Source organism: Abramis brama (assembly GCF_963993115.1).
Source record: "Abramis brama genome assembly, chromosome: 19".
In the NCBI taxonomy this organism is placed as follows: domain Eukaryota; kingdom Metazoa; phylum Chordata; class Actinopteri; order Cypriniformes; family Leuciscidae; genus Abramis; species Abramis brama.
The window spans coordinates 28,354,760-28,498,938 of record NC_139981.1 but is presented as its reverse complement, the minus strand read 5'-3'; the positions used below and the strand labels follow the sequence as shown (position 1 = coordinate 28,498,938).

At 39.2% G+C, this 144,179-nt stretch overlaps 4 protein-coding genes across 7 annotated transcripts; 2 read left to right on the top strand and 2 right to left on the bottom strand.

Moving 5' to 3' along the window:
- Positions 1–80,122: 80,122 nt before the first annotated feature.
- On the bottom strand, positions 80,123–83,589 carry c1d (C1D nuclear receptor corepressor). Its single transcript, XM_084093741.1, has 5 exons — positions 83,526–83,589; positions 82,845–82,985; positions 82,678–82,744; positions 82,539–82,594; positions 80,123–80,689 (listed from the first exon to the last, which is right to left on the bottom strand). The coding sequence occupies exons 2-5, from the start codon at positions 82,980–82,982 to the stop codon at positions 80,495–80,497; spliced, it is 456 nt and encodes a 151-aa protein (XP_083949867.1). The 5' UTR covers positions 82,983–82,985; positions 83,526–83,589; the 3' UTR covers positions 80,123–80,494.
- Positions 83,590–84,181: 592 nt separating this feature from the next.
- slc29a3 (solute carrier family 29 member 3) lies at positions 84,182–103,744 on the top strand. Of its 3 annotated transcripts, none has more exons than XM_084092613.1 (7): positions 84,182–84,371; positions 86,091–86,188; positions 87,902–88,301; positions 92,154–92,236; positions 93,926–94,152; positions 98,125–98,287; positions 102,884–103,743. In XM_084092613.1, exons 3-7 carry the CDS (start codon positions 87,975–87,977, stop codon positions 103,506–103,508), a joined length of 1,425 nt encoding a protein of 474 aa, XP_083948739.1. In that variant the 5' UTR covers positions 84,182–84,371; positions 86,091–86,188; positions 87,902–87,974; the 3' UTR covers positions 103,509–103,743. The 3 variants fall into 3 exon arrangements, with proteins under 3 accessions (XP_083948739.1, XP_083948740.1, XP_083948741.1); XM_084092614.1 differs by having other exon boundaries at positions 84,193–84,371; positions 86,091–86,363; XM_084092615.1 differs by lacking the exon at positions 86,091–86,188 and having other exon boundaries at positions 84,202–84,371; positions 102,884–103,744.
- A 4,392-nt stretch (positions 103,745–108,136) lies between these two features.
- Positions 108,137–125,165, top strand: abcg2c (ATP-binding cassette, sub-family G (WHITE), member 2c). 2 transcript variants are annotated; one of them, XM_084094045.1, is made up of 16 exons: positions 108,137–108,260; positions 109,691–109,902; positions 112,086–112,145; positions 112,560–112,677; positions 114,423–114,578; positions 114,802–114,959; positions 116,584–116,735; positions 116,848–116,940; positions 118,145–118,320; positions 119,106–119,257; positions 120,340–120,429; positions 120,505–120,629; positions 121,094–121,248; positions 124,391–124,480; positions 124,569–124,621; positions 124,773–125,165. In XM_084094045.1, exons 1-16 carry the CDS (start codon positions 108,258–108,260, stop codon positions 124,918–124,920), a joined length of 1,941 nt encoding a protein of 646 aa, XP_083950171.1. In that variant the 5' UTR covers positions 108,137–108,257; the 3' UTR covers positions 124,921–125,165. The 2 variants fall into 2 exon arrangements, with proteins under 2 accessions (XP_083950171.1, XP_083950172.1); XM_084094046.1 differs by lacking the exon at positions 108,137–108,260 and adding an exon at positions 108,889–109,158.
- A 1,189-nt stretch (positions 125,166–126,354) lies between these two features.
- Positions 126,355–143,921, bottom strand: psap (prosaposin). The gene is made up of 14 exons (XM_084094047.1): positions 143,417–143,921; positions 139,190–139,323; positions 139,029–139,103; positions 138,826–138,951; positions 136,078–136,266; positions 135,787–135,933; positions 135,605–135,661; positions 130,343–130,495; positions 130,030–130,122; positions 128,988–129,165; positions 128,720–128,883; positions 127,430–127,510; positions 127,228–127,335; positions 126,355–127,113 (listed from the first exon to the last, which is right to left on the bottom strand). The coding sequence occupies exons 1-14, from the start codon at positions 143,448–143,450 to the stop codon at positions 127,078–127,080; spliced, it is 1,575 nt and encodes a 524-aa protein (XP_083950173.1). The 5' UTR covers positions 143,451–143,921; the 3' UTR covers positions 126,355–127,077.
- Between the last annotated feature and the right edge of the window lie 258 nt (positions 143,922–144,179).

Sequence of the window (144,179 nt, the reverse complement as noted above, 5' to 3'; positions counted from 1 at the left end):
TCCACATGGTGAGCCTTTTGATGATTTGGTCTCTCAGAAAGAACGGGAAAGAATTGAGAAGTTTGCACTTCATCACCTTGCGGAGCCTGGAAACGAATCTGATTTTCTCATGGCAGATGTTGTGAAAGCCATTTGTGAGAGACATGAGGTGATTAGTTTACCTGAAAGTCTCAGTTTGACACACCCTTCTATTACATTGGTCGAGTCCCTCACTCATTGTGTTGATGCCTTGCCGAATGAGTTGCAGCACAAGGCTGAGCATGGTCTACCTGATCTCCCTAATCTCTCTAAGGCAGCATTGGCAGAATGGCAAGAGAAAGATCCAGAGCTCAAGGTGATAGTTGAGTGGATGAGAAATGGAACTAAGCCAGGTACCCTGAGGGGTCAGCCATCTGATTTAGCATTGTGGTTGAGAGAATGGAGTCGATTTGAGTTGAAGAACGGAGTGTTGTATAGAAAGAAGCAAGAGAACGGAGTCTCTCACTATCAGTTAGTGTTGCCAGTTGGACTAAGAGACATGGTGTTGCGTAGTCTTCACGATGATATGGGGCACTTAGGTATTGAGAGGACTTTAGACTTGGTGAGGTCCAGATTCTTTTGGCCAAGAATGTCCCAAGCCGTGGAGAAGAAGATCAAGACGTGTGAACGTTGCGTGCGTAGAAAAAGACCTCCAGACAGAGCCGCTCCCCTGGTTAACATTCAAACCAGTAGACCCTTGGAGTTGGTCTGTATGGACTTCTTGTCATTAGAGCCAGACCGCAGTAATACCAGTAACATATTGGTTATTACGGATCATTTCACGAAATACGCCGTAGCAGTACCGACCCAGAATCAAACGGCTCGTACAGTTGCGAAGAGTTTGTGGGAAAACTTCCTGGTACATTATGGGTTTCCCGAAAAGCTACATAGTGACCAAGGACCTGATTTTGAATCCCGTACAATAAAAGAGTTGTGTCATGTAGCGGGTATTCACAAGATTCGTACTACGCCTTATCACCCCAGGGGTAACCCGGTAGAGCGTTTTAACCGGACGCTTCTCCAAATGTTGGGAACGCTAGAGAATGAGAAGAAGTCTAGGTGGAAGGAGTTTGTAAAGCCCTTGGTACATGCATACAATTGTACGCGTAATGATACAACAGGGTATGCTCCTTATGAGCTTATGTTTGGACGTCTTCCTCGGTTGCCTGTAGATTTAGCTTTTGGATTGCCAGCAGAATCTCCAGCTAAATCTCACTCTCAGTACGTTAAAGATTTGAAAGAACGGTTGCGAGAGAGCTATGAAATAGCTAAGAAGAATTCTGATAAGATAGCAAAGCGCAACAAGGGAAGGTTTGATAGACGTGTGGTTGATTCAACCTTGGAAGAGGGTGACAGAGTTCTTGTGCGCAATGTTAGGTTGCGAGGAAAGCACAAGCTCGCAGACAGGTGGGAGCAAGGTGTCCAAGTAGTAGTCAAGAGAGCGGGAGACTTACCGGTGTACACTGTCCGACCAGTTGGGCAGAGTGGTCCTTTCAGGACGTTACATCGAGACTTGTTGTTGCCTTGTGGGTTTTTGCAGTCGGATCGATATGAGCAGCAGTCTAAGCAAAGAGTTCGCAGGCCCAGAACTAGAGCCTGTGCTAATAAGGATGATTCACAAGAGTCAGAGTGTGAGTACGAGTCTGAGACCGATCAGTTCTTTAGTCCTGTACTTGGGGACATGTTGGACTTTGAAACTCGGGTTCTGGTGAGCCCTGAGCAATTACCCTGCTCAAACCCTCAGAAAGTCCCAATTGACTTACCTGCTGTTGAACCTGCAAGAGAGAGTATACCTACCTGTGAGTTCTTAGAGGAGAATTCAGAGGAACCTGTAAGGGAAAGCTTACCTGAGTCTGGAGAAGTAGAAACGCCTTATGTTGATCTGGAATCTGGTCATAGTGATCCAGGGGTTTCGGTAAGGGAAGAGCCAGGATTGGATCTCTGTTCTAGGTCTGTAGTTGAATTTCCTTCTCAGGAGGTTGAAACAGACAGTGATAGTGAGGTTGAGAACAGAACTATGAATGCTGAAGTTGATCAAAGTCAACGAGAGAATGAACCAGAGTTCGAGGAAGGAGTTATTCCCAGGCGCTCACAAAGAGAGCGACGGCCTGCAAAAAGGTTTGAGTATCCCCAGTTAGGGAATCCACTTACTGTAGTGATTCAATCTCTGTTGCAAGGTCTAAGTGTGGCATTCAGTACTTCTTTGGAGGAGGTAAATGCTTGTTCTATTGATGATGTGCCTGTGGTTGTGGCTCAACCCAAAAAATATGCAGATGCAGCGAGGACGTGCATGTATTCAGGAGGGGAGGGTGTAACCCAGGTCACTAGAGAGATTCTGTTGACGTAAGGAGAGAGAGAGAGAAAAAAAAAAGACTAACACTTGTGAATATATAAAACAATTATTTTATTAGTATCTGTGGGGAAAGAAAAAAAAATAGAAAGTTTAAGATTCTAAGAGAAAATAAGAAAATGCATAAAATAAAATAATAAAACTCATTTAGAAAAGTTATCCAATTTAGCAAGACAAAGATTGGTTCAATTCAACGAGTGGGAGTTAGCCCCGCCTTAATAGATGGACTCAGGGCAAGGGTGATGCAACACTTTTTGCGAGACACTGAAGCGGCTAGTTCAAGTTAGAGAAGCTGCTGGTGCGATCCTAAAGAAAGAAAACAAGAGAATTAGAACGAACAAACCAAGAATTAAATCAGAGAAACAATAGAGACTTTTAGATTAAAGTGCGGATTGAGTTTCATCGGTCAAACGTTACGAGTGAAAGTGTTATTGACCGCTACGAAGAGAGTGCATATCCAAAGTTGGGAGTTTTGCCCTTCATAGCCGAGAATTGAGTTCTCTTGGTTGGGTCTTTTCTTTCTTTCCTTTTTCCCTTTTTTCTTGTTATTTTCTTCTTCTTTTCTACTCTTTGTCATTTCTGAGTCGGATGCTGCACATTTCCTGGACACCGGACGATTTTGAAGGAGAATTGTATGTGAATTGTCCCTGCTTGCTTCACATCGGGAAAAAAAAACGTTGCGAGCGGGAACTGGCGAGCCATTTGCCCATATAAGGAAGGACCGAGCTTGTGAATCAAGGAACGAACGGAGTGGTATGATTGTGCACACATCTGAATTGAACTGTGTTGATCCGAGATACATTGCGGAAGAAGGATCTCGTGAGAGCGGCATTCGAACTGGAACTGAGAATTAGTGTGTATATAAATTATATATACATATATATATAAAAAGAGGAATCTGAATTGTATTGAATTTGAGACTGCTAATTAAGCAGTACATTTTGACCTGTGATTTTATTTTCTCTACTGTTATCTTTTTTTTCTTTTTTTTTATTCCATTGTATTTCATTTCAATTCATTTTGATTTTATATTTTATTTTTATTTATTTTTTCTTGGAGAACGAGAGTAAAAGGTATTCTTAAAGGGTCATCATTTGGAAAGATTGTATTTGAATTTAAAACGTTTACTTAACCTTAAATAAGCCAATTAGAAACAAATTGAATAAATAAGTAAACAAATAAATCATATACATATATTAATAGAATAAGGGTCAATTAAATTTATTAGCTTGAAACTAAATAGGTAATAAAAAAGAGAGAAACAATAATAATTATAAACTAAATAGGAAATATAAATTAGGGTTATATTAAGGTTACATTTATTTGTTATCTTTACCTTGAAAGTCGAGAATGGTTCAATCACACAAGGCAAAAATATTAAAAAATAACTTTGATTCGCTGAAATAAACAAGGCCAATATGAAACAAACCAATTAGAGCTCAGCCTCCAGTCACATGCGTTTAAAAAAAAAAACTATGGAGCAGAATAATTAGTCACTTCTGATCATATTTTTTTTCTCCAGGCACATTTCACCAATTCCAAACCACATTAATCTTAATAACTACTATTCATTTTGTATTGAATCATTTATAAGTGATATATAATTGTTCATGAAAGCTGGAAATGAAAAACGCTGTGCATAATGGCATAATTATTAGGCAAGTTTTCTTTTACAAAGAATACAAAGAATGGCCTTCTCAGCTGCCATAGTTGCAACTCATGCGTCATCAGAACAGTGTGTTCAACGCATCACCGTTTCTGTTTAAAAAACGTTGTGCAACGTTTTGTCGGGCTGAACGCAGCCCTGTTTTTGTGAATATTGACCAATTAAACCTACTGAAAAGAGCTTGTGACTAAACCTCATAACTCCATTGGATCCTCAAACTGTCGATCAAACCTCATAACGGAGGATTTCTGACAGCCATTGAGCGTACATCGGTTTCACACTCATTGTTGCAGTGCAATGTGGGATTGAATAAGTGCACTCAATAATGTCTATTATCAATCTTTGTTTACACTGAATGTAATAAAATCAGGGGCATACGCGACGGCGGGTCTGGCTGGTGATGCCTTGCGCTCAATGGCTGTGTTGAAAGCATCCCAGGCTGATCTGCTGAAAGATTTGGACCAAGGTCAGGGTCTTTATTCAAGACAATTCATAACGTTATGTAATATATCGCATTATAATTTGCTGTATATTCCCATATATTTTTGTTCCATAAGGGATTTGCAAAGAATCTCAGGGCAATGCAAGTCGAACATTTAATGTGTGTTTCCAAAAAATAAATGATGCAAATGATAGAACGATGAACAAATAATGATGATGGTGAGAACATTGTGCTTGATACATTTTTCATCTTCAAACCAAACTGAGGAACTGAGGTTCTAATATTTATCGAATTGATGCTATTTAAGATCCATCCACACACAGAATAGAATAAGCATATTTAAGCCGATACATCAACATCTCTCATCATTGGGGTGGGGGAACGGATTTCGACAGCTGAACTCTTTGCCGTCGGATTCTGTTCCCCCTATGTTTCTTACACAATAAGGTTCTAAGACTTGTCAAATTACTATCCTCAATAGCCTATTGGTCAATGCCCAGACAATATAATTTTTTTTAGCTTTGGGCGTCCCGAGTTCTAGTCCCGGTTTGTCAAACTTTCTTGATACTATACTGTCCTATCATAATAAAAGGCAAAAAAATATATTATTTAAACTGATGCAAGTTAAGCTCCATCCACACACAAAAATAAAATCAGCTTTTTTTAAGCCATTACATCAACACCTCTCATCATTGGGGTGGGGGAACGGATTTCGACAGCTGAACTCTTTGCCGTCGGATTCTGTTCCCACTATGTTTCTTACACAATGAGGTTCTAATATTTATGACATTGGAGCTAATCATTAAACCCAATAGGCTAGTGGTCAGTACAGTTTGCACTGTTATACGTTGCTTTTCAGCTTATTGCAACCCCAGTTCAAGTCCCGGTCCGTCAAACTTTCTTGATACTATACTGTCCCATTATAATAAAAGGCAAAAAAATATATTCTTTAAACTGATGCAAGTTAAGCTCCATCCACACACAAAAATAAAATCAGCATTTTTTAAGCCATTACATCAACACCTCTCATAATGGGAGTGGGGGAACGGATTCCGACAGCTGTTTTTTTTCCCGTCGGTTTCTGTTCCCCCCATATTTCTGACAAACTGAGGTTCTAATATTTATCAAATTGATGCTGTTTAAGCTCCATCCACACACAGAATAGAATAAACATATTTTAAGCCGATACATCAACATCTCTCATCATTGGGGTGGGGGAACGGATTTCGACAGCTTAACTGTTTGCCGTCGGATTCTGTTCCCCCTGTTTCTTACACAATAAGGTTCTAAGACTTATCAAATTGCAGGATTTGCTGTGCACCGCAATGCCATCCTCCCATAGAAAGACACATTAAGAGCCACCTTTATTTTCTTTATAATAAAGGGTTTCTATGGGAGGAAAACGCTTAAAGGGACACTCCACCCATTTGCACTAAGCTTTGCATTGTTAGAAACCCAGTCATACTATTGAATGGTCGTGCAACACTCTCTCATTTTCCCCTGAGACGGGAGAAATCCGTTATTTACCTCTTACACTTCCTCCCACAATGACGCAAAAATCGTCATTTTGCGTCATTGTCAGAGGAAGTGTAAGAGGGGGGGATTTCTGTTGAGACTACAAGCACTAGTTCCTCATCTCTCCAATCTTTCCCAGGGGCGGGACCCGCTCACGCTACAGACCTATTACAGATCAGTGGGTGGGACTTTACTCTCTGAAACTGAAAGCAATATCCTCCATCTTGTTTGAAGCTAAGCTAACAGGCGCTGTGGAGACAGATGTAAAGTTATGACAATAGCGGAGGAGAGTACTCAATATGATATAGAAGAAGAGGATTTCGAAAGTCTGATGCTTGAATCAGGTGTTTGTGGCTACCTTTACAAGCCGCATTATAGCGAAGAGCAGCCGAGGCAGAAGACCTGCCTGCCGCGGACGAGGAGCCCAGACTGGCTCGAGTTAGGGCGGACTGGTGGCGCCGGTGATCTTACTATGCAACTACGAACACAGAGATAGAGTCCGTCTGCGGCAAAGAATTTCAACGATGACAATTTCGCCTGGACGAAATCTCTGAATCAGACGAGGACACGGACGTTTGTGTTGTGAACTATCCTAGTTTCGCACCGCATATGTTCTGACTGAACATCCCGGTACCATGCAATAATTCACCTTTTCGAAAGAAATAAAAACGAGGAGTAATGCACTAATGAGTTCGCCAACTAACTAGACATTTTGTGTGAAATGAATTTCAAGCTCTGGTGGTAGCTAGCCTTGTAAGTTAGACGGAAGAGTGATTTCTCTTATATGCAGATATGCGCTGTTCTGGATTAGTGGGAGTGGCTTGCGGAGCTGTGCAATGTGGTGCATTGTGGGAGTTGTTGTCTTTCATACAAATGCGTCCTGAAGTTATTTTTTGTCTTTCCTCGGTCACGAAGGCACCAAATTCAAAATTTATTTTACATTTCGACTACATATATGACCCACTTTCAATAAAAAACAATGTTCCTATGGGTGGAATGCCCCTTTAACGTGTAATGCATTGTGTTCATATTCTGGGCTCATCTGCTTTTCTGTAGGATAGTATGGTTTATTAATAAGGTGTGTACAGCATTTGATCTTTATCACTGAAGTAGCCTAGCTGTTAAGCCACATTAAGCTTTTTCTTTATTACAATTACTTAGGCATTACTTAGCCTAATGTGCAATTAAACGCAATGTTCGTATTCTGGGCTCATCTGCTATTAATAAGGTGTGTACTGAATTTGATCTTTTAACATGAATGTCCATTGGGGGCTGCTATTTCTTCAGCTTTTTGAACGTAGATGTATGATAAAGACATGATTGGCTATCAATTTTATGTGGATAAAGGTATATTTTGTACATGACTACACATGTCCTCATAAGGCCAAGAAAATATGTTGTTACGTTATGTATGTAAAATATGTTGAAGGGTTACGTTGTAACCTCATAGCATCTCGTTATTACGAGAAAAAACATGGCGGTTTAACAAGATAGTTTTGCGGTTTGATATTTAGTATTCTTATGGCTATTGTCCCGCCGTGCGGTGTCGTAGACATGCAAATAATATCTCATTTCGTTATTCATGATTTGTGAATTCGTGTGACGCTGTCCTCCGGTCCGAAAAACATGTATTTTTTTTATACTGACTTTCATTTTTAAATTGCGTATAGCTCCAAAAGTCGGTCACTTAGAAGACTGAACCCAGTTTCATCTTGACGTGCTTGATTTGTGATTTGTTTCACTGCAAAGTTCTTGTCCGTAAACCGTTTGGTAAGTCCGCTAGACAGGAATTTGGTAAATAGCCGTTCTTCACGTTTAACATTATAATTAACACACAGACCGCTGGATTACAAAAACACTTGTTTTATATTGAGCTTGATTTGTGAAAAATATTCACAGTGCATTTTGGGTCAATTAAACCTTACCTGAGTGTTTAAATTAACCATTCTGATTTGTGAAAGGGTCCACATTTCAGTTTTGGTCAGTTAACCCTTCCCTGAGTGTTGAGACATTATAGTTATCATCCTTAGTGTGAACTTAGTCAAAGTTAATTGAACTTAGTTACCTGAACCTAGATTAATCAAAGCTTAACAAAGTGACCTAAACATTTTACTTGTAATCACACGTTTTTATGTGTAATTTTACATGTAACTTTACAATAAATCGTAGTTATAATTTAATTCTTTACAATTTCAGTTAATACAGGTGGAGCTGGGAAAGGTGTAGTGTTTCTGAAAGCTGCAACTACAACAAATGCTGACAAAGTATTTGAAGGTTGAGCACGCAAGATCATTGGCTACTGATACAGCAGGAACCAATCAGCTGTGCCCTACAGAGAATGATGGACTGATCAGCCTGTTTCATGACATTACTTTTTATTTGTTTTTGGGGAACTATTTCTATAAGCTTCAAGACTGACCTAAATCTTTCTAATAATACAAAAAATAGCATCTTTAACTTAAATAACCAATGGGGGTGTCAGGCAACAAATTGTATTATTATTATTATTGCCCACAGACTCTAGTCTCATTTATTATAGGGTTATGTTTTAGACAGGCTGTGTAAGTTTGCAACCATGTAGATGGAGATTTTAACAAAATAGGCTTTAGCCTTTTCACTTCAAAGTTTTCTCATAGGCTGAGACTGTTTAAAAGCATTTCTTCTTTTGTATTCATTGAAAGCATTTATTCAAAGGGGTCATATATACAGATTGGTCATTTATAAAGCACTATATACATAAAGATGACTTGTCTTGACTTTTAAAACAAAGCAAAAGTGGCTGTGATGTCTTGATGACTTCTTTCCAGTCTTCAGTCTCTCATGTTCTGGCTCAGACGTGGACAGGCTCTGATCTCTAGTGTGGCGGCTTGAGTTCCTGTCAGGATGGGGTTGGACTTCAGGCTTCAGGTCAAGTCTCGAGCTCGAGCCCTCCACCAAGGACAGGAAGTATGTTATTTCCTGTCCAATACAAAGATTATATAAGCAAGTCAACTCATGAATGTTTTTGTTTTTGTTTGTTTATTTAAAAAAAAAAAAAAAAGCTGATTTACACAACAGAATTGAATTCTTACAGTTGCATCACTGATTCTGTTTATTACCATGAAGCCGCTATCTGTATTGTTTAAAACACAATATATTGTATATATATATTTATGAAGCGATCTGAATCTGCGTTGTTTAAACAATGGATGCTAATTGCAAGGCACTCCACAAAAACCAGCACCAAAAGTCGCATTAATGGGTATATTATAGCTCATTTATAAAACAATAAGCCGGTTTGTATGGAGTTAGAATCATGCCAAAAGCTCACACACACACAAAACGTGTTTTACTCACACCCAACGATTCACAAACAAACTCAGTGTGGTTTGCAAATACAAAACATCACTCACAAACTAATGCATTTTGTTCTGCAAATAAAAAACGTACCTATCAAACAAATACAGTATGTTTTACATACTGTATACAAAGAAACGTATTATTTCAATGACAAAAATATCCTCCAAGTACAAACTAAAATCTTTCAAGTACAAAACAAAATCCTTCAAGTACAAAACAAAATTCTATAAGTACGAAAAACTGTCACGTGACTTTTGGCACTAATTTTCCACCTTGCTGATCCACACACAAATGCCTTCAGATCCACACTCATGCTAGTAAACTGTCATGTAATTTGCACTCCACAACAGCAGGTGGCGCTGTTACCGACTTGCTTGGCGCCGCCATGGACATGGTTATTAATCAAGCGGGAAGGAAGTCGACCGGAAGTTGAAGCCGGCCGCGTGCCACCATCTTGTAGCAGAACTTCACTTGCATTAGCATTCCATTGACTCCCATTCATTTTGGCGTCACTTTGACAGCGAATAACTTTACATCTGAGACGTTTGAAGACTCCATTTGTCCATTATTTATTTCTAAAGAAACACGACAATGTATAAAATGCTCCATTATCTTGTAGCTTATGTTATGGCCCCGTAGAAGCAGTTTTTGTAAAAGTAGGCTAACGATTGCGTCATAACCACGCGACTCTCTGTCGCACAGTAGAGAGATTACCGTATGGACGGGAGGAGAAGCTCACGGGCAATCGGGGGGACGTGGAGGCAAAATGACAAAATAATTAATCAGAATACCTAGCAAAAGTTTCTCCTGCTCCAAGCTCATGGACAGCTCCTACTCACACTCTCCGTGTCTGCAAGATTCGGAAGGGAATGAGTCAGATTTCTCATGCCACAGCCTCTAGAAGACAGACGGGTTGCTCACGTCACATCTACGTCGTCAAGCTCTGTTTGAGTCTGCGCGTCAGGGACTGAAGTCCTAAAAAATCGCTAAAAATGGGCTTCACTTGTCTCAATTGAGTTCCAATTAGATGGCTCTGTCCACTTCTTATACTGTCTATGTTATTAATCCTGCTGGAAAATGAAGGAAGCATGAAGTGCTCTGAAAATGTCCTGGTAGACGGCTGCGTTGACTCTGGATTTAATAAAGCACAGTGGACCAAAGTCCTCTTTTCTGATGAGAGCAAATTTTGCATCTCATTTGGAAACCAAGGTCTCAGAGTCTGGAGGAAGAATGGAGAGGCACACAATCCAAGATGCTTGAAGTCCAGTGTGAAGTTTCCACAGTCTGTGTTGGTTTGGGGAGCCATGTCATCGGCTGGTGTTGGTCCACTGTGCTGTCCACTCAACGCAGCCGTCTACCAGGACATTTTCAGAGCACTTCATGCTTCCTTCAGCAGACAAGCTTTATGGAGATGCTGACTTCATTTTCCAGCAGGATTTGCACCCGCCCGCACTGCCAAAATAACCAAAACCTGGTTCAATGACCATGGTATCACTGTGTAATTACTGTGTGATTTCATGTAATATTCTAATTTTTTGAAATCCTGTTTTTGTGGGTTTTATGAGCTGGAAGCCCAAATTATGTACAAATAAACAACTAAATACTTGAAATCGTTTAAGTTGTGGGCCCTGAATCTATAATCTATGGAAGTTTAACGTTTTGAAAGGAATTATGGAAATAAATAAACTTTTCCATGATATTCAAATTTTTTGGAAAGGGTCTGTTATGTATATATTATATATGATGTGCATGGATAAATAATTTATAATAAATTATTATTTCTTTATTGCAATATTCAATAAAAACAAGAATTGTCCAATTGTCCATTTCATGGTGACTTTAATATGTTGTTCAGGCAACACGTGCATACTATGATTATCTTCACTTTATGCATGGTTATAATTAAACAAAATATGATATAAATCAAATAAAACCGAATCAGGAAATACATGCATACTCTGTTTATCTTCAATGTATATTTATAATACAGAGAATATAGTATATTTATACATGAAAATGAGCTATTTTGGCTTTAAATGTAAACACCATTGTTAATTCATGTGTATCGTCCTAATAAATAAATAGTTTCATTTTTTGATTCAGTTCATTTTACAAAGTACAAATGTTGGTGATGCTTCGTTCCCTTGTTCATTCGCTGGTATCTTAGGCATGCTCTGCTTTTTACATGGACTTCGCTGACTTGCACCTACATTTTCCTTTTGAGGAAATGTAATGATAAGTAAGACGGAAGCAACAGCAAGTAAAATGATGATTTATTGAACAGATGTTCACACAGGAAAACTCAGAACAGGCAGATGATCGCTTGATGACGAAAGTCAGACCAGGAACACAGACAGCAGGAGAGCGGTGACGCAGGGACTGAGATGGGCGATCCAGGGCTGAGTGAAGCAGAGAAGATAATCCAGAGGTGAGAACGGGAGTGAAGCAATCCGGTATCCAGTGAGACGGGAAACACGAGGAATACAGGAAACAGGCACGAACACAGGAAGCTTCAACAACGATCTGACAAACACAAGACGAAAGACAGGGCATTAAGTATTCAGTATTATTATTAAGTAAGCTGGCTAGGTGGTCTGCAGCTGCCGCTGATGACGATAATAAGCGGTAACGCCCACAAGAAACAATCAGCGCAAACACACACACAAACACACAAGTCCAGAATGAGACAGCGGATCTACCAACCGTGACAGGAAATAGACATAATCAGGTTTAATAAGCTGGAAGGAGGTAAAAAAGACATATATCACTTAACTTGTTTTACTATGAGGGGTCTATGAATTTTACTGAAATATACAAAGTATTCTAAATTGAGGATAACAAACAAAGTAGCTTAGTTGAAGACTGTGTTTGTTTGTTTTTAATAAATCTGAAAATAATTTATCATAATAAGAGATCATTTTTGACAATTACCCTGAATATCTGGGGGAAATGTGGGTCCCTCTCTCTGTCTATGGTGTTTGCAGCCTTAGCTGAAGTTTCTACCTTGGAGGACAGGAAACCAAGTCTTGCGTTTTCTCTTCAATTCAGCTTTCTCTTCTTCACTTGGTTTAGATTCAGATACTGGTGAAATGAAAAATAATAATTAAGGTACAATTGGTGGAAATAATATATTAATAATCTAAAAGAAAACAGTATCTTTTGTTGTTGTGGCGCTGGCTGAATTTCTTACCTTCAATGCCAGGAAACCAGGCCTGGATCTTCCTTCTGAACTCAGCCTTATCTTCTTCAGCGTGTTTAGAGTCAGAAACTACTGAATTAAAAAAAAAATTCATTAAGTGGCACAATTGGTGAAAATAATATACTAATATATATATATATATATATATATATATATATATATATATATATATATATATAATATATATATAAATGAAGGTCACTTGACTATAAAAAGAACATTACAATGAACAAAAATTTGAAAACCTCACTACAAATAATCCAGAATTGAAGACAAATGCTAATAATCCTACTCTGTCTGTTACTCTTCCTCACTCCTGAAATCACTGATCTCCTGAATCTCCTGAAGTTCTCCATCCTACAGTAGATCATTTCTAATCCACTTATGTTGTAAGATCTGCTCTAACGTCGGGCGTTTAGTTGGATCCAGGGTTAGGCACTGGCTAATCAGATCACTGCATTCTGTACACATTTTATCAAGGAGAGAGCTGGTTAGTCATGACCATGTGACACTAATGTTGGCATCTATGAAAACAGCATCTGAAACATGATTAATATAAGGTAAAGTGTTCTTTATCTTTACTTTAAAGGTGAAGTATGTATTTTCTTCTGCACTAGTGGCACATTGCGAAATTACAAAATAAAGCATATTTTAAAAAACCTACATCATCACGTCATCCCCAACTCAAACATCACAAACGCAGCTCTTACTGGTACTTGTGTGAAGGCATGTTTCAGGTCCAACATATTAGGAATACTTTTAGCTGTGTTGCATTTGTCTTTATGAACATTTGTCTTTCTGAACGGATGCATGATGATGCTGTATGGTATTAAAGCATGCTTTATAGCGTGTAGCATCACAATGATCTGTTCACTTTGACGAGTTCATGACCTGTTTAATCTCCGAAAGTAGAAATGCAGTGAATTTTGGCTTTCACTTCTGTGACTAAAGCTACATTTCTTACACTATTTAACTATATATCAAAGATTTTACACACTTCAACTTTAACTGTGTCTGTACTGAGCCTTTTGCTTTATGTGTGTGTTTATCAATGTTATTAATATCATTCACTCACCGTCGGATAAGCTGGTGTTCTGAAATGTAACTTTGGCTTCTTTGATTTCCGTTGCATTGTCAAAAGGAGGACATGCGTTCACCATCTCGTACAGCAACACTCCTAGAGCCCAGACATTTGCTGTGACGGCGTGAAATCGAGGTTCTGTGAAGACTTCAGGAGGGCAGTAATCCAGTACTCCTGTAAGCAAGACATTTGTGCGTTGTTGAGCAATTCTTTCAAAGTGTCAAATAATCAGCAAGTCATTACATCCAGGTTTCCACACACTCCCAAAATGCTCACCAATGTAAATGTCGCTGTCATAGCCATCACTACTAAGCAGCTGACCAGAGCCGAAGTCTATCAGCTTGAGCTCTAACGTGTCTTTCTTCAACAGGAAATTGTGTGCATGAACATCGTTGTGAAAGACGTCATGATCAATGCAGTGTTGCACTGCCAGCACAGCCTGTCGCATGATGACCCGTGCGGTCGTTTCGTCCAGTTGAGGATTACGATTGATAAACTCCAGCAAGCTCTCGCAGGGTTCGGGATACTCCATCACCAGGGTGAATTTTCGAGGGTGCTCAAACCAATCGTGTAGTTGTATGGCGTAGGGGCTTATGGGTTCTTGCCTCATCATTAGCAGCAGAGCCACTTCTGTAATGAGAGGTTCGGGACGCCCAGGCTAGAGAAAAGAAAAGAAGACAGAAGATTAGCTGGGTAAAAATCTGAAGAAAACTTCATTTTTAAAGGTACTTTTCTTTGATCTTTGTAGATCCGATCAACAGAGCCTTTCCAGGCTTATTTGTCCATTACATTTACATCTAATGCTTCCTACAGGTGTATTGACTACAGTAATCAGCACTTAAACAACTAAATACACATTCAGCTTTTGGCCAACTTACAATAGCAAGATAACGATCGTTGCAAGTCTTGCGCATCCGCTTGATGGCAACCTGCAAAAATGAAAAAAGAAACACACTATTCAATAACAGTAACAGCATTCAAGCACCTGACCTTGCACATAACATTTACGATTTGAGCATCTAAGTATTAAACCATGTGTATTAAATATGTTTTGATGCTTGCAAGAGCAAAATGTTCAAAATACAATTCAGCAAAATCAGCAAAAACCTTTTTGCCGTCAAATTTGCGTGTTCCCTCGAACACTCTTCCGAATCCTCCAGATCCAATCATCTCTCCCGCGTTATAGAGAGACTGAAAGGAGTCTGAAAAACAAACAGGAAAATATGAGAAATATATGAGCTTGCTAGATCGAAAAAATAATATTAATATTCTCTGAAAACAAGCCTCAAGATATCTTTAGTGGAAAACAAGACGATAATACTGTTTAAAACAATAATGACTGCAGATTTACCATGATTTGGCTCGACGCCGGAGTGATCTGGATCAGAATCTGGCTCTGAGTCCAGATCTAGTGGAGGAACGAAAGGCTCCACAACATCCACAGCTTTACTGTCAGAACAGCAGCAGGACAGACTCGTCCACAAGTTCCTGATGAACGAGCAAAATCTTCCCATCTTCTTACGTTTTGTAGGTTTTTCTGAAAAATAAAAAATTAGAAACATCTCTGACCTCACATTTAACAATGATATAACTTCCATTTTACTGTTAAATTCTTATCTTTAATGTCACAAATCCAAAGTAATGCAAATATTTCCAAGCTATCCGCCTGACGACGCCCTGTTTCTGCTTAATACCTGCAGAAATGTCCCTTAGCGGTGACCAACATTTTTTTCACAATATTAAGTAATAATCATTTTATTTCATGATAATGATAGTTATTTTTTTGTTATTTTATTTGATCTTTTATTAAAAACAGAGCATACATTTCCAGGCCTCATTTGGCACAGTTCTGGCAATGGTAAAGGTCATATGAGCCATCATGTCTTAAAATATATTTCACATTTATTTTTTATGAAATATAATATATTTAAATAAACATTGATTTTATTAAATACAGCAATGTCTTATTAAAGACATAACTTAACCGACTCTGTTTACATGAATACTGGTCACAATTTTGTCAGTATTTGACCATACAAACGCAATACAGAACTCTATTCAGGATCGTGCGTGTGTGTTCGGGTGTGTGTCAGACAGCGCAAGTGAGTTCATGGCTAATTGGCTTAACAAAAATATATTCAAAGAACGTTTTGTCCAACTAAAATATTTCAGAAAAATTTCGCTGAGAAACAGTAAATGTGACCAGACCTTAACTTGTCAGACATTTTAAGCAGTCACCATTCTGCCTTATTTCAGTCTCACCTGTGGAGCTCTTGTTCTCATCCTCCATGGCACCCGGAGCAGTCGGGACATCTGAAGTCTTCATTGGCTCGACGGGAACTTGACCAGGCAGTGGAGGACACATCCACTCTTGGAAGCTGTCGGATCTGGACAAACTTCTGTTTCCGCCACTGCCCTGTTCATGTTGGCTCTCAGATCTGTTGTTACTGCTCCTCTTCTCGACGATGTACGTGCCTGTGCTGCTCAAGCTCGACGACAACCCACAAAACCGCCACACCACATCCCTCACGCATTGGGACAAAGATGGTGTGGACATGATGCCCGGTGGAGAATCTGTGGAAGCAGCTCCACTGGATCTGCCTGAGGCTGGAATATTCCAGACATTTTAAATAATATTTAACAAAAAAAAAAAAAAAAAAATGCAACTTTCCATTTTAAGCAGTCATCATTCTGCCTTATTTCAGTCTCACCTGTGGAGCTCTTGTTCTCATCCTCCATTGCACCCGGAGCAGTCGGGACGTTTGAAGTCTTCATTGGCTCGACGGGAACTTGACCTGGCAGTGGACATTTTTAATAATATTAATAAATCAATGTCAGTGGTTACACCCCCAAAAAAATGCAACTTTCTATTTTCAATGACAAATAATTTATGAACTTTAATAAAAGCCTATTCTGACCTCTGCAAGAGCGTTTGGATGAAGTGGACGGACGTCCATCATCTGGCCTCTGCAACTCTCTCTTCCTCTGAGCCGGACCTGTGGACACAGAAACAAACTCACAAGACAGAGGTGTTAAATATCCAGGAATAAGCTCCTGGCTCTGTGCCTGGCTCGGGCCTGGCATCCTCCTTCAAACTGTAATAAAAACAATACAAATACAATACAAAATAATACAATAAAAAACAATTCTCCTCAGAAAAACCCCTCCCAAAAAAATAAAATAAAATAAATAATAAAATAAAACTCCAAACTCCCTCTAAAATTAGAAAAGAACAATCAAATAGAAGTGTCCTCAGAAATAATATGATAAAACTATGTAAATGATTAAGTTATATCCTCCGATCTCCTTCTAGAATAAAAGTCTCCTCTCTGAAATCCTCCAAACAGCTTCAAAATCGCAAGATCAGCAGAAAATATTCAGCAAGTCTCTGAATTCGCCTCGTCTCAACCAACAGAATCAAAGCGATCTAGCCTGTTGATATTTGCAGACAGAATTCATAACGCGTCGCTACAACAAATTCAGTTTTCAAATTCAAATTTGTTGCTTTAGCAACAAAAATTCGAAGCATTACAGTTACAGTATTATTCGAAATACCTGAAGTCGCGTGCGTGAGCAGAGCGCGTGAGCGCACATCGAATCTGGAAACAAACAGGACTGAATTTTATTGTTAAATAACCATTTAACAAGTGATATAATAATGTATCATTCTGCTTAGCTAAAAATGTAATATGTTAAAGCATTAAATAAGGTACCACGAATCAGTGAATTTGAGCTTGATGTGTGTAACGTATATCAGTAATAAATATATATATATATATATAAAAAATTGTAATCGTTAAAAAAAGTATTAGACATTTATGTCAATGCGATTCAGAGACGAATACTAATGTTGTCCACCAGAGGGAGCCACACAACAGCAAATTAAAAGACTACGAAAATTGTTCAATAACTTGTAGTCAAAATAGCATATACATTCATTATAGTTTCATAAAGTTAAATAAAGCCCAATAATGAGTTTGCAAAAACTTACAGACTTTTTAATTTTAATGATATTGACAGCATATTTGTCAAGTTGCAGACATGGCAGAGTATGTCCAATTGAAGAAGAGGCATATTAACTGTCTACTTTTATATAGTAGCCTACCTATATTAATACTTCCATAAAGAGACACTTAAAAACTCATATTTTATTTGAAAAGAGACATGTCCATTGTATAACTATATATCATCAACACAAGCCATTGTGCTTGAACACCGACGATCGCCACAAGTTAAACTGCATTGCTTCATTTACCTTCTGTGTCATTGCCCACAACGCTTACGTGACAGGACTTTGAAACGGCAAACAGATAAAACAATAAAAGGCATGACTTACATCGCATCCAGCTAGCCAACTCCGTCCAAGCTCCATCATCCTTATTTTTTCTTCGTTTGAACGCCCTGAGAAAGGATTTTGTAAAGATAAAACCGATTTTAAATTCATCTTGAAAGAGATATTGCGGCTGGCTTTACCTTGAAAGTCGAGAATGGTCCAATCACACAAGGCCAAAATATTAAAAAACAACTTTGATTCGCTGAAATAAACAAGGCCAATATGAAACAAACCAATTAGAGCTCAGCCTCAAGTCACATGCGTTTAAAAAAAAAAAAATATGGAGCAGAATAATTAGGCACGTTGATTTTCTGATCATATTTTTTTTCTCCAGGCACATTTCACCAATTCCACCCCCCCCCCCCATAATTAATTACTATTGTTGAGCCTTTACCTGTTTTTGTGAATATTGACCAATTAAACCTACTGAAAAGAGCTTGTGACTAAACCTCATAACTCCATTGGATCCTCAAACTGTCGATCAAACCTCATAACGGAGGATTTCTGACAGCCATTGAGCGTACATCGGTTTCACACTCATTGTTGCAGTGCAATGTGGGATTGAATAAGTGCACTCAATAATGTATATTATCAATCTTTGTTTACACTGAATGTAATAAAATCAGGGGCATACGCGACGGCGGGTCTGGCTGGTGATGCCTTGCGCTCAATGGCTGTGTTGAAAGCATCCCAGGCTGATCTGCTGAAAGATTTGGACCAAGGTCAGGGTCTTTATTCAAGACAATTCATAACGTTATGTAATATATCGCATTATAATTTGCAGTATATTCCCATATATTTTTGTTCCATAAGGGATTTGCAAAGAATCTCAGGGCAATGCAAGTCGAACATTTAATGTGTGTTTCCAAAAAATGAGTGATGCAAATGATAGAACGATGAACAAATAACGATGATGGTGAGAGAACATTGTGCTTGATACATTTTTCATCTTCAAACCAAACTTGGGTCTTCAGCCGATAAAGTTTGAATCCCGTCAAGCTATTGCGCTTCCCATAATGTTCACGCATTAGGTCAGTAGGCGCAGAGTAGACGGTCTTTTGTTGCTGTTTCAACACATTTGATCACATGAGCGTTTAGTAATTCATACGGCTCCAGGGGGTTAATAACTCACTTTTATGATGGATGGATGTGCTTTTTTGGTCTTCAAAATTTACCGTAAACACCTAGGATGGCTTGAGGGTGAGTAAATTATGGGGTACATTTAATTTTTGGGTGAACTAACCATTTAAAGGGGTAGGCAAATGATTGTGGATGCTAAAGTGCAATAATAATGTTTTTGGACATGGTACAGTGGTAATAAATGGTGGATAAAAAGTGGTAATACAATAAAATACAAAAATCTTCAAGATACAGCCTACAATCTTCACATGTATGATTGTCACCTTATAAACAGTCCGTTGTGTGGTGGAATTAAGCAATGCTATATAGAAATATATGGTTAGTATCTTAATTTAAAATGTATTTGATTATTTTATTAGTTCATTAACTAATTATGCTAACTCAACTAATTTAATGTAAAGAGCTGGATACTAATTACTAAATAAATAATGTGAAATATTAAATGTAGGCTATGGATTAGAGTTGCCATAGACTAAAGATTTTCATTCATGCAATTAGGACTAATCACACATTTATATTCAATCCTGGGTGCATATTAAAAAATATATTCTTTAAACTGATGCTGTTTAAGCTCCATCCACACACAGAATAGAATAAGCATATTTTAAGCCGATACATTAACATCTCTCATCATTGGGGTGGGGGAACGGATTTCGACAGCTGATATTTCTAATATTTATCACATTGCAGCAAATTACTATCCTCAATAGCCTATTGGTCAATGCCCAGACAACTTTTTTTTTTTTTTAGCTTTGGGCGACCCGAGTTCTAGTCCCGGTTCGTCAAACTTTCTTGATACTATACTGTCTTATCATAATAAAAGGCAAAAAAAATTATTCTTTAAACTGATGCAAGTTAAGCTCCATCCAGCATTTTTTAAGCCATTACATCAACACCTCTCATAATGGGAGTGGGGAACGGATTCCGACAGCTGGTTTTTTTTGCCGTCGGTTTTTTCTGACAAACTGAGGTTCTAATATTTATCGAATTGATGCTATTTAAGATCCATCCACACACAGAATAGAATAAGCATATTTAAGCCGATACATCAACATCTCTCATCATTGGGGTGGGGGAACGGATTTCGACAGCTGAACTGTTTGCCGTCGGATTCTGTTCCCCCTATGTTTCTTACACAATAAGGTTCTAAGACTTATCAAATTGCAGGATTTGCTGTGCACTGCAATGCCATCCTCCCATAGAAAGACACGTTAAGAGCCACCTTTATTTTCTTTATAATAAAGGGTTTCTATGGGAGGAAAACGCTTAACGTGTAATGCATTGTGTTCATATTCTGGGCTCATCTGCTTTTCTGTAGGATAGTATGGTTTATTAATAAGGTGTGTACAGCATTTGATCTTTATCACTGAAGTAGCCTAGCTGTTAAGCCACATTAAGCTTTTTCTTTATTACAATTACTTAGGCATTACTTAGCCTAATGTGCAATTAAACGCAATGTTTTGGGCTCATCTGCTATTAATAAGGTGTGTACAGAATTTGATCTTTTAACATGAATGTCCATTGGGGGCTGCTATTTCTTCAGCTTTTTGAACGTAGATGTATGATAAAGACATGATTGGCTATCAATTTTATGTGGACAAAGGTATATTTTGTACATGACTACACATGTCCTTATAAGGCCAAGAAAATATGTTGTTACGTTATGTATGTAAAATATGTTGAAAGGTTACGTTGTAACCTCATAGCATCTCGTTATTATGAGAAAAAACATGGCGGTTTAACAAGATAGTTTTGCGGTTTGATATTTAGTATTCTTATGGCTATTGTCCCGCCGTGCGGTGTTGTAGACATGCAAATAATATCTCATTTCGTTATTCATGATTTGTGAATTCGTGTGACGCTGTCCTCCGGTCCGAAAAACATGTATTTTTTATTTATACTGACTTTCATTTTTAAATTGCGTATAGCTCCAAAAGTCGGTCACTTAGAAGACTGAACCCAGTTTCATCTTGACGTGCTTGATTTGTGATTTTTTTCACAGCAAAGTTCTTGTCCGTAAACCGTTTGGTAAGTCCGCTAGACAGGAATTTGGTAAATAGCCGTTCTTCACGTTTAACATCAATTTATAATTAACACACAGACCGCTGGATTACAAAAACACTTGTTTTATATTGAGCTTGATTTGTGAAAAATATTCACAGTGCATTTTGGGTCAATTAAACCTTCCCTGAGTGTTTAAATTAACCATTCTGATTTGTGAAAGGGTCCACATTTCAGTTTTGGTCAGTTAACCCTTCCCTGAGTGTTGAGACATTATAGTTATCATCCTTAGTGTGAACTTAGTCAAAGTTAATTGAACTTAGTTACCTGAACCTAGATTAATCAAAGCTTAACAAAGTGACCTAAACATTTTACTTGTAATCACACGTTTTTATGTGTAATTTTACATGTAACTTTACAATAAATCGTAGTTATAATTTAATTCTTTACAATTTCAGTTAATACAGGTGGAGCTGGGAAAGGTGTAGTGTTTCTGAAAGCTGCAACTACAACAAATGCTGACAAAGTATTTGAAGGTTGAGCACGCAAGATCATTGGCTACTGATACAGCAGGAACCAATCAGCTGTGCCCTACAGAGAATGATGGACCGATCAGCCTGTTTCATGACATTACTTTTTATTTGTTTTTGGGGAACTATTCCTATAAGCTTCAAGACTGACCTAAATCTTTCTAATAATACAAAAAATAGCATATTTAACTTAAATAACCAATGGGGGTGTCAGGCAACAAATTGTATTATTATTATTATTGCCCACAGACTCTAGTCTCATTTATTATAGGGTTATGTTTTAGACAGGCTGTGTAAGTTTGCAACCATGTAGATGGAGATTTTAACAAAATAGGCTTTAGCCTTTTCACTTCAAAGTTTTCTCATAGACTGAGACTGTTTAAAAGCATTTCTTCTTTTGTATTCATTGAAAGCATTTATTCAAAGGGGTCATATATACAGATTGGTCATTTATAAAGCACTATATACATAAAGATGACTTGTCTTGACTTTTAAAACAAAGCAAAAGTGGCTGTGATGTCTTGATGACTTCTTTCCAGTCTTCAGTCTCTCATGTTCTGGCTCAGACGTGGACAGGCTCTGATCTCTAGTGTGGCGGCTTGAGTTCCTGTCAGGATGGGGTTGGACTTCAGGCTTCAGGTCAAGTCTCGAGCTCGAGCCCTCCACCAAGGACAGCAAGTATGTTATTTCCTGTCCAATACAAAGATTATATAAGCAAGTCAACTCATGAATGTTTTTGTTTTTGTTTGTTTATTTAAAAAAAAAAAAAAAACTGATTTACACAATAGAATTGAATTCTTACAATTGCATCACTGATTCTGTTTATTACCATGAAGCCGCTTTGAAACTATCTGTATTGTTTAAAACACAATATATTGTATATATATATTTATGAAGCGATCTGAATCTGCGTTGTTTAAACAATGGATGCTAATTGCAAAGCACTCCACAAAAACCAGCACCAAAAGTCGCATTAATGGGTATATTATAGCTCATTTATAAAACAATAAGCCGGTTTGTATGGAGTTAGAATCATGCCAAAACCTCACACACACACAAAACGTGTTTTACTCACACCCAACGATTCACAAACAAACTCAGTGTGGTTTGCAAATACAAAACATCACTCACAAACTAATGCATTTTGTTCTGCAAATAAAAAACGTACCTATCAAACAAATACAGTATGTTTTACATACTGTATACAAAGAAACTTATTATTTCAATGACAAAAATATCCTCCAAGTACAAACTAAAATCTTTTAAGTACAAAACAAAATCCTTCAAGTACAAAACAAAATTCTATAAGTACGAAAAACTGTTGGCACTAATTTTCCACCTTGCTGATCCACACACAAATGCCTTCAGATCCACACTCATGCTAGTAAACTGTCATGTAATTTGCACTCCACAACAGCAGGTGGCGCTGTTACCGACTTGCTTGGCGCTGCCATGGACATGGTTATTAATCCTGCTGGAAAATGAAGGAAGCATGAAGTGCTCTGAAAATAAATGGACTGCATTTATATAGCGCTTTCAGAGACCTATGGCCACCAAAGCGCTTTACATAGCCTCACATTCACCCATTCACACACCGACGGCGGTGTCAGCCATGCAAGGCGCCATCCAGCTCGTCGGGAGCAGCTGGGGTTAGGTGTCTTGCTCATGGACACCTCGACACTTGGTCAGGTGGAACAACCTTTCGGTTTGTAGACAACCTACATGAACCACTGAGCCACTGCCGCCCCTGGTGTCCCAAATGTCCTGGTAGACGGCTGCGTTGACTCTGGATTTAATAAAGCACAGTGGACCAAAGTCCTCTTTTCTGATGAGAGCAAATTTTGCATCTCATTTGGAAACCAAGGTCTCAGAGTCTGGAGGAAGAATGGAGAGGCACACAATCCAAGATGCTTGAAGTCCAGTGTGAAGTTTCCACAGTCTGTGTTGGTTTGGGGAGCCATGTCATCGGCTGGTGTTGGTCCACTGTGCTGTCCACTCAACGCAGCCGTCTACCAGGACATTTTCAGAGCACTTCATGCTTCCTTCAGCAGACAAGCTTTATGGAGATGCTGACTTCATTTTCCAGCAGGATTTGCACCTGCCCACACTGCCAAAATAACCAAAACCTGGTTCAATGACCATGGTATCACTGTGTAATTACTGTGTGATTTCATGTAATATTCTAATTTTTTGAAATCCTGTTTTTGTGGGTTTTATGAGCTGGAAGCCCAAATTATGTACAAATAAACAACTAAATACTTGAAATCGTTTAAGTTGTGGGCCCTGAATCTATAATCTATGGAAGTTTAATGTTTTGAATGGAATTATGGAAATAAAGAAACTTTTCCATGATATTCAAATTTTTTGGAAAGGGTCTGTTATGTATATATATATATATGATGTGCATGGATAAATAATTTATAATAAATTATTATTTCTTTATTGCAATATTCAATAAAAACAAGAATTGTCCAATTGTCCATTTCATGGTGACTTTAATATGTTGTTCAGGCAACACGTGCATACTATGATTATCGTCACTTTATGCATATTTATAATTAAACAAAATATGATATAAATCAAATAAAACCGAATCAGGAAATACATGCATACTCTGTTTATCTTCAATGTATATTTATAATACAGAGAATATAGTATATTTATACATGAAAATGAGCTATTTTGGCTTTAAATGTAAACACCATTGTTAATTCATGTGTATCGTCCTAATAAATAAATAGTTTCATTTTTTGATTCAGTTCATTTTACAAAGTACAAATGTTGGTGATGCTTCGTTCCCTTGTTCATTCGCTGGTATCTTAGGCATGCTCTGCTTTTTACATGGACTTCGCTGACTTGCACCTACATTTTCCTTTTGAGGAAATGTAATGATAAGTAAGATGGAAGCAATAGCAAGTAAAATGATGATTTATTGAACAGATGTTCACACAGGAAAACTCAGAACAGGCAGATGATCGCTTGATGACGAAAGTCAGACCAGGAACACAGACAGCAGGAGAGCGGTGACGCAGGGACTGAGATGGGCGATCCAGGGCTGAGTGAAGCAGAGAAGATAATCCAGAGGTGAGAACGGGAGTGAAGCAATCCGGTATCCAGTGAGACGGGAAACACGAGGAATACAGGAAACAGGCACGAACACAGGAAGCTTCAACAACGATCTGACAAACACAAGACGAAAGACAGGGCATTAAGTATTCAGTATTATTATTAAGTAAGCTGGCTAGGTGGTCTGCAGCTGCCGCTGATGACGATAATAAGCGGTAACGCCCACAAGAAACAATCAGCGCAAACACACACACAAACACACAAGTCCAGAATGAGACAGCGGATCTACCAACCGTGACAGGAAATAGACATAATCAGGTTTAATAAGCTGGAAGGAGGTAAAAAAGACATACTTCATCACTTAACTTGTTTTACCATGAGGGTTCTATGAATTTTACTGAAATATACAAAGTATTCTAAATTGAGGATAACAAACAAAGTAGCTTAGTTGAAGACTGTGTTTGTTTGTTTTTAATAAATCTGAAAATAATTTATCATAATAAGAGATCATTTTTGACAATTACCCTGAATATCTGGGGGAAATGTGGGTCCCTCTCTCTGTCTATGGTGTTTGCAGCCTTAGCTGAAGTTTCTACCTTGGAGGTCAGGAAACCAAGTCTTGCGTTTTCTCTTCAGTTCAGCTTTCTCTTCTTCACTTGGTTTAGAGTCAGATACTGGAGGAATAAAAAATGGGAACGGAGACGTTACGTTGTGACGACGAATGGGGTTTCGCTTAGAAAGCCTCTCACCTTCGAGTGTTATAAAACGGCAGCCTTCTCTTCTTCACTTGGTTTAGATTCAGATACTGGTGAAATGAAAAATAATAATTAAGATACAATTGGTGGAAATAATATATTAATAATCTAAAAGAAAACAATATCTTTTGTTGTTGTGGCACTGGCTGAATTTCTTACCTTCAATGCCAGGAAACCAGGCCTGGATCTTCCTTCTGAACTCAGCCTTCTCTTCTTCAGCGTGTTTAGAGTCAGAAACTACTGAATTAAAAAAAAAATCATTAAGTGGCACAATTGGTGAAAATAATATACTATATACTATATATATATATAAATGAAGGTGACTTGACTATAAAAAGAACATTACAATGAACAAAAATTTGAAAACCTCACAACAAATAATCCAGAATTGAAGACAAATGCTAATAATCCTACTCTGTCTGTTACTCTTCCTCACTCCTGAAATCACTGATCTCCTGAATCTCCTGAAGTTCTCCATCCTACAGTAGATCATTTCTAATCCACTTATGTTGTAAGATCTGCTCTAACGTCGGGCGTTTAGTTGGATCCAGGGTTAGGCACTGGCTAATCAGATCACTGCATTCTGTACACATTTTATCAAGGAGAGAGCTGGTTAGTCATGACCATGTGACACTAATGTTGGCATCTATGAAAACAGCATCTGAAACATGATTAATATAAGGTAAAGTGTTCTTTATCTTTACTTTAAAGGTGAAGTATGTATTTTCTTCTGCACTAGTGGCACATTGCGAAATTACAAAATAAAGCATATTTTAAAAAACCTACATCATCACATCATCCCCAACTCAAACATCACAAACGCAGCTCTTACTGGTACTTGTGTGAAGGCATGTTTCAGGTCCAACATATTAGGAATACTTTTAGCTGTGTTGCATTTGTCTTTATGAACATTTGTCTTTCTGAACGGATGCATGATGATGCTGTATGGTATTAAAGCATGCTTTATAGCGTGTAGCATCACAATGATCGGTTCACTTTGACGAGTTCATGACCTGTTTAATCTCCGAAAGTAGAAATGCAGTGAATTTTGGCTTTCACTTCTGTGACTAAAGCTGCATTTCTTATAGTATTTAACTATATATCAAAAATTTTACACACTTCAACTTTAACTGTGTCTGTACTGAGCCTTTTGCTTTATGTGTGTGTTTTTCAATGTTATTAATATCATTCACTCACCGTCGGATAAGCTGGTGTTCTGAAATGTAACTTTGGCTTCTTTGATTTCCGTCGGATTGTCAAAAGGAGGACATGCGTTCACCATCTCGTACAGCAACACTCCTAGAGCCCAGACATTTGCTGGGACGGCGTGAAATCGAGGTTCTGTGAAGACTTCAGGAGGGCAGTAATCCAGTACTCCTGTAAGCAAGACATTTGTGCGTTGTTGAGCAATTCTTTCAAAGTGTCAAATAATCAGCAAGTCATTACATCCAGGTTTCCACACACTCCCAAAATGCTCACCAATGTAAATGTCGCTGTCATAGCCATCACTACTAAGCAGCTGACCAGAGCCGAAGTCTATCAGCTTGAGCTCTAACGTGTCTTTCTTCAACAGGAAATTGTGTGCATGAACATCGTTGTGAAAGACGTCATGATCAATGCAGTGTTGCACTGCCAGCACAGCCTGTCGCATGATGACCCGTGCGGTCGTTTCGTCCAGTTGAGGATTACGATTGATAAAGTCCAGCAAGCTCTCGCAGGGTTCGGGATACTCCATCACCAGGGTGAATTTTCGAGGGTGCTCAAACCAATCGTGTAGTTGTATGGCGTAGGGGCTTATGGGTTCTTGCCTCATCATTAGCAGCAGAGCCACTTCTGTAATGAGAGGTTTGGGACGCCCAGGCTAGAGAAAAGAAAAGAAGACAGAAGATTAGCTGGGTAAAAATCTGAAGAAAACTTCATTTTTAAAGGTACTTTTCTTTGATCTTTGTAGATCCGATCAACAGAGCCTTTCCAGGCTTATTTGTCCATTACATTTACATCTAATGCTTCCTACAGGTGTATTGACTACAGTAATCAGCACTTAAACAACTAAATACACATTCAGCTTTTGGCCAACTTACAATAGCAAGATAACGATCGTTGCAAGTCTTGCGCATCCGCTTGATGGCAACCTGCAAAAATGAAAAAAGAAACACACTATTCAATAACAGTAACAGCATTCAAGCGCCTGACCTTGCACATAACATTTACGATTTGAGCATCTAAGTATTAAACCATGTGTATTAAATATGTTTTGATGCGTGCAAGAGCAAAATGTTCAAAATACAATTCAGCAAAATCAGCAAAAACCTTTTTGCCGTCAAATTTGCGTGTTCCCTCGAACACTCTTCCGAATCCTCCGGATCCAATCATCTCTCCCGCGTTATAGAGAGACTGAAAGGAGTCTGAAAAACAAACAGGAAAATATGAGAAATATATGAGCTTGCTAGATCGAAAAAATAATATTAATATTCTCTGAAAACAAGCCTCAAGATATCTTTAGTGGAAAACAAGACGATAATACTGTTTAAAACAATAATGACTGCAGATTTACCATGATTTGGCTCGACGCCGGAGTGATCTGGATCAGAATCTGGCTCTGAGTCCAGATCTAGTGGAGGAACGAAAGGCTCCACAACATCCACAGCTTTACTGTCAGAACAGCAGCAGGACAGACTCGTCCACAAGTTCCTGATGAACGAGCAAAATCTTCCCATCTTCTTACGTTTTGTAGGTTTTTCTGAAAAATAAAAAATTAGAAACATCTCTGACCTCACATTTAACAATGATATAACTTCCATTTTACTGTTAAATTCTTATCTTTAATGTCACAAATCCAAAGTAATGCAAATATTTCCAAGCTATCCGCCTGACGACGCCCTGTTTCTGCTTAATACCTGCAGAAATGTCCCTTAGCGGTGACCAACATTTTTTTCACAATATTAAGTAATAATCATTTTATTTCATGATAATGATAGTTATTTTTTTGTTATTTTATTTGATCTTTTATTAAAAACAGAGCATACATTTCCAGGCCTCATTTGGCACAGTTCTGGCAATGGTAAAGGTCATATGAGCCATCATGTCTTAAAATATATTTCACATTTATTTTTTATGAAATATAATATATTTAAATAAACATTGATTTTATTAAATACAGCAATGTCTTATTAAAGACATAACTTAACCGACTCTGTTTACATGAATACTGGTCACAATTTTGTTAGTATTTGACCATACAAACGCAATACAGAACTCTATTCAGGATCGTGCGTGTGTGTTCGGGTGTGTGTCAGACAGCGCAAGTGAGTTCATGGCTAATTGGCTTAACAAAAATATATTCAAAGAACGTTTTGTCCAACTAAAATATTTCAGAAAAATTTCGCTGAGAAACAGTAAATGTGACCAGACCTTAACTTGTCAGACATTTTAAGCAGTCACCATTCTGCCTTATTTCAGTCTCACCTGTGGAGCTCTTGTTCTCATCCTCCATGGCACCCGGAGCAGTCGGGACATCTGAAGTCTTCATTGGCTCGACGGGAACTTGACCAGGCAGTGGAGGACACATCCACTCTTGGAAGCTGTCGGATCTGGACAAACTTCTGTTTCCGCCACTGCCCTGTTCATGTTGGCTCTCAGATCTGTTGTTACTGCTCCTCTTCTCGACGATGTACGTGCCTGTGCTGCTCAAGCTCGACGACAACCCACAAAACCGCCGCACCACATCCCTCACGCACTGGGACAAAGATGGTGTGGACATGATGCCCGGTGGAGAATCTGTGGAAGCAGCTCCACTGGATCTGCCTGAGGCTGGAATATTCCAGACATTTTAAATAATATTTAATAAAAAAAAATAAAAAAATGCAACTTTCCATTTTAAGCAGTCATCATTCTGCCTTATTTCAGTCTCACCTGTGGAGCTCTTGTTCACATCCTCCATTGCACCCGGAGCAGTCGGGACGTTTGAAGTCTTCATTGGCTCGACGGGAACTTGACCTGGCAGTGGACATTTTTAATAATATTAATAAATCAATGTCAGTGGTTACACCCCCAAAAAAATGCAACTTTCTATTTTCAATGACAAATAATTTATGAACTTTAAAGGGACTGTGTGTAGCTTTTTAGGTATTTTATTATCTAAAATCAATATTTTTATTAATAAATATGCCCTCAATGATGTACAAATACCTATGCCAATGATCAGACTAATCCTCGTAAACGAAGAATTTATTATCTTTATATACATGGGACGGGTAGGTCCACGGAGGCTTCCATGTAGTTCCGCCATCTTGAAAAACTATAATATCAGAGAGGGACAAAAAGTACTAGACCAACGCGTTTCCACAACGCGTTTTCGTTCAGAGCCAGGCGTCACGTGACTGAAGCCAGCAGAAGCGGAGGAGCAGAGCAGAGAGAGGCGCTTGTCACTGCCGCGGCAAGTTTAAAAGGCTGCACTGTACGGTTATTTATACACCGTTCATTCATACATATGCTGAGTCACAGGATAAGGAGTCCTCGTCGTCAAAAAAGTCCAAAATAGACCGTAAAAGGAAACGTGACCGGAGATTACAAAAACAAGGGTTAATGTCGGGATAGCTAATGCAGGAGAAAGCTTTTAAAAGAGCTTTTTAAAAGAGAAGCTGAAGTTTTCTGCTTTCTTCTCGACAGGTAAGTCAATGTTACGGTCTTAATTACAAGCTCTTTTTTTTTTTCATTGCTTGGTTGTGTACTTTATTATATAGACAGAAGAACATTTATAGTAAAAGTTAAACAGGCTCTTTGATGAATAGCAGCTATTGAGTAAAGTAACATTAGAGAAGTTTTTTATTATATAGACAGAAAAAAAACTATATAAGTTTTTTATTATAGAGAAGTACTTTATTATATAGACAGAAGAACATTTATAGTAAAAGTTAAACATGCTCTTTGATGAATAGCAGCTATTGAGTAAAGTAACATTAGAGAAGGCTCTGATGATGATGATATCTAACAATGCACGTACTTCAAAAAATATAACGAGTAAAGAAGGCTTTATTACTACTAATTACCTTAGTTAATGTTTTTCACAGTCAGTAATTCATACTGTAACATTCTTTTTTCGTTGTTTCAAGTTTCAGTTTGTTTTAAATAACAAACCTGTTCACCCGAAGAAAAACTCAAAGTGCTATTATAAGACATCCTGTCATAGGTTTTTGGTACATAGCGGCTACCGTAGATGCAACGCGCATTTGAAAAAGTGAGGCGCTGGATAGCATTATTCGTTTGAATGCAAAATACAATTTCACCACTAGATGGGAGAAATTCCTACTTACAGTCCCTTTAATAAAAGCCTATTCTGACCTCTGCAAGAGCGTTTGGATGAAGTGGACGGACGTCCATCATCTGGCCTCTGCAACTCTCTCTTCCTCTGAGCCGGACCTGTGGACACAGAAACAAACTCACAAGACAGAGGTGTTAAATATCCAGGAATAACGTTAAGCTCCTGGCTCTGTGCCTGGCTCGGGCCTGGCATCCTCCTTCAAACTGTAATAAAAACAATACAAATACAATACAAAATACAAAATAATACAATAAAAAACAATTCTCCTCAGAAAAACCCCTCCCAAAAAAATTAAATAAAATAAATAATAAAATAAAACTCCAAACTCCCTCTAAAATTAGAAAAGAACAATCAAATAGAAGTGTCCTCAGAAATAATATGATAAAACTATGTAAATGATTAAGTTATATCCTCCGATCTCCTTCTAGAATAAAAGTCTCCTCTCTGAAATCCTCCAAACAGCTTCAAAATCGCAAGATCAGCAGAAAATATTCAGCAAGTCTCTGAATTCGCCTCGTCTCAACCAACAGAATCAAAGCGATCTAGCCTGTTGATATTTGCAGACAGAATTCATAACGCGTCGCTACAACAAATTCATAACACACGTCGCTTTAGCAACAAAAATTCGAAGCATTACAGTTACAGTATTATTCGAAATAACTGAAGTCGCGTGCGTGAGCAGAGCGCGTGAGCGCACATCGAATCTGGAAACAAACTGAATCAGGACTGAATTTTATTGTTAAATAACCATTTAACAAGTGATATAATAATAATATGTTAAAGCATTAAATAAGGTACCACGAATCAGTGAATTTGAGCTTGATGTGTGTAACGTATATTATTATATCAGTAATAAAAAATATATATATTTAAAAAAATTGTAATCGTTAAAAAAAGTATTAGACATTTATGTCAACGCGATTCAGAGACGAATACTAATGTTGTCCACCAGAGGGACCCACACAACAGCAAATTAAAAGACTACGAAAATTGTTCAATAACTTGTAGTCAAAATAGCATATACATTCATTATAGTTTCATAAAGTTAAATAAAGCCCAATAATGAGTTTGCAAAAACTTACAGACTTTTATTTTAATGATATTGACAGCATATTTGTCAAGTTGCAGACATGACAGAGTATGTCCAATTGAAGAAGAGGCACTATATTAACTGTCTCCTTTTATATAGTAGCCTACCTATATTAATACTTCCATAAAGAGACACTTAAAAACTCATATTTTATTTGAAAAGAGACATGTCCATTGTATAACTATATATCATCAACACAAGCCATTGTGCTTGAACACCGACGATCGCCACAAGTTAAACTGCATTGCTTCATTTACCTTCTGTGTCATTGCCCACAACGCTTACGTGACAGGACTTTGAAACGGCAAACAGATAAAACAATAAAAGGCATGACTTACATCGCATCCAGCTAGCCAACTCCGTCCAAGCTCCATCATCCTTATTTTTTCTTCGTTTGAACGCCCTGAGAAAGGATTTTGTAAAGATAAAACCGATTTTAAATTCATCTTGAAAGAGATATTGCGGCTGGCTTTACCTTGAAAGTCGAGAATGGTCCAATCACACACGGCCAAAATATTAAAAAACAACTTTGATTCGCTGAAATAAACAAGGTCAATATGAAACAAACCAATTAGAGCTCAGCCTCAAGTCACATGCGTTTAAAAAAAAAACTATGGAGCAGAATAATTAGGCACGTTGATTTTCTGATCATATTTTTTTCCTCCAGGCACATTTCACCAATTCCAAACCACATTAATCTTAATAACTACTATTCATTTTGTATTGAATCATTTATAAGTGATATATAATTGTTCATGAAAGCTGGGAATGAAAAACGCTGTGCATAATGGCATAATTATTAGGCAAGTTTTCTTTTACAGATAAAATAAGCCACAAAAAAGAACCCTCAGTATATTCTCAGTATATAATTTGCAGTATATCCCCATATATTTTTGTTCCATAAGGGATTTGCAAAGAATCTCAGGGCAATGCAAGTCGAACATTTAATGTGTGTTTCCAAAAAATAAATGATGCAAATGATAGAACGATGAACAAATAACGATGATGGTAAGAACATTGTGCTTGATACATTTTTCATCTTCAAACCAAACTTGGGTCTTCAGCCGATAAAGTTTGAATCCCGTCAAGCTAGTGCGCTTCCCATAATGTTCACGCATTAGGTCAGTAGGCGCAGAGTAGACGGTCTTTTGTTGCTGTTTCAACACATTTGATCACATGAGCGTTTAGTAATTCATACGGCTCCGGGGGGTTAATAACTCACTTTTATGATGGATGGATGTGCTTTTTTGGTCTTCAAAATTTACCGTAAACACCTAGGATGGCTTGAGGGTGAGTAAATTATGGGGTACATTTAATTTTTGGGTGAACTAACCATTTAAAGGGGTAGGCAAATGATTGTGGATGCTAAAGTGCAATAATAATGTTTTTGGACATGGTACAGTGGTAATAGCATGGTTATTTGTACATATGTCAAGCTAATAGCATGTTTCTGAGCATGTAACATGGTAATAATAACAATAACATGGCGATCATTTATCTCCTCCACTTATACTAACCTACATATTATATGTACATAATTGTTTACATCACAGTTTACCTAGAGATATAATTAAACAAAAAGTAGTCAAAACACATCTAACAGAACATAGCCTAAGTTGTTTATTTTTAACAACATTGTGTTCTTATTTTGTTTAATTAACGAAATGTCAATCTTCGTCTTTATAACAGAAGATACAATAAAATACAAAAATCTTCAAGATACAGCCTACAATCTTCACATGTATGATTGTCACCTTATAAACAGTCCGTTGTGTGGTGGAATTAAGCAATGCTATATAGAAATATATGGTTAGTATCTTAATTTAAAATGTATTTGATTATTTTATTAGTTCATTAACTAATTATGCTAACTCAACTAATTTAATGTAAAGAGCTGGATACTAATTACTAAATAAATAATGTGAAATATTAAATGTAGGCTATTGATTAGAGTTGCCATAGACTAAAGATTTTTTTATACTAGTAGTCATTCATGCAATTACTGTAGGACTAATCACACATTTATATTCAATCCTGGGTGCATATTAAAAAATATATTCTTTAAACTGATGCTGTTTAAGCTCCATCCATACACAGAATAGAATAAGCATATTTTAAGCTGATACATTAACATCTCTCATCATTGGGATGGGGGAACGGATTTCGACAGCTGAACTCTTTGCCGTCGGATTCTGTTCCCACTATGTTTCTTACACAATGAGGTTCTAATATTTATGACATTGCAGCTAATTATTAAACCCAATAGGCTAGTGGTCAGTACAGTTTGCACTGTTATGTGTTGCTTTTCAGCTTATTGCGACCCGAGTTCAAGTCAACTTTCTTGATACTATACTGTCCTATCATAATAAAAGGCAAAAAAATATATTCTTTAAACTGATGCAAATTAAGCTCCATCCACACACAAAAATAAAATCAGCATTTTTTAAGCCATTACATCAACACCTCTCATAATGGGAGTGGGGGAACGGATTCCGACAGCTGTTTTTTTTCCCGTCGGTTTCTGTTCCCCCCATATTTCTGACAAACTGAGGTTCTAATATTTATCAAATTGATGCTGTTTATGTTACAGGATGTATACTCCATCTAGTGTTCATGTTCAGTACTACATGTTTATATTGGCCCGCCTGCCGGGCGCTTGTTCACAACATGAATAGTCAAGTACACCAGCACTCCTGTGTCCTCGTTCTTACTACATGGTGTCAGAAGTGGCTTAGCTATTAATTAAAGCAAGAAAATGACAGCCAATGGACAGTGTATCAGCACAATTACGGAGTGAGTGACTATGCATATTTCGTTATTTTGTTTTCACTAGTTTAATACAGTATTACTGGCTAGCGCTACCAGCTAATTACCTAGCTTTAGCTCCGTGGCTCACTGACGACGATTGGTTTACAAGATGGCATTCAACCACACAATTCCCCCTCCCGGTCCAATGAAGCTCAGCGGAGACTGGAGCGCAAACTGGGACATTTTCAGGGCTGAATTTGAAGATTACAGTTTGGCGGTGGACTTGGTAGCCGCATCTTCAGCAGTCCAAGCTGCCACTTTGAGGACGTTAATGGGGCCAGAATGTCGACATGTGTACAAGCACAACCTGCAGTTGACGGAAGCGGAACGCGGAGATGTGACGAACATTCTGGATAAATTAGAGGAGTACTTCAAACCGGCCAAGAATGTAATATATGAGCGTTATGTTTTCGGCTGCTGTAACCAGGAGGATGGTGAGTCCATTGACAATTTTCTTACCCGCTTGAGGGAAAAGGCGGCGACCTGTGATTATGGGGCTCTCAGGGATGAGTTGATAAGAGACAAAGTAGTACTTGGCATTACTAATGAAGCCACGCGTAGACAGCTGTTGAGAGAGAAAGGACTGACACTGACTACAGCCATAGAAATATGCAGAGCTGCAGAGCTGACGGACATGACACTGAGGTCCATGGAGCAAGAAATGCCACATACGGACAGCGTTAATGCAGCATTCAGACAGCCATCAAAAAAATTTCCCCATGCTACAGGGAGGCAGCTGAAGAAAAGCACCCCAGCCACAGACAGTGTCTCTGCATGCAGATACTGTGGTGTGCATCATGGGAGAGGGCGAGAGCAATGTCCTGCTTACGGAAAGGTGTGCAAAGCCTGTGGTACAGCTAACCATTTTGCTCGCGTTTGCATGAAAACCAGGGGATCAGAGGCATCTGCACACATTCACTCCATGGAAAATCCAGTGCTAGCCCAGGAAACAGATGGTAGTGGAAATGATCTCTTCTCAACCGAATGCATTGGGGCCGTAGGCGCCAGAGGAAAAAAGTGGTTTGCCGTTCTCCAACTGAATGGTGTTAAGCAAAAATGCCAGCTAGACTCAGGAGCCACGTGTGACGTTATGAGCCTGAAAGACAAGATACGGATCGCACCACGAGAGAAACTCATGCCAAGCAGCACCAAGCTCAAGCTCTACTCTGGTCAGCTAATGACCTCTATGGGTATGTTTGTGACAGAGTGTGTCGTGCGGGATCACAGACACACCTTAGAGTTTGAGATAGTCGAAACCAGTCAGCAGCCCCTGCTTTCTGGGTCTACATGTGAGCGCCTTGGTCTTATGCAGTTCACCATCCCAGCAGACCTGAATGTGGTGGACAGTAGTATCCAGGCTGGGCCTTTGAAAAGGGAAGCTCTCATCGAGAGGTATCAGGGTGTCTTCACCGCGCCAGTAGAATCCGTTCCAGGGGTGGTGCACTTTCAGCTAAATGCAGCGGTTCAGCCAGTCCAGAGTGCCCCCCGCAACGTACCGGTCGCCATGAGGGCAGCAGTGAAAGCTCAGCTTGAGAAATACGAGGCGGAGGGCCACATCACCTCGGTCACGGAGCCGACAGACTGGATAAGCAATATGGTGATCATCAGGAAACCAGACAAGTTGCGGATATGCATCAGTCCAAAGCACCTCAACCAGGCTCTGCTGCGGTCACACTATATCATGCCAACTCTTGAAGACATACTCTACAAGCTCCCCAAGGCTAGGGTCTTCACCCTGGTGGACGCAAGGGACGCTTTTCTCCAGTGCAGATTGGACGAAGCAAGCAGCTACATGACCACCTTTTGGACACCCTGGGGGCGTAAGCGCTGGTTAAAACTCCCCTTTGGCGTTTCAGTGGCCCCTGAAGTATACCAACGAAAGCAGCACGAGCTCCTGCTGGGACTCAATGGAGTAGACCCCATAGCAGATGACATCCTCATCGTGGGCTGTGGGGATACTGACGAAGAGGCTGGGCGTAACCATGATGCCAAGCTGCTGGCCCTCATGGACAGATGTAGGCAGGTCAAACTAAGGCTCAGCCTAAAGAAGCTCCAGTTTAAAGTGCCAGAGGTTCACTTTCACGGGCACATTTTATCGGCAAAGGGACTGAAAGCTGACCCGGAGAAAGTGAAGGCGGTCATGGACATGCCACTCCCGACGGATGTGAAGGCCGTGCAGCGGTTCGTTGGCTTTGTGACGTACCTGGCCAAGTTCCTACCACGCCTGTCAGAGGTCTGTGAGTCGAGGCTCATGGACAAGGATGCGGTGTGGCACTGGCTTCCAAAACATGATGCAGCAGTGAAGGAAGTGAAGCAGCTGGTGACTACAACACCTGTGCTGCGTTACTACGACGTGACAAAGGCAGTGACAATCCAGAGTGACTCTAGCCAGCATGGCCTGGGCTGCGTCCTGTTGCAGGAGGGACAACCTGTAGCATTCGCTTCGAGAGCTCTCACACCAACAGAGCAAAATTATGCCCAGATTGAGAAGGAATGCCTCAGCATTGTTTTCGCATGCCAACGCTTTCATCAGTACTTGTACGGGCGCAGCAATGTCACTGCAGAGACAGATCATAAGCCCCTCGTCGCCATTTTCAGCAAGCCACTGCTGAATGCCCCTAAGCGCCTACAGAGCATGTTGCTGTCCCTTCAGGGCTATAATCTCACAGTTGTCTACAAGCCCGGCCCAGAGATGTATGTGAGTGACACGCTTAGCAGAGCCACGGTGCCAGACACACACACAAACTCCAGCCTTGGTGGGCACACAGTCTGCAGTCTGGAAACAGAGCAGAGGGAGGTAGAGCACATCAACCAGTCTGACTATCTTAATGTCACAGACAAGAGACTCATACAAATCCGACAGCACACGGACAAAGATGAGCAGCTCCAGGCGGTGAAGTCAGTGACACTGAGGGGCTGGCCGGACCTCAGAGAAGATGCTGAACTGGAGGTGAGAGAATATTGGGCCTACAAGGAGGAGCTCAGCATTCAAAATGGAGTGCTGTTCAGAGGAGACAGGGTTGTTATTCCTAAAGCACTGCGTACCGAGATGTTAGCAAGGGTACACTCAAGCCACATTGGGGGCGAGGCCTGCTACAGGCAAGTGCGCGACACTCTGTATTGGCCAGGGATGCGAGCTGACATCATTGACTTTGTCGGCAAATGCACAGTCTGCAATGAGTATGCCATTGAACAGCAGAAAGAGTCGATGATGTCCCACGAGCTGCCAACACGCCCATGGCAGATAGTTAGCGCTGACCTTTTCCAACTGAATGGCAAAGACTTTCTCCTGATAGTTGATCATCACTCAGACTTCTGGGAGATTGACTTCCTCCCAGATCTCTCAGAGACCACAATCAAACGCTGCAAAGCACAGTTCGCTCGTCATGGGCTGCCGGACCGGGTTATCTCTGACAACGGCCCTCAGTTTTCTTCTCATCAGTTCAAGCGGTTTGCAGCAGAGTGGGAGTTTGAACACATCACCTCATCACCACATTATCCCAAGGCCAATGGCAAAGCTGAAGCTGCAGTCAAGATAGCAAAGAACTTATGCAAAAAAGCACACCGTGAGGGCGAGGATGCCTGGAAAGCAATCCTGCAGTGGCGCAACACACCGACCGAAGGAATGAACAGCAGTCCGGCGCAGCGCTTGATGTCAAGGCGTCTTAAGACAGCACTACCGGTGGCCAACAAGCTGTTGGAACCGTGTGTGGTGACTGGAGTGTTGGAGAAGCTACATCACAGGAGGCAGGTCTCCAAAGCAAGCTATGACCGCTCAGCAAAGGACCTACCTGTGCTCACGGTAGGCCAAGGGGTGCGAATGAAGCCATTACCTGGTGATCGGACAGGCATCTGGAGACGGGGATCCTGCGTGCAGAGGGTTGCCCCGCGGTCCTACCTGGTTGAGGTGGAGGGAGCACTATACCGTCGAAACAGAGTTGATCTTCGGGCAGCAGAGCCAAATACACCACAGAACTCGGACGGTCAGGCGCAGAGCAGCACGCCGATGGATGTGCCCCTCATAAACCAGAGGGGGCCAGAGACACTGATTGAGGAGCCGGGTGGTCACGAAGCATGCGCTACCCCACCTAGGCATGCTGACAATTCAGCTGTTGACCCAATGTCCACACCAACAAGGCCCCCAGCTATGTCACGTTATGGTCGGCTGATCAGGGCACCAAACAGACTTAATCTGTAGTTTAAAGTTTGCCGTAAGGGTTTTTTGTTGTTTGCTCGTATAAAAAAATAAAAATAAAAAAAAACACGAGAAGAAACCGTACAACAACTGTATTTTGTTTATGGCCGGTTTGATGGAACATGTTAATTTGTTGTCATATTCAATAGGCCTCAGTCTATAACTCAATTATTAGGTATGGACAGGTAGCCTAACTTTCATCAAGAAAAAGGAAGATGTTACAGGATGTATACTCCATCTAGTGTTCATGTTCAGTACTACATGTTTATATTGGCCCGCCTGCCGGGCGCTTGTTCACAACATGTAGTCAAGTACACCAGCACTCCTGTGTCCTCGTTCTTACTACAGTTTAAGCTCCATCCACACACAGAATAGAATAAGCATATTTAAGCCGATACATCAACATCTCTCATCATTGGGGTGGGGGAACGGATTTCGACAGCTGAACTACAGTATTTGCCGTCGGATTCTGTTCCCCCTATGTTTATTACACAATAAGGTTCTAAGACTTATCAAATTGCAGGATTTGCTGTGCACTGCAATGCCATCCTCCCATAGAAAGACACGTTAAGAGCCACCTTTATTTTCTTTATAATAAAGGGTTTCTATGGGAGGAAAACGCTTAACGTGTAATGCATTGTGTTCATATTCTGGGCTCATCTGCTTTTCTGTAGGATAGTATGGTTTATTAATAAGGTGTGTACAGCATTTGATCTTTATCACTGAAGTAGCCTAGCTGTTAAGCCACATTAAGCTTTTTCTTTATTACAATTACTTAGGCATTACTTAGCCTAATGTGCAATTAAACGCAATGTTTTGGGCTCATCTGCTATTAATAAGGTGTGTACAGAATTTGATCTTTTAACATGAATGTCCATTGGGGGCTGCTATTTCTTCAGCTTTTTGAACGTAGATGTATGATAAAGACATGATTGGCTATCAATTTTATGTGGATAAAGGTATATTTTGTACATGACTTCACATGTCCTTATAAGGCCAAGAAAATATGTTGTTACGTTATGTATGTAAAATATGTTGAAAGGTTACGTTGTAACCTCATAGCATCTCGTTATTACGAGAAAAAACATGGCGGTTTAACAAGATAGTTTTGCGGTTTGATATTTAGTATTCTTATGGCTATTGTCCCGCCGTGCGGTGTCGTAGACATGCAAATAATATCTCATTTCGTTATTCATGATTTGTGAATTCGTGTGACGCTGTCCTCCGGTCCGAAAAACATTTTTATGTAAAATTTTCATTTTTAAATTGCGTATAGTGTTGTGTTCACATAATTAACTAAAAGCATTTATTTACACACTGCTAGGAATAAGCAAGGGGGTACTATTATGAAGTAAACTAGCTGTGTTGGTTGTCATGGAATCAGCTGCGTGATGTTTATGTTGTGCGCATGCGTGGATGGTGAGGAAGAGAAAGTAAAAAAACATATAATACAGATCCTGTGTGTCTCGCCTCTTCCGTAAACATAATATTGGCGACGAGGATGGCTGAATTTGGTCTACCCCCACCTGCACACTTTCTTGCCGTCCCCGGAGATCCTCCAGTCCCATGGGCAAACTGGCTGGAGAGTTTCACAGTCTACCTGGACGCTTTAGGCTTTGATGACATTACCGACAAGAGGAAAATGGCGCTCCTCCGCCATTGTCTGGGAGTGGAGGGGCAACGCATTTTTCGCAATCTGGGGACGCCCAACGACTACGATGCTGCAGTTACCCTCTTGACAACCCATTTCACTGGCCACCAAAGGACTTTACTCCGTCGGTATAAACTTCGGAAGCGCCTGCAACGACCCGGTGAGTCAGTTCGAAACTACGTGACAGACTTGAAAGACTTGGCGCGCTTGTGTGACTATGGGGTTCTGCAAGATCAAATAATTCGGGACCAGTTCATTGAAGGGACATCGTGTGAGAAAACAAGAGAAAAGCTGTTACTAGAAGCGGACGATTTGACTTTAAACAGAGCTGTGGAGATAGCGCTGCAAGTCGAGACAGCCATGGAATGCACGTCTCAGCTGGCGGGCGCGCGCCCCCTCGCGGACAGAGCGGCAGAGCAGTTGCAGCCTGCCTATCACACCAGCATGCACTCCGCCAACAACAGTCGGTGTTCAGAGCAAGGTTTCCCGGTACAATTCACACAGAGACAGAACAATAGGCGAACTGCAGAGGTATGTGGTAACTGTGGTTCTAAATCACACAATTCTAAGGCACAGCATTGCCCTGCCAGAGGGCAACAATGTAGAAACTGTCTGAAGCAAAACCATTTTGCCAAGATGTGCCGTTCAGCCCCGGCCACTCTCCCACAACACACTGGACCTCCACCAGCTCAGCACAACTATACAGAGATCAGAAATGTGACTGCTGGTCAGGTGGCTTTCAAAACATGTACCATCCAGTTAGCTGAAGTAACCCTACCCTTATTAATGGACACTGGTGCGGCTGCATCGCTCCTAAATTTTTTTAAAGTTTTTCTCTCACCTGCCACTAGAACATCCTGCCACCGCTCTATGTGGCTATGACAGCTCCAGGATTGACATCCTAGGTGTGCTCCACGTGCCGGTTCACTATGGCTCCAAGCACCTACCATCTTTCCCCTTTCACATTGCGAGGAGGGGAGCCAATCTTCTAGGCCTGGACCTGTTCACAGGCCTGGGGTTCACGCTCAGGGATGATGCTGGCTCCGACATTCACCACATCACCTCCACTTGGCAGCAAAAGTGGCCGGCTCTGTTCGAAGGCCTAGGCTGTCTCTCAGCCTTCACACACAGGCCTCTGGTGAACCCGGATGTGTCACCTGTCATCCAGCCCCTGCGCAGGATCCCCTTTGCCTTGAGAGACGAGGTCACCCGCGAACTTGGGACACTCCTGGACATGGGAATTATTGAACCAGTCAACGCTGCTCCCTGGATTTCAAACCTAGTCATTGCAAAAAAAAAATCTGGGGGAATAAGAATATGTGTGGACCTACGCTTGGTGAATAAGGCAGTTATTCCAGACAGATATCCTTTGCCTACCTCAGAGGAGCTCACTGCACACTTTCACGGCTCAACAGTCTTCACAAAGCTTGACTTACGTCAGGGCTACCTGCAGGTACCACTCCACCCAGCCAGCAGGGACCTCACTGCTTTCGTGACGCATGCTGGGGTGTTCCGGTACACTCGAATGGCCTTTGGGTTAAGCTCCGCCCCTAGCTGCTTTCAGAAGGTGATGAGCACAATACTGGCTGGCATCCCTGGGGTAGCGGTTTTTCTGGATGACATTGTTATTCATGCCCAAGACATCGAGACACACAACGAGCACCTCCAGAGGGTGGCTCAGGCCCTTCTTCAGAACAACCTGACTCTGAACCCAGAAAAATGCTGCTTTGCTGCCCCAGCCATCGACTTTGTGGGGTTCCGCTTGTCAGCCAAAGGGATTTCCCCTCTACAGTCCAATGTCGATGCCATACACAGGATTCCAGAGCCGACCTCAGCCTCTCAAGTGGCCTCATTTTTAGGCATGACGGCCTATTATCTCCGTTTCCTGCCCCATTACTCACACACCACTGCACCTCTCCGCCAGCTGCTTAAAAAAGAAGAGCCATGGCACTGGACTACAGCATGTTCTGAGGCCGTACAAACACTGAAAGCCCAGCTCACAACACCCCCGGTACTAGCCCACTTCAACCCTGAATGTCTGACTCTAGTCACTTGTGATGCTTCAGATCGGGCTATTGGTGCAGTCCTTTCACAGGTGCAGGACGGGGTGGAGAGACCTGTAGCCTTCGCCTCCAGGGCATTAACACCAACAGAACAGCGCTACTCTGTGGGTGAACGTGAGGCGCTTGCCTGTGTTTGGGCTTCAGAGAGGTAGCACCTTTACCTCTACGGACGGCGTTTCACCCTCAGGACCGACCATCAGGCCTTGACCGCATTGCTGACAGCATCTGGATCCGGTCATAAACCCCTGCGCTTACACAGATGGGGGGAAAGGCTGAGGCAATATGACTATGTACTGAAATTTACCCCTGGAAGGGACAATGTAGTCGCCGACGTACTCTCTCGTTCCATCGATGGCCCCACACCCATGGTCTCCCCTGATGAAGACTCAGAGACCGAATTAATTCACATGCTTCACACGCCCTTGCAGTCGGCCGTGTCGTTGGAGGAGTTGCAGCACGAGTCAGAGCGTGACCCCACACTGTCCTCGCTACGCATGTACATTCGCTCTGGATGGCCAGCAAAGGTTTGTGATGAGCTCATGCCATTCGCAAGGGTGCGTGATGAACTTTCATGTTGGGGTGGTGTTTGTATCTCCAGGGGCCTGTGCACCGTGGTGCCCTGTAGCCTGCGGGCCCGCGTACTATCCATGGCACACGAGGGGCACCTAGGCATTGTTAAACTCAAACAGCGATACCGAGATCTCATCTGGTGGCCAGGCATTGATCGCGATATTGAAGCCCTTGTTAAGGATTGTGTGCCATGCCTCCTTAGTGGGAAAACTGGACCTCCAGTGCCAACCCCGCTGCAGCCGGTTCCATGGCCGTCCCGCCCATGGGAACATCTCCAGCTTGACATCTGTGGAGAGATCCATGGCCGTGGAATTCCCCATCATCAGCGTTTCCTTGTGGTGCTGTACGACCTCCATTCGAAATGGCCTGAAGTGGTTCCGGCTGGAACTGTCACAACACAGGTAATCACTTACATTCTAGAAGTCTTGTTTGCGCGTTGGGGCATGCCTCGCGCCATCACAACAGATAACGGACCTCAGTTCATCTCTGCAGACTTTTCTCAGTTCCTCAGTGATAGGGGAATCAAACACATCCGCACAGCATACTACAACCCACAAGCAAATGGCGGTGTGGAGCGGTTCAACCAGAGCCTAAAGAATGGCGTCCGGGCTCACCTGGCTCAGGGGTGTACATTCCAGACAGCACTCAACCAAACCTTAATGCACTACAGGGCCAGCCAACACGCTACAACTGGGGCCTCTCCAGCACTTCTCATGCTGGGCCGGGAGATGGAACTGCCACTGGACAGACTCAAGGCACAGGGCATGGCAATGCCTACAGCCGGCAGCTCTCAGGCTCAGACCAAAGCCGCTGTAAACAGGCACCAGCAACGGATGCGGCAGTATTTTGACCGGAAACATAGGGTCAAGGCCACTGCTATTACTGCAGGCGACTGGGTTCGAGCACGTAGGCCACATCGGGGCAACAAGATGGCTTCATACTGGAGCCAGCCCTTTCAGGTGCACCGCCAGCTGGGCCCAGCCACATTCATGCTTAGTGACGGATCACGATGGCATGCTAAAAGACTGAGGAAAGTGCGGAGGCCAGGTGAGGAAATGGTGGCTCCACTGCCATCAGTCCCTCCTCCACTGGTGCCGACATGTACAGGGCCACAGCAGGCTTCCCATACTCTTCAGGCCGCACCGTCACCAGTGCCTCAGAAACCTGCCCCTGACCTGCAATCTCATCTGCTTTCCCCTGGCCTCCAGTCAGATCCAGGGCCGGCCCGTGCCACAAGTCCAGCTATGGGGAACTCCCCAGCGGTTTTGGAATGGCCGCAGCCTGAGGTTGAGGAGGGCCGACCCGTAAGGGCCAGGGTTCGCCCTGCCTATTTAAAGGACTTTGTCACAGGGTGACAGTGTAGGCCTTGCACTAGGTATTGTACTGTTCAATTGTTCTGGCAAGGACTTAGTTATGTATAAGTCTAGTTTCTTGGGAGGGGGGGGGAAATGTTGTGTTCACATAATTAACTAAAAGCATTTATTTACACACTGCTAGGAATAAGCAAGGGGGTACTATTATGAAGTAAACTAGCTGTGTTGGTTGTCATGGAATCAGCTGCGTGATGTTTATGTTGTGCGCATGCGTGGATGGTGAGGAAGAGAAAGTAAAAAAACATATAATACAGATCCTGTGTGTCTCGCCTCTTCCGTAAACATAATATATAGCTCCAAAAGTCGGTCACTTAGAAGACTGAACCCAGTTTCATCTTGACGTGCTTGATTTGTGATTTTTTTCACAGCAAAGTTCTTGTCCGTAAACCGTTTGGTAAGTCCGCTAGACAGGAATTTGGTAAATAGCCGTTCTTAACGTTTAACATCAATTTATAATTAACACGCAGACCGCTGGATTACAAAAACACTTGTTTAATATTGAGCTTGATTTGTGAAAAATATTCACAGTGCATTTTGGGTCAATTAAACCTTCCCTGAGTGTTTAAATTAACCATTCTGATTTGTGAAAGGGTCCACATTTCAGTTTTGGTCAGTTAACCCTTCCCTGAGTGTTGAGACATTATAGTATTATCATCCTTAGTGTGAACTTAGTCAAAGTTAATTGAACTTAGTTACCTGAACCTAGATTAATCAAAGCTTAACAAAGTGACCTAAACATTTTACTTGTAATCACACGTTTTTATGTGTAATTTTACATGTAACTTTACAATAAATCGTAGTTATAATTTAATTCTTTACAATTTCAGTTAATACAGGTGGAGCTGGGAAAGGTGTAGTGTTTCTGAAAGCTGCAACTACAACAAATGCTGACAAAGTATTTGAAGGTTGAGCACGCAAGATCATTGGCTACTGATACAGCAGGAACCAATCAGCTGTGCCCTACAGAGAATGATGGACCGATCAGCCTGTTTCATGACATTACTTTTTATTTGTTTTTGGGGAACTATTTCTATAAGCTTCAAGACTGACCTAAATCTTTCTAATAATACAAAAAATAGCATCTTTAACTTAAATAACCAATGGGGGTGTCAGGCAACAAATTGTATTATTATTATTATTGCCCACAGACTCTAGTCTCATTTATTATAGGGTTATGTTTTAGACAGGCTGTGTAATTTTGCAACCATGTAGATGGAGATTTTAACAAAATAGGCTTTAGCCTTTTCACTTCAAAGTTTTCTCATAGACTGAGACTGTTTAAAAGCATTTCTTCTTTTGTATTCATTGAAAGCATTTATTCAAAGGGGTCATATATACAGATTGGTCATTTATAAAGCACTATATACATAAAGATGACTTGTCTTGACTTTTAAAACAAAGCAAAAGTGGCTGTGATGTCTTGATGACTTCTTTCCAGTCTTCAGTCTCTCATGTTCTGGCTCAGACGTGGACAGGCTCTGATCTCTAGTGTGGCGGCTTGAGTTCCTGTCAGGATGGGGTTGGACTTCAGGCTTCAGGTCAAGTCTCGAGCTCGAGCCCTCCACCAAGGACAGCAAGTATGTTATTTCCTGTCCAATACAAAGATTATATAAGCAAGTCAACACATGAATGTTTTTGTTTTTGTTTGTTTATTAAAAAAAAAAGAAAAAAAAAAAGCTGATTTACACAACAGAATTGAATTCTTACAATTGCATCACTGATTCTGTTTATTACCATGAAGCCGCTTTGAAACTATCTGTATTGTTTAAAACGCAATATATTGTATATATATATTTATGAAGCGATCTGAATCTGCGTTGTTTAAACAATGGATGCTAATTGCAAAGCACTCCACAAAAACCAGCACCAAAAGTCGCATTAATGGGTATATTATAGCTCTTTTATAAAACAATAAGCCGGTTTGTATGGAGTTAGAATCATGCCAAAACCTCACACACACACAAAACGTGTTTTACTCACACCCAACGATTCACAAACAAACTCAGTGTGGTTTGCAAATACAAAACATCACTCACAAACTAATGCATTTTGTTCTGCAAATAAAAAACGTACCTATCAAACAAATACAGTATGTTTTACATACTGTATACAAAGAAACGTATTATTTCAATGACAAAAATATCCTCCAAGTACAAACTAAAATCTTTCAAGTACAAAACAAAATCCTTCAAGTACAAAACAAAATTACGAAAAACTGTCACGTGACTTTTGGCACTAATTTTCCACCTTGCTGATCCACACACAAATGCCTTCAGATCCACACTCATGCTAGTAAACTGTCATGTAATTTGCACTCCACAACAGCAGGTGGCGCTGTTACCGACTTGCTTGGCGCCGCCATGGACATGGTTATTAATCCTGCTGGAAAATGAAGGAAGCATGAAGTGCTCTGAAAATGTCCTGGTAGACGGCTGCGTTGACTCTGGATTTAATAAAGCACAGTGGACCAAAGTCCTCTTTTCTGATGAGAGCAAATTTTGCATCTCATTTGGAAACCAAGGTCTCAGAGTCTGGAGGAAGAATGGAGAGGCACACAATCCAAGATGCTTGAAGTCCAGTGTGAAGTTTCCACAGTCTGTGTTGGTTTGGGGAGCCATGTCATCGGCTGGTGTTGGTCCACTGTGCTGTCCACTCAACGCAGCCGTCTACCACATTTTCAGAGCACTTCATGCTTCCTTCAGCAGACAAGCTTTATGGAGATGCTGACTTCATTTTCCAGCAGGATTTGCACCTGCCCACACTGCCAAAATAACCAAAACCTGGTTCAATGACCATGGTATCACTGTGTAATTACTGTGTGATTTCATGTAATATTCTAATTTTTTGAAATCCTGTTTTTGTGGGTTTTATGAGCTGGAAGCCCAAATTATGTACAAATAAACAACTAAATACTTGAAATCGTTTAAGTTGTGGGCCCTGAATCTATAATCTATGGAAGTTTAACGTTTTGAATGGAATTATGGAAATAAAGTAACTTTTCCATGATATTCAAATTTTTTGGAAAGGGTCTGTTATGTATATATATATATATGATGTGCATGGATAAATAATTTATAATAAATTATTATTTCTTTATTGCAATATTTAATAAAAACAAGAATTGTCCAATTGTCCATTTCATGGTGACTTTAATATGTTGTTCAGGCAACACGTGCATACTATGATTATCGTCACTTTATGCATGGTTATAATTAAACAAAATATGATATAAATCAAATAAAACCTAATCAGGAAATACATGCATACTCTGTTTATCTTCAATGTATATTTATAATACAGAGAATATAGTATATTTATACATGAAAATGAGCTATTTTGGCTTTAAATGTAAACACCATTGTTAATTCATGTGTATCGTCCTAATAAATAAATAGTTTCATTTTTTGATTCAGTTCATTTTACAAAGTACAAATGTTGGTGATGCTTCGTTCCCTTGTTCATTCGCTGGTATCTTAGGCATGCTCTGCTTTTTACATGGACTTCGCTGACTTGCACCTACATTTTCCTTTTGAGGAAATGTAATGATAAGAAAGATGGAAGCAATAGCAAGTAAAATGATGATTTATTGAACAGATGTTCACACAGGAAAACTCAGAACAGGCAGATGATCGCTTGATGACGAAAGTCAGACCAGGAACACAGACAGCAGGAGAGCGGTGACGCAGGGACTGAGATGGGCGATCCAGGGCTGAGTGAAGCAGAGAAGATAATCCAGAGGTGAGAACGGGAGTGAAGCAATCCGGTATCCAGTGAGACGGGAAACACGAGGAATACAGGAAACAGGCACGAACACAGGAAGCTTCAACAACGATCTGACAAACACAAGACGAAAGACAGGGCATTAAGTATTCAGTATTATTATTAAGTAAGCTGGCTAGGTGGTCTGCAGCTGCCGCTGATGACGATAATAAGCGGTAACGCCCACAAGAAACAATCAGCGCAAACACACACACAAACACACAAGTCCAGAATGAGACAGCGGATCTACCAACCGTGACAGGAAATAGACATAATCAGGTTTAATAAGCTGGAAGGAGGTAAAAAAGACATATATCACTTAACTTGTTTTACCATGAGGGTTCTATGAATTTTACTGAAATATACAAAGTATTCTAAATTGAGGATAACAAACAAAGTAGCTTAGTTGAAGACTGTGTTTGTTTGTTTTTAATAAATCTGAAAATAATTTATCATAATAAGAGATCATTTTTGACAATTACCCTGAATATCTGGGGGAAATGTGGGTCCCTCTCAATGTCTATGGTGTTTGCAGCCTTAGCTGAAGTTTCTACCTTGGAGGACAGGAAACCAAGTCTTGCGTTTTCTCTTCAGTTCAGCTTTCTCTTCTTCACTTGGTTTAGAGTCAGATACTGGAGGAATAAAAAATGGGAACGGAGACGTTACGTTGTGACGACGAATGGGGTTTCGCTTAGAAAGCCTCTCACCTTCGAGTGTTATAAAACGGCAGCCTTCTCTTCTTCACTTGGTTTAGATTCAGATACTGGTGAAATGAAAAATAATAATTAAGATACAATTGGTGGAAATAATATATTAATAATCTAAAAGAAAACAGTATCTTTTGTTGTTGTGGCACTGGCTGAATTTCTTACCTTCAATGCCAGGAAACCAGGCCTGGATCTTCCTTCTGAACTCAGCCTTCTCTTCTTCAGCGTGTTTAGAGTCAGAAACTACTGAATTAAAAAAAAAATCATTAAGTGGCACAATTGGTGAAAATAATATACTATATACTATATATATATATAAATGAAGGTGACTTGACTATAAAAAGAACATTACAATGAACAAAAATTTGAAAACCTCACTACAAATAATCCAGAATTGAAGACAAATGCTAATAATCCTACTCTGTCTGTTACTCTTCCTCACTCCTGAAATCACTGATCTCCTGAATCTCCTGAAGTTCTCCATCCTACAGTAGATCATTTCTAATCCACTTATGTTGTAAGATCTGCTCTAACGTCGGGCGTTTAGTTGGATCCAGGGTTAGGCACTGGCTAATCAGATCACTGCATTCTGTACACATTTTATCAAGGAGAGAGCTGGTTAGTCATGACCATGTGACACTAATGTTGGCATCTATGAAAACAGCATCTGAAACATGATTAATATAAGGTAAAGTGTTCTTTATCTTTACTTTAAAGGTGAAGTATGTATTTTCTTCTGCACTAGTGGCACATTGCGAAATTACAAAATAAAGCATATTTTAAAAAACCTACATCATCACATCATCCCCAACTCAAACATCACAAACGCAGCTCTTACTGGTACTTGTGTGAAGGCATGTTTCAGGTCCAACATATTAGGAATACTTTTAGCTGTGTTGCATTTGTCTTTATGAACATTTGTCTTTCTGAACAGATGCATGATGTATGGTATTAAAGCATGCTTTATAGCGTGTAGCATCACAATGATCGGTTCACTTTGACGAGTTCATGACCTGTTTAATCTCCGAAAGTAGAAATGCAGTGAATTTTGGCTTTCACTTCTGTGACTAAAGCTGCATTTCTTATAGTATTTAACTATATATCAAAAATTTTACACACTTCAACTTTAACTGTGTCTGTACTGAGCCTTTTGCTTTATGTGTGTGTTTTTCAATGTTATTAATATCATTCACTCACCGTCGGATAAGCTGGTGTTCTGAAATGTAACTTTGGCTTCTTTGATTTCCGTCGGATTGTCAAAAGGAGGACATGCGTTCACCATCTCGTACAGCAACACTCCTAGAGCCCAGACATTTGCTGTGACGGCGTGAAATCGAGGTTCTGTGAAGACTTCAGGAGGGCAGTAATCCAGTACTCCTGTAAGCAAGACATTTGTGCGTTGTTGAGCAATTCTTTCAAAGTGTCAAATAATCAGCAAGTCATTACATCCAGGTTTCCACACACTCCCAAAATGCTCACCAATGTAAATGTCGCTGTCATAGCCATCACTACTAAGCAGCTGACCAGAGCCAAAGTCTATCAGCTTGAGCTCTAACGTGTCTTTCTTCAACAGGAAATTGTGTGCATGAACATCGTTGTGAAAGACGTCATGATCAATGCAGTGTTGCACTGCCAGCACAGCCTGTCGCATGATGACCCGTGCGGTCGTTTCGTCCAGTTGAGGATTACGATTGATAAAGTCCAGCAAGCTCTCGCAGGGTTCGGGATACTCCATCACCAGGGTGAATTTTCGAGGGTGCTCAAACCAATCGTGTAGTTGTATGGCGTAGGGGCTTATGGGTTCTTGCCTCATCATTAGCAGCAGAGCCACTTCTGTAATGAGAGGTTTGGGACGCCCAGGCTAGAGAAAAGAAAAGAAGACAGAAGATTAGCTGGGTAAAAATCTGAAGAAAACTTCATTTTTAAAGGTACTTTTCTTTGATCTTTGTAGATCCGATCAACAGAGCCTTTCCAGGCTTATTTGTCCATTACATTTACATCTAATGCTTCCTACAGGTGTATTGACTACAGTAATCAGCACTTAAACAACTAAATACACATTCAGCTTTTGGCCAACTTACAATAGCAAGATAACGATCGTTGCAAGTCTTGCGCATCCGCTTGATGGCAACCTGCAAAAATGAAAAAAGAAACACACTATTCAATAACAGTAACAGCATTCAAGCGCCTGACCTTGCACATAACATTTACGATTTGAGCATCTAAGTATTAAACCATGTGTATTAAATATGTTTTGATGCGTGCAAGAGCAAAATGTTCAAAATACAATTCAGCAAAATCAGCAAAAACCTTTTTGCCGTCAAATTTGCGTGTTCCCTCGAACACTCTTCCGAATCCTCCAGATCCAATCATCTCTCCCGCGTTATAGAGAGACTGAAAGGAGTCTGAAAAACAAACAGGAAAATATGAGAAATATATGAGCTTGCTAGATCGAAAAAATAATATTAATATTCTCTGAAAACAAGCCTCAAGATATCTTTAGTGGAAAACAAGACGATAATACTGTTTAAAACAATAATGACTGCAGATTTACCATGATTTGGCTCGACGCCGGAGTGATCTGGATCAGAATCTGGCTCTGAGTCCAGATCTAGTGGAGGAACGAAAGGCTCCACAACATCCACAGCTTTACTGTCAGAACAGCAGCAGGACAGACTCGTCCACAAGTTCCTGATGAACGAGCAAAATCTTCCCATCTTCTTACGTTTTGTAGGTTTTCCTGAAAAATAAAAAATTAGAAACATCTCTGACCTCACATTTAACAATGATATAACTTCCATTTTACTGTTAAATTCTTATCTTTAATGTCACAAATCCAAAGTAATGCAAATATTTCCAAGCTATCCGCCTGACGACGCCCTGTTTCTGCTTAATACCTGCAGAAATGTCCCTTAGCGGTGACCAACATTTTTTTCACAATATTAAGTAATAATCATTTTATTTCATGATAATGATAGTTATTTTTTTGTTATTTTATTTGATCTTTTATTAAAAACAGAGCATACATTTCCAGGCCTCATTTGGCACAGTTCTGGCAATGGTAAAGGTCATATGAGCCATCATGTCTTAAAATATATTTCACATTTATTTTTTATGAAATATAATATATTTAAATAAACATTGATTTTATTAAATACAGCAATGTCTTATTAAAGACATAACTTAACCGACTCTGTTTACATGAATACTGGTCACAACAGCCATTTTGACACAATTTTGTCAGTATTTGACCATACAAACGCAATACAGAACTCTATTCAGGATCGTGCGTGTGTGTTCGGGTGTGTGTCAGACAGCGCAAGTGAGTTCATGGCTAATTGGCTTAACAAAATGATATTCAAAGAACGTTTTGTCCAACTAAAATATTTCAGAAAAATTTCGCTGAGAAACAGTAAATGTGACCAGACCTTAACTTGTCAAACATTTTAAGCAGTCACCATTCTGCCTTATTTCAGTCTCACCTGTGGAGCTCTTGTTCTCATCCTCCATGGCACCCGGAGCAGTCGGGACATCTGAAGTCTTCATTGGCTCGACGGGAACTTGACCAGGCAGTGGAGGACACATCCACTCTTGGAAGCTGTCGGATCTGGACAAACTTCTGTTTCCGCCACTGCCCTGTTCATGTTGGCTCTCAGATCTGTTGTTACTGCTCCTCTTCTCGACGATGTACGTGCCTGTGCTGCTCAAGCTCGACGACAACCCACAAAACCGCCGCACCACATCCCTCACGCACTGGGACAAAGATGGTGTGGACATGATGCCCGGTGGAGAATCTGTGGAAGCAGCTCCACTGGATCTGCCTGAGGCTGGAATATTCCAGACATTTTAAATAATATTTAACACAAAAAAAAAATAAAAAAAAATGCAACTTTCCATTTTAAGCAGTCATCATTCTGCCTTATTTCAGTCTCACCTGTGGAGCTCTTGTTCACATCCTCCATTGCACCCGGAGCAGTCGGGACGTTTGAAGTCTTCATTGGCTCGACGGGAACTTGACCTGGCAGTGGACATTTTTAATAATATTAATAAATCAATGTCAGTGGTTACACCCCCCAAAAAATGCAACTTTCTATTTTCAATGACAAATAATTTATGAACTTTAATAAAAGCCTATTCTGACCTCTGCAAGAGCGTTTGGATGAAGTGGACGGACGTCCATCATCTGGCCTCTGCAACTCTCTCTTCCTCTGAGCCGGACCTGTGGACACAGAAACAAACTCACAAGACAGAGGTGTTAAATATCCAGGAATAAGCTCCTGGCTCTGTGCCTGGCTCGGGCCTGGCATCCTCCTTCAAACTGTAATAAAAACAATACAAATACAATACAAAATACAAAATAATACAATAAAAAACAATTCTCCTCAGAAAAACCCCTACCAAAAAAATAAAATAAAATAAATAATAAAATAAAACTCCAAACTCCCTCTAAAATTAGAAAAGAACAATCAAATAGAAGTGTCCTCTGAAATAATATGATAAAACTATGTAAATGATTAAGTTATATCCTCCGATCTCCTTCTAGAATAAAAGTCTCCTCTCTGAAATCCTCCAAACAGCTTCAAAATCGCAAGATCAGCAGAAAATATTCAGCAAGTCTCTGAATTCGCCTCGTCTCAACCAACAGAATCAAAGCGATCTAGCCTGTTGATATTTGCAGACAGAATTCATAACGCGTCGCTACAACAAATTCAGTTTTCAAATTCAAATTTGTTGCTTTAGCAACAAAAATTCGAAGCATTACAGTTACAGTATTATTCGAAATACCTGAAGTCGCGTGCGTGAGCAGAGCGCGTGAGCGCACATCGAATCTGGAAACAAACTGAATCAGGACTGAATTTTATTGTTAAATAACCATTTAACAAGTGATATAATAATGTATCATTCTGCTTAGCTAAAAATTGAATATGTTAAAGAATTAAATAAGGTACCACGAATCAGTGAATTTGAGTTTGGTGTGTAACGTATATTATTATATCAGTAATAAAAATATACATATAAAAAAATTGTAATCGTTCAAAAAAAGCATTAGACATTTATGTCACCCACACAACAGCAAATTAAAAGACTATGAAAATTGTTCAATACATAGTTCCCACATGACGTCACAACATACGGGCATTTGCCGACCCGGCGCCATTTCTGTGGGCAGAACAATAGTAGAAGAAGCTGAAGCGAGTTAATTTCGTGATAAAAAGTGAAAATGGTCATCTCCTGCTGGGTCAATGGATGTTTAAATCGTGTCGGAGGTTCAGTTAAATTTGGATTTCACAGTATACCCGTCATTAGACTTCATGAATGTGAGAAGACTAAGCTTTTGTCAGAACAACGACGGAGGTTATGGCTGGCTAGGATAAACAGGAAAGAAACTCCCTCAAAACACGCAAGAATTTGTTGTTTTTTATTGCGAGTGTACACAAATATAAGTTAACACTTTGCAGTTTGAATTATGTCCTGTATGAACAAAATGACGAGATATTAAAAACATACAAAAACAACATTGTTTCTACTGTTCGATCGCGCCCGCGACTCTCTCTCTCTCTCTCTCTCTCTCTCTCACACACACACACACACACATTCCAGCATGGCAATCTCAGATTATGTCCCTAAAGAACCCGCGTATAAAGTAGTTCCGCATTACATTAATTAATTAATTTGCACGCGAGTTTTATTTATTTTCATACCGTGTATATTCATATTCATGCACATATTTCCAGGCTCGGAATTGCTCACATGTATTAAAACTCCTAGCCAATACCAGATAATGGTACACATGATAATACTGTATCTGAGGCAAAGCTGCATAATCAGTGCTCAGTGCTTCCTTTGTTAGCGCATACGGATCCACACCATTTATGACTGAAATTTTCGCATTGTACCTCTCTATATCTTGTGTTAATAGAATCTCTTTATAATCTCTGTCACTTTGTCTCTTCATGATTTTCGTAACATTATAAATAGAAAGAAATATTCGAAATTTGCTTGTAAAACTCATAGACAGTATGGTAAAACATTGTAAACAGCAGCTTTTGCCCTCAAAGATGGCGTCTCCGGGGAGGTCACGTGACATTAATTGGCCTGTGGGAACTATGTATTACTTGTAGTCAAAATAGCACTAAATAAATTCATTATAGTTTCATAAAGTTAAATAAAGCCCAATAATGAGTTTGCAGACTTTTATTTTAATGATATTGACAGCATATTTGTCAAGTTGCAGACATGACAGAGTATGTCCAATTGAAGAAGCGGCACTATATTAACTGTCTACTTTTATATAACTTATTACCTATATATTAATACTTCCATAAAGAGACACTTAAAAACTCATATTTTATTTGAAAAGAGACATGTCCATTGTATAACTATATGTCATCAACACAAGCCATTGTGCTTGAACACCGACGATCTATTTACCTTCTGTGTCATTGCCCACAACGCTTACGTGACAGGACTTTGAAACAGCAAACAGCTAAAACAATAAAAGGCATGACTTACATCGCATCCTGGCTTTACCTTGAAAGTCGAGAATGGTCCAATCACACAAGGCCAAAATATTAAAAAACAATTTTGATTCGCTGAAATCGAAAGTGGGAGGGTCTGGCACAAGGCCAATCTGAAACAAACCCATTAGAGCTCAGCCTCAAGTCACATGCGTTTAAAAAAAATTACAGCCCAGAATAATTAGGCACATTGATTTTCTGATAATTTTTTTTTTCTCCAGGCACATTTTACCAATTCTAAACCACATTAATCTTAATAACTACTATTCATTTTGTAATGAATCATTTATGAGTGATATATAATTGTTCATGAAGGCTGGAAATGAAAAATGCCGTGTATTCAGGTGTGAATAATTATCAGGCACGTTTTCTTTTACAGATAAAATAAGCCAGAAAAAAGAGAAGTAAAGAACCCACCCCATAAATGATTACTATTGTTGAGCCTTTACCTCTTTTTTGAATACTGACCAATTAAACCTATTGAAAAGAGCTTGTGGCTAAACCTCATAACTCCATTGGATCCTCAAACTGTCGGTCAAACCTCATAACGGAGGATTTGAGGCAGAACCGGCTGAATCCTAGCCTAGAAATCTAGACGCACCCTAGCGGCAGCAAAATTTATTTTGCAGCCAGTGTGGTCTTAGCCTGGTAATACCAAACTCTGCTACTTCGCTTTGCTTTGTAGAAAGAGTCTGGCATGGCATAATTGAAAAGCGTTTTCTTTCTCGCGGGGGGGCGCTTGTCTGAAGTTTAAAATCATTGGTTACCCGTAAGCCAATCACATAACGTTTGGTTATGGCGTGTGTTATGCGCATGCTCAGCCGCATCTAACTTCCACTGTAAACACATGTATGATGCGAAAACAAAACCATCGAGCGAAATACCGGAGTGAACATGGCTGTGAACGACTTTTGCAGATTATGTGAAGTAAATCTACGCATCCACGGTACAATCAGTGTCTACGTCGTCACGGAAAGCTATTACGCTGTCTCAGACTGAGTACAGAAGCGAAATGAAATTGAGCGGAAGTACGAAGCCTGGCGTAGTCAGGCTAGTGTGGTCTAGCAACTCTCTGTTGACTTTCGTGCTGGAAAAAAACTAAATTGGGTCAGGCCAATCCAAGCGGCAACATTCTAATCTGAAAAATGAAGCCTACCCGGAAGTGCAAAAAACTGCAATACATCGAAAATCCGCTAGAGGGAGGTCCCAAAAGGGAGCAAATGTCCATAGACCCCATGTTAAAATGTCCGTTTTCACAGCATAAATTCATGTTTTTACAGGTTGGTCCCATGGACTTTTATTGTATTTTTCGATAGCTTCCGAGTGCCTGACAACTGTGAGGGGGGTAAAAAAATTTGTAACTCGCTAGTTTAGATCGTATTTAGATATAAAATGTATGACAAATAAGGGCGTGGTTAACTTTGATTGACAGCTTGATTGACAGCTTAGGCTGCGCCAAGGAGAATGACAACATAAGAAGCGCCATTTTTTAACACAGTTGAAACATAATACTACTGTTTCTGTATCATGAAATGTAGTTTTAAGAGTTTTTCAGGCGAGAATGTAGTTGTTTAAAGCTCAAATCTGTGGTTTATTTAAAGATTTATGAAAATTTTATCCAGTTGTGAGATCCAGCGATGACCGGGCGCTCGGCGGTCATATACCCCGCCTGGTACAGCTTTTCCTCGGCTAGTCGTTCTGACGTTTGCCGCGGACTCTGGCGTCTCTGTAGTGGTTAAACATGAGATATAATTTGTCTTGTCTATATCTAATGGACGATTTTTGGTCTCGTGAATCTATAATTTGTTCCCTGGGCAATCGTTTTGGCTGTGGGGAAATTTCATAACTTTATAAGCTAACTTTACCGTTGTATGGTTAGACTAGAGCGCTGATTTTGTATGTTTGACTGAATTGTTTGCTTTATTTGTATAGCTTCTTGTACCTTTTACTTATACTTTTATAATAGCTAATATTGATAAAACTGAAATTTAACAAAAAGAGACTGAGTTGAGTTTTGTCATTTTAAATTTTAATACAATGAAGATGATCTGCAATGTTGTTTACTGCAAAATCTGTTGTTTAGTACAAATGCACATAGTACCTGGACCATATTAAAATGTTTAATATTTTTATATTATATTCAAAACGAAAAAGAGGCAGGTTTGTGTTTTATATTTTGTTTTTTTATAAATAGGCAAACGTTATGTGCAGTGAATATAATCAATACGCATTGCCTGAACCACATTTGTGTGGCTATAATGTTTAAGATTTCTTTAAATGAAAACGAAAATAGTTAGTATGGTGTTTTATAACATATTTCGTTGCCTAAAATATACACAGAGATAACCGGAGTAGCAGAGTGAGCTGAGTGACGCGCGCTGCGTCAGAAGGTGGGCGGGGTTAGGATTTCCCAAGATTTTCCAAGATGGCGCCCCCCATACCCCCCATAAACGGCTTCAAAACAAGCGGCAACCTCCCCTTCTCTCTCTTGGATCCAACACGTAAGTGAGTTAAACTGCAATTCATTAACTGGCCGCTTGGGCTGGCTGCAGAAGTGAGTCAAATCTGTATCTCCCCCATGTTAAAATTACCAACTTTACAGCAGAAAAAAACATGTTTACAGCCTGGATCTCTATGTGGCTTTGGTCTATACAGCTAATTTTGCCCTTCATAACAACTGTGAGGGGCAGGGCTGCCAACTCTCACGCATTGAGCGTGAGACTCACGCAATTGACACTTTTCACACGCTCTCACGCCACACATCCATTTTCTCACGCACAGAAAAATTGTGGAGCAAAGAGGTACTTTTAATATTAAACTAATTCTCAGCTCTTAGATTCCGTCAATTTTATTACGAAATTCAGACAAAAATACGTTTGGCGCTTGTAAATGTGACGTGACAGATCGCTGAGCGCCTCAGTTCAAGTGTACGTGAACCGATCACCTGTTACTTTTTTATTTAAAGATGCAGTGAAACAACTTGCAAAACACAACAAGCATGAAAATGAACTTTTTTGTTTGCATCTGTTGTAATAGGTTATCTGCATGTAGTTTTGTCTGTCCACTTGTCTCAGAATACTCAGCAAGAGTCTCAAGTAACACGTCTAGCATTTCTAAAACTTTATGAACAGATCCTGATTTAGAGCTCCACCTGGTGTCACATGACCTTTCCAGTTCCTTACATGGGCGTTCTGGATGCATTTCCTTCTGAAGTTCCACAAACCGAGCGTGCCTCTGGGCCCCAGTGAAGAAGTTGTGTATCTGATTGATGACAGTGAAAAAAGTACTGACGTGTCCAGATGATTCCGCAGCAGCACAAAGCACTAAATTCAGTCTGTGGGAATTACAGTGTACATACACAGCTTTGGGAAATGTCTCTTTCAAGATAGATTGAACGCCTCCTCTGTGCCCAGACATGACCGATGCCCCATCAAAACAGAACCCGACACAGAGAGAAGGGTCCAAACCAAGTGGTTCTAGAATTTCAAGGATCCTTTGCGATATTCCTTGAGCAGACAGGTCAGCTGTTTTGACAAAGCCCAGCGCTCGTTCTTTGATTGTCCCACTATGGATAAATCGAACACAGACAGCAACTAGCTCGCGTTTCGAAACATCTTTAAACTCATCTGCAAGTATGGCAAAATATGTGGGCCTAGGCTGTTCTTGCATCTCCGTTTTTATCTTCCTGAGTAGAAGTGAAGCGGCAGCCTCAAGCAGCTCGTCCTGAATGTGGTGGGACATGAGTGTAGCATTTCGTGGCAGTTCAACAAGTTTTTTTATTTATTTCTGGGTCGTACTTCGATATAAACTCGAATAGCTCCAAAAAATTCCCCTTGTTTAACGCTTCCTGAGTTTCCCGGTGCCCTCTCAGGGGTATCTCCATTTTGGCACACTGCATGACAACATCCAGCACAACTTTGACGTGCTGTCGATTACGTTCAATGAACGAAATGGAATCTCCGTGCATCTGATTTAATACAGTACCGCTGCCTTGTTGCGCATTACTTTGTTTGTAGGAGAGTAATTTTACAAGTGCAGAAGCATGTAGCTCGCTAGACTGATGCTTCTCACAGACCTGGCCGATACGTTTCCAATTTTTGAAACCCTCTTTAGTAAAAGTCCCCTCAGTGTGCTGTTCAGGAAAATGCCGACAGGCTTTACAAAAAATCAGGTCTTTCGACTGGCTATATTCAATCCAGTTGAACCTTTCATACCACTTGGCGTTGAAGCTTCGATATTTCCCATCAATTATGGTACTCGGGAATGCCTGCAGATGAGGTTGGGTAGCAGGTTCCCCCAGAGCTGACAGATCCGACGGTGCAATTAAGTGTAGCAGTGATCGTCGATTAGTAGCCATAGGCAGATCTGCTTGCCGGTTAGCATCAGTGGAGGTCGTCGGTTCAGAGTTAATCTCCGCTCCATTCTCAGAGCCAGTGGTTGTTCCATTACGATCCACAGATTGGTCCTCCAAATAATTATGAATCTCAATACGAGGTTTTTTTAAAAAATGAGTGAGAGTAACTTGTTTGGCCATACTAAGAAAAATCAAGATACCGTACACAGCGAACGTTATAACCGTTGGCTGTTCGCGTCATAGATGGTTCGCGCCAGATTACAATAGAGCGTTCTACTATGTGCTCCGCCTGATAGGCATGCCACCCTCCCGCACTCCTCGGCGAGAAGAACCGGGAGAAAAGCAGGAAAAGAGGCGTTGCATTGACCAATGAAAACAAGTCACCAACACACTTAAATTTTAAATAGTTATCAGGCTTACTTATAATTTTACTGTTTTTAACATAACATGTTATAGATAAAATACACCACATAAAGTAGTATCCATGTTTAACAATACAGAGTAGTATTTTATTTTATTTTTTATTTCTGATTGGGCGGGCCAGCTGTCAATGTGGGCGGGCCCAGGCCCGCCCACAGCTCCGCGCCTGAGTACAACTTACCGAAAGTATACATAATATCGACCAATTAGTGTTTTTCAACCACGGAAAGAGGTCAATATAACAGCAGGAGAACAATTATGTCACATAACGTTACATTTACCTCAGGAAAGCCATTTAACGACCATAGCATGTTAATTGAATAGAAAAAATAGCTAGAGAGGAGATTTTGCTGAGCACTATATTACATATTTATTATATTTTTACTTATGTCATTAAATAATTGTTATTATAACAAAAACTGCATTATATTTAATTTAATGTTATTTTTAACCTTTAATAATACCAGCAGATTGGGCCCTCTATGTTTACAGCATTAGGTGAGATTATTTTTTAAAATAAAATTTAAAATAAACATGTATCCAAATTAGTCAATATTGAATCAAAATCGGAATCAAATCACAAGAATGGAATTGAAATCTTGAAATTTGTCAAGCAATAATAAAAACGGTATCCTATACCAGTCATTGTACAATGTAAACATTGCAACATGTTGTCACTAAACTTCATAAAATTCTATTTAGTTACCAAATGTTTTGACAATCACAATTACACTTATTGTGATGCAATATTTGTTTTTACATAATTTGAAAAAAAAAGAAACAAACAAAAGATAAAGGGCATCACACACATATATTAAATTCATTTAGCAGCGATACAGATCTTTGGGCTTTTTGATTTTTTAAAAACTTTACAGATTCAAAATGTCCATATGATCAGGGTGGTTTGAATGTTGTGGATTTTACAACCTTGAACAGCACTTTTAAAATAAATTGGCTAAAATGTTTTATTAAAAATAATTGCTCTATGTGGAATATTTTCCCTAACCATTTAATTAATCAACTTGGTGGTATAAATTTTTTCCTTAGATGCAGTTTTGATATCAACAAAATACCTCTTTGTTTATCTAATTTTCACAAGCAAGTCTTTTTGACATGGTGTTTGGCTTTTAAACATAACTTCTCTCCTCACTCCTTTAGGCTTCAAAAATGCTCTTCAGAAACCTACGGGTGACGTCATGTCCATATTTTTTTACAGTCTATGCTTCAAAACCGTTCTTCAGAAAGTCTATGGGTGACGTCACAGACGCTTTGTCCATATTTTTTACAGTCTATGGGCCAATCACGTCGTGTATAGAGTAGGTGGGGCGGGCTTAACATAATGATGACAGAGTTGTGATGGTCCCCTGCTACTTGAAAACAAAGAATGGCGGCTGCTGGAGAACAGTCTCTCGAATCGGCTTTGGCCGCGACTCTGGAGGACTTGGAGTTAAGCTTTTCTTTGAGAAAAGAGCAAAGAACGGCACTTAAGTCATTCTTAAAAAAGGAAGATGTGTTCGTAGTTTTGCCGGCCAGATTCAAAAGTTGATTAGTATCAACTAACGTTAGCTCCGCTGTTGGGAAAACGCTCTGGTTGGTTGAAGCGCTGTCCGCAAATCCAATTTAATTAAAAATATCTTAATTTGTGTTCCGAAGATGAACGAAGGTCTTACGGGGTTGGAACAACATGAGGGTGAGTAATTACTGACAGAATTTTCATTTTTGGGTGAACTATCCCTTTAAGTGAGAAATGTTGATTCTAATAAGCTTCCTGGCTCCATGACAGAAGCCAACATCTGTGTCTTTCTAAAAAAATGCCCTGAAGAGTGCGGATCGTATCGTCCAGTCTCTTTGCTTAATGTGGATACTAAAATTTTAGCGAAGATATTAGCCATCCGACTTGAATCAATTCTCCCTACAATAATTAATCCGGACCAGGCAGGCTTTGTTAAAGGCAGATCTTCTGCTCATAATGTTCGAAGGCTTCTTAATATAATTCAGTACTCAAATCAGCATACAAATTCTGGGTTAGTCATTTCATTAGACGCTGAGAAGGCATTCGACAGGGTCGAATGGCCATATTTATTCTCAGTGCTCTCCAAATTTAACTTGGGTGATGTATTTACTAAATGGGTAAGGATTTTTTACTCTTCCCCCACTGCAAGAGTTATTACTAATGGTCTTAAATCCCCTGAATTTACGTTAGCGCGTGGGACCAGGCTGGGAGAAAAAAATCGATTCACCTAGGTATCGCGATTGTTTACAATTTTTTTTTTATTACAGAATATTACTGCTATTATTTCAAATTAAATTGCTTTATTTTTGCCCTTGCTTATAGATGAGGTTGACATAAGTTAGCCACTTTCGTTTCAACAGAGGATGAAATGTGTCATTACAGAGCTGCACGATGCATCTATAAAAGACTGCGTGATCTCGATTCAAACACTCACGCGATCTTCTTCCATTTCGTCTGTCTATGAAACCTTTGACAAAATCATATCGCAACATTCAAATGTGTTGGTGCTGCTGCTGACCCGGAGAGAGTTGTCATGAAGTAAATCACATTCCTACGACCCCACAATTTCTCACCCATTTAAATGGTCTCCGACGGGCTTTGTCTATTTGGGCATAAAGATCACGCCAAACCTGGAAAGTTTGTATAAAAGCAATTTTGCCCCTATCTTTAAGAATATTAGATCAGACCTAGATAGATGGTGTAATCTTCCCTTATCCCTATTAGGCCGTGTTCACCTTGTTAAAATGAATATTCTACCCCGCCTTCTTTATCCATTTCAAATGCTACCAGTTCTCATTCCTAACAAAGCACTAAAACAGTTACGTGGCTTCATTATTTCCTTTATTTGGCGGAAAAAAAGACCAAGACTGAGATATAACTTCTTAACACTACCGAGCAGATGTGGAGGCCTAGCGGCCCCGGACATTAAATTATATCAGCTCTCTGCCCATCTTCGTGTTATACTGGAATGGCACTTAAATGATCCAAACTCAACCTGGATCAGTGCAGAAGCCATAACTCTTGGGCCAGTTCCTCTACGGAACTTACTATATCTTTCGCCCAAAAAACAGCGAATTTTAATTAAAGACAATTTTATTCTTAAGAATATGATTAAAATATGGAGATCAGTCCGCAAAATAGAAGGGCTTGACTCCCACCTTTCACTTCTCACACCCTTACATAACAACCCAGATTTCCAACCCAGATTGAATGACGGCCTAATACATTTGAGAGACAAAGGAATACATGTCATCGGAGATTTGATGGAGAATAAACAGTTAATGACCTTTGAACAATTCATTGCAAAATATGATCTCAATAAGAAGTTTTCCTTGACATACCAGCAGATACGCAGCTTCATTACAAAAAATCTCAGAGTCTATTCAGGTGGCCTCAGCATATCCCCAGTGGAGGAACAATTAAATAAACTTACTTCATCTCGATCTGCATCCAAAATCTTTCATAGTATTTTGATAAGGGCAAATACAGATAGCTCAGACAAAACTAGGGTGTTATGGGAAAAGGACTTTGGAGAAAAAATTCAGATAACTGATTGGGAAACCATATGTGAGATGCTTTCCTATCTTGCCAATAACTCTGCCTGGGAAATGCAGTTTAAAATTGTTCATCGTCTGCATGTGACTCCTGCCCAAAGACATAAAGTAAACCCAAAACTCTCCAACCTCTGCAATAAATGTAAAAGTCTAGAAGGATCCCTCATCCACTGTTTCTGGAGCTGCTCAAAAATACAACAATTCTGGAGGGACGTCCTAAAGGAACTAGAGAACATTTTTTGTTGCTCATTACAAATAGGACCAATGACTTGTTTGCTTGGTATGAACCAGGAACTCCCGTCCAGATTCCAAGGGACCCGCCTTCTTCAAATCTTACTCCACTGTGCCCGCAAGTGCATACTTCTATGCTGGATAACAGACCAAGTCCCATCAATAGCACAGTGGATTAACACAATCAAAGGTCTTATTCCATTTGAAGCTTTTTCAACAGCATTAAAAGACAAACCTTTTAAATTCTATAAAGTATGGGACCCCTTCTTTACTTATCTTGGGGCTGGAGAGAGTCACCTATTAACGCTGGGTCTACAGAACCTGGCGTGGAAGGACTGAATAATAATCCAACGGTGATGTAAATTTACTTGTTTTATTTTATTTTATTTTATTATGTTTTTCTCTTTCTCTGTATTGATGTATTTATTATATTGTATTGTATTTTATAATATTGTATGTTAATGTATATTTTGTACCTGGGCAATTTGTATTAGCTTGGATGTGTCAACGATGTTTAAACCCTGCAAATGTCAAAAAGCTTCAATAAAAAATAAAAAATAAATAATAAAAAAAAGTGAGAAATGTTCATTTTCCAAAAGGAACTACAATGTGGCGCTACAAAAGAGGAAAATCTAATATTTATAAAAATTGCCTTGTGGTCTGTTAGGGGAGTAACAAGAATATTTACTAAAACATTCTCCTTTGGAATGTTAATTGTGACCAACCAAAAATCTATGCGAGACTGCCTTGTACCATTTTTATTACTCCAGGTATAAGTATTCTGACTTGGGTGTATCTCCCTCCAAACATCAACCAAATTGTATTTTTGCATAAAGGTTTTCAAGGTATTACTGGATGATCCCGACTGCTTAGGAGGCCATCTGTCGATCATGTCATTTAAAGTAATATTAAAATCACCACCCACCAGTATAAGAACGCCTGTGGATACTTCTGAAACCAGAAATTCTATCTTCTAAAGACTCAAAAAGTTTGTCATTTTCTATATTAAGGTTGTAACCATAAATATTAACCAATATAAAAAATAAATTGTTCCAAGAAATAAGTAAACATAAAAAATGACCAAATGGCTCAGAATGTCACAATCCCTGTGTTTTGTAGGACTTTTATGTTGAAGTATATTCTTAGTTCCCCATTGTTTCTGTGTTCACTTGCTGTGTTTGGTTCCTGTTTTGCCTTGTATCTTGTTTGTCTCCATAGTTACCCTTATTAGTTCCCATGACAACAATCACCAACACCTGTCCCTTGTCAGCCCCTTCTTAACCAGTCTTTTTAAAACTCTGCTTCAGTTGATGTTTGTTGGTCGTTGTTGCTGTTTGTCTATTCCTGATGTTGCTCCCCTGCCTCCGCTTTGTAGCTGTTACCCTTGCTTTTGTTTGTTTGGCTATTAAACTTGTGTTTGCTTATGGATTCTCTCTCTCCGCTTCGTCCTTGCCTATACGTAACAGAATGACCGACCATAAAAATGAATCCAGCGGCACAAATTATGCAAATTATATATCTCCATCAAGGAGACTGACCCATCAAGGACTTTGTGATGGACTTTTTAGAGCTGGCTCACTTGACCTGCATGTATGGATGAGGTATGGATGAGGTATGTCTAATGATCTTTTTTCGTGGAGGACTATCTGAGCCGCTCCGCTCCATAATGCCATTGCATGACCCTAGCTGGACTCTTGAACATTATAGACTTAGCATTACAGCTGAGCGGCTCTGAATTCACTGTGGGAGTCGCAGTGGATGAATGTAACATGCCTGCCAAGCCTGAGTTTCTTCACGTCATGCCCACTCTAGTGTTGGCAACTCCAGTGCTAACACCGCTCACCAGTGAAGAAGTCACACCAGAGCCTCATCCCACATCAAGTCACACCAAGCTTCTTCACATCAGTCCTGCTGAGCCTGTTTAATACGTAATTGTTGTAAATGTCTCTCAACAAGAGGTCCCTCAACAAGAGGTCCCTATGCTGGTGTAACGTTACTTAACATTAGTCCACAATACTGTATGCAGTTGTTGAACAACGTGATTGAACGCCACCGAACAGTGCACAGATTAAGTAGTTGATCACTCGTTCTCTGTGTTTAAATGAATGCGATTACCTGATTCGGCCCTAAGTCATATACATGCCGTTCATTTTATCATAGAACTTTGTTGAAACTCAGTCTTTTTAGATCATGAAGATGATGGGGTAAACTGTCAGTGCTGGTCTCACTGATCACACATCTGAAAAGTCTGACTGCATCCTCAGCTGTGAGGCAAGTATCAGTACAATGAGTTATGAGTCGAGGACAGCAAGTATGTTATTTCCTGTCCAATGCAAAGATGATATAAGCAAGTCAACTCATGATTTTTTTTTTTTTTAAGCTGATTTACACAACAGAATTGAATTCTTGCAATTGCATCACTGATTCTGTTATTTTCCTGTTTATTACCATGAAGCCACTTTGAAACTATCTGTATTAACTCTAAGGTCAGGTTTGATAAATAAATACATACATTTGCTTCAGTTTTCAATCTGTTCCTTTTTGTGATTAAGAGGATTTTTTTTTTTTTTTTTTTTTACCCTCATGATTTGATATATAAAACAATTTAGTACACATTACAGTTCATAGCCTATTAGAGTGTTTACCATACTGCATTGACTATAGGTCAAGCTTTAATATCTGTACTTTATGCTGTCATGCATTTGGGGGAGATTTATTTGCATGGACATGCAGTCAGCATATCATTGTGTTTTAAGAAATGACATGAAAAAATTGCTCTTTTATTCAAATGTGGATGGCTCTTAAAAGAGCCTTTGGTTTGGTTCTGTGAAGAATCTTTCATGCCTGTGGCTGCCAAGGAACTGCACCCTCAGCACTGAAGCATTTCACAAGTGTCTCCCTCACACGCATTGTTCCCCGTGCAGCATTGTTGCTCCCTACTTGGCTGATGTTGTGCAGTGCAGAAGCTTCTCCGTCACCAACATGGGAAACCGTCCTCATTGTCCTCCGCAGGAAGTTGTGTTGAACACAGGTGGGCTTTATACAGGTTTCTGCGTTGAAAGGACTGATACCAATAACGCGCCGGTACATTCGCCACTGTGCTGCAAGTATACCAAACACATTCTCCACAGTCAGTCTTGCCCGTGAAAGCCTGTAGTTAAACACCCTGTGTCTACTGGGAAGGTTGGCAAATAATGTTAGAGACCCTGTTTAGGAAACAGACAGGTTGTTGGCAAGACTAGGTCAGTAAAATAGACCAGGTCAGCCTCCCAGGTGGTGTGAGGGGTTGACTTTATGTCCCCCTCAAAAAGTGACTGGACGGGACTCCTTTCGGACCCCCTGGCCATATTCCCTTAAAGGAACCCCTTCCAAGGAAGCTGTTGGTTCCAGGCCTTTGAGCGGCCTTGGTAGGACTTCATTGTATCGGAGGCCTCTTTGAGGCTTAAAGCTTGGGCAATGGCCATAGGGAATACTGTCACTGACAGCCTGTATGTGACCCAAAGGGGCGTATTTGGCATTTCAGTGAAACTGCCATACCCTCAGCATGGTGGGATTGTATATCGTTCCCCATAGCGTCATAGACGCAGTGCGAGTTCCCTCTCGAGAGGGAAAGTCTCAGGATACGACCATAACCTATGTTCCCTGAGAACAGGGAACGAGACACTGCTTCGCTATCCATGCCTCGGGGATGCCGGCTGAACAGACCCTTCAGACGATAAGTGGATGACATGTTCTCTAGGCGCCCCTTTTATACTTCCGGGTCACACTAGTAGTGACGTCATAGGCTGTCGCCGGTCAATAACGATTGTTGTGATTGGATAACAGAGTATGTGAGCGGAGAGGAGCGGCAACAGTTTTCCTTCCGAGCTCCAAGCATTTAATAATCACTCCGCTCCAGCTCCGCCATTTACCGCTCCCTGCTCCACTCCTTGCTCACTGATATTAGAAACACTGCTGCGTCTTCGCTCTCCGAGTATGCTTTGAAATCTCGCAAAAGTTCTGCTCATAATATATAGGCATATTAAATGAAAAAATAAATAATAATAAACAATACAGAATAGTTTCAGTGGGGTTTATTGGATAGTGTGCAAACTTTTCCGATGACATGCTAAGCTTATTACATGGTTATCAGCATTAAAAGTTAAATATTGCTGATTTTTGCAGTGCACATTGTGTTTGGAAAGAAGAAAATAACTAGCCTACGTTTTCATCAGTTATTTTATCTACGGGTCGCTACATTTCTTACAGATTTCTGCTAATTCGAAACCAAATACAGACAGCACTGTAAGATTACATTTGTTTGAAAGCAATGCATTCGTGAGAGAGCGATTGCGTGCGTTACCTGTTTAAAATGTGCTTCCACCCGATCCAGCCCGATCTCATGAAAGTGTATCTATAGCACAAATTTTATTTCTCGTTTATTTTTGTTGCCCGATCATATTCAGATCTCGCAGCGATGTTATTATTTCTGTGGCGAATTCACATGCTTTCTTTACTGTAGCCTATCTTTGTGTAGTAACAGTGTCGCTTGATCAAGATCGGCTCGCGCTGCACTGACATTGGTCCAAACTGATAAACTGTCAGTGAAGCAGAAGCACAAATGATTATCGCATGATTGAGTTTGCCATTTGATGTTGGGCAGCGTTGTTGTGGTCGCGCCAGCGCGACTGCTATCTAAATTTTGGTCGGCCGGACCGAACCAAAAGCCAATAACGGTTCAATACGAATATATAATTATAATTTATTTCTGTGATCAAAGCTGAATTTTCAGCATCATTACTCCAGTCTTCAGTGTCACATGATCCTTCAGAAATCATTCTAATATGATATATGAATAGTGGTCCAAAAGCATTCATTGTTATTATCAATGTTGAAAACAGTTATTTACATTTTCTTTGATGAATAGAAAGATCTTTTTATTTTTTGTAGAAATCCTTTCTTTAAAGTGAATTTCGTTTTGTATAAATTGTATCTTAATTGTAATCAATGTTTCATCAACCAGTTGCCTGGATTTAATAAATAAGAAGGCTGAAGGCAAATATAGCAGATAATATAATCATGGAGGCGCCGGCGCGATTGCATTGCTCGTGAACTGAAGAACTGAAGCTGGTGAACTGGCTCGTCTCCACGTGCAGATTCTAAATATTTTAAATTAGGCTATTGAATGGTTTTATTGTGTTTTAATGTTATATGAAATGTTACCATTAGTTATTTTATCATTTTATGTCATTATCATGAAGAAAAAGAAAAAAGAAAAAAGAAAAAGAAAATGAAAGATTACAATTCAGGCTATTTATAGAACGTGCTCGGTGGGCGACTCAGAGACTCCATGCGGGCTACCATCAGGTGCCCGTGGGCACCCACCATGTTGGAGACCACTGGTGTACAGTATAAATTTCTTGGACTATTTAAATAAAAATAAAAAATAAAAAAAAAGATCATAGAGCTACGATGGGAGTATACCCGCCCAGATCAGCCGAACCATCTAGCGATCAATGGGGTGATGACAGCCTAATCGCCCTCCACGAAAAATATTCAAAGCGTGCGGCGGATATTTATACGGCAGACACGATCTGCGTTTCTCTTCGACGGTGACTGGAAATTCAAGCTGCGATTTTTCACGTTGGATATACTCGCGCGATCAAATATAGATGTGTTAAACACGATAAGAACACAAATTCTACGTTTATTCGTTAAAACAGTCGGTATTTCCCACAATGCTTCTGCTTTGCAGCTGCTATTGGCGTACGTTACGATTACTAAGCGCTGCTATTGGCGTACGTAATGTTTACGTCACGATTATTAAGTATGTAAGGCGAACGGAACGGAACAGTTAAATTAACAATAAATTAACATTGTGGGTTACATTTTATAAACAATATTGTCAATATTGTTTGTTTTCCCTCTATTTTGCTGACGAGAATTTCAAAATAAAGCCATACCAGAGTCTCAAAGCAACAGACAGCGATTGAACCGAATCGTGAATTTTGTGAACCGTTACATGCCTAATCCTATTTAATTATAAATTCAATTGTTATAATATTTTACAATATTACTGTTTGTTGTTGTATTTTTCAAAACTTGAAACTTGTGTGTGTGTGTCAGTTGGATTTTTAAATGTTTTTGAAATAAGTCTCTTATGCTCACCCAGCCTGCATTGATTAAAATATAGTATAAACAACAGTATTGTGATATATTATTACAATTTTAAATAACAGTTTCTATTTGGACATATATATATATATATAAAAAAAAATAAAAAAAATCCCCTGTGATGATTAATCAAAGTTTAACAAAGTGACCTAAACATTTTACTAGTAGCCTAATCACACGTTTAATGTGTAATTTTACATGTAACGTTACAATAAATTGTTAATCGTATAATTTAATTATTTTCGATTTCAGTTAATACAGGTGGAGCTGGGAAAGGTGTAGTGTTTCTGAAAGCTGCAACTACAACAAATGCTAACAGTGTTTGAAGGTTGAGCACGCAAGATCATTGGCTACTGATACAGCAGGAACCAATCAGCTGTGCCCTACAGAGAATGATGGACCGATCAGCCTGTTTCATGACATTACTTTTTATTTGTTTTTGGGGAACTATTCCTATAAGCTTCAAGATTGACCTAAATCTTTCTAATAATACAAAAATAGCATCTTTAACCTAAATAACCAATGGGGTTGTCAGGCAACAAATTGTATTATTATTATTATTGCCCACAGACTCTAGTCTCATTTATTATAGGGTTATGTTTTAGACAGGCTGTGTAAGTTTGCAACCATGTAGATGGAGATTTTGAACCGTTTTAATTCGGGAAGCACAAAATAGGCTTTAGCCTTTTCACTTCAAAGTTTTCTCATAGGCTGAGACTGTTTAAAAGCATTTCTTCTTTTGTATTCATTGAAAGCATTTATTCAAAGGGGTCATATAAAGCTCTGGTTCGGGCACAACGGATCAAGTCCAGACCGAACTTCCCGACCTAAAAATGTTGTGGGCGGGGCTAAATTCGGCTGGCATCCAGGTTTCCACACACTCCCAAAATGCTCACCAATGTAAATGTCGCTGTCATAGCCATCACTACTAAGCAGCTGACCAGAGCCGAAGTCTATCAGCTTGAGCTCTAACGTGTCTTTCTTCAACAGGAAATTGTGTGCATGAACATCATTGTGAAAAATGTCATGATCAATGCAGTGTTGCACTGCCAGCACAGCCTGTCGCATGATGACCCGTGCGGTCGTTTCGTCCAGTTGAGGATTACGATTGATAAAGTCCAGCAAGCTCTCGCAGGGTTCGGGATACTCCATCACCAGGGTGAATTTTCGAGGGTGCTCAAACCAATCGTGTAGTTGTATGGCGTAGGGGCTTATGGGTTCTTGCCTCATCATTAGCAGCAGAGCCACTTCTGTAATGAGAGGTTCGGGACGCCCAGGCTAGAGAAAAGAAAAGAAGACAGAAGATTAGCTGGGTAAAAATCTGAAGAAAACTTCATTTTTAAAGGTACTTTTCTTTGATCTTTGTAGATCCGATCAACAGAGCCTTTCCAGGCTTATTTGTCAATATTACATTTACACCTAATGCTTCCTACAGGTGTATTGACTACAGTAATCAGCACTTAAACAACTAAATACACATTCAGCTTTTGGCCAACTTACAATAGCAAGATAAAGATCGTTGCAAGTCTTGCGCATCCGCTTGATGGCAACCTGCAAAAATGAAAAAAGAAAAGGTATATAACAAAGGTAATAACAGTAACAGCATTCAAGCGCCTGACCTTGCACATAACATTTACAATTTGAGCATCTAAGTATTAAACTAAGTGTATTAAATATGTTTTGAAGTATTCAAGAGCAAAATGTTCATACAATTCAACAAAATTGCTTTACCTTTTTGCCATCAAATTTCCGTGTTCCCTCGAACACTCTTCCGAATCCTACGGATCCGATCATCTCTCCCACGTTATAAAGAGAAATATATGAGCTTGCTAGATCCTTTGTTTTATATTAAGAATATCAGTGCTGGTTGTGTCGAGATAATAATATGAATATGGAGAAAATATTATTAATATTCTCTGAAAAACAAGCCTCAAGATATATTTATTGGAAAACAAGACGATAATACTGTTTAAAACAATGTTTGAGAGATAATGACTGCAGATTTACCATGATTTGGCTCGACGCCGGAGTGATATATTGGCTCAACGCCATCTAGTGGAGGAACGAAAGGCTCCACAACATCCACAGCTTTACTGTCAGAACAGAAGCGGGACAGACTCTTCATAGCCGTCCACACGTTCCTGAGGAACAAACAATTTCTTTCCATCTTCTTACGGTTTGTAGGTTTTTCTGAAACAAAGGGGAAAAAAATTAAAACACTTTGAATCTTTTGAAACATCTCTGACCTCACATTCTAATTTTTAAATCCAAAGTAATGCAAATATTTCCAAGCTATCCACCTGACGACGCCCTGTTTCTGCTTAATACCTGCATAAATGGGACATTAGGGGTGACCAAAAATGTATTTCACAATATTAAGTAATAATAGTTGTTTTCTAACTAATTAGAATAATTATTTTATTTGATATTTTATTAAAAAGAGAGCATACAAAGGACATTAAAAAAAAGGAAATAAGTAGGCTACAAGTAAAATAATCGGTTTGTTGATGGACATGCACTTGTTAATGCTGATGGTGAGGAGTTACAGTTGCACTTGCATCATTTCATAATGTACCTCAAAATGAGTAGTGCATCACTGAGAAACGTCCTGCTCGAGTCGTCTTTGATATAGATGTTCATGTTGAATAACTAGCTCTTCCAATGTTTCATCATTGGACTCGCGCTTGTTTTGATATGCTAAAATTGACGTCATTGTTTGTTACTGTGTTTAGTTTACGGTGTAGAAAGCCTCAGGACAAGCAGAGCTGACATTGTTATGGAAATGGGTGGTTTTGTTTTGGACACGCGAAAAAAGAAATACCGTTTGTTTTGTACACGGTAGACCAATCACAAGACTGAGCTGTCAGGCCAATCAGAGCAAAGTAGCTTGTGGAAAGGAGGGATTTAAAGAGATTGATTCATCTGACGAGTTGTTTGAGAATCACTGAAAATGTGGTGATGTGCAAATGTATATTATGGGAAAATTAAAGTTTTTTGACCTTTGATGCATGTAAACCTGTTGTAGGAGACTCCAAAACAACATTAGGAAACATTAAAATAGCATAATAGGGGCACTTTTAAACATTTAAACTGGCAGTTATAAAACCTCTCATTAAGAAACCACAATTAGATCATAATAATCTAGCAAATTATAGACCCATTTCAAATCTTCCATTTATGTCTAAAATACTAGAAAAAGTTGTGTCCGCTCAACTGGGCTCTTTCTTGCAAGAAAATGATATCTATGAAAAGTTTCAGTCAGGATTCAGGCCGCATCATAGCACTGAAACTGCGCTCGTTAAAATCACAAATGATTTACTTTTAGCTTCTGACCAAGGCTGTATCTCAATACTAGTTTTACTTGATCTAAGTGCTGCGTTCGATACTATAGATCACACAATACTCTTAGATCGACTACAAAATTATACTGGTGTTCAAGGACAAGCATTAAGCTGGTTCAGATCATACTTATCTGACCGCTACCATTTTGTCTATTTGAATGGAGAAAAATCGATCATAACTTCAGTAAACTATGGAGTGCCGCAGGGATCTGTGTTGGGCCCTCTATTATTCTCAATATGATGCCACTTGGAAATATTATAAGGAAACATGGAATTAGTTTCCATTGTTATGCTGATGACACTCAAATATATATTTCATCACGGCCGGATGAAAACGCTAAATTATCCAAATTGACAGAGTGTGTTAAAGATATAAAAGATTGGATGACGCGTAATTTTCTTTTATTAAATCCAGACAAGACAGAGGTAATACTTATCGGTTCAAAAAACCGCCCACAGAACCTCTCACAATACAACTTTGACATCGTAGGATGTCCTGTTACTTTATCCTCTACAGTAAAAGACCTGGGTGTTATACTCGATTGTAACCTGTCTTTTGAAAATCATATTTCATATGTTACAAAAACAGCCTTTTTCCACCTTAGAAACATTGCTAAGCTACGTAATATGCTATCAGTTTCTGATGCAGAAAAGTTAGTTCATGCATTCATGACCTCGAGACTAGATTACTGTAATGCTTTATTAGCTGGTTGTCCTGCATCCTCAATAAACAAGCTACAGTTAGTCCAAAATGCAGCCGCTAGAGTTCTTACTAGATCAAGAAAATATGATCATATAACACCGATTTTATCATCACTGCATTGGTTACCTATAAAGTTCTGTATTAATTAGAAGGTATTGCTACTGACTTATAAAGCCCTAAACGGCTTAGCTCCAGTCTATTTAACGGATCTTCTATCGCCATATAATCCATCGCGCTCTTTAAGATCAATAAATTCAAGGCTTTTGGTCATACCTAGGATATCCAGATCAACCAAAGGAGGGAGAGCATTTTCACATTTGGCTCCGAAACTCTGGAATAGTCTTCCTGATACTGTTCGTTGCTCGGACTCGCTCTCCCAGTTTAAAACTAGATTAAAGACGCATCTTTTCAGCCAGGCATTCATATAATATTTTTAATCTTACAGTTCAAACTACAATCCGGCCTCTAGTTCATAAATGCCAGAGGAGAACTGGCCCCGACTGAGCCTGGGTTCTCCCAAGGTTTTTTTTTTTCTCCATTAGGTCACCTGATGGAGTTTTAGGACACCATTAGGTCACTTGATGGAGTTTTTTTCGGTTCCTTGCCACTGTTGCCTTTGGCTTGCTCAGTTGGGGATATTTTATTTTATTTTATCAATCAATAAATTCCACTAGAAACAAACCTTGTTGTATTATTTTATTTTAATTTAATACTGTGAAGCTGCTTTGATACAATCTGTATTGTGAAAAGCACTATACAAATATACTTGATTTGATTTTAAAATATTTCACATTTATTTATATTAAATATATTTACATTGATTTTATTAATGTCTTATTAAAGACAATCAACTCTGTATACATGAACACTGGCCACAACAGCTATTTTGACATAATTTTGTGTGTATTTTACCTTTCAAGCGCAATAAGTCTTGTAACAGAGCTCTATTCGGGATCGTATATTATCGTATATGCGGTCTGAGAAGCGTCTTTCTGTGCGCGTTTCAGGTGTGTGTCAGACAGTGCAAGTGAGTTCATGGTTTATTGTGCTTCCCAGCTAACAAAAATACATTTTGAGAACATTTTGTCCAACTAAAATATTTCAGGAAAATTTCAGGAAATTTTAGCAGAGCAATGGTAACCTTAACTTGCCAAAAAAATTGAAGCAGTCATCATACTGCCCATCATTATTTCAGTCTCACCTGTCGAGCTCTTGTTCACAGGTGAATCCTCTGTGGCACCCTGAGCAGTCGGGACATTAGAAGTCTTCATTGGCTCGACGGGAACTTGACCAGGCAGTGGAGGACACATCGACTCTTGGAAGCTGTTGGATCTGGACAAACTTCTATCATGTTTTCCGCTGAGGAGCCAAGACTGAATTCCAGGCCGGTACAGCGGTACAGCGGTTGTGGCAGAGGGACGTAACATCTCCGTTCCTTCTTCAGGGAACGAGGGTTACATATGTAACCGAGACGTTCCCTTTCGTTCAGTCACTATGAGTTATGTCAGTGAACCCAATTCAGTCACGCCACAGCGACTGTCTTCCAGTGCCCTGCACAAGACTGAGCACGGATGAAGGGCTAGGCTTAATGCAGGAATACCAAGGTACACTGGGCGGCATATCCCAAGTGGAATATGTAACTCAGCGCCTACCCATAGGGAGGACTTAAAATACACATATGACGGGATGTGCGGGATGCATATGGAAAACTCAAGAGGTATTCAGCCCGCAGGGTGGAATGTTTCAACCTCGAGATGGCAAGAGGGGACTTGCCGAGGGAAAACGCGTGCTTGGAGGCGACTTACCATGGAAATACACATGGAGCACCTAGCCAATCATGAGGGCTGACCGACCGGGCATGCACTCTGGTAACGGCACCGACAGTGCAGGAGGAACTAATGAGAGGGTCTAATGAGAACTCATCTGAGTGAAATAGCGCACATATACAGTCTGTGGAGTGGAATGGCGCAGCAAGCGATGACACCGAGCAGGTCTTACTTACTGGCTAGTGGAAGCGAGTACATGAGAGGACACTGGCTCTATCCGGAGATTATAGAATCTCGCAAGGGTGTCGCCCAGCCTGCAGCTCTACAGATGTCTGTTAGCGAGGTGCCATGCGCTAAAGCCCAGGAAGAAGCCACACTCCAGCTGGAGTGGGCCCTCACCCCTAGGGGGCATGGTCGACCCTGCGTCGGTAAGCCAAGACAATGGCGTCCACTATCCAGTGAGACAACCGGGGTCTCAAGATAACGTGAGAGTTAGCCGGCCCAAATCTGTGCAAGAAGGCTCACTGGGGGAAACGCATACTTGGAGATGCAAGTAGACGCTGGGGTCCTGTCCAGGAGCCCGCGGGAGCATGTCCATTGCACATGGCACCCCAGCCCGTGGTGGAGGCATCTGTTGAGACAACAACATGCCTGGAAACTCGTTCTAAGGGCACTCCAGCCCGTAGAAAGGAGAGGTTCGACCACAGGGTGAAGGTCTGACGGCAGGCCCGAGTAACTGGTACTCGGAGCGTGCCCTGTTGCCATGCCCATCTCGGGACTCAATCACGAAGCCAGTGCTGAAGCTAGTAAGCTGCGCATACATGGCGACCAAGTCGATTTCCATACCAAGAAAAGAGATCCTCTGCACAGGGGAGAGTTTGCTCTTTTCGCAGTTGACCCGAAGGCCCAAACGGGCGAGGTGCCGGAGCACCAGATCCCTGTGTTCGCAAACCTGGTCTTGAGAGTGAGCAAGAATCAGCCAGTCGTCGAGATAGTTCAGGATGCAAACCCCATGTTGCCAGAGTGGCACAAGGGCTCCCTCGACGACCTTCGTGAAGACGTGAGGGGACAGGGCTAACCCGAATGGGAGGACCGTGTACTGCTATGCCTGCGCCTCGAAAGCAAACTGTAGAGACGGTCTGTGTCGAGGAAGAATGGAGACATGAAAGTACGCGTCCTTCTGGTCGATCGCTGCAAACCAATCCAGTGGACGAACACATTCGAAAATGCGTTTGGCTGTCAACATCTTGAATGGAAGCCTGTGAAGGGTTCGGTTCAAGACTCACAGGTCCAGGATTGGTCGTAACCCACCGGTTTTCGTGGGTACAATGAAGTGGGGGCTGTAGAAGCCAGACTTCATTTCGGCTGGAGGGACGGTCTTCATCAGTAGGGTGGCGACCTCCGCACGCATGACCATGGTATAGCGGACTCCCCGGAAGTGGGGAGGAGACCGTGCGAACTGAATCGCATAGCCGAGCCTGATGGTTCTCGCGAGCCAGCGGGACAGATTGGGAAGCTCTAGCCAGGCTCCCAAAAACTGAACCAGCGGGGTCATGCGAACCACAGACGTACCCACGATGGGGCAGCGAGGCGGACTGACCGGCCCAGACGTGGTAGGCGGAGCGTCCCGGTGTGGGGGCATGGTCATATGCCGCACCTTGACAGAGTAAGCCAGGGAAGGACGAGCATTCCACAGGGGTCTGGCGACAGAGGGGGATGGAGTGGCGAGGCGGAGCGTCGCACACTGCCATCCGTGGCCTCTGGGAGCTCAGAGATGGGAATGTCAGTTCTTTCTTTAACCATTTTGGGTTTGCTGCCGGCAGCGGGGAACGGAGAACAAAAGATTCTCTGGAGGGCCGGGGGAAGGAGTAGCCCTCCTACCATCTCCTGTAAAGAACTGCAGCCCATCTCTGAGCAGTCCGCATCAGGAGGGCCTGCTGCTGGGGCCAGGCGGGAGGGGCAAGAGCCGCAGGAGGGTGCCCTCGGCTGCGAGCAGACTGAGGCATCTGAGCCTGCAGCTGGGTGGGGCATCGTCGGGGCTTTGTTCCACACTGTAACCCTCAGGTCACCCTGGCCACCAGCCAAAGTATCGCCTCTCGCAGAGTGGATAGATCGGTGTGTGGCAGAGGGGACGCTACCTCCACGGAGGTCATTGAGTCTTGACCGCAGCACCGCGATGGTCATGTTCCCGCAATGAGAACATGATTCATCCACAAACGCTGCTTGAGCGTGATCGAAGCCCAAATATGCCAGGCAGCGATTGTGCCCATCAGATGGTAAAATGAGCCATCCGCACCCAGAAGTGCACGGGTGAGACATCTTTAAAAAGTCGTGCCACGCACAAACTCTTTTGTGATGAGAGGAAAAAGCTCAGCAGAGTGCTGAAGCGCCCAGGGAGAAGCACACAAACTGTTGGCAGATCACTGCACAGATCAGCAGCAGGCAATGTGATTTCACTGGAACGCGCCGTTGCACCAACACACTGGAGAGCCGCTCGTCTCGCAGATTTCACGAAGAACTCAGAAACAGACTTGCAGAGGAGTGAAGAGATGCTCTTGGCTCCGAAGCAAAAACCTGATGCGTGATTGCCAGCATCCTCCTTTTATACCCACGCGATGGGGCAGAGTTGCGCTATGCAAATTCCGCAGACCCATGGCATTTCCACTGCCATTGGCTCGTTTTGTAGAACTCGAAGGTGATAGGCTTCTAAGCGAAACCCCCATTTCATCATACACTGACATAACTCGTAGTGACTGAATGAAAGGGAACCAGAATATTTGCTGTGTTTGGAAATAAAGCTTTTGAAAATGTAAGTATTTTTACTGTGCATGGACTCTTCCTTACATGTTTTGTCAGTGTGACATTTCATTTCAAAGGTCAGGTTTTTGTCCAAAACAGAATGTACAAGAGTATTGATTTATCCACTCATGTAAGAGGTATTTATTACAGTACTATTTTGCATTTCTTTTGTCAGGGTTGTCCCTGAAAGAGTTATCAGTCAGTGCTGTGATTTCACAAAGTTCCAAATTATTTATCTGAAAACCTATTGTAAAGCTTTTGGTAGCAGTGTTTTGAATGAATCCCTCCAGTGTGTAACAAACAGTCATGTAGTCTGTGATTTTGACAGTTTGTGTGTATTGTTGTCTGAGGGAAAAGTCTGAATAGGTATTCAGCTGTTTGTACCGTTGGGTGTGAGTTTTTAAAATTGTTTGTGAAGATTTGAGAAAATGGTGAGTTGTTCCCAGAATTGTGTCTAGCAATTGAGAAAATGTACATGCAAAACAAAAAGAAAAACAAAAATTGAAACAACAACAAAATCATGAAGCAATAATAATTACAAAACGGCAATAACAACAACAAGCCCCCCCTCCCCCCTCAAAAAACATGTCTAGTATAATCCTATATGTGCAGTAGGAATCCCGCTGTCAGGAGGCCCTTCTGTGGTCATTGAATGCATTTTGAGGGAAAGCAATAAAAAATTATTCAGTTTGGTCCATATAGACTTCTGGTTCGCTGACTTTGTGAAGAGCTTTGAAAATGTGGCTTCAGTATTGACCAATGCTTGTTAGTAATAAAAAAATAATAACCAGATATATGATTTGATCTCAGATCAATATGATACATTTGTTGAAATTTAATAACACGTGTATAATAAAAAGGAAGAGTAGTAGTTAAAAATATCTTTGTGGCTGATTTATAAGCCGTTTATCTACCGTTTAATAAAATAACATTATAGAAACACTTCATATTTAGTTGTATTAGATGATTTGTTAATTGCATTAAATAGAATACACTTTTAATAAAACATTTGCAGTTGGTTTATAAAAGGTGTTTTTATGTGTTTGTGCAGAGTTTTTTAGTCGGCATTTACACTGTTCTGACCGTCAGGAATTACCGGTGTGTGGCGTTTCGATACAAGTAATCATTTTGCGAAGCAGTTAGTTCAATTGATTCAAAGTTTCGAAGCGCTTAATTTCTCCCATCACTACATAAAGGATTCATAACTTCCAGAAATCTAAATACAAAAACAGAAAGAAAAGAAAGAAAGAAAAACATTGAATCAGAAGACAATACTTCCAAATGAATTGACAAGAAAAATAGGATTTAGTAGTTTTAATGGGACTGGTATTATTGATGGTCCGCATCACACATTTTAAATTTTGTAACCCCAGATATAAAACAAACTTAAGACTATAGGAAAGAATAAAACAATTAAAGAAATGCTAAAAAAGTATCTAACTAACACGGGGTGAGTAACTTTGATTTTTAGTTAGAAACAAGCCATCCTGAAAAGAATGATGCTACTCAAACACATGTACACCATGAACAACACGGCATCATGGACAGTCACATGGTAAATAGCAAGTTTCTTAAGCAAGTCCAAGTGCATTGAGATATTTGTTGTGCTTAATCTCAAAGTCTGCTAAATATTCGTAGAGATAATTCAATGTGTTTCGCCAGTCAACTCAATCAAGAAAACCTTATGTGTTTTCCTTTGTGGGAATGCTCAGTTGTGTCCTTCCTTTTCGTGTCCTTTCTTTTCTTGTCCTCTGGCTCCCACAGCGCATTCCGGACAAACCGTGATGCTGCACCTTTGTCCAGACGTGCAGCTTTTCTTTTGTCCGTGATCTCTTTAACTTTGTTCATATATGTCCTGATTCTCTCCTGTGAGGTGGAGGAGGATGTTAGTTTCCTTTCTCTGTCAGTACAAATACTAAACCAATATTCACAAAGACAAGTAGTGACTTTACACAGAATTCTACTTTTACATACTGGATTTCTGTTCACAGATTTAATCAGGGTTTCTGCTGGTTTTACGAAAGTAATTTTTTTTAAAGATCTAAGACCAAGTAAAGAAAATTTAAGGAATACATTGAAGGGAAAACAATATGTTTTGTAAATGTAAATGTCTAGGGAGAAACACAATGAACTGTATTAGCAACACTACAGGGTTTGAAAATATAACTTCCAACAGATATCCATTATTTTTTATTCATTTTACAAAACAAGTAGCTTGAATACCTCTGCTCCCAACCACTAGAATTTGGACAACTTTTACTTTTCATTCTGATGATAACACTGCAAAAAAAAGTGATGTTCCTGCTTTTTGTGAAATTAATCAAAGTGCAGTGACTTTGATTAAAACAAGAACAGATATCTGGTAGTGCGGGCTCAGAAAAATCAAGGGAAGTTTTCATAACTTATTGACAGATATTTGTTCTTGTTTTAAGCGTGAACTCATTTAATTTGGTTCAGGTTTTCCAAACATTTAATGCTCTGCTCTGATTTAAGACCTTCTTAAGGCCTTAATTGACATAAATTGAGACCATAATTGAGAGACCTGAATTAAGACTTTTTGGCCTGGTTTTTAGATTAATACAAGATTAGGACTTGGTTCTATTTGGACAGTTAAGCAGCTTTTATAAACCTTCCTTAGAAAAAAACATCACTGGTGTTCATCCTGAGACAAAACAATGGCGCTGACATATTTTAAGATATGTCAGTGCAAGTTGCATTTAGTCTGGAACTAGGCTTAAGCCTTGTCTGTGAAACCGGGGGTTTAAGACCATTTTAAGACCCGCAGAAACCCTGTTAAAGCCACAGCATGTAATTTTCACCACTAGAGGTTGCTTATTCAGAACAATAATAAAAGCGTAGCTTGATGACGCCGTGAATGAGCGTGGAATCATGGGATGTGTCGTCTTCAAGCCAATAGAAAGCAATCCGACGGGACTCATGTTCATGTAGGAGCTAATGTAGGCTATTAAAGTTACTATGGTATGAAGCAGGGCGGGGCGAGAGCCTGGGACATTTTACCTTGCTGTTTTTATTATGCTTATATGCTGCAGTCATCCTTTTATTGTTCATGCATATTTTACGATTAAAGTTACATTTAACGTCTGCCTCTTTCTTCCCTGATCTTGAACTTTGTTACGGTTACGTTTCATCACTTAAATTCACATTATTATCAAACAGCCACAAGTGATGAATTACTACTCACACAGGACACTTTATTTTACGCATTAAAATTGCAGGGTAATGCAGCGCTGTTTAACTCAAAACAATCATAGTAAAAACACATTTGAGTGTGTTGAAAGTTATAAGGTTACTGTGCGTTCGCTTGGTGGCTGGCATGAGACACTTGTTGAACATTGCCGTAACTGCTATGGCTATGGATTTTGAATTTATGGTATAATATTGATTTTCATTCAACAAAAGAAAAAAATGTTAGTTTGTTTTTAATGTGGTTACAGACATGACCTAACAATGTCAGTTTATATCTCTTAGGCCCTGTTTACACTAATGCGTTTTCGTTTTAAAACGCTGAACTTTTGCTACAGTTACGCCTGGCGTCTACACTACGCTGGAGTTTACAGACCCGTTTTAGTTTGAAAACTCCAGGATTACCTTTCAGTATAAACGGAGACTTCTGAAAAAGATGGCGTGGCTGCCCACATTATGCTAGCCTACCTGAACACAACAATAACAGAACCAAAAACATTTCTTTTCTTACCAATTCTTGTTTGATCGCATGGTCTTTCGGATTGACTCCTTGTGTCACCAGATACACTAAGGAGGAAAGTTAAATCTTGTCATAACCTTTTAAATTTCATTACACCTGACAAGAAAAACACAAAGATGTAAAATCTTACTCCAGAACATAGAGTTGAGGGCATATGCAGACATCAGATCCAATTTAGCTTGATCAAGAGGATCCAGCTGGAAATGAGGTACAAAAAGATCCAAACATTCCAATAACAAGCCATTCATATGTAACAAGTTCATTTAACTGTTGATTTGTGCATTTGTTTCCACATACCTTACGCAGATGGTCACTTCTGGATACAGACACAAGTGTTTGGACCATATTCTCCACAGACCTCACAGAGGAGTCAAAATCATTGAGGTTTTCCTCGATTTCGGTGGGATAATCCTCTGCTGGACCGTCATCAGCCATTGTCTGACAAAAAATAATGATATTTAAATCAATTTGATATAAATCCTAAGTTCCTACAAACTGACACTGAATGACCTGAAAAACTTGGGAAAAAAATACATTTTAAAAATACATTTGAATAGGAATATTTAGACGTCTACATGATATTTTAAGCTTTAATTAGCTTGACTTTTCAGGCCTAGGCTGGACGTTTTAAATTCCTTGATATTTGACTGTGGGGAAATGTATGAGAAACGCTTTAATATACAGTTGTGGACACCACATTAATGTTATTGTTACAATATTATATAACAATAAAAGCATATATGAATAATAATACATATAAAACATCCAAGATTATAACAACTGTAAGTTACAGATTTAATGTGATTGTATGGAGATGTCCAGGTTTACCCACGTGTGTTGGTGACTGCGTGTTTTTACTGCACAATTGCTTTTCTGGACAAAAAAGATCAATGCGACGCCCTCCGAGACAGCTCATTAAACACTTATTATAATCATATTTTCACACAAGTATGTTTATGTTATTTAAAAAGCCCTTACCTGTAAACACACACACACGACACTGCACTTCCGGCGAACACAGGAAAAATGAGCGACGTTCAACTCCCGTGTATTTCAAAATAAAAGCCACGCAAGATTACTTTTATAAGCAAACCCCATAATGTGCTGTTGTGTCGATTGCGAAATGAAATCTAAAACATTTTAATTTACTGGGTGTTAGCAGTGTTTTTACAATAATACATTAAGTAATTGTTACACTGATAAACACGGCACACTTAATGTGTATTACTGTAATATATATATATATATATATATATATATATATATATATATATATATATATATATATATATATATATATATATATATATAGGCTATATATATATTATTATTATTATTATTATTTATTACTCATTCTCCTTTTCAGATACTCATCCTTGCATAAAATGGATATAAAGCTGTGCTTGCATAGTATTTAACTTACTCTATTAGTGGATGTTTCAGGTTGTAAGAGGAAAAAATGTGTTTAACTTTAAATTTAAAGTTAAAATAATCTACCTGTTGAGACTTTATTTTGTATACTCTTTCTGTATAAAATCCTCTGCTGACTGCAATTTCGTGAACACAGAATTCATTATCATAAATTTGTCTCTTTTTTTGGTTGCAAGTTACTTTTAACTTGCCGTGAAGCTTTTAATTTGAAGTCGTGTTATTCATATACACCAAGTGAGCCCCAATATTATGCAAGTGAGCTGTACTGTTGTTGTTGTTGTTAACTCTCCTGTGTTTGTGTAACGGGCGGCACCACGTCGAGAGTGTGTTGTTATTGTCTACAGGTGGAAACCAGGTACAAGAAAGATGAATTCAGCTGAAATCAAGCTATTGGTGAGTATTACGTGAAAATTCAAACTCACAGTTCAACCTAACGTTAGTTCAGCAGGTTTGAATGGATTCATATGTGAAGGAATGTCATATAACGTTAGTCACCTGATTGCGATAAACATTAGACTAAACAAGGTTAAACACGAGACTTTTATCTGGTGTAAGTGTAATATTGTCATTATAGCCTCCAAAACAGCTGTTTCGTCTCTCATAACAGCTGTACGTTACATTTATTACTATACAGTAACTTTACCTCAACTTTGTATATCATTCGTCCGACTTCTGATTTCTTTTCTTAACTATAACGTTACTGGTTTTCTGTTTGAAATGTCATTTTCATACACATTTTTAAAAATGCTGAATCTGTTTTTCCTGTCACACTGAAACACACTTCCCTTTCGGAATCGTGTGACATGTGCTGTCTGGAAACCCAGCTGACTAACGACACAACATTATCACGATATAAGCAGAAATATTGCTGCCTAGGAGCACCTATACTATAGGAAAGAACAAAATTACATTTAACCCTCTTTATGATCTCATTTGTTTCTCCCAGACAGCATTGAGAGTGAGAGAACAAACTGATACATTTTGCTGCAAATTCTACAAAGAACAAATGATCTGAGCTCCTCTTCACACTGATTTTATATTTTTATACTCTTTTACTGTATGCCAACAGTTGTCTCGTTTGTCTTTTTCTTCTAATGAATTTGAGGAAAAACCTCTGAGACAAAGTAAATTTTTCAGTTAAACATATTTGAGAACGTTAGAACTAAATGAATGAGCAGCTACCAAGCAATAATTTTTTTTCTTGGTGTCTATATATTGTCAAGTATTCTTTGTAGTAGCATGTGAACTCTATATTGTATGGTAATCATTTAGTTCCATGATATTACCATCGGACACTATCAACTGTACCCTTTTGTAATGACATTATCTTTCTAATGGCTCTGCATAAAACCTTTTGCACTGTAGTGATCATATTTGCCACCGTTACTATTGGTGAATGACTGTTGTCTTTTTTTGACAGAGCAGCCCAGCTAACAAAAATATGTTCTAAGAATGTTCTGCTAACATTCCCATTAGTTATGAAAAGGTTATTTCTGAACGTTCTGAAACAAGTAGTAACATTTAAAAAAACATTAAACGAGAGTGCAAATAAAATGTAAAAAAACGATGTATAAATAACGACCATTATATTAACATTACTGGAAGAATGTTTGCTCATAACTTTGAGAGAACCTTGCCAGAACGTTGGCGAACGTTCCCTGTTAGCTGGGAGAGTGAGCAACAATGCAATTTAATGCTTGTAAATAAAATAAAGGCAAAATTTATGAATTTAAATGAAGACTTATGTTACACAATATTTATTTAAACTTATAATAAAAAATAGTAAATGTGCACTGTTCATTGATGAGGATATCATAGTATCAGCTGCATATTAGAGAGTGTAATTTGTTTACACAGCGAGTATGTTTGTAGTCTTCTAGGTAAATGTCAGTCTGGTGTCATGTGATTGAGTGGAGTACAGGAAGAGCATGTGAGAATTTTGTAATTAGCGTGAGCAAATGCACATAAGGGCATTACCAGTTACTCCAGCATTCCTTGAGTGACGCATCAGAGGGGATTGGGATAGAGACAGATTGTTCTGTGTATCTGGCTCACATGCTGTACTTTGAGTAATGTGGTGGAGGTGTTTTCTCATGTCATGTTTCTCATCAGCGCTGTGAGTCCTGACGGAGTGTTTGCTTCTTTCTCCCTCGTGATCTGAGCGGCCAGCATCTCCAGAATGGCAGACTGATTTTAAAAGCAGACTGACGGTAATCTCACAGCAGACGAGGGGCTGACGGTCCCCGTCAGTTTGGAAACACTCTTTCCTTCGTTTTTTATGGGTTCTGTGTTTTATTGAAGTGGTTGTTACCGTGTATTTTTGAAATTCCTTCCTCTTTATTGCTTAAGCAAACATGGACATGCATGATCATGTGACTTATGGAGGTAAGGCATGCTATTAGATTACTTTTTAAATCATGAGTTACTTATTTTACTTTTTTATCAGACTTATGATTTTCGCCTGGTGGATGATAAACAGGCATACATATCCCAAAAGGGAGAAACTGAGCCATGTCTAGAGATCTGAATAGCCTTTCTCGCTCATGTATTCTTATGCAAGTATGCTGAATGGAAACACCAGGTAAGGTGTGCTTAAAAAACAATAACAACAAAAAACTGCACTCAGTTGAAGTGGATATTTTTTTATGAAGACATGCTCATAAACTACAGTGGAAACGCATTTACCAATTAATGTGCAACAAAAAAAATTCATGTGATTAGATAACTGCACTAACCAGTGTACAAATCTCATTGGACACCATCTCAAAAGTTGTTTTAGTCATTCTAAAATGCCTGAAGCAAAAAAGTTAGTTGCTTCCCACGGTTGCAGCTTTGTTTCTCTATGTCCAAATGAAAACCACCTAACCACTGCCCAGAACACTTGACTCGTACCACTTTCTATTCTATTTCTATTGTATCTTTGTTTCCTACTTTAAAAAAAAGAACTAACTGCCAAAGATGCTTTTCTTACTCAGTATTTGTCTTGTTTCCAGTCCTAATATCTACAAATTCTTTTTTAGAATTAAATAGAACTATTTCTATTTAAAATAGAATAGGCCTCCCTTATTGCAAATGCATTTGTAGGAGTTTCGCTTTCAGACGCAAAATTTATGGGAGGAAAGTATTGAAATGAATCACGCAAGGTGATTTACTAAGGTTTGCGCTCGTCAATTCACAGGTGTTTGCGCAATTATTTAATGGCCAAAAAAGCATGTCTTAAACCAGATGCTAATTTGCTCTGCTATTGGTGGATTGCGTTGGTCATTATGGAAATGATCTGGCTGCCTCTGTGTTCTTTAATTTGCTTGCTGTCAGTAGATTAAGCGCTGAACTTTCCACTCCCATCGGCGCTTTTGTTGAATTGCCTTGTCAGGATAATTTGCCCTGTTTAGTAAATCTGGCCCTTTGTCTTGTTTTCTGGGAGGAAAAAATATCTAAATTATCTTAAATATCTTAAAACAAGCAAAATTATCTGAAAATAAGATCTCTTAGCCCATTGGCAGATCATTTTGCTTGTTTTAAGCAAAAACTCACTTAATTTCTAGTAAATGCATCTTGATTTAATAATTTTTAGATATTTGGACTGAAAACAAGACAAAAAGACGCGCATATTGTTGCTCTTTTGTTGGTTCAACTGCTTCTATTGTCCTCATTTGTAAGTCGCTTTGAACAAAAGCATCTGCTGAAAGATTTATAAGCAAAATAGTATTTATACATTTTTTTGTCTTTTGATTTTGGAGCAAAAAATGTCCATATAGTTATATTCCTGACAGTTTTTGTAAGATTCACACCGGTTTACCCCCATTATTGTATTGGCAAGCTTTGCAAGGACAGTCACCACTCACTTTTTTACTCTGAAAATGTAAAAATCTAGTTTATAATTTCTAGTTTTTACCCTTCTCCTCTTTTTCTCTCTTTTCCAGCATTAGTTTATCCTGGTCACCCTCACATATAAAATCCGTTGGATTTCCCTTCCTCCATCCTCCCTCTTTGAGAATGGATGGTGACTCTCTTCAGGCCAGCACAAACTCCTCCTACATTCCCACTGCCATCTCCTCCATGTCTGACGAAGAGCATTCAGAAGGTGAGGCGGTGGGGGGCGACACTTCCCCATTGCTGTCCCGACAGCAGCCAGCGGGACCCCTAGCGACCCGTCGCTGCCCGGAGGACTCCTACAATCTAGTGTACATCATCTTCTTCCTGATGGGCATCGGCTCTCTGCTGCCCTGGAATGTCTTCATCACAGCCAAACAGTACTGGCTGTACAAGCTCAGCAACAACTCCAGCCCTGCTGGTCAGGAGGAACCTCACAATGACCTCAGCGTAAGTGTGTTAAAAAATTAAATAAATCTTTTGTTTATAATGTACATGATTTTATCTATTTGCGCACTGTAAAAAAGAAAAGAAACGGGCTGCTGTGGTTGCCAGAAATTCACTATGAAAAATATGATGACAGTATTTTAGTGTGTGTATATTTGAATATTTTACAACTTATAATTGTATATTAAGCAATATAATTTTAATTATAAACTAATCTACTTAAAGTACCAAAAATTGCTTTTTACCTAAAAATGTAATGATAAGCACCACAATAATACAGGTGGTAAAACTACTATAAGTGGCCTTTCCATAAAACATGGTGCACAGGGTCATAAACACAAAGACAAAACACCATCAGGGTAACACATATGACACTAAAATTAAGCAATAAACATTAAATAAATAACAGAAAATGTACATCAGAAAAAAGGGGGGGGGGGGGGGGGGGGCGGGGGGGTGGGGTCAGACCATTCAGAAACTTGCAATTGCAAGTTTATATCTCTCATTTCTAAATTCTTTCTCACAATTGCGAGTTTATTTACTGTTTTGCTTTAAATTATATTGTAATTTTTACATACAAAACTATACATTTGACAGTATTTAGCAACACATTATTTACTATTATTTATTATTTAGCAAAGTATTTTACAATATAATTTAAATATAATTTGATTTTAAGTCGTTTACAAAAAGTTCTGTAATGAAACTCTAGCTGGCGCAGGCCTTAATTTAGGTCCTTAATTTAGCTGCTTGCAATCACATCATTCTCTATAGGGCAGAGCTGATTGGTTCCTGTTGTATCAGTAGCCGATAAGCTTGTGTGCTCAACCTTCAAATACTTGGTTAGCATTTGACTTAGTAGTGCAGTGTGCTTTCAGAAACCCTCCATCTTCCCCAGCTCCACCTGTATAGATTTGCTACAGGTAATTCATGTACGCTATATTGTACAGCATCAGCATGTCTTACTTGCTCACAGCAGCGTGTCATGTATGTATTGGCAGTAGCAAGTCCCATACTTGCTCTGCAGTAGCATCATCGTAGCAGATCTATTCCACCAAGACCAAATATATTACCATTGTCATACCCATTACCAAGCCAAACACTCAGAGTTGTCATGACAGAACTTACAGTTATCCAACGAACAGGATTTTACTGTAGCAATTTAAAGGTTTTTATTTTTTCTGTAAAATTACCGAAAAAAATTACAGTGCGGCTTTGAAGAATAGTAGGTTTTACACAGTATATACATTGCACAACCATGTGTCAGATGTTGCCTAAGCGTGTCACATGACAGAGAAAGTGTTTGTCACCTACTTGCTACAACACTGAAGAACTATTTAAAGGAATCCCAACGTTTCTGTGCTTTCTGCTCACCCCAGCATTCTCAAGGTCTTGTGATATTTGACAGAACTGCTCTTTTCATATGCAGAATCACAGGACCTCTTTTTGTTTTCTAGGGTCACTGAAGGTAAAAGAAAGTAATAATGGGTAGAACATGTCCCCTTTAGTTGGGGACATTAGTTGCATTAGTGTGTGATTTATAGTGTTAGGGCTGATTTGCACGTGACAGAACGTGTTTTTTCCACTACGCTACTTTTCCATTGTTTTTCTATGTAAACACACACTAGACGCACCATTGTGCTCACGTTTTTTGCAGCATCTTATGCATCACACGTGTTCAAAAATGTACCACTGCCCGTCTCATGTTTTTCAAAGCAAAAAGGCATTCTGTGTGAATGGCCCCTTAGTTTACTGTTGTCATTCCTTCTAGACTGCAATTGATCTGATTACGCCCACTGGCTGCATTTTCATGTTTGTTTCTAAATATATTGAATTAGCAGGCTTTTATAGCTTTTATGTTTGTATTTCTCTCTTAGTTGCTGGGGTGTCAAAGGCAGATCACATGATTTTAAACACGAAGAAAAACCATTAGGTTTTTACATCAGTTCTAGTATTTGGATCATTAACTTTTAAACTAAGTTAAGCATTCTTGGTTAAGTTGCCATAAACAGAAATCTGGTCGCTTTTTCTGAAGAGATTAAACGCATAAGTTGCAAATTCAAAAGTATGATTTTATTTTTTTATTTTCTTCCCTGTTTGTCACTCTCACTTCTGCTTTAAACTTTAGTTTTATCTGACAGGGCAGGAAATGGTAAAAATGATAGTGTGTCATTTTATGAGACTCTTCCACTTGTGTTTGTGCATGCCAGTCATCAGGAGCACATGAGCTTTGCCTTTTTGAGCATGTGGCATATTTCTCAAGGAATTGTAAGATGCATCACTAAGGATGACTGACATATTTATTGCTTAGCTTTAAAGGGGCTATATGCAGAATTCAGAAACCCTTGTTATTAGCGACACTGGTGGCGGTTAAGTGAACTGCAGCCAGCAACTTAATGCTCGTGCTCGTACTCGTGCACGCGTAACATACAAGAGACTGAACGTGATTCAAGGCCCTGATATACTCATTGCAAAGTTCTTTATTCAATATATGCGCCTTTTACGCTGCTGAGAGAGACGTTTAGATGAATATTTAAATATGTGCTGCACACAGCGGTAAGAAAGCAGCAGTTAAGGAAGCATCTGATCATAGCGATGTGGATATGTTTGCACGAGCTCTGAGATTCACATGCATCATGACAACATTCGGGATTACAAAGTTAAGAATCATCACATCATGACATCACATGAAAAACTAAGGGGAACTACACTGTATTGGGCATTCAAGGTGAACATTATGGCATCAGTTTCCAGTGAGGGGGGTTTGTCAGTCTTTGATCTTCCTACTGAGAGTCAAACTGTGTGTGAATGTTTACATAGTCTTTAGTTATCGTGACCAGCTACTGTTTATACCATTTGGGGTACTATTTTCTTCACAGTCGGGGGTAATTGCCTGTATTGTCTTTAGATGCTTTTGTTTTAGTGGTCACTTCTAAGGCTGTGTAAGGTCATCACCTTTAAGGACTGCCCACTTATAAAGCCTATAAAATGCAATGTACAGCTCCTCAGACTTGATGACTGCATACAAACAAAGCTCCTGGTCTTCGTTTCTGACATTTCCAACAGTAATCTAAATTACTGAGGAAAACTAGGTCACAGGACAGAACCAAAACACAATGAAAACAACAGAACGGGGCATACCTATGGCTTCTTAACTATAAAGATTTATTTTTACTATATTTTTCTGTCTGTAATTTGGAAAAAGTTTTTCAGTGGATGATATCTAGAGACCTGGGTGACCAATACATGTCAATAAATTATATAATACTATTAATGATTGCGAATAAAAACCGATAAAATTGCTGAAATTAACCTTTATTGTACACAAGGTTTCTCAAAAATATTTGGAAACAGAAAATGTGGGTTATCTATCTACAAATCTGATACTGGACATGTAAACACAGAATCACTATTATCAGGTAATGATCTCATGTCAAATAATGTCAAATAGCAACCAATTAATCATCCAAGGCAGCCTATTGGTCCGTCACTTGACATGAATTTAAAGCTGAATACTTTCTGCAATACGTCTGATTCTGAATGGTCAGTTGTGGTATTCTGCAATTAGATATGTTTGTATAATGACCTTAAGCTAACTGTGTAATTGACTGTTGTCCTAAGTAACCATTGCCCTATGTAGCTGTGCTAGTTTCCTCTTTTATCATTCTGCTATCTATTTATTCTTGCATAATAATAATATTTCATGCCCATTTATTGATTGGGTTAGTAATAGCCATAAAAGAAATGTTATTTAGGAAAAATTACTGGCATTGTCCCTTACATACACCACTGATACATGTATTGATTTTGAGTAACGTGAGTTAACTGATGTTTTTTTGTGTGTCTGGTGTCCAGGATTACTTTGAGAGTTACATCGCCATCGCTTCCACAATTCCATCAGTGCTGTGTCTCATCATCAACTACCTCCTGGTCAACAGGTAAAACAAACACATCTGCACACTTTCTGTATTATCCAGCCAGAGCATGTGCTTTATGATTCCAAATGCCTATAAATCAAGGAGGGACTTTGAGATTTGCAGTTCAGATTCTACAGCAGTTGAAAAGTAGCATTTGTTTGTCTTCCCATAAAAAACTAAAATGTTTTCTAAAACAGGCGCAAATGGTTGCAACTTCTTGTGCAGCACAAACAAAGCATCTGTCTCAGCCTAAATTAAATCAGTTAACACACACAGTGTCCTGTTCAAGTGTACTGTGGTATCTTTGTAACTGTTGCCAATTCCTGTACTCTTAGAGAATAAAGATTCACTGTGTCTGTTTTCCAACATCACATGTTCATCTCCAGGATTCTCTTTTTTATGTGTTTTTTTTCTTTTCTAGGAATATTGGGCTCTAATTTTAAAGAGTCAATACAAGTTGCAAATGAGATCTTTGTGGCCAGCAAGTAAAGGAGAAACATCATGCCTGATGAGCACACTGCTGTTTTGCGTGAAGACTAACTAAATTGGGAAGAGTGATAGGATCATACAAACTGGATTGCCAAAAAAAATAAAATAATAATAATAATGTTGGCCCTTGGAATTGATGTCGACCTGTAAACGGGCTAAATTGGCTTTAGAACATTCCTTGACTTTCTGCAAACTACTGAAGGAGCATGAGCAGCATTTCAATAAGCTTACACTGCAAGAAATTGCTGTAAAAAAATAATAATAATTGGCAAGTAGGAGTGCACTGATCTTTGAATATAGCATCTGCCTCAAATTTCCTAATTGGTGCACCAGTATTGGCGAGGTTTAACTAGCAGTAACCAGTATTGATATCAGTATCTAGACAGCAGGGTGGCTGATGGCAGTATGGTACCAATATATATATATATATATATATATATAGCATAAACCAAGAAAAAACAAAACACATCTCTAGATCAGGGGTATTTAATTAATGTTTCAAGAGGTCTGGTCTCTATATTTGCTTTCCAGCGGAGGTGCAGACAATACTTTTTTGGAACAGTTATACATTTCCATCGGGGCAGTCGTAGTACTTTGTAAAAGAAAACATCCTAAACGCTCAAAATAATCATCAAAGATGAGATTCTTGGGCCCCGAGGCCAAGAGCCAAAGTTGTGATGTCTAAGAATTTGTATCTGTATTTACCAAAATAAAGTACATATTTCTCCCAACTGGATATGGATATAAAAAGGTTAGATCAGATGTTTGTATTTTTGTTACATTTAGACATGTGAATGGCACATAGGAGCCTTGGGACTGAGAAAACATACTCGGGGTGCAGGGTTTACCTCTTAAGAAAAGTATGGACCATTTTCATATTTTGCACAAAGTAGTAAACTACTAAAAACAAACATTGTACATAATCTTATAATCAAAACTCTCATCATGAGGACAAAACAAAGTTAACTAGTAATTTCAAAGTTTTTTGTCATTCCTTGCCATCTTTAAATAATTTTCCAAATGATGACATTGTTTATTATGAAATGCTCTTAATATGCTGATTAATAATGCTATATTGTATGAAAAAACATCTAAAGGTGCCATGCATCAACTTAAACGGCTGGAGTCACCTGTATATAAAAATAATTGTATTTGCTGCATTCTCGTTTTCTGTAGCGTTTTAGCAAAAGTATCTATTTTATGTATGTGTATTTCTTTCAGGTTGTCCTCTCGGGTCCGGATACTGTTCTCTCTCCTGGTGATCTTGGTTGTGTTTGTGGTGACCACAGTGCTGGTGAAAGTGGACATGTCTGGCTGTAGGATGCAGTTTTTTGGGGCTACACTGGCCAGTGTGGCGCTGGTCAGTGGGGCGTCCAACATCTTCTCTGGCAGTGTGTTCGGTATCAGTGGCCATTTTCCCATGAGGATATCTCAAGCTATCATATCAGGTACAGCTGAACCTCCTGAGTTGACTGAATAAAAAATCTCCCATATGCCACCAGCACATTGTTACAATACTTTTGGCTAGACTTTCCGCTTATCTCACGCACACCTCAGTCATTTAGGCCGTTTGTCCACCAAAGTGTTTTTTCCTAAGGTTAACGTATTTTTTCAATTGTTTTCAATGGGAGTGCCACATATTTAAAGAGTTAGTTCACCCAAAAATGAAAATTCTGTCACTTACTCAACCTCATGTCGCTCCAATCCAAACCCATAAAACTTTCAACGTTCATCTTCGGAGCACAAATGAAGATCTTTTTTAATGAAATCTGAGAGCTTTCTTTCCCTCCATTGACAGCTTCGCAACTACCACTTTGATGCTTTAAAAAGTTAATAAAGAGATCGTAAAACTAATCCATATGAATTAAGCGGTTTAGTCCAAATTTTCTGAAGAGACACAATCGCTTTATATGATGAACAGATTGAGTTTAGGCTTTTATTCACATATAAACATTGATCAACTCACACATCAGTTGTGGTAAATAGAAGCTCAAGCATGTTTGCTTGATGTGCAAGAACCAATGAGGTTCATTCTCATGTTACGCAGCACATTTAAGCTTCCACAAGAACCAATGAGGTTCATTCTCAACAACAAGACAACAAGTACAACTACGGAACAAGATCATTTAAAACAAGGGCCAGAGCAAGCACTTTACATTGTGTCAACATTTTTATATTCAGAAACAAACTATTTGCAAAATCAAATACTACTATCACTGCCGTGGATATTCCATTTCACGCCAATCAATGCATCTCAACTGGAAAACTGCACCCACAGCTAGGCGTTTTGATTTGATGGACACAGCCTTATTGTCAGTGCTCTTGCCATTGTACTGTTTGCTGAAATTATAGGGTGAGGTTTGGAGAAAAAAATGATCTAAAGAAACTGAAAGTAGCTGTGAGAAGTAGTAGTCTGGCAGAACAATCGTCAAACTTCAATCTAGTTTTTGTGTTTATGTCAAAAAATGTATGGGGTAAGAATTGTTGCATATTTCCAGATAAAAAGATTTTGAGTCCACAAATATGTGTTCATGTCACAAATAGAACTTTGCCTGTGTTTTTTTTGTGGACCGCATAACACGAATTATGAATTCTCTCCTACACGAATTTGTGGATTTTGAAACATTTCTAGCATCAAGACGCCCACAAATAGGTAGACTCGACCCACTGTCTACTTAAGCCAATCAGATAACAGCCACTGACCAATCATAGCACGCTCTCGCTACAACTAATCATGTTTTATTTAACAATCAGGGAAGGAACAGAGTCAGTAACCAAACATGCTATTACTGTTACTGGGAATATACTTAGTTTTATTGTGGCCAAAACATTTTAACTCGTGGGAACGTGATAATAAGTCATAGGCGGCCCAAGATCATTTCGTCAAGGTAACAACATCCTTATGTTGTGGCCATGCGATCTTGTGTTCAGGGAACAACATTTTTATCTCGTGGTCTCAGTAATAAAGTGCTGTGGTGATGACACATTTTTGTAGGCCAGCCTGGAAGTTAGCGTCACCTTAGACCCCTCGACAAAAACACATTAGGTTTTTTCCATACGCTTTTGGATTATTGCAGAAAATAAATTCTGTGACTAACAAAAGTTTATGATTCTTACATGTTTTGTTCATTGTGATAATCTTCACAAATGACACCACGGTCGCATGACTTCAGCGTCATCGTCACTAGCTTCCGAGAGCTCTTTCAGTCTATGTTTAAAACATTTTTTTTTTATAATAGTTAATAATAGTTTGCTATAGTGTGATTATAAACACGACTCATTTAATGTCCCAGACAACCTCTGTAGTTACATTTAGACATTTGTTATCAACTGCCTTTCACTAGACAAGTAAAAGCTTTTTGAAAAATTACAAGAAGGCATCACTGATGTATTTTATATCGTAGAATAAAACGTGAAGGTATCTTGAGTTTGTTTATTACAGACCTTATTTCAAGCATTTAACCCCATTGACTTGAGGACGATGAAACCGGAAGTGCTAAAATGCTAACTTATTTTCAGGTTTTGGCCTACAAAGATACACCACTCTGTACTGTGAGTTAAACTGACTCTGTTCCCACCCTGATTGTAAAGCAAAACATGATTGGTTGGACCGAGAGCGTGCTATGATTGGTCAGTGGCTGTTATCTTTTAAAACATTTTAAAAACAAAAAACTACATACGGATGTGTATTCCAGTTTTGAGGTGCAGTTAATGAGAATCGACATAGTCCTGTTTTATGTGCTCTAATTTACAGGAGGAAAATTAACTACAAAATTAAACAAGGATTTTATTCAACAATTCTCAGAGTTCCTCTCTAATATTGTCTCTCGTTTTGATAGACTGTTGATTCTTGGAGACTTTAATATTCACCTTTACTGTTCATCTAAACCTTCGGTGAAAGAGTTTTTATGTCTCATTGAATCTTTAAATCTGTCACAATCAGTTTTCGGCCCAACTCACAATTTGGGGCACACATTGGATTTGGTGTTGTCTCATGGTTTTCCCATAACAAATCTGAGAGTGATTGATACTGCTATCTCTGACCAATCGTGTTTGAATCTGTCTGTGTTTTTCCCACCTCCACTTGCTCTCAGTCTGTGAGTTATTGTGGTTTCATTCAACCTTCCACTGCCAGTTTATTTTCAGAGTACTATCAAACTAACTTTGCAGATGCCATCTTCTTTGATGAATTAGAGTTGAAGAGATGGTGGAGGATTTTACTAAATCCTGCTCCATTTTGATAGACTCTGTTGCTCCCCTTAAGCCCAGGAAAGCCAAGGGAAAGGGCACCGCTCAGCTTTGGTTAAATAATAAAACCCGCTCTCTTAGACAAGAGTGTCGGAAGGCAGAGCGAAAGTGGAAAAGAGACTAACTCCAAGTGACCAGTTAACCAAAAGTCAGTGAAAGAGGCTAAGTCTGAATTCCTCACAAAACTCATCACTGAAAATGCTAACCGACCAAGAATGCTGTTTAAGACAATTGATTCAGTGCTAAATCCCTTACCAGCTCCTTCTCTTGTTCCATCTCGGGAAAACTGTGAGAACCTTTTAAAATTTTTAGATAATTAAGTTTTGTTAAGCCATTAAGCCAGTAACATATGATCCATTTCCATTAACATTTATTCATTTAGCTGACGCTTTTATCCAAAGCGACTTACAATTGCTATATATGTCAGAGGTCGCACGCCTCTGGAACAACTAGGGGTTAAGTGTCTTGCTCAGGGACACATTTGGTGTCTCACAGTGGATTTGAACCCGGGTCTCTCACACCAAAGGCATGTGTCTTATCCATTGCGCCACCACCACCATGATCCCCCTTTGATTTGCTCACCAACTGGTTCGCTAACTTGTTAACGCTATCCAGTAATCAGCTAGCTGATATTGTTTCCAAGGCTAAATGTTCCAGCTGTGAGTCTGATGTCATCCCAACTCGTGTTTTCAAGGAAGTGTTTGAAACCTTGAGCCCAGCTGTAACATTTTTACATTTATTTGTGGCTATTTATCTGGAAATATGCAACAATTCTTTTTTCAAATAATATTTTTTATTAATATGCAACAATTCTAACCCTCCGTCACCATGAAATCAAAATGAGCAATTCTTGTTTTTTATGTAATATTGCAGTATTTATAAATGATTTACCCATGCACATCATTTTATTTTTTTTATTCATTTTCCCAGGTAATCTTTAACTGAATAACTTCCCAAATCACGTTCTTTCCACATCTTTCTTTCCACAACATGCTCGCTCAAGTAAAAAAAAAAAAAAGGGATGCACACCGATGTGCGAAATAGGGTCTAGCAAAGTCAACGTGCATGTCTACCAGCACTGTGATGACATAATTTTTTGTTACATGCAACCAAGCGAACTTGAGGCCGTGGCGAGTACAAACCAGGCTTAATCTTGCATCTTTTGACTTCAGGTCAGGCCATGGGCGGCACTTTGAGTGCATTGGCGTCGATAGTAGATCTGGCTGCCTCAAGTGACGTGACCGACAGTGCACTGGTGTACTTCATCACAGCTGACGTCTTCACTGTTATCTGTATCATCATGTACCTGCTGCTGCCCATACTGCCTTACTCGAGGTGAGTGAGTCTCCATAACGTAGCACAAACACATTTCAGGTATGAACAGACCAGCTGACACATTTCCATCGTTGCACTGTATATGTCGTCATACCACACAACACTTGATAACTATTATGAACATTTCACTACATTAAACATTTGACCCTACGAATACAAAAGGAACATAGTTTTCTTTCATTTGCCTCATGAGTATCTGCCGTAAACCCTCACCACATGATATTCACAGTGTCCCTGTTGAAAGGGAGCAGAAAGAGGAACTGTGCTGCTGGTAGTGGATCCTTGAGTTTCATCAGCGGTTTCGTGACACCACAGTTTCATGACACAGTTGTGATGTTGAGAAATCAGGAGTTGACGATGTGCCAATATACTATTGTTTTACACTTGTGTTTGGGATTTCTTTTTTTTTAAATCCTACATCTACGAAACTCATTTCAGCCTCATTTCTGCTGATTATCAAATCTGTCGGTCAGCCAGACACAAAAAGAGAAGTTTAGCAGAATCTCGCTTCCATACAATGTCACTGAAAGGAGACAGACTCTATCAAACCACAACAATGCAGTAAAAGAACCATGAAAGTATAATTAAAGTTCATATGATTTGTGAATTATATTCTAAATCTTCTGAAACCATATGATGGAATTGTTTAAAAGAAACAGCTCTCAAATCTCATTCAGATTCAAACATTTACTTTCATCGTATGGAAAAGAGCATCTTGGAGATTCTGCTAAATATCTCCTTTGTTCCAAAGAAGAAAGAAAGCAAAGAAGATTTTAGAACAATATAAGGGTAAATGATGATATACTTTTTGGATTAAAACTATTGGTGTAAATGCAGTACTCTGAGATACCATTAGGTGGCACTAGAGTGCTGCATTTACATGATGCGATTATATCACATAATACAGTACAAGACAGTATCGCTAAATCATTTAATTATTACTTGTTTAAATCACAAGAAATTATTTAAATAATGATGCAAGAGAATCACTTCTGTTTTGTGTTTTTGTCTAAATCATTGCTTGTAAATCCTTACTTTTAAGAAGATCATTTTAATGTTGTCTATTCTTTTGGTCAGCACTATTTTCATGGCACATAGCATTGTTATCTTTTTCTTTGTGGTTAGAAGACACTACTTTTCAAAATGTTGGGGTCAGTAAGACTTTAAAAAAAGAGAAAATTGTGCTTTTATTCAGCATGGATGCATTACCGGTAAATATATCAAAAGCAACAGTAAAGACATTCAGGTTGCACTTTATTTTACAGTATGTGTACTTACCTAAGAAAGTACTGGGTAATGTAAGGTAACTACATGGGTTAAGGTTAGGTTTAGGGGTAGGTTCAGGGTTAGTACAGTTATTACCCAATTATTGTAATTACTATAATACGTACATAGTATGTACATGGGGAACAGGACTGTAAAATAAAGAGCTAACGACATTTATTATGTTACAAAATATTTCTGTTTCATATAAATGTTGTTCTTTCAGACTTTATATTCATCAAAGAATCCAAAATTTCATGGTTTCCACAAAAATAAATAAATAACCAGAACAACTGTTTTTCAATAATGATAAGAAATGTTTCTTGAGCAGCAAATCAGCATATTAGAATGATTTCTGAAGGATCATGTGAACATGAAGACTGGAGTAATGATGCTGACAATTCAGCTTTGATCACAGCAATAAATATATTGTAAGGCTGGAAACTTACGCTGCTATTTTGAACCAATAATCGGAACAAAAGGCAGTTGAAGGATGACGTGTATAATTCAAATATTTATCTGACTCCAATATAATTAATCTGACTCCATTAAAGTTGTTGTTATTCTTTAACCTCTTATTCTTTAAAGGTCTTTCTTAGAACTGATAGGAAAACGTAAGATTTAAAGGAGCTGTATGTAAGAAATGTATTTCAATTAATCATAAAATGGCCCTGATATGTCACTAGACATTAAGAAATCATGTTCATTTCAAATACTTATATCACTGACAACAGTAGTACGGCCAGGATATTGTCATTTAAAGGTGAACTAAGTAACTTTTTTACCTTAACTGAACAGCTTCGGAGTCACTGGAATGGTTATATTACTTATTTCGGGTTGAATGGTCGTCGTTTCGCACCCCTCTGGTGCACGTGAGCGGAAAATCCGCACTTGCAACTTTGAGCCGGCGGGCCAGTAGTCAGTAGTGTTTCGGCATCTGGGTTGCGAGCTCTGCTCTTGTTACCACAGCTACGTAGCAGCCTACGTTCCTGCTGGATCCTGCAGCCTATCTGGCATCCTCGAGTCAGGGGGGAGGGGGAGGGGATATACCGCTCTACAGTAATTTGAAAGTGATTGCAGTACCAGTTTTGGCCACAATCTTACATACGGCTCCTTTAACCTGAACGTTTAGATAACGAAAGTTATAATCACTTTAGCTTTCAGCATAGTCAGTGATAAAAGGAAAGATTCTCAAAGCCTTTAAAGCAGGCAAAGTTGTTTATTAAGTTAAATGTTTAAATATACAGACAGTAGACTAGAACAACATGCTGTATAGAAACTTAGTTGTAACAAATAAAGCACTGTCGTGCAGAAGAGGCCGTAAAAGCCTTTCTTGTAGTATGAGGTTACGCACCGGTGTGCGGGAGTGGCGGGGTTAAAGCCTTTCTCCCAGATCAACAGTTATACCTTTCCTTCTTATACCCTGAGCAAAGCATTGTTAAACATGAGTGGAATACCAACACCAAACCGACCGACAGGAAACCAAAAGATGAGGCAAATGGGTAGTGATCAAGAGGGGGAGAAGAACATTAACATATTCTCCTCAATGCATGTTTAACCAATAGTACCTAGATTGTACATTAGGATACTTTAATATCTCTGTTAAGTTCACCACTATTCATTTCAGTTTATAAGCTGTCAGATGAGACCAAACATGGCATAGTTACATATTAGAACACAGTAGTAAATAAACAGTATGTAGTTGAAAGACTCTACAGTACTGTATGTCCTGTGAAGCAAATGGTACAGACGTGTCATTGAGGTGCAAACGACTCTGTCTCTCCCAACAGAACCATCCTGTGCCTGGAGTGTCCCAACAGTCCTCAATCAGCATATTGATGAATCCCTTGCACTACATAGGCATTAGCATACTGTGATGATGAAGGCCATTGTGCCACGTTTAATTCAAATGTATACCTTTAAAAAGGCTTTTTGAAGTACTAGGGTAGTAAAGAGTTCTGCCCATATTTGTCCAGCCCTACAATATTCAAATAGAACATTTTGAATTGTGACAATATTGTATTTTTGAACAAACAAATGCAGTCTTGGTGAGCAGAAGAGACTTCTTTCAAAAACATTTAAAAAATCGTACTGACCCCAAACAGTAACGAATAGAAAAAAAAAAACATAAATATTTTTGTCCATTTCCATCACTGGGATCATTTGGAAAATAATAAAGCAATAACAAAACAACAGCACACAAATCACTGGCAAAATGCTCAAAATGGTTACTGAAAGTCTATTATTAAATACTTTTTTTTTTTTTAAATCAGTATAATTCTTAAACACCCTGTAAAAAGTGATCAGTTGACTTAACTTTAAAGTGAGGAGACCTGCTGCCTTAAAATTATTAAGTAAATAAACCATGAAGTTCACATAAATTATTTTTTTCAATTACGCGTTAAGTTTATTTACTTAATAATTTTAAGGCAACATGTTTCCTCACCTTTTTTGAAATCAACTGATCTCTCCTTACAGTCCACATAGTGACCTTCACGCACAACCATGAGGGTCTACAGGGGTTTTCTGCTTAAGATAAATTAATGTTTTATGTTTTTCTTGTCACAACACAAAAAGGTTGCACTATTTTTCAAACAAAAGAAAAAAAAGTTTTAAAATCATTGATATTATTTATATAGATGTTACGTTTCAGCAGTAGAAGAGGTGAGGGTCTTAATGCAGCAGTCTTTATTTTTAAATAACCAAAACAAGATTATCCACAAGACGATGATAGCAAAAAGAATAATCCAAAAAGGGAAACACAAAGAAACAGTCTTGTATTCAAACAAAGACAACAAACTGAAGAAATATACAGTATAAACACAATATAATAAAAGCACTAAACTTGACACAGGTGAAGAAAATCATTTGTAACTATAGAAACCGATGAAAACACACTTAGAAACCAAGGAAACATGAAATAAACAAAGGAAAACAACAGAAGCAATGGAACAGAAATAGCATTCAAAATGAGAGTTTTTGAACAGAAACCAACACAACTAGCTGTGACAATAGAAATGTATAGTACTTCATAGAAATTATAAAAGATTTGACAAAATACTATTTAAAAAAAATCAGTCTATTATATATTATTAGTCCATTATATATTATTATATAACAATAATATATAATAGTCAAGGAAACCATTTATTTCAGTACCCAGACAGTTACACCACCTAAACATTTTTGACTTTAAGACCCACAACACAATTTTAACGCAGAATTGGAAAACGTATTCATCACAGTCATTGTCTGTATGAATTGCAGTTTTCATTTTCTTTTCTTTCTTTCATTTTCATTGACCATAATACCAGGTGTCAATCTGTCTTTCAGATATTACATGGATCTGGCTGCTGTCCCCTTTAGTGAGTCTAACAGCCACACCAGCAGCTCAAACTCGTCAGATGTATCGGTGCCCCCCCTCAGACCCATCCTGAAGAAGACCTGGGTGCTGGGCGCCTGCGTCTTCTACGTTTTTTTCATCTCCATCATGATTTTCCCCGCCGTCTCCTCTGGAATCCAGTCAATGAATAAAGACTCTGGAAGCCCTTTGACTACCACATACTTTGTGCCTCTGACTAGTTTTTTACTGTACAATGTTGCAGACTTCTGTGGCCGCCAGGTCACGGCCTGGTTGCAAGTGCCGGGTCCGACCAGTCGCGTGCTGCCATTGCTGGTTATCTCCAGAACCGTCTTAGTTCCTCTGTTCATGTTCTGCAACTATCAACCGCGGTATCACCTGCACAATGTATTTTTTGCACATGACCTCTTCCCCGTGGTCTTCATCTGTCTGCTGGGGATTTCTAACGGGTACCTGGGCACACTGCCCATGATCTACGGGCCCAAAGTCGTGCCGCGGGAGCTGGCTGAACCTGCAGGGGTCATCATGTCCTTCTTCCTCACGCTAGGGCTAGCTGTGGGTTCAGCCGTCTCTGTGGCGCTCGTTCACTGTATCTGAGTGTCTATGACAGGCTGCCCTTCAGACTTTTATTTACAAGACTGATCATTTACACTACAGCACAACATTTTTCTCTCATATTTTTTTATTAGTTTTTATGCATTTTAATGGTCCTAATGACATGTATAGGTTTTTTCTTTATTTTAATCTTTTACTTTTTAAAATTTTTTATTGTCATCTTTTAATAGAATATATGTGGTCATGTTCAGGACCTTTTATAATAAAATATTTGTATAAAAAGAAGCATTGTATATTATTTTCCTGCCATAATACACAGACATAAACTAGAAGGTTTAAGACATAAACTAGGGTTTTAATGTGCTTTAAGGGTTTAAAGGTACATTGATGAGGTACATTACAGACGTACAGTGATAGTACATTTTTAATGTTCAATGCAAAACAATTGCATATCTAACATATTATAAATGCACAAATATAAGCCTATCAGCTATACAATTGTCTCTTAGACTTTTGACCTGACAAATTATGCTTGAATGCTTAAAATTAATTTTGTTGGCAAATATAAATTATACACATGAATTTAGACCTTTTTTTAAGAGTTGAAGCAGAGGAAAGAAAAGCAGCCAATAAGTGTCCAGCACACATCTGAAGTCCTTCAATGCTGATAAAAAAAGCTTCCCAGGATGCACTTCATTAAGTTGGGTGTAAGAAACCTGGAGTGTGCAGAGCTGGAATCTGGACAAAGAAGCAGCTCAAATATATTTTATAGATTTAAATGTATTTTGTCAAATACATTTTTGATTATTTCTTAGTTTTGATTACTATTTTTCTTAAAAAAGGGAAATGTTTATAATAAAGAATTAGTAAGTGTATTTACACTTTTGGACAATTAAAATTTTCAAGTTTGTGATCTTCAAGGGTGTGATCTTAAACCTGTGACCCTATCCATAATTAAGTGACTGTCCCCTTTATACGCTTTTTTGTTTTTATGTAATATTAACAGATACAACTTTTAACCTTAACATTTTTTTTGTAAATGTTGAGATTAACATTAAATAAGATTAGTTAATGCTGTAGAAGTATTGCTCATTGTTAGTTCGTGTTAACTAAGTAGTTAACTAATGTTAACAAATGAAACGTACTCGGTTACTAACGTAACCTCGGTTCCCTGAGATAATGGGAACGAGTACTGCATCGCTAGACGTGATGGAGAAATAATTCTTTTTCTCTGAATGTTGAAGACTTTTTATTAAATAACGCATAACGCACAAGCCATAACAGTGCAGGAATCTGCCTGAGTCTAATGGCTGAGCAGTGACAACTCCACGAACCTATGGTGATGTAGCATATGTGCACGAACCAATCGGATGGCAGCCAGCCAAGCGGGCCCTGAAGATCGCCAGAATGGGCGGAGCATCCGTCTATAAAACTGGGCTCGTCTCGCCATACGTAATACTCGTTCCCGTTATCTCAGGGAACCAAGGTTACGTTAGTAACAGTAAGTTCCCTATCGATACGGTTTACTCGTATTGTGTCGCTAGACGCGATGAGGAACCAATCCAATCACGCCCCTCTATAATTGCAGAACGACAATCGTTCTAAGGCCCCAGCTTAAGACACTTGAAATAAGGGCCTTGAGTGCAGTAGGGCTAAACAAGGGCAAAGTATTCACCCGACAGAAAAGGGGCTTGTACCCTGGGTCTGAGCCTCCAGGGAGATATTAGCTGGTCACTCCGAGGTCAACTTCAGCTAAATAGAGAGGACTTGTGCTTGTAACACAAGAATGTCCAGGTTATAAAACCTGGTGAAGGTTAACGGCGAGGACCAGTCGGCCGCTACACAGATGTTGCCAATAGATACACCACTGGACCACACCCAAGAAGTGGAGTGTGCTCTAACACCGATGGGGCATTGAAGGCCCATCGAAGTATAGGCCAAAGCAATAGAGTCCACTATCCAGCGGGATAATCTTTGCTTCGTGACCAGGTGCCCTTTGGTACGGCCTCCGAAGCACACGAAAAGCTGCTCTGACTGTCTGAACTGGGCAGAGCGTTTGATACTCTTAGGGCCCAAACGGGGCAGAGTAAGCTCAATTCTCGCTCGTCTTCAGAAACGGGAAGAGCAGTCAGTGAAATGACCTGTGCCCTGAATGGAGTAGACGGCACTTTAGGCACATAGCCATGTCTTGGTTTGAGGATGACTTTGCAGTCGTTAGGCCCAAACTCAAGGCAAGATGCGCTCACAGAGAGCGCTTGCAAATCACCCACTCGCTTGACCGATGCTAATGCTAGTAGGAGAGCGGTCATAAGCGAAAGTGGCCGTAATTCGACTGACTATAGCGACTCAAAGGGAAGTACTTTGAGGGCCCTAAGGGCCGTCGACAGGAGGGACGAGGGGTTGAGCCTCCTAGCCCCTTTGAGAAAACGAACAACCAGGTTGTTCCTGTCAAGTGTCTGGCTGGCCACAGAAGCGTGGTATGCTGCTATGGCCGCCACACAGACTTTAAGTGTGTAAGGGGTATGACCACCACCAGTTGGAGAAACAGACCACTTAAGGGCGTAGAGGCATCTTGTGGACGGGGCTCTAGCCTCAGATATAGTGTTCAGGACTCCCGATGGAAGGTCCATAAGTTCCTGTTGAGGGGCCATGAAGGCCAAATCGTTCCTTTCGCCTTGGAAAGGGGGTCCTTCCTCAGGGGAATTGGCCATGGGGCTGTTGCTAACAGCTGCATCAACTCAGGGAACCAAGGTTGTGTCAGAGAGGGGCCACTAGAAAGACTAAGCGTCTGTCCTCCCTGATCCGTTTGATTACCTGAGAGAGCAGCGCGACTGGAGGAAAGGCATAAAGGGATAGGCTGGGCCATTCCCTGCTCTTTGAGAAAAATGTTGGTCAGTGAAAGTTCCCGAAGATACTCCATATTCTCAGAACCGCCTGGGGATGGAGCATCCACTCCCCTGGGGACACATTGTCTCAGGACAGCATGTCTGCTCCCTGGTTCAGGTGCAGGTTACGATGTGCCCATAAGGGGAGGCTACTGGACAGCTTGATCTGAGTCCACCCTGGTAGTTTATCTAGTACACCACTGCCATGTTGTCCGAGCGGACTAAGACGCGGTGTCCTATCGTGTCTGGTAGGAAGGCTTTGAGGGCTAGAAAGACCACCAGCATTTCCACTCAATTAGCCGCTTTTTCGTCCTCGACCAGGAGCCGGAAGTCGGTCTGCCTTCGCAAAGAGTTCTCCAACCCGTGTTGGAAGCGTCTGTCGAGACCACCTTCCTCCTCGAGACCAACCCCATGCTCAGCTTGGGGTGGAAGAAAACAGGAGAGCACGAGGGGCAGGGCTGTTCTCTGAAAAGAAAGCGATCCGCTAGCGTAGAGAGGAGAAACTCATGCTCTCGCAGTGAGAGCAGCTCATCTCGGTGAGCACGGCTTCTGCATGGGATTTCCTCAGACAGGCGACGCACTTACTGTGCTCGTCAGATGGGTGCAGAGGGGCTCGACATTTGCAACAATGTCGTGAAATTTGCTCTTTAAAAATTTGCTCTTTGAATGCAAGCCGGATATCCGCAGGGGAAGTGCTGAAATCAGCTGTCAGCAGCGCTGTGTCATCCTGCTCGAGAGTGTGCCGATCAGCAGGCTGCTTGCAGCTGTAGTCTGCTTGATTGCAGAGCGCTGAGTCAGCTCGTTCCGCTGCAAGGCTCGTTCTACTACTTGAAGGGCTTCAGCTTGTCCAGGAGTTCAGCGAAGAGATTTCAATCATTGCTGAAGGATATTTAATCTGAATCCTATGGCGAGATGAGCCCCATCTTATAGACGGATGCTCCGCCCATTCTGGCGGGCTTCAGTGCCCGCTCCGATTGGTTTGCGCACATACGCTGCGTCTCCATAGGTTTGTGGAGTTGTCACTGCTCAGCCAATAGACTCAACGCAAATTCCTGCACTGCTACGGCTCGTACAGTTTCACTGCTTTATTTAATAAAAAAGGCTTCAACATTCAGATAAAAATGAGTTTTTCCCCATCGCGTCCAGCGACGCAATACGAGTGTATCGAAACGGAACCTTATTGTAAAGTTTTACCAATACATTTGTTAAAATTAAGAAATATTGGGGACCATATTAGTTTTTCAGTTATAAGAAACATTAACATTTTTCCATTCATTTGTAATTTAAGGATTAGCCTATTTAAATATTGAGACAATTCAAATAGAAAACATACAGTACTAACCTGAAATTTCACACTCCTCACCTATAGACTGTAAGTGTAAACTCTGTCTGATCACTTCCTTCTCACTTATTTGCCTTTTGCATGAGGAAACAAACGTAAAGTGATAGTTCAAAAGGGATTGCACAGTTAAAATGGTGGGGGAAAAAAATACTATGGAATCATTGTTGCCCCACAACTGTTTGGTAACAAACATTCATCAAAATATCTTCCTTTGTGTTCAGCAGAGCAAAGACATTTATACAGGTCTGGAACTCTCCAGTAGCTCGAACACTCTGATGTTAATGATGACAGAATTTTGGGGTGACCTATCTCTTCAACACTCTTAACCTGTTCATTCATCCTGCAGGCTGCAGCAGTTGTGTGTGACTGTAAAGCTGTGATGTACAATGATGTGCAGAATACAGATATGGAGAGATACATTTATCAGCTGTTTGTTTCGACTTTGTGATGTTCTTGGAAGTGTGAGTTAAAGCCCACCCACCCATACAAACTGACCAAAGGCTGACCAAAGGCTGGTCCACCACTAGTGGACTAAAACACACCGGAGCACATTTCCTCGAAGACATGGTATGTAGGCTAATTCTTTGCATTATTGTTAGGGGTTTAGTATAAAAAAAGAGCACCTGAACGAGGAGAATGTCTACTTGACGACTGAAGGAGGAAAAAAAGAGGGAATTCCGTGGAAATTCGGAAGTTCTATGCCCTTCACGATTTGAGAATCAAACTAGTTGAATTTCTTATAACGATAGTGTTTACCAAGAACAGTGTAAAGTATTATTTTACTATCAAGTCATGTCACCGTTTTCTTCTTGAGCCCGAAATGTAGTAAAAGGTATATTGACGATTTCGCCTGCGATTTATGGGACATCGGAACACTCGAAATTCACTGATATTACAGTTTGTCCTTGTAGGCTACATTTGAAAGCAAATAACTTGTCAGGAAAGTGAAGACCTAAAATCAGCCAAGCACCTAAAATGTGCCCGTTTTTCACAGTTGCTTTTAATTTCTGATCTGTCGCTTGGAACTCAGTAAATCAGGAAGTTAAGTTCTGCCAATAACGCATGCACTATGTTTTTTTGAGTCATTAAAATTAACCAGCTCTTAAGAGTCTTTTGTTCGGGAGTCAGAATAAACTGACTGCGATGTATCTTTATGATTCACTTAAATGAACCGGCTCATAAGATTTATTCGTTCGGGAGTCAGGCGCTGTATGATTCAAGCTGTGTGTTTTTCACACACGCGGTAGATTTCACGTTGTAAATTCAGCAGCGGTGATTCGGCGCCAGTTAATACTGTAGTAAACACGGTGTTTCGTAATAAACAATGAAACTTGTTCTGAATAAGAACCGCTTCTTGGCTATCAACCCTAATCTTTACTGCAGTGCAATACTGTAACAAAAGACGGGTTCATACTCCAGGAAGTGACATCATATTTGTGGGATAATAACAACAGCACCAGCATCAGTAAGTCGTAACAATGGATTTAATGAATGTTCTGTGCTATTAGTTGGTTGTCTAACTTTAAAACATCACTCCCCGTTTTCACAAACAATGCTGAAGCCTAATCCCAGACTAAAATGCTTGGAAATCAACTTGCACTGACATATCTTAAAATATTTTGTCTCAAGATGCACATCAGTAGTTTGTATTTCTTGCACGTTTATAAAAACTATGGCCTAATCCTGGCTTAATCAAGGGCCTGTCTGTACAAACGATACAAAACGATATTTTGATAAAATGACAGAAATCTTCCAAAAGGTGGTTCAAATATCAAACATATATTATAGCATCCTTAAACTTAAGCAGATTTTTCAAGAGGTAACAGTTACAATCAGGAATGACGAAATTATAATATGTTGTATACATTTGACACATTAATGCAGATAATTATAATGACTTTTGCTTGTATTTTTTATGAACTTTACATGTTGTCAGTGCTACAGATGAAATGTACTTGTTTAGGTTGTTTATTGAAATCCTCACGTATCTCCTGCAGACAGAAGAAGGTATCATGTTGGATGAGGTGGTTGTGAACAAGCAGTCCTCGATAGACAGAGAGCAGTCGTCGATAGACACAGAGGAGTCGATGCCATGTTTCCAGACTCCAGGCCCCACTGTCACCTTCCATCAACTCCGTTACCGTGTCAAAGAACGATTAGGAATGTTTAGTAGGCAGTGGGTTGTGAAGGACATCCTCAAAGATGTCAGGTGATGACATGTTCTGCTAGTCAAAAGTTTGGGCACACCTACTGGTTCTTTAAGCAAGGACACTCCAGGGCAAAAATATGGGTCAAGCCCAAAATGGCTAAACTCTAAGCTTTTAATTGTCTTAACCACAAATGATTGGTCAGGAAATTCAAGAAAATGCACTACTTAAAAAGCCATTGCTGTATCATAAAAACATCAACGGCAGAATTCAGTTTTTGGCAGAATATAGGAAGTTGTGAGTGGAGCGATGAATTACATTGGAACACAAGTTGCTTGGTGATGTTTCAGAGCGGTATCGGAAATCTGGTAAAAAATATAATACATATCTCTACCAAAGTGAAGCATGGAGGAAGAGTGTCATTGCTAGCTGCTGGTATTGGTGAGCTACTTCACTGTGAAAAGTCATTAAATGCTTCGGAGTACAGAAGAATATTGCAGAATGGCTTGCTTCCCACAAATTAAAAGTTGTGATTGGAAGTTATTTTTATTAACAAGACAATGCTCCTGCCCAAATTACAAAGACAACCAAGAAGTGGCTTGATAAAAAGTCCATCAGGCTCATGTTTTGGCCTGGTCAGAGTCCAGATTTGAATCCTATAGTGAATATTTGGTCTCACATTAAACTCAATTAACTGGGAGACATTTTTCATCTACTCATGAACTGTTTGAAACCATTAACATTGAGTGGAACAACACTGGCTCTTCCTGTAAAAACCCGTCTGCAAGTTGGGGAAGGCTATTCTGTGCTACGTTACTTTACAGTATTTGTGCGATTCTTGCTAATTTCCTGACCAATGATTTGTGAAATTAATTATAAAAATTATAAATTAAAAGGCCACTAAAAATGTTTTGCTTAGCCCATTTTTTTTGTGCCCAGGAGTATAAGCATAAACCTGTAGGTAATGAGAAACATGAATTCAATCTTTTGACTGGTGGATTTTATCATTAAATATTTTTTTATGTTAAGTTTTTTATGACTCATTCAATATTTTTTTATGTTGTTGAAAGAAGTCTCTTCTGCTCACCAAGACTGCATTTATCTGATCAAACATACAGTTAAAACAGTAAGATTGTGAAACATCATTACAATTTAAAACATTCTATTTTAATATATTTATAAAATGTAATTTATTCCTGTGAATTTTCAGCATCATTACTCCAGTCTTCAATGTGACATGATATTTCAGAAATCATTCTAATATGCTGATTTGGTGCTCAATTATTATCAGTTATTATTGGTGTTCAATGATTAATAATGGTTCTTATTATTATCAGTGTAAGTTTCGCTGCTTAATATTTTTGTGGAAACCATGAGACATGAGTGATGAATGGAAAGTTTAAAAGACCAGCATTTATTTGACAGAAATCTTTTGTAACTTTTATCAATTTCACTTTTGATCAATTTAATGTATCCTTGCCGGGAGAAAAAGTATTAATTTCTTATTTATTCGTTTATTTATTTATTCTTCTTTTAAATATTACTTTTGAATTGTAGTGTCTCACAGTTTCCTTGAAAATATTAAGCAACAAAAACCTTTTTCAACATTGATAAGACGTGTTTCTTGAGCACCAAATCTTTTTTTTCTTTTTTTTGTGACATATGAAGGCCAAGTACGGTAACCCACCCATACTCGGAATTTGTCCTCTGCATTTAACCCATCCAAATTAGTGCACACACATTAGGAGTAGTGAACACACACACACACACACACACACACACACACACACACACGCACACACACACACACACAGCAGTTTTGGTTACCAGTCTGATTCACTAACCATTAGGCCTTGACTGCCCTAATCATATTAGAATGATTTCTGAAGGATCATGTGACACTAAAGACTTGCAGCAATGATGCTGAAAATTCAAAGGAAATCAAAGGAATACATTACATTTTCAAATATATTAAAATGAGTTATTTCAGTTTGTAATAAAAATTATGTCTGCATCAAAATCAGCCACCTTGTTCTCTAGATACCAAAAAAAAAATCATATTGGCCAACCACCATTACTTTTAATGTCAGAGTTAGTTAATGGGTATTTTAGTTAATATCAGCTGTGTATGAAGAAGAAACAGAGATATATATTTCACAGCTGTTCGCAATCAAAATAACTCCTTGTCTAGTTAAAAGCAGTTCAAAAAGTGACGTTTTCATTTGTTGTTCTCAATCTGTTGCAGTGGTATCATGAACCCCGGAATGAATGCTATAATGGGCCCTACTGGAAGTGGAAAGACATCGTAAGCACATGTTCATTTATTTCTGTTGATTCTTTTTAATAGTATTTGGATGCTAAAAATATCTGAATCTCATTGCATTTGACAAAATATCAAAATAAGTAAGATTCATTTTAAGGAAAAATATCACAAGCACAGGTTTATATATAAAATATTTTACAAAATAAACATGTTTTTTTTAGTCACTGCACAGTGAGATTCATTCACTTTCAAGCATCTCTTAAAAGGATAATTCGCCCAAAAAGGAAAATTCTGTCATAATTTTTATGTCGTTCCAATCCTCTATGACTACAATGGAAGTCCAATGTTGTTTGGTTCCCTATCCCTTTAAGCGTTCAATTGTTTTATTTAACTATTATTTTTAAGTAGTTATCTGCATATAATATATTATATTAATTTCATTGTGTCTGTCTTCAGGCTTCTGGATGTGATTGCAGGACGAAAAGATCCTAAAGGCTTAAAATCAGGTCAAGTTCTAGTTGACAACGCCATCGTGACCTCTGACCTCAGGCTCTGCTCTGCATATGTAGTTCAGGTGAGGAGACACAACTCTCTGTGGCTTTCTAAATATTTTAAAGGTGACATATTATGCCCCTTTTCACAAGATGTAATATAAATCTATGGTGTCCCAGAATGTGTCTGTGAAATTTCAACTCAAAATACCCCCCAGATCATTTATTATAGCTTGTCAAAGTTGCCCCTTTTTGGGTGTGAGCAAAAACACGCAGTTTTTGTGTGTGTCCCTTTAAATGCAAATGAGCTGTTGCTCTCCGCCTCCGTTTGGAAGACGGCTAATCCTATACACAAGCTTCGGATACTCTGGCAATAACAAAACACGCAAATCTCAATCATCCAAAATCTCAGAAATAACCCGTAGCGGAGTGCAGCCTTATGGAGAGACTCAGGGAGAGGTTGCACCTAGATGTCCCCTTTAAATCAATTCATTTAGTTCTTCAAAAGACACATTACTAAATAATTGATGTATACATTGCTGTTCAAAAGTTTAGGGTCAGTAAGATTTTTATTTATGTTTTTGAAAGAAGTCTAATGCTCCCCTAGGCTCCATTTATCTGATCAAAAATACAGTAAAGTAGCAACTCATTACCATATATTCTGGGCGTGTCCAGTCTTTTGGAAAGATGTACACAGGACATTAGAGGCTATTTTAAATATCCAAATTCCATTCCAGTTTTGTGTCTTATATTTGAGAAATCTGGATTTGCATGAAAGCAATTATACATGTCTATGGAGAATATTTCTGGTTGCAGCTAAAAAGGCTCTTACTCGTAAATGGCTTCAACATACTTCACCTGCTATAGAGGACAGGAAAGCAATTGTAATTGAAATATATAAATATATATATATATGTATATGTATATATATATATATATATATATATATATATATATATATATATATAAAATTCCTCACCTTTTCTTTAGAATTAAAAAAGCAAAAAGGGGCTCTGTAGTCGAAATGATGGAAGGAATTTGTGGAAAATTGAGAAATAGTAATTATATAATATAATAATTATATAATCATAGATTATTGTTGTAAATTAAACACTGTAATTATGTAAAGTTTCCACTTGACTGTACTGTACCCTATTATTTTTATTTTCATTATACATGCATGCACAATTATACATACATATTTTTTTTGTTTGTTCTCAACCTTATTTATTTATTTTTATTTTGTTGTGAATAATTCAGGTTCTGAAAATATTACGAATTTATTGTGAAATTTGTAGGAAGTCAGCTGGACTGAGTGTATCCAATTTTTCTTAATTCTGTAATGTATATTTGACTCCTACATAGAAAAAGAAAAGAAAAAACAAATACAGTAAAAACAGTGATATTGTGAAATAGTTTTACATTTAAAATAACCTTTTTTTTTTTTTTAATGAAATTTATTCTTGTGATCAAAGCTGACTTTTCAGTCTTCAGTGTCACATGATCCTTCTGAAATCATTCTGATATGCTGATTTGCTGCTCAAGAAACATTTATTATTATTATCAATTTTGAAAACAGTTGTGCTGCTTAATATTTTTGTGGAAACTGTGATACATTTGTACAGGATTCTTTGATGAATAGAACGTTTAAAAGAACAGCATTTTAACAAAACAAAAAAAATCTTTTGTGACAATATAATGTCTGACAGTTTTGATAAATTTAATGTGTCCTTGCTAAATAAAAGTATTTATTTCTTTGTATAAGAATTGCTGGATAATTGGTAGCAAATATGATGAAATCATACATTTCCTTTTGTTTGTCTTTCAGAATGACATTCTGATGGGTACTCTGACCGTAAGAGAGAACTTGGCCTTCTCTGCCAATCTTCGTTTGTCACGAAAGGAGTATTCCTCATCCGACAAAGAGAAGAGGGTCGATTCCGTCATCCAGGAGCTCGGCCTCAGAGACTGCGCAGACACTAAGGTAATGGACTTCAGCCTCGTGAGGAGGAATGTTGAAAATGATTTGTTGTGTTGGTATGAACAAAACATCCTCTCTTCAGGCTGAGTGTTTGAAAGAACTGGGTCAAGGTCACATGTGCTTCAGTCACACAAAAACTATTTCTATCAATACAATTAGGCGCTGTGTCAGAATATACCGTGTGACGGGAGGTGTGTGTCCTTTATATGGGCTTGTTTCGTTTCAGATTGGCACGATGTTTTTGCGTGGTGTTTCTGGTGGAGAGAAGAAGAGGTGCAGCATCGGTATGGAGCTCATCACCGCCCCCTCTCTCCTGTACCTGGATGAGCCCACCACAGGCCTGGACGCCAACACTGCCAACTCCATCATGGAACTGCTGCAGAAGTACCACGCGCTCTTATCAAATATACCTACTTCCTCTGCCGTAAACATAGTGTTCTAGGTTCACTACAAGTGAGCCATTTAAAACAAAAAAAACACCCAGCTTAAAGCAATAGTTTACCCAAAATTGTTATTTCTTGATTATGTATATAACTTTCTTTTCTCAGCTGAAGAGAAATTAAGGTTTTGGAGGCAAACATTACAGGATTTTTCTCCATGTAATGCAAGTAAATGGTGCCCAATTTAGTCTAGAGTCTAGACCATTTTGACAGTCCAAAATCCATATTAAGGCGGCCTTAAAGGGCTCCACATGACCCCAGCTGACGAATAAGTGTCTAGCAAAACCATCAGTCATTTTCAGAAAACGTGCATCATCATAGATGTCCTTGGGGTTAGTAAATAATCAGGAAATTTTCATTTTTGGTTGAACTCTTCCTTTCACCCTGGAAAGACATATTAAACAATTGTCCAATTTTTTTTTTTAATAGAAGGGTTTATTGAATCTTTAGACAACATATTTTTTTTAAAAATGTGTTTTTTGTTGAGTACCATATTTGATACATCAGGCTTTTGTGGCTCATATAGTATGAGAATATGGAGCTCCTTATCGAGGAGGAATAAACCTTAATTTTATTCAGAGGCCCAAACAAAAATATGCAATTTGGTGCAGAATTTGAAATTCTGATATCCATGCGATCTTTATAACAGTACCGCAGATTACTTAAAATGCATATAAATATAAGTTGTCGCTCTATATCTCCCAACAATATGTCTTAGTAAGACACTTAGTTTTATGATCAAAGCTCCGTAGTTTTTATTGTGATATAAAATTTTTGATACTCACATTTTAACATGATTTAAAATAAAATAAATGGATGGATAATCAAATAATTATAAGCTGCTTCATTCCAGTAAATGCTCATCTTGAAATAGTACAATATAAAATGTATTCTTCTTACATTCATTTAAAAAAAAAAAATATATAGATTTCAGATTTTACAGCAAAAAGACGCGTGTGAAAAGGCCTTTTACTAAAAAATATAAACTATTAATCAGACGACAGAAATGATGTAGTAGATTGTGTACAAAAGGTTTGTCAGCAAAGTTTTGATCATGTTGATAATTTAGAGGCATTAGAAATTTCAAATATGATACAGTAGGCTTTATAGGGTTAATATGCTGAGACAACAAAAAGCCTTAGTATACTTCACCCTTTTCATAAAAGTGTGGTTTGGTCTCTCAAAACATTGTATGAAGTGCTTTTAAAAAGTACAAGCTTCATATTTCTGCTTTGAAACCCTCTGGTGCATTCTTCCCATAGACATCCATTCAAAATGCATAATCTACACATTTTACTGTGCTTCAAATTGAGGGAATGTGTGTTTTGTGGTAAATGACAGCCTGTCACAGATGACTTCCGGAAAGTTACACAACATGTAACATGTTTTCACCTTCAAGGTTTTTGTACTGTGTAGCTGTCAGAAGAAACCACATTCCACTTCAAATGCAAAGCGCAGTCACGTACAAGCTGTTTTGATCATGGGCGAGTTAGAGATTGATTGATGTTTTGTTCATTTACTTGAACTAGTTTGTACACTGGTTTTACACTTCTTGTTGTGTTACTCAGGCTCTCCAAAAATGGGAAGACCGTCATCTTCTCCATTCACCAGCCACGCTACTCCATCTTCAGCCAGTTTGACCACCTCACCCTCATGAATAAAGGAGAAATCATCTACGCAGGGGCCGCCGACAAAGCCATTACCTACTTTGAGGACTTGGGTACTGACATACTGATGATAATCCAAAAATTCAAAAGCAAATGAGCTGTGATTCGCTAATTACATCATTGCATGTGTGCTATGATTCTCAAACTTGTGTCGCTGTGTCGTAGGCTACAAGTGTGAGCCATTCAACAACCCGGCTGACTTCTTCCTGGATGTCATAAATGGAACTGTCCTTCCTCAAATTCACAACAATAAATCAGGTGCTGTTGTGGTTTTAAAAAAGAAATTATTCAGCAAGGAGTGGACACATTAAACTGATCCAATCTGACAGTAAAGACGCTTATAATGCTACAAAATAAATGCTGTTCTTTTAAACTTTTTATGCAGATAACAATAAGAAATGTTTCTTGAACTCCAAATCAGTATAATTGAATGATTTGTGAATGATCATGTGCCACTGAAGACTGGAGTAATGATGCTGAAAATTCATAGGAATATATATATATATATATATATATAAATAAAATTTAATTGTAATGATATTATATGATATTACTGTTTTTACTGTATTTTTATCAAATAGTGAGCAGACTTTTCAAAAACATATTACATATACTTAAAATCAAATTTTGTCATACTTATAATTAAAAATTATAATATAATACAATTTTATTATATTTTTTGCTGCATCATACAAATTAAGGATACAAATTTGTAAAAAGAGAAATTGGCCAAAAGGACATCACGGTTTCAGTCATCAGTACTGGAGGCAGGTTGTGTCATGTGGATAAACTATATATATTTTATCACGGCTGTAAGTTAACATTGACCAATCAGAATGCAAAACTGGAACTGTCCGTTTAAAATGACATTTTAGTGAACATATACGGTAGTGGCCAAAATTGATGTTCGGTCTAGGAAAATTGACATTTTCACCCTTCATTTAAATATTATTAAAAAGATTTTGTAAGCATATTGCATAGTTTTGCTTAGTCAATTGTTTTATTTGTGACAAAGCAATGAAACATGCCAAACTGTGCAGACATAAATTTTGGCCATACAAAGACATTATGAACACATTCAAAAACAAGAGCGAACCAATGAAAGAACTGATTATGCTTTTTGTTTTTTATGCATTATTGTTTTGCATAGTAAAATAAAACCTGTAGCTGTAGTTTTTGCCTTTTTTGTCAGATAAATACCTTAAACAAGTTTAGTGTTTTGTTCTTCCCTATTATTTAAAATATTTTAAAAATACAAAATGTTTTCCTCATATTTTGATGGTTTTTTGAATTTGTATGGTCATTAAAAACAAATAGCCCCAATACTTTTGGCCACTACTGGTTGTAATTCTTAGTACTTCACATGGACATTTCTACGTTTTTGTCATGGTAACTCTAAAATATAATTTTTACATGGACTACTATGTGATCAGCTAACCATCTGTGTTTGGGGTGTTTATAGAAAAGTGCAGCAGCAGCGAGGAGACTGTGGAAAATGAGAACCCTCTGGCAGTAATTTACAGACAGTCCACTCATTTCATCAAAGTGAAAGACACACTCGGTCAGATTTCAGATGGGCTTGACCCTGAGGTCACTAAAGGTGACCGGGTCGGTTACGCCACACCTTTCTATTACCAGGTACGTAGAAGCAACTGGTTAGCTTTACCTATGTTGACTCATCAGGTATATAACCAAGAATAACATCAATAGATGACCTTCCATAATTGATGAACTTTACACAGTTATTGAACTAAACTGAATCAACACTGCACTGATTTTAAACTGAATAATGACTGTTTACTATGTTCTTTTTAAAGCTGCTTTACAGCAGAATTGAAGTCTGTTTGCATCAACGAATCATTATTTTCCTGTTTATCACTGCAAAGCTGCTTTGAAACAATATTGTATAAAATAGGGATGCATGATATATATGATATGATATGATCATTTTTGATATTATCGTTATTGGCCTGATAAGGGAATTTGGCAGATATATTAAAGCTGATAAATAATGGATTATTTCCTTCAGCTGAGACACTTCAGATGCGCATTGTTCATCATGATGGTTTTGAATTGCTTGAAATATGATTGAAAGCACTTGTTCAGAAAAGGAAAATAGAGTTCAGTGCAATGTGCAGCGCAAGTCTGTCATTTAGGCTACATAAAAATATAATGAGAACATTATAATTGTGTACTTGGGACACAGCTTTTAATAGTGAGATTTTTGTTTTTGTAATCAGGCTCTCAAAATTGATAAAAAATTGGAATTAGATTTATCGGCCGATATATCGTTTATTGGCTTTCAAATGTAAAGAATTATCGTATCGGTTAAAATGTTCATATCGGTGCATCCCCAGTACAAAACACTATAAAATTAAAGGTGACTTGAACTCTGCACATTTGTAATGAGCATAATGTTGCAGCTCCTTCTGGTGAGTGGCCGCACTGTAAGAAACATCTTGAGGAATCCTCAGACGTCCTACGCCCAACTGTTCCTCAACATTTTCTTTGGTATTTTAGTGGGACTGATATACTACCAGATCCCACACACTTTACCAGAGGCTCTTCAGAACAGGTGAGACCCTGCTACCAGACCCATGGCTCAAAGTTAGTGTTCATTAGGTTCTAACTTAACTTTTTGCCACCATTTTGAAAATTTGCATTCAAGGTACGTGAATTATGAATATTGCTTGTGTTAGCAATGGTGACTTTCAAAGAAAGACTTGCAGCCATCATTGCTTTGCATCAGTGGCCTCACATGCAAGGGAATTGCTGCAAAGAATATTGCACCTGAAAGAACCATTTACAGGATCATCAAGAACTTCAAGGAGAGAGGTTTAACTGCAGTGAAGAAGGCTTTAGGACATCCCAGAGTGTCCAGCAAGCACCAGGACCATCTCCTACTGAATCATCCCACCACCAGTGCAGTGCTTGCTCAATATTGGCAACAGGTGGTTTCGAGTGCATCTGAACGCACAGTGAGGCGAAGAATTTGGCCTGGTGTCAAGAAGGGCAGCAAAGAAGCTATTTCTCTCTGAGAAATTCTGCATGAAGTACAAGGATTGGACAGCAGAAGACTGGTGCAAAGTTATTTTCTCTGATGAAGCCCTCTTCTGGCTGTTTGGGACTTGTCGATTGTCCAGAGAAGAAAAGGTGAACGCTACCCTGAGTCTGGTGTCGGGCCAACAGTGAAGCATCATGAGACCATCCATGTGTGGGGTTGCTTTTCATCCAAGGGAGTGGCTCTCTCACAAACAAAAAAACACTGCCTGAATAAAGAATGGTATCAAAACATCCTGCAAGAGCAACTTCTCCCAACGATCCAGGAGCAATTTGGTGATGATCCATGCATTTTCCAGCATGATGAGCATCATGTCACAAGGTGAATCATGATCATGAAGTGGCTCGGAGATCATTACATTCAAATTTTAAATTCATGGCCAGGCAACTCCCTGGATCTTAGAGAACCCATAGAGAACCTGTGGTCAATCCTCAAACGGTGAGTGGACCACTCTGAGCACTAATAAGGCAAGAATGGTTCACAATCATTTAGGATTTGGCCCAGAAGCTGATTTCCAGCATGGCAGAGCGAATTGCAGAGGTTATGAAGAAAATATGTAAATATTGACAAATGTTTTTCATTTTTTCTCTCTTCAGAACGGGAGCTTTCTTTTTTCTGGTCATCAACATGGTGTTTGGCAATCTGTCTGCGGTGGAGCTCTTCATCAGCGAGAGAGTGCTCTTCATGTGAGTCAACCTCTAAACATGAGCTTTCCAACCTGTTAGATGAAGACCATCAACACATGTTCCTCTCACCTTCAGCCATGAGAACTCGAGCGGTTTCTACCGCACCTCTGTCTACTTCCTGTCTAAAGTGTTTGCTGACCTCATTCCAAACCGCATCCTCCCCGTCTTCATCTTTTCTGCCATCCCGTACTTCATGATGGGTAAGTAGTGGCACTACCTTCTATGATACCTTCTCTGGCCAAAGGTCACATGTATCCTTTTCCAAGAAGACAATCCCATAATGAATTACAACAAAAATCCAAAATGGTAAATGAAGCAAGAGACACAATTTCAGTAGATTGTAAATGATAGTAAATGTTTCGCTTTTAATAGATTATTGTGTTATTAGCTTAGCAACATGCTATTGAAATCAGTTCTGATGAAAGAGTTGATGCACATGTAGAGCATTTCAGATCAGACTCTTGCTGCCTTAAAAGACAGCTCCCTCTTTAGACAGCAAGAAAGCACTAGGTTTTGTCCTCTTGTTACCATCCATTTTGACAAAAGAAAGTGGCCAAAATTAAAGAGTGTCAATTCCTTATTGTTATTGTGTCACAAATGATTAGCAATAGCATCTCCTAAAATGACACGTATGAACATAAACGGCCCTTTTTTATGAGTTCAGGTCTTAAGCCTGATGTGGAGGCGTTCTTCCTGTACTGTTTGACCATGAGCATGGTCAGTCTGTCAGCGGTGAGCTTGGCCTTCTTGGTCAGTGCCAGCGTGGGCTCCTTCGCCATGGCTAACATCCTCATCGCACTACCGTTCGTCTTTATGATGGTGAGTTCGGTGGAACAGAAGATATTTACTTAGGGGCAGGTTCACACATATCATGGTTTTCCATCATTTTCCATTATACTGCACTAATTTTACGCGCTAGACGGAAATGATCGACCGTTGCACTCGTTTTTTAGTTCCTGGAACCTGCGTCTCACGTTTTTAATTGCAAAAATGTGTTGTGGGTGAATGGCCCCTTATGGCTCGTTTCCACTGAGCGGTACGGTACGGTACGCATTTATTTGCGTTTCCACTATCAAAAGTTGTGAATGGTACCAAAATGCCGAACCGTAGCGTACCACTTTTACCACCGTACGGTACGGTTCGGGTCGGCAAACCATGAATCGGCTAGCGTTTCCACTGCCAACAGTACCCTTACTTGATAGGCGTGGTGTAGCCTATGCCGGAAAGAAGCGATCAACGTCATTTTCGCGCGAAGAAGAAAGCGACATAAACAACAATGGATGACATACAGCAGATCTGGTTTTTGCTTCTCGGCATGTTTGTCACAAGAAGCCAAGCGCCGCCGCCGCCGCCGCCGCCGCCATTAGGCGTTTCTCAATTGCAAGTACGCAAAGTTCGGACTTGCCAAGCCCAGCTCAGGAGAATGACTCCCGCGGACGCGAGTCCGGTAATTCTGCTGATGGAACAGCGCGTTCTTCAAAGCGTCACTCAGCTCGCTCTGCTACTCCGGTTATCTCTGTGTGTACATTTTAGGCAACAATAAAACGAAATATGTTATAAAACACCACTCTGCCTATTTACGTTTTCATTTAAAGAAATCTTAAACATTATAGCCACACAAACAGGGCCGGAGTGGGGCCACTTTTCAGCCCGGGAGTTTCAGGCCCAAGACCGGCCCTCTTTTTCCATGGTGGAATTCCAAATTAGCACTTTTTCCAAATTGGATAAATGAAGCAACAGTTCAGCTCTTACCATTGTGTAGTTTTTATTAATAACATGGTTCAACAAATAATGTAAAGGTTAAATAATAATTCACTTAAGCTGAGAAGTTAACAAAAAATGTTCCACTATTCCACAAGGATAGGTTGATAAATTAACAAAAGCAGAAAGAAAGAAAGAAAGAAAGATCCCACTCTTCCACAAAGAGGCATATTGAACTAATGTTTACAGATTTATTTGTATTAAAAAATATTCAAAAATAATGCTTTTTTAATCAAAAAACGTGATACCTAATGACATTTGAGGTTATTAAAACAGTAAGTCCCGCCCATCGACTGCCAAAAATAAAAGTGTTCGAGCGAGCAAAAGCAGGAGATCAAGAGCGTGGGGAATGATCATGCGCGCGCGAGGGCTTGTATTGCGTGCAGAGGAGATGTCATGCGCGCGCACAGGGTTTGAATGAGCTCGCGAGTTACCGTTTCCTCGCTTGTAGATCTGTTATCCTCTCGCGAATGTCATTTACTGCGCGCGCCAAGCATCAGTTGTGCGCTCCGTTAATTTTGTCATTGATTTGCAGCCATAGGGCCGGCCCAGCTATCGTTAGGCGCCGGCGGTGCCGCGGTAGCCTACCTGAGAAAACGTTTTGGAAAAGACGGGCTATGGACCCAACCAACTCTATGGGAGGGGAGGGGAGAACTCCCTCTCATGGTACAACCCATGCAGAGGCTGCGCGCTGCGGTGTCAGAATGTGGAACGTGTGTAGCCTAAAGGCCTCATTATACTTCTGCGTCGGACCTACGCCGGAGCCTATACGCCATAGGCAACGTGTTAGTTTTAATTTATACTTCTGCGTCGTTGTCCGCGTTGACGCGCACCTAGGGACCATGTGAAACCCCGAGGGAGGGGTTCTGGCAGACCAATCACAGCGCTTGCGTCCGCGTAGAATTGACGCGTTGTTACATTTTTGGAGAGGTGCACGTCAGGGTACGGCGAAGGGTACGCGCGCTACACACAGCCTACGACGTAGCTACGGCGGCAGTTCGACGCAGAAGTATAAATAGGCCTTAATGTAACTAACGTGACAAATGTAAAAAAAAAAAAAAACCTCGACCGGCCCAAAAGTGAAGCGGCCCACCGGGAATTCTCCCGATTCTCCCGATTACCCACCCCGGGCCTGCACACAAATGTGGTTCAGGCAACGCGTATTGGTTATATTCACTGCATGTAACGTTAGCCTATTTATAACAATATATATATATATATATATATATATAACACAACCCTGCCTCTTTTCGTTTACATTTTAAAAATATTAAACTTATTAATATGGTTCAGGCAATATGTGCATTTGTACTGTGATCATCTTCAATGTAATAAAATAAAAAAATACAAAACTAAACCCTGTCTCTTTTTGTTAAATTTCAGTTTTATTAATAATAGCCATTATAAAAGTATAAGTAAAAAGTACAAGAAGCTATACAATAAGAAATAAAGCAAACAATTCAGTCAAACATACAAAGTCAGCGCTCTAGTCTAACGATACAATGGTAACGGTAAAGTTAAATAGCCTTAGAGAGTGTTTTCTGAACTTTAGATTGTTTGCTTTGTTACAAAACAGAGACGTACAATGTTGCACTTTCTCATTGGTTTAGTTTGCTTTTTAACATTTCAAAGTGTAAATATATACAAGATCTTGACCAAAAATGTACGCACCTCTTGATGGATATACATGTTGTGACGTTTTTATTTTCTATTAAGAGGTGCATGCATTTTTTGGTCAAGATCTTGTATTGACAATGCAAGCACATCCCAAACACTTTCAATGAATTTAAGGTCTGGACTCAGAGGAGCTATACACTCCATCAATTATGGTTAGAAGAACTGCTGCCAAACAGTTCTACTAGACTGTTTCTATAACTACTAGAAACATAATAATCACTGCAATAATGATCCAATCATTTAAATCCAAACAAATATGGTGTATGGTGTCATTATCTGATTATTTTGTTGCACTATTGTGTCAAAATGCCTAAATGAAACAAACTATCAGAGAAAATGTGCCAGTTTCCAAATTAAAGTCTTCAAACGAGCCAGGTGTGAAAATGCTCTTAGATTCCAGATATATTAAGTAAATGTACATTTTTGACATGAAGGTCATGTCTAGAGTCTAACCCTCATGGGATTCACGTATATCATTTTTGGGGTCATAGCTCTGATTTTCCTGTCCTCTGTGCTTTCTCAGGTGTTTGGGGGTTTCCTGGTGAATCTGAATTCAATGCTGAGCTGGATGTCCTGGCTGAAATGGGCCAGTATTTTCCGATATGGCTACAATGTAAGACCATAAAACATTTTACAACACATTTGAGGCTGTATATAAATTTGCAGTTCAGCAGTAACCCAACCACACTGTCTCTCTTCAGGCACTTGCCATCAATGAACTAAAAGATCAAGTCTTCACCAGTAACTACACCAGGTAGGACTCGCTCAAGCTCAACAGCGCCACCTACTGGAAATAAACAGAACGATCAAATCTGTCGAGCCGAAGTGGCCACAAGAGGTCAGTGAGATGTTTAGATTTCAGCTGCACACCTAAGAAACTCTCTCTCTCCTTCTCTGACCGGCAGGATGACAGGAGACATGTACCTGGATCATCAAGAGATCGACCACAGCACTTGGGGTTTTTGGCAGAACCAGGTAGCTCTGACAGGCATTATGAGCGTGTGTCTGATTCTGGCGTACGTGCAACTGCGTCGGATCAATCGCTGGAAGTGATGCAATGACACTGGTTGTGTTTTTTTAAATTCTGAACCCTGAAATAAGGAAATTAGTTTTCAGCTTTTCAACCATAAAGACTGAAATGTCAGCCTTACACGGCGTCCACATAACTCCCTACCTCGGTTATCTCTTCTACCTCTGAAAATACCTGTGATGTGAAGTATATGAATATTTGTACATTTTTCATTTGTTGTGAACTGAATACAGATGCTGTGGACTTGATAAAGTATATTACGATTTTATGCCTTAAATGTGATTTTATTTGTTTGGCAAATTCTTTAAAGCCAAATTGTATTGTTTTCATCTTTTTGACGCATGCTGCATCTATTGCCAAGGTTGCTAAATTACTAAAACTATAAGTAAAAACCTTAGATATACTTTTCCCCCATCATGATTTACTTAAATACAAGTAGTATATTTTTGAGAAATACTGCAAAATATTGAAAGTGAAGGGAAACTGATGTGATTTCAAGAATGTTGAGTTGTTGCTTGTTGGGCAAGAGAAGTTTATTTTGACAGACCCTCGACCCCTCAATTTTGACCGAGGGATCAAGTCAACTTGATATGTAAACCTCAGGCAGATCCATAGACCACAATGCAACATCACAGCATATTGCCTTTAATTTACCCCCACAACTCTAGTGTATGATATGTTATTTTTACATTTAACCCCATTAATATTTGTTTTCTTAGTTATAATTCATTGTATTGTTTTCGTTTGTGTATTTTTTTTTATACATCTAAATACTATTTATTAAATTGAAAAGCCAAAGCATACAAACATGCCTGTAGAATGTTGCCTCAACACATTTATAAGGAACATTTTTATATAAATCGGCTCAAGTCCAGGTGATCAAGGGCTTGGTGCATCCGTTTAAACACATTGCAAGGGTTCAGCCAGTAGTGGGCACTCGTGCGATGATGTACATCTGAGTTAATGAGATGGAAGTTAGCGAGGGAATTAAACACAGCCTTAGTTTATCCATCAGTGGAGATGTGGACGTTGCACTCAAATGGAGGCAGATCTGAATGTGAATTTGCTTTTGAGGTGTGATCATATTAATAAAACTTTTGACCAGAAATCAGGGACAAAATAAAAAGGTCTATTGTCAATGTTGTAACAAATCTTGAAGCACTGCTCACACAGACACTCAAAACAAGTATCTTTCTGGGGGGGGGAATTTGCATGACCAACTTGAACACTTACAAAATCTGCAGACTTCAACCTCGTGTAATTTCAGCAAGCAATGGTAAATATGATCACAACTTTAGAAAGGGCTGGGCTTAAGCAGACTAAATTATTGGAAAAGTCATGCTTACATTGGAAGATCAAGTTATTACTTTAAATTACAATGTTTATACAAAAATTGTACAGAGGAGCTAAAACAAAACAAAAAACAAAGGCATTTAAAAACAAAGAAACCACAGAGAAGGGGTTTGAGGTTTAATTTTAATTTTTTTTAAACAAAGGCTCAGTCTGAACAGTGAAGCACAAGGATAAAATTTGACATATAGGGAGCAGTGACTGATAAATCAGTGAGGGATTAGTGGATCAAATGAATGTCAACATCACTTTCCCCATCAGCTCATTAATAACAGACACAAAATGACAAAGTTAGAGAATCAACTTATATTAGGACCAAAATGTCACCCATTAAAAGTAAAAGTTTAAATCACTGGCCTTGCAGGTGTATTTGCAGTTAAAAAGGGAGGCAGGGATATTAGAGTATCCTAAATCATTTCATCTTTATTCTCAGGGTCTCAGACCACCTCTTCCATTAAAGGCACAATCTATTTCCATATAAAGTCCTCTTGAAACTCTCAGATGCTATGTGCATATTTAAAGGATTGTACAACTTAAAGAACACTAAAAAAAATAAAAAATAATTCCAGTTTCAGTGCAAGTATTTCTCATATATCTACACTTGCCAGTCATACCTCCCTCCAGACCCCTGCCCCCGCAAAAGTGTACATGTCCTTTCAGTAAAAGCTTTCTTTCCCCTGAAACAAAGCTGTTAAATTAGATGTGACAGATCAATTTCAAATGTCACTTATTAAAAGAAAAACCAGGAATTGATTTCAAAACAGAAAAGCAGGGCTACAGCAATTCTCATTTAGTTTCCCAAGATTGTTCTGGAACGTTCTCCTCATTCTTCAGTTCCATACGTGGCGCCTGCAGTGGTCCATGGCCTACGACACAAACACCAAAGCTTCATTTACATCACAGCCTGCTGTTGTGCAAGACAACATTATCTGCTCCACACATGAACGTGCATCTTCTGGAGCCGGAAAGGCAATACTCACGTTACAGCGAGCGGCGGTCTGCACATTCTTACACCAGTATGCTGGTCCCCAGCTGCACCGCTCCATTCCCAGCAGCCTCTGCACTGCCTCAGGACATGCTCCCAGCTTCTGGATCCACAAACAACAACAGCACCTCAGTCTGGGCTCATCATTTGATCGCATGATTGGAGTTTGAGAGAGCAGTGTAAATCTTAAATCTTACCATGCAGACGAAGTCAGGGTCGAGTGTCTGGAGCAGCAGCTGCACCAGCAGAGGCTCGTACTGCTCGATGAGCTGGTTACACTGCGGAGAGGAGAGCACATCAGTCACACACCGTAGGGATGTTTTCACACCAGTATATAAACTTGCCATAACACGGAGAGAGGAATCGCATTTGAATGAATGCTCGCTTTTCATTTGGAAATCTGTATATAGGCCTATAATGACGCTCAGGATCTGGCGTGCTAATCCTCCGCCATCATCTTTTCAGTCATCTCCGTTTACTCTCCTAACGCAAGTGAAATCTTACTCCGGCTGTGACTCTGCAGCTTGTGCGGTATGAAGCGGAGCAGACTCTTTCAGTTTATAATTGTAGCGTCCGTTGTCTAACTGTCGTTTAGCTTTTTTATAGAAATTAAAATCCAATTAGTTCAATTGCCGCAGTGGGCAAGTAATGCAATCAGTGTACGGCCAAACACAGTGTAACATCAACTACCACAGCAAGCCTAATACACAGCCTGTATAAATCAGTGTCTGATTCTCAATGCTGCTCAGATCAATTCACTAACAAGTACCAGCTTTTGCAAATCAGATGTCACAGGTGAACGGTACACTGCATGTTTAGAGCCCTATGATTTATGTGATGTGGAAAGCACGGACAGAAACCAGTCATAAAAACGGCATTGACAGTACGACGTGGAATTTGGCAAAACTTGGATTAATAAAAAGTAGGGCTGTACATTATCAAGTCACAATATGGACTAGTGTCTGTGAATATCAAGTCTCACTGTCTATATGTAGACATTCCACATGAACTTGATGAAATGCTGGTGAAGTGACTCTGGAGATCATTTGTTTTATAAAACTACCATCAGATACAGAAACTCAAAAAGGTCTCCACTGCACTCCGCCAAAATAAAAGTATGATTTAATTTGAAATTGACAAATTACTATTGTACAGTATTGTACTTCAAGGAATAATAGTAATTCATGGAATTATTTTTTTTTTTAAAAATCATAGGGCCCCATTATAGTAAACATTCATATATTATTAAATTGTTAGTTTCATGAATTCAGTTGATTAGACGTGCTTTGAATTAAATCATTAAAATGGAATTTTAAATGGACAAAATTAATTTGGGTAAAGTAGATTTCATAGTGCCCTACATGAAGTTAGACAACAGCTCAGTTGCTGACAAATTTCAACTGAATTGTAATCAATCCTTTGCTGTTCTGTTGGAAGTACTGCAAGTGTGAAGTATGGATGCAAGAAACATGACAGGTTTGATGTACCTGATCTCTGACTGCTTCAGGCAGGAAGCTGCAGACCTTCATCACGGCCTCCTCAATCTCTGCCTGAGTGGCGTTCTGCTCCAGGATCCCATCCACATAACGCACTGCCATCTTACACACGTCACAGAAACCACCCGCCTCAAACTGTTCCTTTTCCATTACAGCTGCAAGACAGGACAAATAAGCAAGAGCAAGGCAATAATGGAAATGTCTTACATCCAACAGAGAAACAAAATGGAACATTAAGCTGAAAACAAGCATCACTTACGGACATGGCTGACCCCATTGCAGAGCGCGAGTAAAGAGCAGAGTGTTTTGGGATCCGCCTCCTGCACAAGCAGATCAATGATGGCCTGCCCGTAGGTCTCAATAAGGTCCTTGCACTGAGCCGTGAGTGAGGACGGCAAAATACCGCAGACTTTCTCCACAGCCTGCACAATCTCGGCCTAAAAATTCACAACAAATGTCAGCTTCAACAGGGGAATCTCGTCTACTTGCATCACAGATTTAAAGCAAGTGTTTTGGGTAGACTTTCGATGAGGGACAAATCCAGGGGACTGCATCATGAATTTGTTTTTCGCCATTAGTTTGTGCCAACCCTTGGTTGAAAGTACCATCAAGCCTTATACCAGTGTTCGACGCCATAGTGCTAACCTGTTTGGAGGCAGGTTTTGTTCTGGGTAAGGGGTCAAACCAAAATTGGATCAATCAGCTGTCAGCAAAGTGAACATCTGCTGCACTAAGTCACTGCTACTGATACCACACTTTCATGCGCACACACTCCATAGTTAACCATGAGCTCAGGATCAATACCAAAGTTGACAAAGTTAATGACCAGCATCTGTGACAAAGCCTGATTGGGTTGATTTGGTTGTCAACTTGAAACCAATACTGTAACGGAGTTTCATGGTAAAGGCCCCAGGTGTCACTAAAAATATCTTCCAATTGTTTTGAAGATAAATGAAAGCAAATTAAAACAAGATTTACTTTAAAAGATTTTGTTAGTGTCTCCAACTGTGACAGACTTTTTTTTGCAGCGGATTGTTGGCTAATTGCCTGACTGCAAAAACCAGCATGCATGCCATTACACTTTAATAAATGTGCTTTCTCTTCAATGAATGAAGACCTGATTACATCGGTCCCACCTGCTGATAAGGTTGTCTCACTGGCTTTATCAACCCTTGACATCTCGCAACGTCTCGCTTGCCTTATTTCCATGTATTCTTCTGGTACTCTCCGTTATTTGTCGTAGCATCGAAATGAGGTTTTTAAACTCGTAAAATAACTGATTGTCAATGTTGGCTTCATACCTCAGATGTGTGATCCTCAATCATGCTCTCAAGTTGCTTCATCACAAACTCACAGATGGCACACTGAGGAGAGTCACGCACTCGCACCAGATTCTGTCAAAAACAAATGCATGAGCATCAAGAAAACATCCTACAGTTTTACACTTGAGTCTGATTTGAATATTTAGAGCTCACATTTTTTGCCAACAACTTGTAGTCAGTTCATTTACATTATCAAAATTGAAGAAAAAAAAAGCCCACATTGATCCTATCCTAACATATGTGGGGATGTTTCCTACTTTCTTTTTAAGAATGCAGAAGCTATATTTTGTACCTTAGCAGGCTTGGATAGGACAGGCGTTTCCAGTTTGGTTGCAGGGAACATCTTGACTGCAGGCATGGATTTGGCAGGCATCAGCATCTCCATGGGCACAGAAGACTTCTTGATGGGGCAGAAGCCAGCACGAGCGCAGATATCCTTGGGTTGCTGGAGGAATGGTAGGAGGCACAGACACTCACTGAGTAACATGACGGGTCAACATGAGCAGAGTCTCAGGCATGCACTGACTGATATGCTAATACAACATCTAGGATCATCATGCAGCATCCCTCTGACTAACTGAGATTACCCATGATCCTGCTCCACCTCATGCCCACAGTATCCCACATCACCCTGCAAGTCTGAGGACTACCACGCATACATGTGTGCAAGTGTGATCTGATGAACCAACCTGTTCATCCAACTCATGTGGTTAAGTGAATAACGGTTAATCAGATCTCAAATGATTGAGTTAACAATTCTTTTAGTAATTGGACACAAAGGCAACTTACTTTAAGGGCCTTTCCCAACACCCACACTTGTGGTCTTAGCCACTTGAGATGACATGCACACACCAGTGAGCGCACAAGACTGTCCCATGTCAGATAAAACTCAAAACTCTGTGCCCTTAACGCACATTGATGCCACACTATATCTAATACCACTGCTGAGCGTATCCCATCATTCATCATGTTTAAAAACTCACATGACCCGATATCGTGAGATTGAGGAAAACTTTGCAGTGTAATTTAAATTAATTAGACATTACATTTAATTTGGTAGTAAAACTAAAGTTTTGCACATTTTATTGGTGCGGAGATGAGAGGCATTTAAAATGTTTGCAATTGATTTGTTAAATTAAAAGCACCACAATTAATAAACGGTCACCCGTTACCTATTGATGACTGTTCAGATATTTACAGTATTGAAAATCAAAATGTGTAAATACAGCTCTGTAAAAACTTGATCACTATAAGTGTGTCCCATCAGATAAGAGTTCCGCACACCCACTTGAACACTGGTTAAATACCAGAAACGCATCATGCAAATAGAGGAGTGTAAAAACTGTAAGTGTGGGTATTGGGACAGGCCCCAAGTCCAGATTCGTTCAGACCGATTCGGTTACTGAGGGAGTCAATGCAAGACCAATTCAAACACATAAATTGCCCCTGCGTCCAAATGTGCGGACTATCCATCCTAAATACGTTTTTTTTTATAAATACATGCCATGCCAGCTTCTGTGGCTATTTTCATGGCGATAAATGTATGGTAAAACTATCAGGTTTACAATATATTTTTACTAAACTCAAACCATATGATTAACTTTGTTAAAAACGTCTTCAAAAGAGTTAACTGAATAATTTTTTTTCCTAAATAGTATGCGAGATAAGTGTCCCAAAGCATAGCATGTTGAAAAGAGTATGCCTAAAGTCCCCGGATGGGCTACTATTTCTGTTTTTTTTTTTAAGTGTGGATCCGTGCGCACTAATATTGCCCACAACCCATTGTGCTTTGGAGGAGGATTAAGTTCAGAACTACAAACATGAATAAAGTGTTAAACTGCAAACATGGCGGATGTGCACGACCAGTGGTTAAGTGGAGAGGTTTAGATAAAGGGGTTTGAGTGACTAATAAACAACATTTAACCGGATTTATTTTTTATTGGGTTGATTTCATCTGCAACAACATGAACTTTTATAAAAGATCCATTTGGCCGTTAACTTAATGCATCATTATTAAAGAATATGAGGAGAGTTCTCCACACTAAAGACCCACGACTGGCAGATCAATGTGCTACTTCTCTCCAATACAGCAGGACAATATAGAATAAATGAAATGTAGAGGATGATTGACAGGCCAGTTTACGTGTTAGCGGAATTGTGTAGTCTTATTTTTGATTGCCACTGAATGACATTCAGGAAACAGGATTTTAGTGTTGCTTCCATCCTTCTGGTGAAGAATGAAGAGAGCCAAAAATGGCATGGAAATTAATGATCTTTTGTTGTTAAATAGAACCAGTTACTGAATAAGAACCAGTACATGGTTCCCAACCCTGCTCACAGATAGTGTATTATGTGTGACGAATGTTATGATAAATTGAAGATCACTCTAGTACTACATCTACAAATCAAACAAACATGAAACCCTCAAGGTTAGGTCTATTTTAAGAATGTGAGTGGCTATTCTACACAACAGCACAGATTAGCAATGGTTGCTTGGATTAGAAAACAGCACAGGTGATTAGCCACAGGACAGATTGAATGACAAGCTAGGATGAGACTAGCAGCTCAGAGAAACCTACCTGCTCCTGAAGACCAGAGCAAACAAAACCACAAGAAAGAAAAATGAAGGTGGGAGTAAAGAATGGGGGGGGAAAAAAAAAGACAAGTGATTAGAGATGTGGATTAAGCTGGCAGACAGGCAGTGCGTCTTAACAGGAAAAGGGAACACAAGCAGCTTTGTTCATTTCCAACAAGCTCTACAAATTAAAGGGGTCATATTTTAATAGTGTTTTCCCACTGCGGTCCACTTATAAAAGCTAGTCATTTATGCAGCAGTCAGAATTCATTTTCACAACCATTTTCCACCCTCTCTTTGACCCTTTAAACAGGATGCTTTTTGCTGCTTGTGCCTTTAATAGAAACATCATCTTTGCATTGTAGACTAAATCCCAACAGTTTTTATCCCCCTCTTCTTTCAGTATCAGCCTAGTTGCAAATTCTGCATTATACCGTGACAATATAATAATAGGCACCAATGTGAAGTGACCTGAGATCCCGTTCGAAACAAACTTCAGCTGCTCATTTGTAACACTAGGATCCTTCAAAGACCGCAGGTGCTCCACACAGACTCATTTCCCTTTTTATTCCTAAACCTGCTTAGGAAGTAAACAAGGCCAGCCAAAGTTTCTGAATGTTGAAAGCACACTGCTGAAATGGGTAACACTTTACAACAAGGTTCCATTAATGTTGTTTAATGCATTTACTAGCATTAAATAACAATGAACAATACATTTGTTACAATACATTTATTAACCTTTGTGACCGTTAGTTAATAAAAAATAACTCTTCATTGATCATGTTAGCTCAGGTCCATTAAATATTAGCAGATACAACTTTTGATTTAAAGCCACACCGTGTAACTTTTCAACCTTCATAATATATTTCCAAGACCCTTGTGATGGTACATCGACTTACAATAGGTTGAATGACGCGTCTGCCATAGCCTGACGGGGTCTGTATCGCTTTTACTGGCACTATGTAACTTCGGGGTTCGGGTAGTAACCAGACCACAAAAAGAACTACAAAATTCGACTGCTTTACGGCATACGTCACTTCCCCCACCACTTCCTCAAATTCGGACGTGAGCGTTTATATATTGTCTATGGACGTGAGATGCCAACCAGCGTTTGTTTTCGGCTTTCGTGCGCATGTTTTTGTCATGGGGGCTGTTGTGTTTAGACCTGGCCACTTCATGCGTTTTCTCAGATCGGATAGCTATCCGATCGTGAAAAAAACAGGTGTAAATGTCCTCCGAAACGCATTCAAGACGGATTTGAATCCGATCGCTCAAACCACTTCAGGAGGTGGTCTGTGCCGCATTCCAGACGAAACTGGACAAGTGTGCATCTGGTTGTTGAAACCACATATGCAAATTGTACTCCTCCCAAAAATGCTAAAAAATAAATAATAATAAAAAAAACGTGTGAGAGCGTGTTATAGGCTATATGTTATTGCCAGATATGACGACGCGCTGGAACACGCATCACCGCAGATGAGAAGCTGAGCATCAATTCATCAAGCCAACGTGCAAACTATCGCAAATCAAAGTGAAAGTAAGTCGCAGATGCTTAACACACAATCATCATCATCATTAAAAGTAAAGAAATGAAATGATCTTACCAGGGCTGTTACTGCTGCTCTCTCTTATTGCGGTCTTTGATTTTCAAATTTTAGATGATCAATAAAATGCAGCTCATATCTGTTGCTTTCGGTGACGTGCACTCCATTAAATCTGCATATAGCGCGAGAATTGAAGATCGGATTTAAATCCGTTTCGCAAAAACACATTTATGTGACCAGGTGTAAATAGAATCGTTTTGATAAATCTGATAGCTATCTGATCTGAGAAAACGCATGAAGTGGCCAGTAAATAAATCTCTTATTTGTAAACTTGTTTGCATTCTATGTTGTCTGTTGTTGCGCTTGCTTGTAGTATGTCATTTTTTTACATGCTGTTCATTCATCCATTGCTGATAATTAGACCAGTCCAATAATTTCCACATGTCTAGCTAGCTTTCGATTATCAGAGCTGTTAACAGACAACAAACACTCGTTCTCTTACGTGTTTTTTGCGTTATGTTTTATTGCCTAGCTTGCCTCACGAACTAGTTTGCCAGCTGAACTCAGGTGTTGTGAGGTGTATTTCTCACGTAGTCCTGAGGGATATCAGACGACGCTGTTGACGTTGATTCCTGCGATTATCATGAGAACAGTTTAATATCTCACATAAATATCAGGACATAAATAAGCCTAACGTAGAGGTTGTAAATGAACAAGCACAATTTGCAAACTATTATGATAAATTGCAATAATCATGTCTTCGGAGTCTGCGTGCCTGTTCCATGCCCGACGCAGGTACCGGTGTACAGGGTGGGAGGTAGGGGGGTGGAGGAGTATTTACGACAGTGCAAGTATTCCACAGCGACTCTAGGGGTCGCTGTTTGACAAAAACACAAATTCTCCACAGTGTGCCTTTAAATCATGTGTTGGTAAATGAGGAAATTAACATCAACTATGATCATCAATGCTTTAGATGTATTATTCATTGTTAGTTCATGTTAACCCTTAAAGACCTAGAACATTTTTGGGGCACCTGACTCGCCTGTACTTTTCTTTGTTTTTCTAACCCATTATAGCAGTCAGTGCCATTATATCATTTTAAACAGGAGAACTTGAAGTTTCAATCTAGTTTATTTAAATTCCCAAATTTACATTTAATATGCACCTGCAAGAGAGCTGCAAAAGTGTTGGATTTTTAAACTAATCCAACTTCCAATAAACGCTCTTTCGCTGGGGAGAAAGTAGAGTTCTAGAAATTATATAGCACACTATGATAAGTATATTAAAATTTGATTCCTCATATGACCCCTTTATAACTCACTGTGGTGTGTCACAAGAGTGGAACTCAAGTTCCATTTTGGCAGTGAAGAATGGAAGAATGAAACTACTGAAATGCCTACACAAATGAGAAGACATTTTATGCAAAATGACTTACCATAGACATGAGCTGTTGAAAGACCAGTGGGCCGTACTGGCTGATGTACTCTTTGCACTGTTAAAAAAAAAAAAAATAATAATAAGATAGCAAGATATGTACCAGGCATGCAATGCACACCAAAGCATGGCAGCTTTACGTTGAGCACACAAACTCCGTAAACTCAATGCTCATGTTCTCACCATGTCAGACATGCCGGGTCCCAGAAGCTCACACTGGCTCTCCACTTGTGCGATCAGAGCGCTGATAAATGAGGCGTTGGCTTTGGCCTCCTCCTGAGTGTCAGTGAGGAACGTAACACAGTCCTTGCACACTACATCTCCACCCATCTGCACACAGAAGAGAAAACCAGCCAGTTAGGGAACATACAGGATGACAAATTCATGGCAACACTACATATTATTCATCAAGTTCAACATTTAGAATCCCCATGGCTTTTTATCCCCATTAAAACAGGTGTGTGACAGCTTCACCTGTTTTGTGCTCTCCTTGACTTTCTCTTGGGGGTAGAGCAGCTGGGGGATGTTGAGCAGGAAGGGGTTGAGTTCATGCTGGTTCAGGTCCACTTGGGGGATCTCGTTGGACATGAGCTGAGCTTTAGCCAGACCTTCCTGCTGGGACACACACAGGCCCATAGCAGCGCACACCACACCGGGGTCAACCTGCGAGATGAAGGACAACAGAAGCATTGTCAAACATGATAAACACACAGAGGATCTACAGATGAATACACTGACCCCCTTCAGTTCTTTAAAGAGGATTGTGACTGATGAGGCTCAACAAGAAGGAAGAGACCATAACACAAAGGCTGCTTTGGTCTAGAGCTGATAAGATGGTTAGCCATTTAAAGTCTAGTCACACTAAAGCTTTTAGTTAGTTTTGGAGTAATGAAAATGTGCGTTTAGCTTCTATTTTTCCTCAGTTCTTTTACTGCAGTTGAGAATGATTTCCATTGTTAAACCAACTTCTCTATTTGGTTTCGTAAAAGCTACAATCAACGTTCTGATGAAGTAGTAATGAACATAATTACTCTATTTGTGCACTCTATAGACCTTATGCGCCAGAGAAACAAGGGTTCAACCATCTTATGAATACGGTCTTTGAACTTCTGTTTTTGCAGTCGCTCTGTATATTTCTATGGCATTGCTGTCCAGGAGAAATTAGCTTTTGAAGTGGATTTAATTAATGTAAAGTTAACGAAAGTTATCATGAGGATTGTAATGTTTAAAGCAGAGATCGCTGTGACAATACAGACCGGAAGGCAAAAGACAATGAGCACAGCGCTAAAAAGTGGCGGGGCTACATAAGGTCTTATAGGGTCCGATGTAGTAGTCAAATGAGATACTACCACGGATGAAATTATCAGCTAATATTAGGCATTTAATTATCAGCATGTGCGAGACTATTCGAATAGTCACTTAAACGATACTGCTGCTCGTCAACTTGGAAATACTAGTAGTTTACTTTTTTTGCACACTTAATGTTTTGCTTTGTAAGAAACGTAGCTTTTCTAAAAATATAGTCATGTTAGGGTTACATATTACAATTATATCGTTTTGAAGAGTGCATATCTGGAGTGGAAAACAAAATTTAATTTACCTCAGATTTTGCATGTGATAGAAGCGAAGCATGTGTAAGAAAAATATCCATATTTAAAACTTTATAAAGTAAAATAACTAGCTTCCGGCCAAACAAACATACGGATTCCACTTGAGTGTAAAGCACAACTTATGCGAGTAATGCAACGCACTGCTGATATTTACGCTACGCCATTACGCACTATGCTACTTCTGGCGTCACAAGTTGTGCAAGTTGCGCTTCAGGCGCAAGTAGACTGCGTATTGCCATTTGGCCGGAAGCTAGAATTTTACTTTGTAACGTGTTAAATATGAATATTTTTCTCACACAAACGCATCACTTTACTTCAGAAGGCCTTTATTATCCCCCCGGAGCAGCGTGGAGCACTTTTATGATGGATAAAGGCAATATTTTATCTCATTTAATCTTAATATTTTATGATGGATAGATGCACTTTTATGGACTTCAAAACAGAAAGTTATAAAGCTTGGAAGAGCCAGGACATTTTTTAATATAACTCCGATTGAATTCGTCTGAAAGAAGAATGTCATATACACCAAGGATGACTTGAGGGTGAGTAAATCATGGCCTAATTTTCATTTTTGGGTGAATTATCCCTTTAAATTTAATATACAATGATTGTAATACAAAGCAATAGTTGAAATAGTTGAAGCAATCAGCTGACAGGCCTTCTCCATGTATCCGAGGAGTTCGCTCTAGATTCAACACAAGAATTTAGACTTTGACCTCCATTAAAAGCACTCAAAACTCCAGTGGTATCATGTTCGCATACCTCTGTGGCATTATCCTTCAAAAGCTGCTATAGCTATATATATATATATATATATATATATATATATATATATATATATATATATATATATATATATATATATATATATATATATATATATATATATATATATATATATATATTTTTTTTTTTTTTTTTTAAATTGTCATAAACGGTCCCCAAATTAAAATATAAACAAGCCCTACATCCTTTTTTTTTTTAAGGCATTAAACATAACATTTAAAAAAATAGGCTACTGACTTTGTTACTACATTAATGTTGAGATTAAATGTAAAATTACTAAATTATAAAAACAAATTAACTAAAATGTTATAGTTATAATAGTATTTTATTTTTTAATAATAATTAGAGATCAAATATTCTACTATTCGTCCACACCCCTAGTCAATGCACGCGTGCGTCTGTTGTTGCAGTCTCCGGTATTTTGTTCCGTCTCTTTAGTCTCGCTTTCTTCTACCGTGAACCAATGTCCCAGGGAAGTGTTGTCACCTTGTGGAACGACTGATTAGTGCAAAACAAATTCAATGCACATGTGACCTGCGTGTTCAAAGTACGCAGGGTTCCAAAAATCGGGCAGCACGAAGAATAATCTGGTGAAGAAATCTGAGTCACGCGGAGACTTGTTTACCCGTAAAAACCAAAGTAAAATTTGGGCTTGATTTTGAGCAAATAGGTTTGTAAAAGCATGAATCATTGTTTCTGCTCATAAAGAGGCAGCTTGTGTTTGAAAGAGTACAGTTACTAAACACTCACCATGTACAAATCACAAATCATCAACTAAAAGGGAAAGTGTTACTCAGTTAAAAGGGAAGGGAAGCATTCAGCTCACCAGCTCTCCTTGGATGATGCCCATGAGAATGGGGAAGTAGTTGTCAACAATCTCCTTGCACTGGCCAGACAGGCCCTCATCAGGGATCAGCTGACAGGCCTTCTCCATGTATCCGAGGAGTTCGCTCTAGATTCAACACAAGAATTTAGACTTTGACCTCCATTAAAAGCACTCAAAACTCCAGTGGTATCATGTTCGCATACCTCTGTGGCATTATCCTTCAAAAGCTGCTCCACCACCATCAACACCTCTTTGCACAGATCACATGGCACGGTTTTCTGCGAGAAAGAAGGTTTTATACACTTAGTGCTCAGGAATTATGCACTGGCATACTAAAGAGCTTCTGAGAATCAGGTCAACGCACCATCTGAGGCTTGCTCCACACATTCTGTTGGCAGTGTTGGACGGCATCACAAAGAGAAGCAGTCTTGACATTCTGGCACCAGTAGGGGGGACCGCGGGCACACTGCTCCGTACCCAACAGGGGACTCGCCACAGCTAACAAGAAAACATTAGATGTGTTCAGAACAGCTGCAATGGACACAGACACGAGATGACCCATGCAACATCAAATAGCACTTTATCTGTACCATATTTTTCTTATCGGATCAGCCTGCCAAGAATTGACACTTAATTTTAATAAAAAATAAAATAAAAAAAAAGTTTAGAACATGTTTTGAATTCTAGTAGTATTGTTGTCGTTGAATAAGGAAGCTGTCTCTATTCAACAATTTTCCGCTTTAACTTTGTATACAGGTAGAATTGCATCCAGGTGACCTATAACAGATTATTCAAACTTTAGGCTTCCACAATCAGAATTTCTGAGCTGAACTGCTATTGAGACTAGTTTAAGACGTTCGAGCAAAGCTGCTTTACAGAACTGAAACCGGATTTGAAAAAAACAGGGGCGGGGAGTCTGGAACACAATTTCTTTTTCTTTTTTTTACAGTTTTGACAGCATGTGCCTGGAAAGTCCCCAGAATTTAAGCCAGTTAATACTGATTGCACCAAGTACAACACCAAATTATAGTTCCTTTAAAACTTTCCATGACATGAACAGTCAAATCAGGAATAAACAGGCACATGTGAAGCCAGTGACAGCAGATTTCTTTCCACTTCTAGCTGATCATAAGAAACTGAACTGTAGTTGCACAATCAGACTGGCAGCTTTGGATCTGAATAATTATTCCTCCTACTCCTGAAATCACCATTTAAAAAAAACCAAAAAAAAACACTGCAGACTCCTGTCCGAAATTCATAGGCAAGATAATCTGACATATGACACATGCACTGACAAAAACTAGGAGCGTGAGCAGTCTTATGATCCAGTCTGTTTCCGCCAGCTCAGCATCAGCCTCTATAGCTGACTGTACAAAAGACAAGTTGACAAAACCCAGATGTGAAAAAGCAAGTGCACTTCTAACAAATGACTAACACTAGTATTTTACTGTAATGACTTATGACACAACTAGAAAGTATTTTTGTGTGCACGAGTGTATGCACAAACTGTAGGGTTGAAGTCACTGGGCTATAATATTCATTGATCTAGCATATATATGTATGATATGATATATCATACATGTATGATTTGGCAATAGGGGACAGGCTATGCACTCGTCAAAATTAGGCCGACTCCCCGAATTTTTTTAACCAGTTTAAAAATTATCAGGAGCTTGTAAGGTACTCAGCACACAATACGAGTCGTGACCATACAAGCATCAACGATTTCCACAATTTCTCCCAAGAGAGATTTTTTTTTTTTATGTATGACAGCAAAAATCATACTGTGTACTCCCAGCTTAAACTTGGAAACATTCCCAAAGGACTAAACTCTTTAAACAAAGAAACGAAAAGCAAAAGGCACCAAGTATACCATTACCAATGAAAAACGAGGGGTGGACATTTGGGTCCACAGACTGGCACTGCACAATGCACATCTAGCAGATTTAACTGTCTATGTAAGTGCATCCAGGCATCACTAAATGCTAATGCCAACCAATTAGACCTCGGGTACTTACCAAAATGCCGCTATAGCCAATCATTAAAAACCAAAAAAAAAACAATTAAAGTCAGCGCAATCATCATTTTAATGATCAATCGCTGCTGTCATGTCCAAGTACTCGTGCACATCCCTATGAAAAACACCATGGTTTGTTAAACCACCAGACTTTCACTTCTGATCTGCAATTCATATTAGTGGTCAAAATCAAATCAGAAAAATATCTTAATATGCGAGAAGGTGCCGTCCGTACAGATTATGGGAAAGCGCCATGCAATAAACATTATGTCCTAAGAACTGGCTGTAAAACTGGGTATCATTCAAGTTCTGAAAGTGTTTTGCCCTACACACCATAAAGTACTTATGATAAAGCCGGAAAACAGGCTTTAATCACAGATCACGGCTAGACAGAAAACAGTCGACTCATTGTGGGAATGTGTAGTTGACACAGCATGTCAAGTAATGATGACAAGAAACTACTCTAAACAACATTTCAAATTCTCTTATAAATGTGCACATGCAGTTTGAGCTCATATTAAAGGGTTAAGTTCACCCAAAAATGAAGATTCTCACAGTAATTATTTCACGTAATTAGTTCACGTAGTGTAACAGCGCAGCGCTTCTGGGTTGTGCGTCAGAATGTAGGCTCAATATTGGCCAGCATCAGACACACATGACCAGCATTGGCCAATAGTGAGCCTACGTTCTGACGCACAACCCAGAAGCGCTGCGCTGTTACACTACGTGAACTCACTCAGAGGCACACACAGAAGAAAATGAAGTTGAATAAAGTCATTATTATTTTATTTTTTTGGGGGGCACAAAAAGTATTCTCGTCGCTTGATAAACTTAAGGTTGAGCCACTGTAGTCACTTGGACCATTGAGCCACTGTAGTCACTTGGACCATTTTAACAATGTCTTTACTAACTTTTCTGGGATGGCAGATCGATCGATTACCAAGCAGCCTATGGAGGAGTGAGCCAGCTCGCAGATTTCATCAAAAATATCTTAATTTGTGTTCTGAAGATGAACGAAAGTCTTACCCTCATGTTGTTCCAACCCCGTGAGTAATTACTGACAGGATTTTCATTTTTGGGTGAACTAAACCTTTAAATGGAGGCTGAGTACATGGAATAAGTTTTTAAATTTCACTGGAGTGAACTGTGAAGTTGTAAACAAAATAGGTTGATGTTACATTAAAAAAAATATATTAATGTGATAAACTACCTGAAATGCAAAAGTGATCCTAGAGATAAGTCAAGAGCAAACAATCACATACTCGAGATGCCATAGCCAAATCATATCACTAAACTTTTATAAATAGTCATGCTCCGGGTCTATTTGGCCAATCGCATCCAACTTCCTCTTGTGCAATTACTGAGAAAACTGCAGGTCAATGAGAAGTGGAACATTCTGTGGTTGAGAGAAATGTGTGGTTTTATTAATAAATCATTTTTTTCACAAGCTAGAAGCTCTGACTTGACCAAACATTTATGAAAGACTATGCTTTCAATTCAGACGTCTCTGCAAAAAGATTTAAAAAAAAAAAAGTTAAATAGTGACTGCAAGCAGAAATCCTAAAGAGGAACACAAAAGAGGATGTGGCAACTACTGGTGTACAGAGATCTGATCCCTGGGACTGGGAGTGAAAACAGACAAGCAACAAGACTTGCTTGGATACAAATGATAACGCATATCAGAATTTGTCATTGATTTGTCAGATCTCAGAATAAAGAAAACCTCGGGTTAAAAGACAGTCTGAGTACATCAGCATATGTAATCAGGTTGCATTTACTGTGTCAACAACATCCAGACACGGTCATCTGTCAGGGCTCAAAAGAAAGAGATACATGTGATGAAATCATTTAAATCGATCACGCACGAGTTACGAGACTAACGTTATAAGAAGTGATGAGTCATAATGCGGACATGATTCGCATTAAGAACAAGAAACGAAAATGTAATACATTCGAGACTATAATAAACCCAACCCATTTACATCAGTTTCAGACAAAACAATCGGCAGATAAAGATTAAAACTCACTAGTCAAGAGTTTATGCAAGGGTAAAAATATCTGACTGCGCAAAAACACACATACATGCGTATATATATATATATATATATATATATATATATATATATATATATATATATATATATATATATACAGATACTAGATAAGTCAACTCAAATAAATCACTTCTAATATTTTTTTTAAACACCGGAAAGTCATAAGACGTCGCGTGGGCTGGGCTCTAGTCTGTTGTTCACCTAACGTTAGCCAGTTAGCACAGCACGTCAACACACGAAACATTTGCTAATAAACAAAACGGGAACACAATATTAATATCGCTATTATTAGATAATATTCTTTATTCTGGCTTTCTTGAACAGAAGAATAAGTTAGGACGTGCATTCGAAGATAACATTTCCATTTAAGCGAGCTCGACTTTCGGTAACCTAACGTTAACGTTACATGACATGTTTACCAAACACTCCCTCCGCCATTAGCTGCAGCTATGACACACTTCTTACAAGGAACTAACACACACAATAATGTGGAGCTCAGTAAAACCAAAACATATATTACCCGTGGAAATAAAGAGAAGCGTGAGAAGCATCATGTCTTCGGGAACGCTTCAGTGTTGTGTTGTGTGTCTGCTCTGGGTCTGCGGATGCTGTTTTATGCTGCAGTGAATCGCTGGGTCGTGTGATGATGAGGAGGCTTTATGCTGATCTCACTGTCAGCTGACCGCGTGACTGACTGGGGCGTGGCTTCGTGAGGAACAGACCAGAGACCATTATCGTTTCAAATTGTGTGGACAAACTTAAGGAACATATTAACATATCTAAATTGCTCCTTAAAGTGTATGATAAAATCATCTAGAGTATTTCAATGCCAATGATTAAATGAGTAAATGAACATTTGCAATATTCATTGATAGTACCTAAAATATACACGATCTTACGATAGAAAATGTAAGCTTTGGTGATAGAAAATGCTCTTAACACATTTTTGAGGAATTATTTAGTGCAATAATGTTTCCCAGGACCTGTAAAAATATTTCCGTGATTATGAGAAGAAGGAAGTGTGTGACCGATTTCCTTTCATTTCCTGTTAACCCTAAATGTAAAGAGGCGCACTTTCAAATTGTGAATCATATAAACCCTGCAAAATAATTTTAAGAATAAGATTTAATGTTGGGAATACAAATTTATGTCAAATATGCAAGTTAAAGCTTGAAACGATTTTTACAATGGTTTAAAATTAAAACAATGGTTTGATACTTTTGTACAGTACCATTTTGTTTCATGAATTGTTTTGTTTAATGTTCGCAAAAAAACAAACAAAA

Coding starts and splice junctions, on each gene's coding strand:
- c1d (XM_084093741.1), bottom strand. CDS start 82,982: ATGGCTGATGACGGTCCAGCAGAGGATTATCCCACCGAAATCGAGGAA. Junction 82,745..82,844: donor GAAGTGACCATCTGCGTAAG/GTATGTGGAAAC, acceptor CCTCATTTCCAG/CTGGATCCTCTTGATCAAGC. Junction 80,690..82,538: donor ATGCGATCAAACAAGAATTG/GTAAGAAAAGAA, acceptor TCCACCTCACAG/GAGAGAATCAGGACATATAT.
- slc29a3 (XM_084092615.1), top strand. CDS start 87,975: ATGGATGGTGACTCTCTTCAGGCCAGCACAAACTCCTCCTACATTCCC. Junction 88,302..92,153: donor AACCTCACAATGACCTCAGC/GTAAGTGTGTTA, acceptor TCTGGTGTCCAG/GATTACTTTGAGAGTTACAT. Junction 98,288..102,883: donor CCCATACTGCCTTACTCGAG/GTGAGTGAGTCT, acceptor TCTGTCTTTCAG/ATATTACATGGATCTGGCTG.
- abcg2c (XM_084094045.1), top strand. Junction 114,579..114,801: donor GAGACTGCGCAGACACTAAG/GTAATGGACTTC, acceptor GTTTCGTTTCAG/ATTGGCACGATGTTTTTGCG. Junction 116,736..116,847: donor TACCTACTTTGAGGACTTGG/GTACTGACATAC, acceptor GCTGTGTCGTAG/GCTACAAGTGTGAGCCATTC.
- psap (XM_084094047.1), bottom strand. CDS start 143,450: ATGATGCTTCTCACGCTTCTCTTTATTTCCACGG. Junction 138,952..139,028: donor TGAAGGATAATGCCACAGAG/GTATGCGAACAT, acceptor TGTTGAATCTAG/AGCGAACTCCTCGGATACAT. Junction 128,884..128,987: donor CAATGGGGTCAGCCATGTCC/GTAAGTGATGCT, acceptor CCTGTCTTGCAG/CTGTAATGGAAAAGGAACAG.